Below are 129,165 nucleotides of genomic sequence, written 5' to 3'. Positions count from 1 at the left end.
TTTTCAGCATCCTTACCGCAAGAGCCGTCCGCATGAGCTTCCCCACAGTTAGCACAACGTGGCTTATTGCTGCAATGGGTAGCTGTATGCCCCAGTTTTTTGCAATTAGTACAGTTCATTACTCGGGGTACGAATAGGCGAACAGGCAAACGAACCCGGTCCAAGAGGATGTAGTTGGGCAAAGCAGAACCGGCGAAGGTCACACGATAAGAGTCTGATTGGGGATAGGACTTTGTTCCATACCCGGCGATCGATACTGAATGCAATCGCTTGCAATCCAGTATCTTGACATTCTTAAGTGAGGGGTCTTTAAAACAACCCGCCCCGTACTTAAGAACGTCCTCGCAAGTCAAACTCGAATCGGTGACCACACCGTCGATTTCTACTTCGCGAGCTGGCACGTAGACGCGGTACTCCCGCGTAAAAGGATCATTTTGAACGAGCTCATTAGCCTGTTTTGAACTGGTAAACAGGACCCTGAGCTTGTCTGGACGTATCTTATCAAAACTTTTTATAGTATTGTATCGCGAGGACAGGTCCCGCGATATTTTTAAAATATTTAATTTTTTTTCTTTCGATTTGGTCCGGAAATAGACCGCATAAGGACCGGCCGGTAGTGCGAGCCCATCCGGATAGCTCTTTATGCGAGACTTTTTATAGTCAAGGGAAGTCTCCATTTGATCATCGGGAACGGGGGGGTCAGAATTTAGACTAGACATGTTGCGGAGCTACCTCCGCACAGAATTAAGTGAATCGGGGAGAAATAGAACAGTCGAATGCAGGAAGGAAAAAAAAACTAAATAATGATACTTAACTTAAATCCAACGGGGGCCACCAAGGCCTAGCCCTCGTCGATCGGCGTATCGCCGCTGCGATGGTAACTTGCAAACTATATATTGTACAAAAATGGTCGATCAAACACTCTAAACAATATACACATTTAAAAAAAATTTGAACACTTTTTCAAGAATTAGAAAGTACTCTATTTTTTATTAATATTAAAAATAAACGTCTCATTTTTTTCCTTGCTCATATCGAAAGGCTATGCAATCACTGTGATAACCGACTTTTGAACCGAGATTTGGAGGGCCGAGTTTCATCTACTATTCGACTCAGCTCGTCGACCAAGCAAAATGTCTGTGTGTATGTATCAATAATGTTCACTCGATTTTTTCGGAGTTGGCTGGACCGATTTCCACTAACATAGGCCTCAAAGCCTGCTATCGTATTTTTCCCCGATCGATCTGCCGGTTCGTGAGTAACGGGGTAAAATGTTCTAAAAAAAATATTTAAAAATAAACATTCGCTTTTTCATTCGTCCCATAACCTGCTATTGCATTGCGTCCAAATCCGATTCCCAGTTCCGGTGTAACGAGAATTTTAGGAATCGCGATGTCACTGAGATAAGTTTTGAGGAATGGATTTCTACTAACAGATGTGATCTAGAGCAACTTGTCAAATCCGCCGATGATTTTGTATGCTATTTTTGCGAAAAATTAGAACAAAACTTTTAACTTGTGATTTTATAAAAAAAATCTGCAGACCAGATTCTTCATAAAAAAATTAATTTCTTATTTATCGGAAGATTTTTCTCGGGAGAGACTGCTCCTAGGAGAAAGGTCGTTATACGCAAACTTGTTTCTTTTAATTTGTAGAATTATATTCTAGTGCCTGAATAACTAATTTTCATCAAAAACAAGTTTTGCAAATGTTGGTAAACTGTTTTAACGGTAAATGTTCGTATTTTCAAATAATGAAATTGGGGATTACCAAACAAAATCGTTCAATTCTTTTAAGGTCTTGTGAATGTTGGCGAAACAAAATTTGGATATTAAAATTATTAAACATTTGAGCGTATAACGTATTCAATAAACTATATTTAACCCATTATGTCCTAGCGTATGGTATATCATACGCAGAAATATTTATTTTTCAACAATGTTTACTGTGGAACTGCACTACTCAACAGCTTCACGATAACAAAAACAGATAAACTACACTACGCAACTTCTTTGTGTGTTCAATCTGCTGTTTGTTTTTCAAAATTTAGTTGTATTTTGTTCCTTGACCTTTGACCTACTAACGACTAGAAATGGCAGTGCAAAAGTAAGTTATATATTGCTTTCTATTTTTTGGTCAAATTATGCGCTAATACTTATATCTTGTGAGAAAACATTAACAGAGGCTCTAAAAAGGTTATATTTATGAAAAAATCCCAAATAATGTGTAAAATAGTGTAAAATTTGATGCTAACATTTGTGTGTATGATATATCATACGGTGGAATAATTTCGTTTAGAAAAGATTTCTAACAGTGGTTTTGCGTTTCCCATAATCTTCAACACATAATATGATGGAACCTGATGATATCAGTTCATTTGATTCAAATTTAAAAACCCCCGAATTATAATGGGTTAACAATTTTTTTAAAAGGCAGGCCCGTGCGCAGGGGGGGGTTTTGGGGGTTTTAACCCCCCCCATGAAGAATTTTTTTTAAAATTAGGTTTCATGAACAATGGAGTACTTATTATATTAAAGTGCAAATAACTTGACAAATTCACATTTTTTATCAATTTTTTATCAATTTATAAACTGACATAATTTGAAGTGGATGAGGCGCCTTTTCGCCTTTTGGACACTCCCCTCTCCCCTTGAACCCCCCCCCCCCCATGGATGATTCCTGCGCACGGGCCTGTTAAAAGGTAATATCTAAATGATCATTTTATACGTTTCGCTTTCAGTTCATCAGTGCGTCAGCAGTTTATGTTGAACTGCTAACGCCACCTAATGGTTCAACATAAACTGCCGACGCACTGATGAGCTGAAAGCGAAACGTAAAAAATGAAAATAGTTATGTCTATTTAGCACAAATCCGGTACTCACGTGGTACCAAACCCCTAAATGAAAAACCCTTCTTAATCCACCTAGTGGTGTGAGAATGCCTTTCTCTTCTTTCATAACAGTCTCATGAAAATGTATTTCATAATTTTATTAAATAATTTCGGATACTAATTTCGAAACTAATTGATTCAGATTGATTCGAGTAGTTCACAAAAGCATGCTTCAGTGTTTATGTCACACAGTCAGCATCATTTTTCCAAATTAGTGCTTGCCATTTGCGTTGCCTATTTGTAATCAGTGATGCTAATCTAAAAAAAGCCTTCTTAGTCCACTTAGTGGAATTTTCATATATCTTGAAAAATCACCATAGGGGGGAGTACATGAAATTTTCGAAATCGAAAAAAAATTTTTGATGCCAAAAGGCTTAGAATTGCATGAAACGTCGAGATTTAGTGTCATCTCGAAATAAAATTTTTTTGAAAAAGTCGACTTTTTGGGACTTAGAAAAAATATGAAAATCCCAGAAAGTTGATTTAAAAAAAAAAATTTTTTTTGAGATGACACTAAATTTCGATGTTTCATTCAGTTTTAAGAGTTTCGGCATCAAAAAAAATTTTCGATTTTGGAAATTTCATGTACTCCCCCCTATGGTGCTTTTTCAAGATCGAAAATTGTCAAACCTTTACCACCGGGCAGCACCCCTTAAGCATGTCCGATTTAGGTCAAATTTTGCATGAAGACTTTTTTCGAGGTGCTTAAACTTTTGAGCACTAGAACTTAACGAAAATAGAGGTGATCCCAAAATTTTGGCACCCTTATATATATAAGAGCGGTAAAAATCATCGTGTTTTGTCGGTTACGTCACTTATGCCATCATATATCTGGAACCAAAAGTCACAACCATTTGATCTTCGAACTTGATCAATGGCCCGATAGTAGCTTTCAAACGAGCCCAAGTTTGTTAAAATCGGATCAACCATCTCTGAGAAAATTGAGCGCGTTCAAATATCTTCTAAAAGTGCACACACACATACACACACACATACACACACACACACACACACACACACACACACATACACAGAAATTTTCCGATCTCGTCGAACTGAGTCGAATGGTATATAACACTATGGGTCTCCGAGGCTCCGTTCGAAAGTCGGTTTTTCCATCAATTCTAATACCTTTCTATAGAGAAAGGCAAAAAGGAATTCTGCATGAGAATTATAGGTATGAATGTGTTAAAATCTAGGCAATTTCATTAGTTCAAATTTATTTGTCTGACAATTCGACTGTGAGTGTCGAGCGAAATGAATACTAAGTGTCATGCATTAGAAATAAATCGGCTGAGGGTTGGATTGAATTAAAGTGCATCTATATATATATAAAATGCAGTGATCATTCTTTGTAATCGCATCACGTAAGAACAGATGGACGGATTTACATGATACTTTTTTTGTTTGATCAGTTTTTACCCCCACCGGGTTCGTACATCAAAAAAATTAGGAAAACTTTCCGGAAAAGTGTGAAAAATCCATAAAGTTGTTTTGTATGGACAATGGAATTTTCCGTTAAAAAAAAGTCGCCAATGATTGCTAGATCTACGATTGATGTTTGACGCGCAAGAAGATGCTCAGTATTTCGCCGTTGAAGGAAAGAATACTAGATCGTTGGAAAATTGTATGGCGCGCAACGAGTAGTTGTGGGTGGAGATTTTACATGCATGTGATTCGTTATTTTGAAACACGTACTGAATAGGGTATCACTAGAGTGTCTATAATCAGAGTGACGACATCTCATCCGTAATGTTGGCAACAATTCAAAACATTCCATTAGCTTTACATTGAACTGACAGGTCGTTTGCTCGTTTGGAACTGGTAGCTGTCATTCTAAACGAACAGCTGTCGCCACTCTGTTTATAGTCACTCTAGGTATCACAATCATTGCTTGCCAAATGACTGGTGGAAGCCATTTGACTGTTCTTAATATATCATAATCAGGATCAAAAGTTCCGACATCGTTTACCAGCTGATGCATTGTGTACAATGTGATCAGTTAGACAAATAATGTTGACTATTGTGAGTTGAACATGTCAACATATAGAACGATTTTTTAACGAATTAATGACAGGATTTTGCTGCTGAAATAATGACGTCAAATAAAGAGATTTTTCTTTAATTTAGCATGCTGAAGTACCTTCAGCTGCTTCGAGTAAAAATTTAAGGGTGGATTACAGGATGATTAGGCTTCTTATGACATCATGACATTTGTAAGCTGCTTAAGCCAAATCATTTCATTTTTCGAACTTTGTATTACTTGACCAATTACCAAATGCAAATCGTGAATACCATATCTGGAGGAGAATTTGTGGCATAAAAAACCATTACTACTACTGATTTATGCATTGGTTTGAACTATAAGAAGAATACTGGTATAATCACTCCTCATATTCACTCCGCTAGAACAGAAAAATTGCACATTCTTTCATATAATTTTTCCTGATATTGACTCTCAAGACTGAACTCAACGCCATTAGTTAATTATAGATCGAGTACTTATCAAAATGATGAGGTAACTCAACTAATGAGACGACTATTGATACAATTATTTAAAAATTTAACTTATTTTTTAAAATGATAATTTGAGCTTTCGAATGTTCAATAATTTCTTATTTCATCGCTAAATTGTTAATCGGAAATCTTTTAACATGTTCACAATAATTTTGTATGAAATTTCTTTTTCGGGCCGAAGTTAATGTGTTGGATACGAATTAGTCGTAATTCATTTATTTTGGGCTAAATAATCAGTGAAATAATGGAAAGAAGCATTATCGTTTGACAATTCTGCTGTCAGGAAAGTTAAATTTAAAAAATAATTTCAAGCGAGACGAAGTTCGACGGGTCAGCTAGTTATCAATAGAAATCAATATAATTTGATTTGAATTTGACTTGAAAAGATGTACATTTACAATTAAAATGTCGAATCAAATGCGGTGAAATTAAGTGTAACACACATCAATCCAACGTGTCGATTTTTATCAGTGTAGAGTCTAATGGATGGGTCGGTAGAATTCATTTTGAAGTAAATATATCTTACTTTAGAGTAAATTCAGCAGCTAGGAGTTCTGTATGGAAGATCTATAATAGAGCATAAACTGGAACAAACGTATCCCCAGCCAGCCGCATGCGTTTCCGTTTTAAGAGAACTTTATGGGAACGCATGGTCGACTACTACTAGAAACTGCTAAGATAAAGCACCATGCGTTTCCTTTTCTCAGAATATGATGGGAACGCATGGTCGACTGTTGTTGATTTTTTAGAAAAAATTAAATATTTTGGTCGTCCACATTTTTAAAAAATATGAAAACATACCATTTTAACATGTCCAAAAATTCTTTATTTATCACTAAAAAATCCAGGGTGGTGCAAAAATTGGAAGAGGGAAAAAATATGTTTCAAAATTTTCTAGTATTTTTTAATAAAAGAAATACATCTTCAAAAATTTTGAAAAAAATTGTGAAGCATCCCCATAATGCCTTAAACATGCCTGATTTTTTTCAAATTTTTCGGAGAAGCAGTTTCTTCAAAAATCAAATAAAATAAAAATCAATAGAACCACCCTAGCTCCGTCAATATGGCAGTTAAAGGGTTGAAACTTTGAGAAAATTGTTTCCAGTCTATGACCTTTCGAATGTGGTATAACAATATGAATTCCCTTTGGGGGCAGATTTCATATGGTTATCCTGCTATAGCCTTTATGTATGCCGCCAGTTCTGTCAAATTTAAAGCTGGTTTACGATGCCGTTCTATTTTTTGAATATTTGAAACACAAGTAAAACACTGCTGGGGCTGCCAGTTTTTCTTGTTATAAAATTCAGATTTAAATTTTGTAATAGACATAAATTATGCATGTAGAACTAGAACACTATCATTCAGTAAAAACCATTCAAGCGAAGAGGTTGTGTTTCGATTGTACTGGCTCGTGAGTTAACGGCTGCTACCGAGACAATTCTAAGCTTCAGGTAGTTAAACTGCCCATAGCAAACGCAATATTCGGGGCGTTTCCCGACTGGAAAGCTAGCAACGAAGGCCATCCCGTTCATACGCACAGAGGTGTAGAGACACAGAGGTGCGAGAGCATAGAAGTGACGAGTCACAGAGGTGCCATCGCATAAAGGTGCGAAGACGAAGGGGTGCAAAGGCACAGAGGTGCTAAAGCAACCCAGTGCTGATCTACCAGGTACCAGAATTTGTACGCTGCGTAGGATCAAAAGAGACGGCATATATCGCGAGGTGCTACACTGCAAGCATCGCATTTGATCGCCACCAAGAGCAAAAGCACTGTACCTGGGGTCAGGTACAGCAAGTGCAGTGGTGTTCACAACGACGGCAGAGCAACTGAGATAGCAGTAAACGACAGAAGACTGCCAATTGGAAACAGCAAAAGACTGCCAATTGGAAATCGTTGGAAGAGCTTCACGTCGTTCTTCACGATAAAGGAACAGAGACATCAGCTACAAGGTAGATTTAATTTAATTTATTTTTTATTTCTTATATCTGAAATTTTACTAAACATAAGTTTTTATTTTGGTATTATTAATTTACAAAAAAAATTTAATGTAATGGATGATCTCATGGAAGATCATCCGAATCCGATTCCGGATACTAGTAAAAGTTTAAATACTCCGAGGGCTAAACATTATCCACAGGGTACCACTGGGCCATGGATAGTCTATCTTCGAAAAAAAGAAAAGATTTTAAACTTGATGCAAATTACAAAGGATTTGACATCACATTTCTCTGAAGTTAAAGAAATCTGTAAGGTTAATAGAGATAAAATTCGAGTTGTAGTTAACGACTTGAAACAGGCAAACGATATTGTAACCTGTAAATTATTTGCTATTGAATATCGAGTTTACATTCCATCGAAGGAGGTAGAAATTGACGGTGTTGTGACTGAAGCAAGTCTGACAGCAGATGATTTACTTAAAAATGGAGTTGGCCGTTTTAAAAACTCCATGCTTGAGGGAGTTAAGATACTCGAGTGCAAACAATTGTACTCAGCATCTATTGTCGATGGAAAAAAGTCTTATCGTCCCTCAGATTCGTTTCGCGTAACATTTGCCGGATCTGCATTGCCTAGCCATGTCTATATCGATAAAATTCGTCTTCCTGTTCGGCTTTTCGTACCGCATGTTATGAATTGCACGAACTGTAAAAAATTCGGACATACAGCTACTTACTGTAGTAATAAGTCCAAATGTATCAAATGTCAAGGGCCTCATAAGGATAATCTTTGCGATAAAGATGTTGAAAAATGTGTTTATTGTGGGGAAAGCCCTCATGATGATCTTTCAGTGTGCGCTGCATTTAAGCTGCGTAAAGACAAAATGAAGCTTTCTTTAAAAGCACGGTCTAAGCGCACATATGCAGAAATGCTCAAAACGGTCATACATGTCTCCCCTTTGGAAACCGAAAACGGTTTTTCAAATCTTGCGGAGCCAGAGGAATCTGACTCTGACGGAAATAGTGAAGATACCTCGTTTGTCACTCCTCAAGGGTCTGTTAAGAGGAGATTAACAAACCACAAAATACCAAAAAAGACACCTAAAATTATACCTTCAAAAAAAGATCCCCGTGTTAAAGCTAAAAAGCCAAATTTAAAACCAAAAACTGTGCCTCCTGGTTTGTCAAATTCACAAACCAATCCAGGAACTAGCTCAAGAAAAGACAATAATCCAGTGGGCTCCATTTCACATTCACCAACAGGATTACTGAAATTTTCGGAAATTGTAGAATGGATTTTCGCTGCATTCAATATTTCTGAACCTCTAAAGACCATCATAACAGCATTCCTTCCAATAGCTAGAACTTTTTTGAAACAGTTATCAGCTCAATGGCCAGCTCTTACAGGTTTTGTATCATTTGATGGATAATTTATCATCCGCCGCAAATGATTCAATCACTGTCCTGCAGTGGAATTGTCGAAGCATCATGCCAAAACTTGATTCATTTAAAGTTTTGTTGCATAGTCAAAAATGTGATGTATTTGCTTTGTGCGAAACATGGCTTACATCAAACATAGCCTTAAATTTTAATGACTTTAACATTATACGTCTCGACAGAGACTCCCCGTATGGTGGAGTGCTTTTAGGAATTAAGAAATGTTATTCCTTTTATAGATTAAACATTCCTTCGACTTCTAGTATAGAAGTTGTTGCTTGTCAAATAAACATTAAAGGAAAGGACATTTGCATTGCTTCGGTATATATTCCTCCAAGAGCTCAAGTTGGACAACGACAGCTTAATGAAATTGTCGAAGCCCTTCCTGCTCCACGTTTGATTTTAGGAGATTTCAATTCGCACGGAATGATGTGGGGTTCCGTTTACAATGATAGCAGATCATCTCTAATATATAATATTTGCGACAATTTTAGCATGACGGTACTAAATATGGGTAGCATGACACGGATCCCAAGACCTCCTGCACGTCCAAGTGCATTAGATTTATCTCTTTGTTCGACTTCAATTCGACTAGATTGCACCTGGAAAGTATTTCCTGATTTACATGGTAGCGATCATTTACCAATCATCATCTCAATTAGCAGTAACAAAGGCATTGCTAATTCAGTTAATATTCCATATGATTTGACAAAAAATATTGACTGGATTAAATACCAAAGTAATATTTCAAGTGTCTTAACTTCAATGGAAGAGCTTCCCCCACTTGAAGAATATGACTTCCTCGTTTGTTCGATTCTGGAGGCCGCAGAACAAGCCCAAACCAAACGATTTCTTGGTCCATCGTCTAACAGAAGACCTCCAAAACCTTGGTGGGACAAAGAGTGCTCAGATGCTAAACACGCGAAACAAAATGCTTTCAAGACGTTTTTAAAACGAGGAGGAGGAACTCCTCAGAATTTTGAAAAATTCTTGGTTTTAGAAACCAAGTACAAGAACATACTTCGGGTTAAGAAATGCAGCTATTGGAGACATTTTGTGGAAGGTTTGTCAAGAGAAACCTCAATGAGCACTCTTTGGAATACGGCCAGACGAATGAGGAATCGTATCGTAGGAAATGAGAGTGAGGAGTACTCGAATCGATGGATATTTGATTTTGCGAGGAAAGTTTGTCCAGATTCCGTTCCTACGCATAGCATTGTTAGGGAGTCTTCTTCAAATGATGATTCCATTGATAGCCCCTTTTCAATGATGGAATTTTCCATAGCACTCATGTCTTGTAACAATAACGCTCCTGGATTGGACAGAATTAAATTCAACTTGGTGAAGAATCTGCCCGACCTCGCAAAAAGACGTTTGTTGGAATTGTTCAACAAGTTTCTTGAGCAAAATATTGTTCCACCTGACTGGAGACAAGTGAAAGTTATCGCCATTCAAAAGCCGGGGAAACCAGCTTCCAATCACAACTCATATAGACCCATTGCGATGTTGTCCTGCATCAGAAAATTGTTCGAAAAAATTATTCTACGACGTCTCGACACTTGGGTCGAGACGAACGGTTTGTTGTCAGATACTCAGTTTGGCTTCCGTAGAAATAAAGGGACGAATGATTGCCTTGCATTACTTTCGTCTGACATCCAAATTGCCTTCGCTCAAAAGCAACAAATGGCATCTGTATTTTTAGACATTAAAGGAGCATTTGATTCAGTTTCCATTGATGTTCTTTCAGACAAGCTCCACCAACATGGACTCCCAGCGGTTATAAATAATTATTTGCACAACCTTTTGTCAGAGAAACGCATGCATTTTTCACATGGCGATTTGGCAACAATCAGAATTAGCTACATGGGTCTCCCGCAAGGCTCATGCCTCAGTCCGCTCCTCTATAATTTTTACGTGAATGACATTGACAGCTGTCTAGTAACCCCATGTACACTAAGACAATTGGCAGATGATGGCGTGGTTTCAGTTACTGGATCCAAAGCTATTGATCTGCAAAAACCATTGCAAGATACCTTAGATAAATTGTCCGTTTGGGCTGTTCATCTTGGTATCGAATTCTCTGCGGAGAAAACAGAGCTGGTCGTCTTTTCAAAAAAGCATGATCCCGCGCAACTTCAGCTTCATATGATGGGAAGAATAATCGAACAGGTTTTGACTTTCAAATACCTCGGGGTGTGGTTTGATTCCAAATGCACGTGGGGAGGACACATTAGGTATCTGATAACGAAATGCCAACAAAGAGTAAATTTTCTTCGAACAATAACAGGGTCTTGGTGGGGTGCTCATCCGCAAGATCTAATAAAATTGTATCAGACAACGATACTTTCAGTGATGGAATATGGATGCGTTTGTTTTCGTTCCGCTGCAAATTCTCATATTATCAAACTTGAGCGAATTCAGTACCGTTGTTTGCGAATTGCTTTAGGCTGCATGCATTCGACACATACAATGAGTCTTGAAGTTCTGGCGGGAGTTCTTCCATTAAAAGATCGATTTTGGGAGCTTTCATCACGCCTGCTAATAAGATGTGATGTGCTGAATCCCATGGTAATTAATAATTTCGAACGACTAGTCGAGCTTCGATCTCAAACAAAATTCATGACAGTATATTTTAACCATATGTCACAGGAAATCAACCCTTCAAGATATATTCCTATCCGTGTCAGCCTCCTAAATGTACCTGACTCAACTTTATTTTTCGACACATCCATGCAGCGCGAAGTGCGTGGAATCCCGGACCACCTACGCTCTATGGAAATCCCAAAAATATTTTCAAGTAAGTTCAGGCATATTAACTCTGAGAAAATGTTTTACACGGACGGATCGCGAATGGAAGAAGCGACAGGGTTTGGTATGTTCAACAATAATGTTTCGGCCTCATTCAAGCTTCAAGAACCTGCATCTGTTTATATAGCAGAGTTAGCAGCAGTTCATTATAGCTTGAATGTAATCGTCACATTATCTCCAAACCATTATTTCCTCTTCACAGATAGTCTGAGTGCAATTGAAGCCATTCGCTCAAACGCTGCTGGCAAAAATGAACCGTTTTTCTTGGGTAAAATAAAACAGTGTCTGAACGACATATTGAATAATAATTATCTAATCACAATAGTTTGGGTTCCGGCTCATTGCTCCATTCCAGGCAATGAAAGAGCCGATATTTTAGCCAAACGTGGTGCTATTGAGGGTGAAATTTATGAGAGACCGATTGCTTTCAACGAATTCTATAGCGCGTCTCGCCAAAGAACACTTGCCAGCTGGCAAGCTTCTTGGGATAAAGATGATCTGGGTCGGTGGATGCACTCAATTATTCCTAAAATATCGACAAAGGCATGGTTCAGGGGACTGGATGTGAGTAGAGATTTCATTCGTGTGATGTCCAGACTCATGTCCAATCACTACACGTTAGATGCACATCTCCTTCGAATTGGACTTTCCGAGACTAATCATTGTGCTTGCGGCGAAGGTTACCGCGATATTGACCATGTTGTTTGGACATGCGTGGAGTTTCGTGATGTCAGATCTCAACTAATAAATTCCTTGCGTACCCAAGGTAGACTATCCAATGTCCCAGTTCGCGACATTCTTGCTTGTCGTGACCTTCCATACATGAAACTTCTTTATCATTTCATTAAATCCATTGGAGTTCCAATTTAAATTTTATTTTATGTTAAACTGTTTTCTCTTCCATGAGTTCAACCAATAGCCAACTATAGGATATTGAATATAAGTGGTGAACTGATACAAACAATCCTGAAATAGTTATAAGATCATGTACAAAATAAATGTATTTTATTTAATGTAATTTAAAATAGCAACTCGCTTGATAAAAACAGTGTTTAGATTAACTAATGAGTACCAACATACTAATATGATATTCGAAATGTATTAGGTTTAAACTACTATGTATTGTGGATGCCACGGCGAAGAAAAACTTATGTATATTGCCTATGAAATAAACGTATTTATGAAAAAAAAAAACTAGAACACTACCGAATATGCCCTTAGTATGGGGCGTGTTTTCAAAATTTACTCTGTACAAGAATGGGTAGAACATAAACATTGGTCCAATACGTTGGATCATTGGTCCAATGAAAGTCCAATCAGTCGTTCAACGGGAGGCCAACACGAGACTTTCGCTTGCCGATTTTAAAACAGACCGTTGTACCGAATGCCATTTTTTTCGTTCAACAAACCCGACAGACAGAGGTCCATTGTTGAGCCATTTTTAATATGAGGAGTTGGAGCCCTGTTCGACTGGTTTTGCTAGAGAATTTCCGAAGTTTTTCCACTTCTTTTCTAAACTAACACTATATACCTGTACAATACTTCACCTTCACATAAAATAACAACAAGTTTTCTTTCTATATGAAGGTAGCACCTAATTTTGACACTATTTTTGCAAGAGAAAAAACAACAACAAACCGTTACAGCAAACTGAACGAATATTTCGTGCAATGTGTCGTTCAACAAGCGCTCAACGACCAACAAAATAGAACCGCCTGCTGAGAGGGTAGACAGCAAGACAAAAAGTGCCATAAAACGATTTGAAGCTTTAATTGGTATGCTCTGATCTTGTGCCATGCAAGCTCGGATGAAATTCCATGTTATGTCGTTTCGCCTGATAAATTGACAACTACCCCAGGATAAATTTTGAATGCTAAGGATTAATTTCTAATTTATATAAAATGAACTCGATTGATAGTGAGAAGCTTTAATATCCGAATCAATAATCGCAAGTATGTACAACAGATATGCCAGATATTTTCATAGAAAATCTGTATTGCTTTGTATTAAAAATCTGTATTCATCTGTACTCACCAATAAAATGAAATTTCTACAATGAAAGTATTCTAAAATATGCTATTCCAATAGATTAAGGTTATAGAATAACAGATTCACTGAACATTCATTCTACATATCTTCGTAAGTCATTGTCGCACTCACAATCAAATTTATCGATAGTTTTCTTATCTAGTTTGAAAATGTTGACTTCATATGTTGACATGGAACTCCAACGTCCAATATTCAATGTCAAGTCAAGTCATACAACTCTTAGCCTGACAATAAAGTTTCATGATGTCATGACTTTCTTGAATATCAGTTCAAATTTGTATCAAATTATAAATGTATTTCAGTGTTCATAATCAAATATCTGTACAATAGATCTCCATTTGAATTTGTGATTTGCCTTTGTTTTATCTCGTCACTGCAATCAAACACTAATACATAGCTCAGGCGGAAAAGTTAATTTTTTTCTTTTTGTGAAATCCGTATGAAATCTGTACTCTGTATTATATCTATATGCGCATGTAAATATCTGTATAATACTGTGAAATCTGTATAAATGGCATCTCTGATGTACAAACATATAATTGCGTACATTTGGGCTATTGATGTAACTTCATCGGCTACAAAACAAATAAAAATCACGACAAACAGAGTCTATATTCTGGGTTCGCGTGTTCGGTGTTGGTTCCTAATAAAGATCAATCTAAACAGACTTTCGTGCATTTGTGGATTCAAAAGTGTGACGATTAATTGAAAATGTCGATCATTAGAAATTTTGGTTGCCTTGTTCCAAATCAATGGCTCGAACAACCCCGTAGAGCTGATCCTTGTAGTTTTTCCGCCTCATACCGTTAAAATTCTGCAAGTGAAGCATATGTCGTTTTCGCTTGAGCAAACTCAAACTGACCCAGGGTAGTTTAATCAAAGAAACACTTTTCACGAAACTGTGTTGGTTTCGCACTTAGCAACTTAAACAAACCTGATATAAAAAACTAGGTTCGAAACTGACTCGATTTTTAGTTCAACAACGTTAAAACTAGTTTCGAAACTAGCTTCAAACAAACGGTTCGACAGTAGTTAGTGTGGAAACAGGTTTAGGTTTAGCATCAAACGAAAACGACAATAGAAAGTTTGCAAAATTCACACAATCAATCGACTAGTACGCACGATTATCGAAATTCATTTAGCACGTCAGTTTTATTCATACTCACGACATCCAGTTGTGTCTTGCTCAAGGAACAAATGCACCTCCAATAAAAACACGAGAATTTAGCCCGACGTACAGCCATGACAGTTAATGCTGAGGATTCTAAGGAGTCTTAAAAAGAGTGCAAATCAATTGAATTAGCTAAGGACAACAACAACAACATACGACTTTTTTTTATGTTCAAATTGTATCTGACAAAATTTTAGTACGGTTTTTGCACTAGCTCGTTGGAAACAATCAGTGGACAGGCTTTGTTAGCGGGAAAGCAAATATTTAAATGAAGATATCGGAATTAATAATGCCGAACGGGGCGAATACGATTTCGTGGATCAATCGTCAGATCGACCAATCGATTGATCCGTTCGGTCGTTCGATCGACCGAATTGTGGGAAGCTATGATATTCGAACCCGAAAGCCATTTCAGATCTACGGGGTTCTATTTGGTTTCCTGTCTGACCGATCGATCGTTGGTGGGAAGCTAATAACTAATAATATGTATGAGTAATGGCATTTGCGAATGCTTCTGAGGCTTCTGAACAAAAAGTGGTATAATTTTCCAATCAAATATTAGATATAGTGACTATAGATTTGATTACGAATTCAGTGGCATCGGTGGAAGACTCATCTCGTCGAGGCAGTATCATATCAGCATGAAGCCGGCTGATGTCATCGCAACCTACAGCATAGAAGTACCGTAAATTGAGAGTTAACATGTGCTACATGAATAACTAATCTTGTATGAGACTCCAAATGGTTAGTATGCTTTCAGTGACTGCACAGGAAATTTCCTCATGGAGGTTAAACAAAGTAACGAATAATAATGAAATAATGGAAATACGTTTCGTTTTTTGTTATTTTTTTTTATTTGGCCTACATTTTTCATACACGGGTAAAATTTTGATTCTGCAGAAGAGCAAAATGAGTCACAATTTAAGAAAAGGAATGTATTCGCATGTTATGACTAAACACCATGATCCAAAGTTCTCGAATTATGAACTATTTTGAATGAAATTGAAGCCTAACGCACATTACATTGGTGGATGTGGATGAATTAAATTTGATCAGTGTCTAACGAGGCAAACAGATTGAAAAAATGACGTTCGAATACAACTATGTAAAAAAAACCGCGAAAAAGTTGCTGCAGAGACGGGACTCGAACCTGTAGCTAGCTCCTATATCCGGGGAAATTCTGTTGCCAATTAAACCACAGAGATCTGGAATTACAATTCCATTCATACCATATCCTAATATAGATACATTTCAGCAATGTATGTGAAAGGCAGGGATAATGGATTGTTATTTTATCAATTAACGTGCTTCAGAAAAAAAACATATTAAAATTGAGATACTTCAACTAGTGCAGGTAAAACTGCCACCCACTGTGGATAAGACCGACATCCCAAGTAGCACATGTAACTTGTTCATAAAAAATAAAAACAAAACAGATGCTGCATAATGGTCGCATGACAAACACGGCGAAACAAATCGTATTAATGAAAATGGGGTCAAAATAATGTTACGAATTGACATCTCATCATACTAAGTTACAATAAGTTACAACGTAACTTTTCGGTAATCTAACTCTTACGACGTGCTCGCATTGACTGTTTCTAGTCGCCAACTGGTCACCGTAACAAAATGCGACAATGAAAAGTGACACTCTACAAGACAAAGTTAAGTAATGATTTCATATCGGTAACCGTATTCGTTGTGATGCAACAAAGAAATACAATTACAGTGTCGGCTGAAAGCTTCCGTACACTATCCCGGATAATAATATTAAATCAATAAGTAGAAAAATCCTTAGTTTAATAATACTGGCTATAGTTAAATCTGCGCTTATACGCAAATTTTTTGCCGGTACATGTGCGAAGCAAACTTGTTTCGTTATGGGAAGTACATTCGCATTAACAGAGAGAATATTTCTACACTCTGTCACGGCAGTGTATGCATGGAAAAACTTATACCAATGGCTACCATTATGACCAGGGAATGAAATATCTTTAATTTGAAAAAAAATGCAATTTTTAATTATTGCGATTGGTCAACGGTTTTAACTTTGGTATATGAAAAACTAATATTAACCACAAAAAAGTTCAATTTCATATGACGGGAATAAAAATATGAATATTATTTTGTATGTCGGTGTTCTGAAACCCAAAATATCGAAGGCGCGCACTTTTCCACTAAGTACAATGATCAACTTCACCATAAATATCGAATAGCACTTAGATTTTGATATCATAATAGGATGCCAATTTTTGGTAGTTAATGTTGAATGAAACATCAACAAATTGTAACTTGACACAAACTTATATTTTCTGTTTCATTGTGACTGATGTGCGCGCTGAATCAAATCAAATATTCTTTACTGAGAAGTTGTTTGGCAACCCTTGGTAAGTCACACAAGCTCCGCCTCTTACGCTTTTCAGGTTACATAGCAGTTATAAAACACGTTGCAAAGTCTTCAACTTGTTCCATGAATTTGTGTCATATAAGTTACTGTCATTGAAATGTAATAACGTGTGCTACTTGGGATATACTTCGAAGATAGTCCGACATTCACCCAAACATCCTCAAAGTTTTTGTAGAATTCAAATTCAGAGCTAAGTCTATAATACTATTCTATCCTGATTCCTGAATCTGATGTATTTAGAGTAGTGTTTTTGGCTCACAATTAAAAGTAAAACATTTATACGCTTCGGAAGCACATTTCACCGACTACTCCTTTTCGGCTAGATTCAACTGTTGTTGGCTCCAACTTACACGTCTAGTTTTCTTTTGTAGTTCCGTGGCGTCTGTTGAAAGGCTCCAGTCTTAATCAGGATCATCTAATAAATCAAACATCATAGCAATCCTATCCAACAAAGAGAGTGGCGACCTTACCCCAATAATGCACGTATTAACAAACACTCACCATTCTTGTAATCCTAGTTCAAAAAAATAGAGTACGCAAATATTCCAGATGACCTGACAGACAATCATTTATTAATTTAGTGCAATACGCTTAAACTTTTGCTCAGAAAAATAACATTCGTTCATCCGTTTCGATGCGCGATTTTTTTTCAATTTTAATTAACATCAAAGATGTCAGGGAAAAATTATAAATATCTTCAGACAGGGTTGCAAAAGTCTCTATATCCGAAAAAAAATCTGCAGTTAGCAAGTATATCTTGCTGGCAGCAATTTCTCTATAAAGTATGATACGCTGAACTGACTGGCACCTCTGATTAACATTTGAAAAGTTACAGTGTGTCCAATGCGGTTCAAAGCGTTGAAAATCCGATTTGTGTAAATAATATATGTTGTTAAATGAATTGGAAATAGACTTTTTAGTGAAACACACACCCCAACTTCCTCTAAAGCTACGTTTTCGAATAGCCAAATAGCGAGTCTCTTCTAAAGAAGAATTTTAATTCGAACAACGACACAAAAATACTATACTTTCGAAACAATTATTTGTTTATGACTCCGAATATGCTTTCATACATTTTTGGCACAGATATTTGAGAATACGGCCAAATGTCAACAGTCGAACATATTTCATATTCAAATCTTGCAAATGTTTCTGTAGGAAACTTTTGTATAACTTTTATTTTTTACCTGAAAGCCGTTTGGAAAATGAATTTACATATAAATAGTGTATAATGTTTATGATAAATTTACTATTATAGATGAGTATAGGTGAATATTTCGCAGAATCAATACAGTCTGCGATATCTTTATGATCACAATTGAATATATTCTACGATGTTCGACAGCAAAACATATCAAAAATATGCGCAAAGTTTGTTTCGCACACACTGACGTGGGTGTAGAAATCATTTCATGTCAATCATTCCAAGCTTCCTAAAATTCAACCTGGCTTCGACAAGAGCATTGAAGGCTATTCCACACAATGAGCTGGAGCACGCATTTGTATCATTATTGAATCACTGTAAGAAATGTATTAAACCGAAGGGAGAATACTTCGAATAATAAATTTGAAAAACTCAAGAAACCGGGAAATTATGAAATCGCAAATTATGGAATCAGTCTCGAAACTACAATTTGAAACTAATAAATCAATAATTCTCAGAATCAAGTACACAATTTTAGTAGTGCCTTTTGTATCAATGTTTGCATTTTACCGATCAATTAATCTGTCACACAATCTATCACATTGTCACTTGATTCAGAAGGCTCAAAGTGATATGAGGTTAGAAAAGTTACGAGTTTCGAATAAAATACATTAAACAAATAACACATATAACGACAATGATAGATTTTAATGGGAGAAGAGCTATTGCTTATGGTTGGGATGATTTTGATCATATAATCATGAATAATTGTTATGGTTTCATAATGCGTTACAATGATTTGTTTCATGATTTTTTAATCATATCAATGATAATGAACTTCTTTCCGTGTAGGCATAATTCATGACTATAAAGAATAATTTGCTTCCAGTTCACTATTTTGACTTCTTTTGAGAAGTTTCCATGGGAATTGTCGAACGCGTATATCTCATAAATGGTTGGTGATTGGGTGGCTTCAGAAATGTTTTAGGTAACTGTTAGGGATGACCCTTATTACCGTTCTCACTTCCACTTTCACTTCACTCACATGTCATTTCACTTGATTTTACTTATTACCAGTATCACGCTCAGTGAAGTAATCACTGTAGTGAAAAAAATCAGTTTTTCCAATAAAATTTTGGTGATTTGATATTCTGATAACAACAAGCGGGATTAGTGAAAATGTTCAATTTTATGAGTATTTTTGCCTTTCTCATATAGAAATGTTATGCAATCACTGTGAAAACCGAGGCCCTAAGGGTCGAGTGTCATATACCATTCGACTCAGTTCGCAGAGTACGCAAAATATCTGTGTGTGTACGAAACGTTTTTTTGCATTAATTTTTCTCGGAGATGGCTGAACCGGTTTTCACCATCTTAGATTCAAATGAAAGGTCTTGTGGTCCCATACAGAATTCCTGAATATTATATAGACTTCTGGAGTTATGGCGTAAAATGTGAAAAAATTCTGAAAATAAGTGCATCAACTTTTTTCGGAGATGGTTAGACCGATTTTCACAAACTTAGGTTAAAATAAAAGATCCTGTGGTCCCATACTGAATTACTGAATTTCATCCGGATCCGGAAATATAGGGTAAAGTGTGTTAAAAATTTTATATCATCACTGAAAAGGGAAAAAAAACTTTAAAAAATTTCTTTATCGACTTCAAATTTTTTGTCAGAAAACTGTCAAACAAACCGATTTCGGTTATTTTCTCAAGAATCGAAGAAAATTATTTTGAAGAATACCACAGTATTATATAGGATAGTATGATTGATATGAGAAAGGCATCATTACACCACTAAGTGGACTAAAATAGGTTTTTCAGAAGCGATGGCGAAACGTGGTGTACATTTTTATAAAACTTACTGCTAAATTCATCTAGTTGGCTGATCTTTTTAGTTAGTAAATATATTAAACTACTTTGGGACTACTAGTCTCCGGTTTCCGCTTCTGAAAGCACATATAATAGTAAAGAAAAGCTCCAAAACCGGAACTTTCACGAATCATGACTCAAATTAAAGCTCTCATTGTCTTTAAATAAACTGTGTAATTTCATCTAGATCCGACTTCCGGTTCCGAAATTATAGGGTGATGAGTGTCAAAACATTCAAATCGTCATTCCAAATGACGATGTAAAACTGGTACACGTAGGTGTGTTCCGCGTTGCTCCGTTCGCAGCATGCTTTGTTCAGTTTCGTATAGCGTGCAAGGTTGCCACATTAAAATTTATATTTTTCAGGTGAAAAACATGTGTCGATGAAATGTGCGAGTTTGTGTCAAATAATGCCACTCATAAAATCAAAAATCTCGTAGGCCCATAGGTTCCTATTGTGTTTCATCATGCTTAATAGGGTAAAGTGTGCTTAAAGGGGTAAAAGGGTAAAATTCTTTTAGAAGTACCGGAAATAGTTGTCAAAATGTCCAAAACGAGACTCACTCAATTTTCTCAGAGATGATTTGATCGATTTCCACAAATAGCCTCAAATAAAAGTTCTTGTAGTCTCATAGGGTAAAGTGTGTGTTAATCATTTAGTGCGACGATGTAAAATAAAGAAAAATTCTTATTAACTTGACATAACTGTTTACAAATAGAAAAGGTTATATTAGTTTATACCCAAAGAAAGTTTCTTATCTTTTTCAAGATTGAAACAAAAATTCTTCACAGAATCTTCTAGTGATATTTTGGAAAATGTAAGTAATATGAAAAAGGCATCATTACACCACTAGGTGGATTAAAAAAGTTTTTTTTTCTATTTTTACCAAGAGTGTAAAAAATATTATATTACCAGTTAAAATAGACAATCAAATGGAATGATGTAAACAATCAAAAACATGTTTTATGATGTAATTGATTTCCGAATTTCATCAAAATAAAAAATGGGTTTTGCCTTTCTCATACAGAAAGGTTGTGCAGTCACTGTGAAAGCCGATTTTGGAACTGAGGCCCGGAGGACAGAGTGTCATATATCATTCGACTCAGTTCGTCGTGCAATCAAAATGTCTGTATGTGCGTATGTGTGTTTTTTTGCTTTAACTTTTTTCGGATATGGCTGAAACGATTTTCACAAACTTTGCTTCAAATGAAAGGTCTTGTGGTCTTATACAAAGTTTCTGAATTTTGTTAGGAGCCGATTTCCGAGTTATGGGGTTAAATGTGCAAAATATGAAAATAAGTGTGCTAACTTTTCTCAGAAATGGCGAGAACGAATTTCACAAACATCAAATGAAAGGTCTTGTAGTCCCATAAGGAATTTCTGAGTTTTATCGGGATCCGACTTCCGGTTCCGGAATTATAGGATAAAGTGTGTTAAAAAGTTTATACCATAACTTAAAGGGGCGAAACAAAAAGCGTAAAAAAATGTTCTAAACTGGCCCCAAAAGTACTTCAATCGGTAGACAGCCAAGCAAATCGATTCCGGTTATTATTTCAAGAATCGAAGAAAATTATTTTGAAGACTGCCATAATATTACATTTCATAGCATGATTGATTTGAGAGAGGTATCATTACACCACTAGGTGAATTTGAACTGAACTAGGTGAACTAGGTGAAATTTGTCCAGTGTAGGACTCAATAGAGATTTTCCAGTATTTGTACTCGAAAATTTGTCCGATTTGGTGAAAATCACTAGTACAACACTTTGTTGTAGTATTTGTCGTTAGTCACTATAACTATTCGAAAAAAAAAGATTAAAAAGGTTGGCCCTTCTCAAAAAACAGAAAGTTTCATTAAACCTGAGAGGGTGCTGCCAACATTTGTTCGAGTTGACGTGAATTTCGTCAATGGTATAAGTGACGTAACCGACAAAATGCGTTCTATTTTTACCGCTCAATTTTCTCAGATATGACAGAGCCGATTTTTACAAATCCAGGCTCGCTAGAAAGCTACTATTTGAAGAATTTCGATTGAAGTTCGAAAATCAAATGGTTGTCACTTCCGGTGCAGAAGATATAATTGTATAGGTGACGTAACCAAACAACCGCACACATTTCATCGGCTGAACTGTGTCGAAGATGACTCAACGAGTTTCGATAAACTCAGGCTTATTTGAAAGCTTTGATATTTTCAATCAAAATTGGAACAGTTATGGTGATGATGTAATGTTATATGTGACGTAACCAACAAATACCTGTGTTTTTCAATGCAACAAATTTTTTTTAGGAGATGAAAGAATCGATTTCGAAAAACTTAGATTAGTTTGAAAGCTTTTATTAGGTAATTTGATAAGCTCACAATACTAATGGCCGAGGATAGAATCTTACATATGTTCTAATTAGACTATTTAAATGACAAGAGAAAGCCATTATCACACTACTAGATGGATTAGAAAAGTTTTTTACCTATAGTAATCGTCAAGGTTTCAGGAATTTGATTTTTTTTTTCATTTTTATTGTGTAAAAATAAGGTGTGTCTCACAATTCCCTACCATTTTCCCCTAACGATTTGATCGGATGTAAAGTAAGCATTTTATAGCTAAATTTATTAAAACTTGAATTAGATTTAATAATTTAATTATTACCCATCGAAGTGTTATTGAGGAACTAATATGCGATTACTAGGTTTTTAAAAGCATGAGTTTAATGTTTTCGCATTTAACTAATAGGAATGATAAATATTTACGGAACTGTTTTCACTAAATAATATGAGTTCAGTAATCATAGTCATAATATTGTTTCATTTCATAAATTTTATTCATTAGAATTAGTGACTTTTCGTGTACAGAGAGTGTCAACAGGTTGCATATTTACAAAAATGAGCTGAAATTATACATGTACTTTATTTAACCCGTTTTATGGTTCTACGGTAACATTTTTAGATTACTGAAGGACTACAAGAGAAAAATGTCTAAGTTTGTCTAAGGAAATAAATCACCTACCCAAAACCGTTTTGATGATACGTTTGTCGAACAAAAAGTCCCAAACCCAAGCCCGACAGCCGTTTCGCGTAATTTGCAGCGGTGGCTCAAACGGAACGTTTTTATCATCCCCGTCGCACGAGACGTCTCTTTCCCATTGCGTTGCTGCCTATGTGCAAGTAGTTCACTTCACTGCCGTAGCTGGAGGCCTCCAATCGGTGGCCGCGCCCGTCACGCTGGTATTGGTGTGCATCCAGTGGCCACTATGTACCGAACTGAGTCAGTCCAGTCGGGTTTCACATGCCAACAGCCAACAAACAACCCAGGCAAAGACAGGCAGCCGCGAGAACATCGATGATGCCAACGCGCCACCACGATCTGGCAGGCCCGAATGCTGCCGAGTTGATCATCACCCATCCCGTTCGTCCCTTTCTTCCCTTCGATACGGTTGGAAAGAGATGGCTGACCTCTCCGTCTGCGCTGTACCGCCCGTGTCCGTGATCCGCAGAGAGCGATCTTGACGCGCGTAACAGCAGTAGCGGTAGAATTTATACAATAAACATAAAATAAAAGAGAATGAGAAACGATGGGTTGATTCGGCGTGTTATGACCGAAGGGGGGGAGGGAGAGAAACCGAGGTTTCTCCGAGGGGACTGGTGATCGAAAGGAATGTTAAAGATTGGCTTTGTGGCGATGTCGGCGGGCAGACTGCGACCCGGTGATCACGAAGGACAGGGCGGCACGGCAAGAAAGAAAGATTGCGGCTTTGTATGTGCAGCATGGGAAAGCAGAATAAGAAGATCGTCTCGAAACGACAGCCGACACGAAGAAGAAACCTAAGCAGAGCATGAATGACGAAGAATGGAATTAAAATTAATAACGTTATAAAAAGCGACTATGTGTGGTTTTTTTTTGTGTGTGCTTTACGGTTGAAGAAAGAAAAAAAAAGAGCGAGAGCGGGTCCAGATTCGAGTGAAACCGATTGAACGTGTGTGTGTGTGTGTGGTGGCCCCAGTCGGTAGCGCTGTGTTGGTGACCTAAGCGAGGAAGCTAGCTTATTCAGGCTATCGCTGTGACGCGTAAGCAATTGGAATAAGAAGTCGTTCAACTACCGCAAAGTGTGAGAGAAAGAGCAAAACGACAGCGAAGATAAGTGGGCGGAGTGAAGCTATTTGCTGCCGACCGGTATCAGCTGGCGTACGAATGGGTGGAGTTTAACCGGAGAAATCTTTGACTGGCTGGCTGGTCCGTTGTTAGGAGCTTTCGGAGTGGGTTGGAGGGCACGGATGAGGTGCGCGCACCGTTCACTCATGCAAAGTGCGCTTCAATCAAGAAGGCGAAGCCCAAACCGCAGTAGGCAGCTGCTGGCGAGACGGATACCCGGATGACTCTGGGGCACAGGGTGGCCAGCTTTGTTTTGATATTTTGCATCAAGCACTCGAATACTTCGACTACTTTGGATTCAGCCAATCGCTGAATAAAATTGGAATGTTATCTACGATTTCCAAACTAGATCTCGAAGCTGGCAACACTGGCAGTCGGATCGTCACACACGTTTTAGCCACACTGCGCGCGCGTAGGATGTTGTAGACGAAGCGTGAATCGACGGCCGGTGAGAGAGAGCATGGGTTTGAGCGAGAAGGCCTCTGCCGAACGAGTGAGAACGAGCATCCGAGAGGAGAGCCTAGGCGCAAGAGTCAAGTCGGCAGCCAACTTGATGGTACATATACCCGAGAGTCAAATCGTCAAGCGCAACATCAACAGCAACGGCAGCAGCAGCTGTGTATATAGAAGGAGATTTAATGTACGCACTCTAGGGGTCTACGGTGCTACGGGGGGCATCAATAAAGCAGCTACTAGTGTAGGTTTTCTCCTGGCCTTTCAGTGGTTCCATCTCGCTCTAACCCGTGGCCACAGATCGGACCTGAACGGTAACATGGTTAAGTACAGTAGATGTCTGCAGTTTCAGTTTGCAGCTACTATGCCAGAAAGTCTTTTGACTTCTGTTACTAGCAAACGCTCGCAACACTCGTTCCCAGTCCAGCGTACTAAACAGGCCGTTTTTTGGTAGCCACCTTCTACAATTCTCCGTCATAACTTTTAAACATTTCGGGTTACCCGATTGACTCTCCTCGATTGGTGTGCGGGGCATACACACACGTTCCGACGCGTTTGCCTCTTGTGCTGACTCGGTCGGCCTCTCGTGTCGTGATTTCGGTGTGTATTATTGCGCGCTGCTGTGTTGAGTATAGAGCTCGACTCATCGTCTTCATCTTCGTATAACCGGGGGTCTCCCGTGCGCTCTGTGAACTGTGCTGCTACGCTACCCTTGCCTTCAAGTGCGGAAGATCAATTTAGTCATAATAGCGATACGCACAGAAGCGTTCGGAAGTTATATTACATCTGAGATATTATTAACTCTCACACTTTTTTCAACTGTGCTCGAGTTCAGAGCGTCGTTTCGGGCCGGAGTTCCGCAGGATTTGCTGATAGTTACTATTATTGGTTTTTTTTTTCATTGCTGCAAACGACCATTTTTCGGTGCATAACTGCATCTCCGTGTTCGAGAGAGTTTTCCTGAAAGCAACCGAGTGAATTTGATTGAATTATGTTGAGCTAGAATAGAGTGACTACAGCGGTTTCAAGTGTACCGAATAGAAGAAACTGTGCCGAGAAGTGTTTGGAAAAGTGCCCAACTCGAAGCTGTCGACAGAAGTGATCATCATACTGGACGATAGTAGCAACGATTGTCGAGCGGAGTACACATCGTCACTGCACTAAACTGCGGTTTTAAACGGGTAAGTTTATTACTTCACACTACTCACATTACTACTTTGTAAAAAATAAGATATACCGTAAAGGTCGTCGATCGCCTTGCGAATACAGTAGCCGACTGGGGTTGCTAAGGCAGTGTTGTCGCGAGTAAACCGAGCTACCGGTCTTTACGCCTCCTACTTTTTATATCTTCATTTCATATCTGATTGGCCTCTGCTACTGTGCGGACCACTGTTTCTTACGCTTTCACCAATACATTGCTAGTCCAACTAGCAAGAATGGGATTCCAGCCGCTACTGCGATGATTCTCTAGCCTTTGACGTAAAGCCGTCGGAATCGTCTTTCCGTTGGCTTGTAGTAAAATTCAATCCCAGTCAGTTTTTATCACATGCAACGACCATTTTGGCACGACACGTGTGCGACCGACCGAAAAACCAAGTTGCTTTCCAAGTTTGGTTGCAGGAAAAGACAGAAACACGGAGGAAACAATTCCGGCTACCGGTTTTTGCGCCGCCCTTTTTCCTCGTTGCTCGTTAAAACCCGTTTTCGGCACGTAACGAAGTAGGAACGAGGCAAACGTCTAATTATAATGTCGTTCGCTCGCACACACGATCGAAGCGCGTGCTACGCTGTTCCGTTTTGCAACCGCACTCCGCACTACCGGGGTTACACGCGCACATATGCAGCCAGTCCGGGGCTCGGCGTCCGCATTTGCCATTGCATTCGTCGGTGTTCTCGGTATTTTCTCTTTGAGCTACTGTTTGTTTTTTTCGGGGGGGTACAACGGGCGTGAGCACGCGTGTTCAATTCACCACTACTACCGGCGGTTCGATCGAGGTGCGCGTTTGTGCACCGTGAAAACTGTGGGTTGAGAAAAATGGAGAGTCGAGGGGAAAGTAACATGGCTACCGATGGATTCTTACTGTGCTCATTGCGAGTAAGAAGTAAATTATTCGATGTTTTAATTATGTTCGGTAACATTCCAGTTGTGTCGATTAATAAATTCACCTCGAACCTGAGATATCCAACAAACATACTTAAAAAGTCATCTTTTGTTGAAAACGAAGGCATCGAATGCTTAAATACCAGTGAGTAATCGCATTTCATTATTGAATAACGTAGAGCTCCTACATACCTTCGAAACGTTCTAAGAAAACATCGATAAAAAGTTCTGGAATGTCGATAGCCTTAAGAAACCAAAATATCAACTTAACTCATTAAAAATAAATCTTGAATTTTGGTACAATAAAACTACACACGCTCGGTAAAGTAAAATGCCGAGACAGATCGGCAACAAACAATCTTGCTGATTTCTCAGTAATCAATATCATTTTTCCGAGATTTGTTTTGTAGATTTTGCATCTTTTTGCCGAGATTTGGCAAAATTTTGTGCTGAACTGATCGGTGAACAATAATTATTCCGAAATCAGAAAATGCGTTTGCTGAAATTTCGAAATTTATGTTAGCTTTTTACCGAAATTCGGCTAGACAACTGTCATTTACGTTTTACATTTTCGCTTGGTACTACGCAGTTGTTTTCCGACGAAAAACATTTCCGGTGGTCATCAGAAAAAATGGAGTTATTTCAAAAGGAAGACCTGTGAACCTACGATTTATTCAGTAACTATGATAACTACAAATTGTTATTGATTATTTATAGGAAGCTTCTTCCAGATCCTGCTTCCACTATCGGGAAGTCATTATAGGATACTTCAACGACATGTCAACTAACATATTCGACAATTGGCGTTTAGTTCGAAATTGCATATTTTACAAATGTACGTCCTCGAAACATAAACAATATAATATTTTTTTTGTATATTTGTACGAAAATAAAATGAAATCTTGATTTTCAGTTGAATGTTATTTGTTTACTTTCAATTACTGAAGGCTCAGTAACTCACTTCGTTTTTTTTTTATTTTTTTTTAAATAACTATTTATTGGAATATGAGTTAAAATTAAATTATTAAGATTTAAATTGGGTGTTCAGCCACAAGTGGTGACTTTTCAGCCCTGTTATATATATATGATTTGGTTATTAACATGAAGACATCATTTGCTTCCGCAATTCTGAGATTTTTGTGTAGGGAAAATTCTAAACCTACTTGTATTGTGTAATGGGGAAAAGGAACTTATATACTAACTTACTAACTAATACAGAGAGCGAATCGATTCAATTGAAGATTGCATCGATTTTTGTCGGAATTTGCTTATAATATTATGTGACATTACATCTAATGGTTCTATATTTGTGAGTCTGTGTAACTCATTTGTACTAAACCAGGGAGGACGCTTCAGAATCATTTTCAGAATTTTATTCTGAATCCTTTGAAGCGTTTTCTTCCTGGTGGAACAACAGCTTGACCAAATTGGTACCGCATAAAGCATGGCTGGTCTGAAAATTTGTTTATAAATTAACAATTTGTTTTTTAGACAGAGCTTAGAATTTCTGTTTATAAGAGGATATAAACATTTAATATATTTATTACACTTTGCCTGGATTCCTTCAATGTGATCCTTGAAAGTGAGCTTTTTGTCATACGTTAAACCTAAGTATTTAGCTTGATCAGACCATGTCAATTCCAAGCCATTCAATTTGAGAATGTGATTATTGTTTGGTTTAAGAAAAGAAGCTCTTGGCTTGTGAGGAAAGATAATTAATTGCGTTTTTGCTGCATTTGGTTTAATTTTCCATTTTGACAGATAATCACTGAAAATATTTAAACTTCTTTGTAGGCGACTGCAGATTACTCTTAGATTTCTACCTGTGGCTAACAGACTTGTGTCGTCACAGAATAGCGATTTCTGACAACCAACGGGTAGATTTGGAAGATCAGAAGTGAAAATATTATACAAGATTGGAGCTACACTCGAACCCTGCGGAACACCGGCTCGTACGGGTAGCAATTCAGATTTACAATTCTGATAGCTAACCTGAAGAGTACGATCAGTTAAATAATTTTGAATCATTTTGATCAAATAAATAGGAAACTGGAAATCAGACATTTTTGCTATTAAACCTTTGTGCCAAACACTGTCGAATGCTTTTTCTATGTCTAGAAGAGCAACTCCAGTGGATAACCCAGAAGATTTATTTGATTTTATCATGTTCGTTACTCTGACAAGTTGATGAGTAGTTGAATGTTCATGACGAAATCCAAACTGCTCTGGTAAAAAAATTGAATTCTCATTTATATGAGTCATCATTCTTAACAAGATAATTTTTTCAAAAAGTTTACTGATAGAAGAAAGTAAGCTAATTGGGCGATAACTTGATGTTTCTGCTGGGTTTTTATCAGGTTTTAGGATAGGAATTACTTTAGCGTTTTTCCATCTTTAACTCACTTCGTTGTTTATGGCGAACATTCAGTGAAGTTTATGCCGAACAGAAAGTAAACTTTTTGCTGACAATTTCGGCAATAACAGATGAGATTACCGAAACTCCGAAATTTTACGTTTTGCCGAGATGATTACCGAGTATTCGGTGGTGCAAATCTCGGCAATTATTTTTCCGAGATTCAGCGAAAAAAAAAGTTTATATCAGTATCAGTTTCAACCTTCTATCAAATTATTGAAAACGAACTATAGACTGGGAAAAGTTTACAGAACTTATAATTTGATTTGAATACAATAACGAATGTTGTGGAGTTTTGATCTGTTAAAAACTACCGAACAGTTCTCTGTAGACGGCGTACACTAATGGATGGTGCGGTAAATTATTTCATTTCCATCCTGATTATTTGTTCGAAAATTTTCAATTTTTTCTATATTTTCTTTTAACGTTTCAAATGCATGTGGAAGTTCTACGTTATTCAAGAATGAAATCACGAAATAGGGTAAAGTGGGGAGATATGTCGATATTTACCTTGTTAAATTATTAGCAACAATTTTTTTATCATTTAGCGGTTTTTGGTTTACAGAAAAAAGTATTTGATTGAAGAAAAAGCATGACGACAGATTTGGCATTACATCAGTCTACTTTTTATGATGGTTAGACAGACTGTAAAAGAAACAAATCATTCTATGACCAACTTTTTGACTATTAGACGCGTTTCTCCCCCATAGTTTTTCGGCGATGTCTCTACCGATTTGTAGGCATAGATGCCCCTTAATCCTTAATGATGAAAAAGAAAAGTGGGTGGGTAATGTCAGAGACATAACTGGATGACGTGAAAACGAATAATACTTTACACTTTTGAATATCTAAAAACGTTCTCATGAGTTGATATATTGCGTGAATTGTGCAAGGTTTCATTTCCTTACTTTCAGAAATGTAACTGTGCATCTATACTAAAGTACGACAAATTCACAACACCCTTATTCTAAATCACAAATCGATGAGACAGTAAAAAAAAGTTCGCTTGCAGAAGTACACACGGTAGGAATTACAATAATTTCATGGGAAGTAAATATCTAACAGTTCTTTATTAATTACTTCTCTGATATAGAATTAAAGTTAACTGCGAAGGATAGAATGAATGAAACGTTGGTAACCTGAAAATTCAATATCGTTTACTGCATCAAAACTGAGCCTTTCTCATTAAAACTGGTTGAAACCCCACATTTTAGAAAACTATAATTTTGCGATATTTGTGGTTACATCATACCACTGAAAACTGTATCACAAATTGCTGATCATATTTTCGATAGTATGAAGAAAGAATGATTTTGTTGGGTTGAGCACAGCAAGAGATATTTACGACATAGTTCTACCCATTCTTCTACAAGGTAAAGTAAGAAATGGCACCCCGTACTAAAACAAAAACACTTTTCCTGTGACTCTAAAAATATCTTCGGTAACGTTCTATCTGTCACGATACTTTTACTTGCCTTTTTGTTATCGTCTCATGAGGTTTGTTGTCGTCACACTGACGCTCACAAGTCTAAAGCACTTATATAACTCACTAATAGTCCTGTTGTTGTACCGTTGAATTCCACTATGTCACGTCATTAAACTCTCACAAAGTCACTATTTTCACAGTCTCTATTTTTCCGAAAGTGTATCAAACGTTATAATACAGATACGTATTTCGGAATGTTATTTACATTCTTCTTCAGTGTATCGGTTTTATAAGTTTATTATATAACTACAAACTCAGCAATCCGCAACTCTCCCAGTACGGTATCTCACCCCACTTTACCCTATATTAAAATTACTTTCTAGTAAAGGGTGATTTTTTAAGAGCTTGAGAACTTTTTTAAACAATAAAACGCATAAAATTTGCAAAATCTCATCGGTTCTTTATTTTAAACGTTAGATTGGTACATGACATTTACTTTTTGAAGATAATTTCATTTAAATGTTGACCGCGGCTGCGTCTTAGGTGGTCCATTCGGAAAGTCCAATTTTGGGCAACTTTTTCGAGCATTTCGGCCGGAATAGCCCGAATTTCTTCGGAAATGTTGTCTTCCAAAGCTGGAATAGTTACTGGCTTATTTCTGTAGACTTTAGACTTGACGTAGCCCCACAAAAAATAGTCTAAAGGCGTCAAATCGCATGATCTTGGTGGCCAACTTACCGGTCCATTTCTTGAGATGAATTGTTCTCCGAAGTTTTCCCTCAAAATGGCCATAGAATCGCGAGCTGTGTGGCATGTAGCGCCATCTTGTTGAAACCACATGTCAACCAAGTTCAGTTCTTCCATTTTTGGCAACAAAAAGTTTGTTAGCATCGAACGATAGCGATCGCCATTCACTGTAACGTTGCGTCCAACAGCATCTTTGAAAAAATACGGTCCAATGATTCCACCAGCGTACAAACCACACCAAACAGTGCATTTTTCGGGATGCATGGGCAGTTCTTGAACGGCTTCTGGTTGCTCTTCACTCCAAATGCGGGAATTTTGCTTATTTACGTAGCCATTCAACCAGAAATGAGCCTCATCGCTGAACAAAATTTGTCGATAAAAAAGCGGATTTTCCGAATGGACCACCTAAGACGCAGCCGCGGTCAACATTTAAATGAAATTATCTTCAAAAAGTAAATGTCATGTACCAATCTAACGTTTAAAATAAAGAACCGATGAGATTTTGCAAATTTTATGCGTTTTATTGTTTAAAAAAGTTCTCAAGCTCTTAAAAAATCACCCTATATTTCAGCATTCGATACCTTATTTTCAATGAAAAATGACTTTTCTTGTGAATCATTTTTCATTGGATTGTAGAACAAAAATGCTACCGAAAACTTTGTTAGACTGTGGAAAGATTCGAAATAAACTAGACATGTCTATGGGATATTTTCATGACTGTGTGATTTCCTAAAAAAATAATATTGATATATCAAAGGAAACGCATTGAAAACCGCAATGAAATGCCCACCATTCGTCTGTAACTGCCCAACTATCTGTACATCCCTCTAAATAAAAAACGTCCAAAGAACGTCCGACCGTTGGCACGATGAATGTTCAAAAATCGTTCAAGAAACTCGGCAGACAGAGGTCCATTGTTCAACCAATATGAAGAGTTGGAGCTCCGTTGGACTAGTTTTACTGGAGAATTTTGGAAGTTTCTAACCACATGCTTTTTCAAATAAACACTACATTCTCTTTAGAATACTTATACTTCACGTCAAATAACAATACATTTTCTTTTTCATGAGGAAAACACCAAATTTTCACACTAGTTTTGTGGGGAAAAATAACAACTAATCGTTCTTAAACTCGTGCGTAAACTGATCGAGTATTTCGTTCAACACCCAACAAGATCTAATCGCTTTCTCAGTGGGATTCTATAGTATTTTTACCATAGTCGGTTATTCAGGTATATCGTATAATTTGTATTTTGATTAGCATAATTCTGAGGAACAGCTTGTACGGTAAAAACTCGCAGAATTTTTGCAAATTGATTTGAGTTCATTGTTTTTCATTGATTACCAAGAGTTTTCGTCGAAAAGAGAAAAAAATTCGAACTAAGTACACAATAAGATTGGATTTTGATGGTAGGTGAGGTTTTCGATGAAGGCTTTCGGTAAACATTAAAATAGCCGATTGTTCGGCAAATGCAAATTATTTTACAGAAGTTATGAGAATCAATACGGGATGATATAGTTGTTTAAATGCTGTTTTGGCGAATTCTGCAAAAAAAAAAACATTTTTGCGGTAAATTCGAAAAGTCGTCAAGTACGAAAAAAACAGTCCAAAGAAACTGTAAAACTTGCATTTAATTCATATTAAATGGTTATCTTTTTGTTTGTGCTTAGGACACATAATCTATTTTTGTTTCTTTACGTTTCTTCTTCGACTTGTCGGTGAATAACAGTTTATGTTGAACCGACGACGTTAAAGTGTTATGCAGCAAGGCCGATGAAAGGCGTGTTGTGAGTGTGGAGTTTTCCCAACTTGGATGATTCCGCATGTAAAAATTCGGAACAAATCTTCTGCATAAAATAGAAGCGCTCAAACTAATCAGTATGCTAAACGATCAGAATTCTCTTGCCATTTTGATTTTTTGAATTGTTACTCCTGTAACAATTGCACCTGTTAAAAATTTAAAAAATAATGTCACTCATTTTTTTTTCGTTAGCTACTGCTTTGCTTTCAAAATCGTCAATTTGCATTCACCAATTATAATTTGCGCCGAGGCGCAATGTCCTTTCTGTGAGCCATTACCGATCTTTCCCAACAATAAAATTCACCGAACTCCGGTAAATTCGACAAACAATGAAAATTAACTGTCAAACGATTGACTTTACGAAACGGGATTTAGTAGTGAGCTTTCAAAATACTACAATTCAGGTAGTTCTCCAACATTTAGACGTGAACAATTCATAAGGTCACATGAACCAATGAGAATTTCTTCTTGTTTGCTTTCTCTTCTGTTAATAACTCCTTAATTTTCACATTTACTTACAAAATATTCGTGTAGAATGAATGATAATACTTCAATTTTTCTAACAATGCCAGATTAGTTGTATAATAACGCAGATATAGTCGAAAAAGAAATTAAACAAAGAAAATCCGTCAAGGGCTTTTAGGCCCTTGTTAAATGTTTACGTTGATTTCTGCTTCATGTTCGGGTTAATTTTCGGTATAAAACTAGAACTTGCTTTATTGATTTATACGTTCACACTGAAACTTTTATTCTAAATCTCGATAGCAGAAGTATCGAAATGGACACAGTCAATTGTTCGGCAACTATCTTGGGAAATTAGAGAATTGCTGAGAATCTCGGCAATTTTAAATTTGAGAATTGTTTGTGATTGTCAAAATCGTCAGCAAAGGCTTCGCCATTTGCTCGGCATAAGCAGTCAGTTCAGTAATTTTTGAGTATTCAGTAATTTAGAGTAACAAAAGCTGTAATTTGTACCCTCAAAGCAGAAGCTGGAACTTTCGTTATAGTTATCTTTAATGAAATCCCAAAAAATATTGAAACAAGTTCACAAAGAATAATTCTAAGGCCGATTTCACTAACATTGCAGTTTATTCATCACTCTATTTGGAAAAAAACTACATTCAAAAAGTAAAAAGAGCAGACAATTTTTTTATTATACTTACAGTAAAGATAAACTCAAGATTACGAGGTCCCATACAGATTAATGAAAAATGGTTGTTCAGTAATCGTGGATCGTAGAACGCAGTATTGGTAAACTGTCATTAGCCCCGTGTTTAAAGAGAGAAGCGTTGTTAACATAGCAAAGCGTCGCTAAGATACCATGGTTTCACTACCAGGAGAAAATAAACATGTTTACAGAGTTTCTGCAAAAGATTTTTTGATTCGATTGCTTCCAACGTTAATTAAAACGTCTCACACTAAATAAATATTTGGTTAGTTGAACATAATAAGCTACTTGGACATTATAATTCACATAGCCGCGGAATGTGATGCGAATTTGTTCGATATCATGAATATTTGAACTCGATCTATTATTAATATGAAATCAAATATTGTCGTAGTTACGGCACATACCGCGACTAGATGTCTACTGTTTCAGTTTAACTAATCATTGAATTGCAACTGACGGGGAACTGAGTTTATCGAGGGGGCCAATCTGAAGGGTACCTGAAAAATCATTGATATTTTGAGTTTATTTTTGCTTACATTGTGGATCGCTACCATTTCTTATTTACAATTCACGTCAATATCATCTTCACTATTTCATATTTCCCGAACAGTGGTGACTTGGTGGAACTGACAGTTCTAGCGTTTGGTCGAATTTCGGCAAACTCTAGCTCATATTTCGAAATCTCGGCAAACGCCGTTGCTGATTCTAACATATATGCCATTTACAGATGAGTTTAGAAAATAATTATACCAAACTTCGGTAGAGAGATACACTTAGCCGTAATTTAAGTAAATTTGATTAATACGTTTCAAAATTAGACATATTGATTGCAGAAAGAGCAGGAAAATTTTTTGTTGTCGTTCTATTTCGGCATTTTACAATATCGAACACAAGAATCGGTTATTATTGTGTGTGCAAAATATTATTGAGCTTACCGAAGCTACCGAAAAACTCTACCTCACTGTGATGAGTTCTAACTCAGCTTGTGTGCCTGTCGACTTATGTTTTGCAGCATTTGTAAGGTTCGTAATTTCGTAGTAAATTATTGCCCCAATTAATGACAATTTCTTTAAGTTCTTTCATAATTTTAACAAAATCTTTTACTAATTAGAGTACGGCAAAAGTGTTTTAGTAACAGGTACATTTAGGTTACCGTGTATGCTGAACCAAAACTGTGCGTTGTTTAAATAATTTTGTGCTGGGTAAACTTCTTCTAGTTGATATATTAAAAACTTGTCTTGTTAAAGTTTACATCATACTTTATCCATTGACGTATATTTGGTTTTTGTTTTTCTACCAAAACTGCAAATGTTTTGCAATATCATCAGGAGACGTGTTTGAGCTTACCCGAATGATTCTTATGAGGTTTGAAAAGCTGCTCAAGAAGATTATTCTTATCAACATCAAAGGGTCGCTATATTTGTAACAACTGACGGGAAATCGGCTTACGGACTCTTTTACCAAAGATACCCTCTCAGCAGGCCGTTCAATTTTGTTGGTTTTTGATCGTTTGTTGAACGACATATTGCACGATTCGTTCAATTAGCTGGAACGGTTTGTTGTTGTTTTTTGTCTTGCAAAAGTAGTATGAAAATTAAGTGTTACCTTTACATAGAAAGAAAATTTGTTGTTATTCTACGTGAAGTAGAAGTATTGTGCAGGTATGTATTGTAAGTTTAAACAAATAATTGGAAAAAAAACTTCCTGCAGTAAAACTAGTCCAACGGGGCTCCAACTCCTCATGTTAAAAATTGTTCAACAATGGACCTCTGTCTGCCGGGTTTGTTGAACGAAAAAAATGGCATTCGGTTCAAAGGTCTGTTTCAAAATCGGCAAACGAAGGTCCCGTGTTGGCCTCCTGTTGAACGATTGATTGGACTTTCATTGGACCAATGATCCAACGTATTGGGCCAATGAAGAACCACCGTTGAACGTTTTTTTCTAAGTGGGTAAACTCAAGATACCGAAAAAATTTGCACCACATTCCGCGGCTATTTGAATATTAATGTAGAAGTAACTTATTTTATTCAAATAACCAAATATTTAGATATTTTGAGATGTTTCAATTCACGTTAGAAACAATCGAATCAAAAAATCTTTTGCGCATGTGTATTTTCTTCCGGTAGTAAAATCGTGGTGTTTTTGTGACGTTTTTCTATAGTGCCCCTTACACTAGAATTATTAATGTCATTTTTAATGATTACCAAGTAATGACATTCAAAATTTGTATTCATCATTATTGCCCTTACACGTTCATTAAAATTATATTACTTTTTAGTAATGACACTTGTAATGATCGTGTAAAAGCCGCTTATGTTAATCGGCGCTTTTCTTTACGCTCTCTGAACATAACCCATGGTTTTGGTTGCGATCAATCAAATTCATAAACTGGAAAAAATTTGAGTAAAATTTGCTCAGGCCATGAGTTCTCTCGCATTTATTCATACAATAGAGTAAGCGTTGAGTTTTCAAACATTTGAGTGAAAAGAATACTTCTAGCAGTTCACAGCGTTTTCTTTATCGGAATATTCTTATCGAATTTAAGGTTGCAAGAATACGTCGTTTTTCAATGCCGTTTCTAGGTCTGGTTTTTGAAACCATAAATCATAAATCATAGATGTTTCTAATAGAAATTTTGTGGTTTCAACTATGCTAAGCGAGAAGTACAACATAAGGATATCAACATCGTTCAATTTCGACTCCAAACCGGTCAAAAAGAAACGGTTTTAAATCACTTTTCTGGGCTTTCCATTTTAAAGAAAGAAGAGTGACTTTATGTATGAACATTTGCGAATAAAAATGTCTTTATTTTGAGTGCAAAGAACTCAAGTTTTGAGTTAAGCTCACTAAAATTTTTTCCATATTTTGAATTAAAAATACTCAAATTTTGAAAGCTTCGTTTCTTAACCTAAAAAGAGGTAGATGGATGGTAACTCAAGTTTATAGTACGTGCACTTTTTTATGAATTTGAGTAGTGTGTCACTCAATTTTGAGTTATGTGAAATAGGGGTGTTTGATTTTTACACAAGGGGCTAATAAAAGTATGCCATTGCTGAGTTCTATGGTTCACGATTATTGCACGAAGGTTTTTCATTGATTTGTATGGGACTTCGTAATCTTGATTTCCTCTTTCATTCTTATTCCGATTTTTCTTCGGAATGTCTGATCGTGTTGTCAGTTGAACAGTTCTGTCTAATGTCCAATTATTCGCTCAACACAGTAACAGGATGCCACATTGAAACAAACAGATCAATTGATCAAATTAAAACACTTCTGTTGTGCTTGAAAACAAATCACTTTCTGAAACATCAGAGGTCACGTTCAACTTGTTCACTCTAGAGTTCAACCAATCGTCGCAAGTGATCGAAGATCCACAGATTCTCTTGGTCCCAGACTGTCGCCAAATTTCGCTTCTGGACTTCAATCTACAACATACTCAAGACATCCACTGACAGCCAAGACACAATGTAAACAATGCGACGAAGAGCCGTTCAATGCAGTTTCGTGTGCAACGTAATAATGGCTGTTGAATAAGTAATGTAGCAGTTCAAATGCCGAACGTTGTATGGAACCAAAATTCAACGATTTCGAAGAACTTTAGGTTCAATTTTCAAACCGTCCCAAACAGTTAAAAACAGTTAGTTAAAAGAACCAATGCAAAACAAGGTAGACAGTTTTGCTGATTTTTTGTAAATTTCAACATTCCATGCTAAAATCTTTGAAAAAGGTCCAAAACCGAACTAAATCGATGAATATCTGAGAAACTTTTCAGAGAAAAACTGCAAATTTTTATCATAATTAAGGAATTTCGAAAGAAAATGTTTCACCTGGGCTATTTTGATGTGGAATTTTATTAAGAAACGGATCAACGGACAGAAATCAACCAAATTTGGGAATTCTACCAACGCTACAGTAGATACTGCCAGTCTTCTAGTGAGAATTCGGCCAGTCTACTAGCTGATCTAAATTTGTAAAGCACAATGATTTTGATTATCTATTTACCGACAAAAAAAAATCACTGTTCATAGTATGGGTTGACATTTCCCGAGCAAATAATTACTGCACAAGTAAACACCATAAATAAAGACGTATCAGTCCTGGACTGGCACCGATCTTCATCTCGGTTCGGTTCGTCCATTTGGTCCGAATAGTTCTCCCGGACCCATTAGAACCAGTCCGGCAAACGAAAGTTGTCGACGATATTCGCCAAGTCATTGGATTAATTTTTCATGTTCACCACACGAACGCCGATCGATTTGTTTATTTTATCGATCGTTTCGGGTAGGATCTTCGTTGTCCAGTTTTACCGTTCCCGCAGGCATCCCAGTTGCGTCTTTGTAGTGTCTTCCAGGGTTCTTTTTTTCTCTCTACCTGCAAACCCGGCCCGGTTGGAGCAGGAACGTGACCTGATCCTGCGGGTGCTTCTGCTGCTTGCTGTTTCTAAGGTGTCTTTGTGTAAAGATTGAACAGTGCGATCAACTTGTTGAAATTTATAATTTTCCGTAACGAGCATCACTGATTCGAGGGATGCTGATAGAAGGAAAAGTGAACAAGATCGGACGGCAAGTTTCGCAGCCCGCAAGCAATTCAACAGCCACCTTTCATTCATTGATCCGATCTTGTCTGTGTTCTCTCGTTTTTTTTTGTTTGATGGTAGGAGATCCTTGACAAAGGAGGCACCCTTAAGCGGTTATTGATGATGCTGTTCAAAGGTACGACACGGTGAAAACCATTAGAAACCGTTGGAAATTGCCGCATCATTACGCAGTCCGGTCCCTGTCCCTGTCCTGTCGGTGTTTTACAGAACGACGTGACGATCCGTAGGATATGTTTGAGATTCGATCACTAATTGAATGGATTCCTGGGAAAATGATGCAGCAGCTTTGTCTCGTCGTAACGCACGCGTAGCCACGGGATTCCGTGGCTCGAATGTGAATCGGAATGCGACGGGGATGGTTTTCTGATTGCGTTTCATAAATTCCTAATTCCTTGAGAGGCTTTTAGGCAAAACAGTCGGGTTATGAACGTGTTTCGGAATTATTCTCGAGTGTACTTAGGCAACGGAGAAAGACGCGATGGTTTATGATTTTAGAATGAATTTTTACTAGTGAATTCTTACTTTTGAGGTGTAAAAATCATTAGAATTGCTTATATTGTAATATTGTAATATTGAATAAAAAAAACTGTGAAGTTATTGATATGACTTATCTTTACATGCTTTTAATTGTAAACTTAAGTGAATTACGACGCTCCTTTTATATAAAGCAAAGTCTTGGCATTACATTCCTTTTGTGGAATTTGGCCTTTCTGTTTCAACAGACTTCGCAGCCAATTCTTAGTGCACAGAATCATTGCATGGCTAGTACTATGGATCCTACTGACACTAAGAACCCTTCCAGGTCGGGGCTTGAACATACGACAACTGGCTTGTAAGACCAGCGTCCGATTAGAGAGATTGCTGTGTTGTTGGGCATCTCTTATGGATCAGCCGAACACATTTTAACTGATGTTTTGGGTTTGAAACGCGTCGCTTCTCGGCTGGTGCCAAAAAAGCTGAATTTCATTCGAAAACAGCGTCGTGTTTATGTGGCCAAAGAGATGATTTCCAACGCATTGCTGCGTACCATTCTTTATCGATTGTTTTAATCGACTGCATGAGTTTTTTCGGTCAAAAGTTATTACCGAAGGTCTCATGCCAAAAGAAATACTGACGACACGACCTGCCGCTCGACTATCAAAACTGTATCGCAAATTTAACTACCCCTTAGTAACTGGTAATGTCAAAACGGACTTGCTTGAAATAATGTTGGAACTGGCAACACAAGTTGGTAAGTTATTGATTTTGAAAAACAGTTACCAGTATCCTTGGTAACCACATATGGAATGCAAACAAAAACAAGAGATTCTCACTTGAAACGAAACCACTGAGTGTAGTTGGCCGCTGGCAAGTATTAAATTTATTCTTTCAGAGAGTTTTGAGTCATTTTTTTTAATTTGTATCTTTTTATAACCAGTCAGATACCTCTAGCTTCGGCTATCAGCTCGATGTTTATTTCCATAATCTCAAAGTTACGTGTCACAATATCAACATCGTCAGCGAAGCCAAAGAGCTGTACGTACTTTTGGAAGATCCTGTTGATCCGCGCTCTTCGAAGCAATATTGAACAAGAGACAAAAGAATCCAAAATCTTGCCGTAGCCCTATCTGAGACTTGAAACGACTCGAGAGCGTCCCAGATACTTGGACGTAGCACATTACTCTATCCATCGTTTCTTCGACCAATCACGTCAAATTATACGGAAATCCGCATTCGTGCATAATCTGCCATAGCTGCATAATCTGCCATAGCGATTGTGTCGTTGTCGCTTTGAAGTCAATGGCGCGTTGTATTCTCGACACTCCTGGAGTACTTGTCTCATAACGAATATGTAATTCGTAGTGGCGTACCGAATATTATTGACTAACAAAAATTTGATTTCGGTTGTTTAAGGCAATAAAAACTTCTCGTGTGTTATCTTCAGAGGGAATATATTCATCTAATTAAGCATTTATCACTTTCATAATGTTCCCAGAATTACATTCCTCGTTTAAAGTTTTGCTCGAGCTTTCTGGTTTAAAACTAGTCCACCAAGCCGATTGAATGTAGACTGTTTGATAACTCCAGGTGACCACAGTGTTTTTATAAACTTGGTGGACATATCAGCATTGTTTAAGGTTGTCAAAAATTTTGAAAGTGCCTGTTCAACGTCACTAGTTTGTAATTGCCCTTGCTGAACTGAACTTTGAAGTGCCGATTGGGCTAGATCTATGTAACCGGTAACCAGATTTCAGAGGTGATTTCAAAGCATTTATGAAGTCTTGTTTCAAGCAACTAGCAGCATTATTAACAATGGCACACACTCCGTCTAGTGATTGCGTTCCATTCGAACGTCGAATGCACTTCCGAATAATGAAAAATACAAATAATGAAAAATTGTAAAATATTTTTGAATTGATACTTAGAATGTACATGTTGTGTAACGCAGTTTCTTGATATAATTTTTATCTATTGATTTTCTAGCTTGAATTACTTCTAATTTTTCCTGGCAACATTGCTGTAATGAATAGGACAGAATAAAGTTAACCATTGCGAAGAACGGACGCTAAGTTGTTTTTTCACTCTCGCGAAAACCGCAGTCCTAGTACTGAGCTATACTGCCCATACTCGTATATCAGTCCCATATCGATTTTCGCCAATATTGAGTTAGCTTCAGGAATGCAATCTGCCCTTAATATACTCTCAGAAATTGCAATTAAAGTTTATGGTTTATTCAGAAAAATGTTAAAAAAATATCAACTTATGTCTGTCCCATATGCAAAGTACCCGCATATCAGTCCCATTCAGTGCAAATATCAATAATTTCATTTGTTGCAATATTGGAATAGCGAAGGTGTAGTACCGATATTTCATGTAATAATACCACGATTTAGCATAGGTAACAAAATAAATCAAAAAATTCGAAAATAAAATTTTAATCGTCTTTTTCTCGACATGCCGATTTTCCATATGGGACTGATATGCAAGTATGGGCAGTATAGAATTATACAATTTTTAATAATGAAATGTGGAATTATTCCATAACTATTTCAAACTGTTTATTTATTTATTCTGGTGCTCCTTGGTAACTAGTTCATAGCAACTGAAACAGCATTGCTCGAATAGTTAGTTTTTGTCATTTTCAAGGGGTCGCTATATTTATGGTAACTGGTGGTAAATCGCTCACGAACACTTTTTATTCCGATTTTTCTTCGGAGTGTCTGGTCGTGTCGCCGGAAATACTCTGTTATAGAGAACGAAATAAGAAGAATTTAGGATACAACTATCTTTTCAATATTTGGCAATCAATTTAAATAAATATCTATAATATTTGGCCAATTTGTATAATAAAATGAATCATCAAACAACTAACGATGTTTTCAAAGACGATATATTCCACCCAATGAAAACAACGCTATTTGATTGCTAAGTATATCATTCTGTTAATGAATTTCGAATGTTTGATATATGCTTCAAGTTTTCTGAATATTTTAAGGATCAAGAGTAAACCAAGTTAACTTGTGTTGGTAATTTGTGTATTACGTACATTTTATTTGGTACGTATGTCATAGATCTATGTATTCATATATGCAGTGCAACCAGTTTATCAAAGTGGCTTGCATGATTGAGTTTCAAACAATCATTTTAGCAATAATTTATTCTCAAACGAACGTTAAGTCAGACATTTTGGATGAAATATCAGTTTTTATAATTTTTTACCAACGTTTGATGGAAAATTGCTTACATTTTATGAAACTGAATATTTTCTTAGATTTTATGAAACTAAGTATTTTCTGTTACAAAAGCAGTTTTCCGGATAAATAAATAGTTTTACGACAACATTCCATATCCATTGCTTTTCGCGTGTTAAATTAAAGGTTCCTCGGGTTTACTTATAGAAGCTACGTAAACATTTATATCGCAATAATTGCTGCAAGAGGAAATCCATATAGGAATGTGTTTGTTGCTAATCAAATGTGTTAGTGGATGTAAGCTGAAAGTGAAATATTTTTTCTCGAGCAGTTTTAAGGAAAGCGGAAGAGTTTTATGTCGTTTTTCATTGAGAACAGTCGTGGAGTGTTTTGCTCGATTCGTGCACTTTTCGTGCAGTCGGGCAATCAAAACAGGTGTACTGTGTTTCACTGATTTGCACCGCACGAAAAAAATGCACTTTCGGGGCAATTCTCGGGCAACTATTTTGCACCCGTTTTCTTTTCAGAGCAGCAAGCGTGCAAACCAAACTTTACAAAACCGTTTCATTGATCAACTGTCAGGGCAAAACACTGGCACCGTGCGAGTGGAATCAATGAAAAACGACATTAGACTAATTCGTGCGGTGCAAATCAATGAAACACAGTGCACCTGTTTTGATTGCCCGACTGCACGAAAAGTGCACGAATCGAGCAAAAAACTCCACGAGTGTTCGCCATGAAAAACGACATAAGATTTTCGCTTTTCTTGAAATGTAATTTTAAGCAGAATGATTCGATTGGTTTATTTTTCAACAATATGGAAGATTTATTGATTAAAATCAGGAAAAGAAGCGCCGGAATTTGTTTTTACGCACACATTGTTGACATTACTCATACGCTTGCAAAGAGTCTTGCTCCTTAAGGAAATTCGATTCTCGTGTTTGAAAATTTTCAGTAATAAATTCATTCTCGTGCAAAATTTCTACCGGCTATCAGTTGTAGAATAGCGAAGAATTTGAATAACATTCTAAGCGAACTTGCCAGTAAAACTGGAACATTCCACCCACTAGCAAGCGCTATAAATACAGGGTCCGGCACTCGAAGTGTAACCAATTAAAAATGCCATAAATTCAGTTTGGAAAATTACTTTTACTTAATTCAAAGTACAAAATGTGTAAAAATAATACAAAATTCAGAATCAATTCACTTTTGCTCTATATGACCACCTTTTGCCTTGACTTGATGACTTGAGAGAGCGAAGGAGTTGCTTCGTTTGGCCGAAAGCGGTCAATTTCCGAACATTGTATTTTCTGACGAGAAAATTTTTCCAATTGAGCAATTCGTAAACTCTCAAAACGATAGGGTTTACTTGACCGACCGTTCATACGAGAATTTGAGTCATCGATTGGCCACCAGGAGGCAGCACTGGCAACAGATAATGGTTTGGGCCGCTGTAACCGCAAATGGGCGCTCTCCAATCGTTTTCATCGAGCCTGGCGTCAAGGTAAATGCGACATATTATCGTGAAAGTATTCTGGAGGTTGCTTTGAAGCCGTGGGCAGACAAACATTTCGGTGGCAAACCATGGACGTTTCAGCAGGACTCGGCACCGTCTCACAAAGCTCGAGTGAACCAAGAATGGCTGAAAAACAACGTTCCGAACTTCATCACGTCCACACAATGGCTCTCGAATTCACCAGATGCGAATCCAATGGATTATTCTCTTTGGGCCATTTTGGAGAGCAAAGTCCGAACTAAAAGATACACCAGTCTCGAGGCGCTGAAAAAAGTTATTGTCCGCGAGTGGGCCAAAATACCTGCAAGTCACATTCGGCCAAACGAAGCAACTCCTTCGCTCTCTCAAGTCATCAAGTCAAGGCAAAAGGTGGTTATATCGAGCAAAAGTGAATTGATTCTGAATTTTGTATTATTTTTACACATTTTGTACTTTGAATTAAGTAAAAGTAATTTTCCAAACTGAATTTATGGCCTTTTTAATTGGTTACACTTCGAGCGCCGGACCCTGTATAATTGCATACATTCCGAAAATTGTTTCAAAGACACGCTGAGTAATGAATTCTTACTCGACTGCTCGTTTCTGAGTGCTCGATCAACCCGATTGACAATGGCATTATAAATGTCATTGATTTTTCGCTCACTTTATGAATGTGATGGTGTAAAAGTCTGTCGACTTACGCCATTTTATTACACTTCAGCTAGAAGAATAAACGATGCTGTTTAAGGTGGGCCTTTTTGTTGGTTCCCAGCAAATTTCACCAGTTTGTACTGGGATTCTAGGAAGAACTTATTGTTTACAAGTTCTATATATCCGAAGAACTTCAAGATTTTTAATTGTATATTATATATTATTAGTTATACAAAATTTTTGTTCAGAATTCAATTGAAAATCAACAGGAAAACGTGCAACAAATGTATTGACAATTCAGTTCACTTTTTCTCACTACGTTGCTCTACATTGCCGACGCAATTCCCTCACGGCCACTCTGGCCACAAATTACCCAATATTAGTTCTTTTGTCAGTCAAAGAGGAATTCAGTGTAAATCACTTGAGCGAATTTGCGTGACACCGGTAGTTGCTGTTTCCGGTCCGGTGTACACGATACAGTCAATTACCGCGCCGCAGTTCGCACCGATTTCCAACCCGCACAGAATGGAATCCACACATTCACACAGCCTGCTTGTTCGATCAGACCTGATTGGCTTCGAAGTCGGCACACTTCTAAGCCAGCTTGAATATTTACATTTTACCCATGTGGCGATAAAAATAAACCAACCGACGTCCCACGGCAACACGCATATTGATATGAGTAAACAAATAATAACAGCAACAATAATATCGGAAACAGTCGAACAAATGGGTTTCACTTCTCTCTCTCTCTCTGTCTCGGGCTCTAGCCACTCCGGGCCCCTTCCGCCTGACAGATAGGAACTGCAGCAGCAGTGGTGTGATTTGCTTGCGGTTTTTTTCAAATGTTCACGCATGCTTGCGAGAGGCGGTGCGGCAAAACATCAATGGGTCAACACACAAATCGACGGTCGGTCGTTCATATTTTTTTCACGAAAAGCAGTTTCGCATTTCAGTAATGATGCTTTATTTGATTGAGTGTAACACCGGTTGGTTAAAGCTTAAAAGAGAGAGAGAGAGAGGTATGAAATTGAAAAGCAAATTATAGAGAAACTCAAAACCGTATGTGGATGAGACGGGGTTCGAACAGAGCACACTTTGCATAACAATCGAACGGCACACGTCGTGCCGGGTGGGGGAAGATTTACGTTCGTCACTCGGTTACTAAAGTCTCGCTACTTGTTGGAAATTTATAGAGATGCGCTTGAAATGCACGGACAGGAGGCTCCGTGGGCCAAACCCCTTCCGAGGAGTTCGGATTTGATTTATCGACGACCACAGTGAAAGACGGAGGGAAATTTATGAGTGGTGATTTGGGCATAATTTACACGAATTTGTATCCTCCATTTCAACGCTTCACCTCTCAGTTTCGTGATGACGAAATTTGTTTGGGAATTTTTAATACACGAGTAATTTCTGCGGTTTATGCAAATTAATTACGCAAACCCCATGTCGAGGCGACTCTCGTGGGAAATAAGAATTCTGCTTTGCGCAAGGAATGCTCATGTAAAAATCCGGTTTCCGAACCGATCTGGCACATTCCACTAATGTACCTGAGCTCATTCCGGCGAACGAGCTAATAATGGATGGCACAGTTCGGTATGAAGTGTTTTCCTTCTGTAATTGCTTGCTGCTAAGTTTTTGAATATCGGTCTTGGTCAACTTATGAGGAAACAATTTGAGTTTCATTTTGGAGTTTTTGACCTCTTTTTAGGTATTTTCGGAATCAAAAACTAGGAACTGGTAAAGCCGAAGACGGTGCGAACTGCCTTTAACAAATATGAACAGTTTAGAAAAAAATCCGTTTATTCTATCGTTACTATTACTGAACTGGGTTGAAATTCTTAACACTCATCTCCCTGTAGCTCTGAAATTTGAAATCGGATTTTATCGCTGCCAATGCGACCTTCTAAGTTTGTGAAAACAGGCCTTGTCAAAGGTCTGAGGACAGAGGGTCACGTGTTGAATTTTAAATCGACCACGTGGCTCGCTCAATTCCCTTTGGGCATCGTATTTCTCTTGTACTCTCTCGTATATAAGCAAACTGTACCGGGTTGCCAGCATACATTTTATTATTTTGATGAGAAGTTTTATCACATTAATGTATCGTATGGGTTAGACATTACATGATTCCAATGAACAATGAAAAAATATTCAACTTTCACAAAGATTGAATGTCTGTGTGTTTGGCAGTCTTGTCGAGCCAATTTTATTTCTCTCTCCTTTTTCAGAATGCTATCAGGAAACCAGAGGAAAATAAATGGCAGATGCATTGAAACTGACTTTGTTTCACAGAAAAATACAAGACTTTATTTTTATCGCGATAACATATATGTTTTTATGTACTAATCGCATCTAAACTAAATTATCTAGACTTTGACACGGTAGATTTATGATACAAGCCTTCAAAGCCGAGATATTCGATGAACAAGTAGAGGTATGCATTTCCGAGCGTTCCAATTTTCAGCAGTTCTTCAGTCGGAAAAAATACAACACGACCGCTAAACTCAATGAATCATTCTGAAAATTTCACAGAATATTCTCAACTAAATTTCGAAGACATTGTCAGGTGGGTTTTTCTATATTCTGCACCGATTCCAAGAAAATTTTATTTGAAACTGGAATATAGCAAAAAAAACTACCACTTTACGGTACTGTCCACAGTCCTTAAGAAATATTTGACGTCCTCTAGGCTAATTGTGACTAGGAAATCATAAAATTGATTTATCTGTAGTTTTGAATATAGCAATATCGTACATGAACGATTTTGGGTCAACAAATCTGGTATGAACACCAACGGGTTTCAAGACAATTGTATGCTGGCGAAATTACTTTTTCGGTGAAACGTTATTCGGCGAAACGGCTTTTGATAATATGACCCTAACCTATTTAAAAAAACTGGTTTTAATCCATCTAGTAATGTAATGATGTCTGTTTCATATTATCAATTATCATCTACACAAAGGGTAATTTTTTGCTGGTATCTTTTTGGGAACACTGTTTTTGACAGAGCACGCGTGAATCATGTCTTGTGTGATTATCAAACTTGTTTACTTTGGTCTATAATTCAATCATAAATGAACGCTGACAAAGTTGGAGGAAGATCTACTTTTTTTATTGGAAAATTGTGTTCAGCGACGATACTCATTTGCGGTTGAATAGAAACGTCCACCAACAAAATTGCCGCATCTGGAATAAAGACCAGCCAGAAGCATTGCAAGAGCTATCAATGCATCCCAAAAAGGAACTGTTTGGTGTAGATTATGGGCCGGTATCATTATACGTGAAATACCGGACGATATGTTTGAGAGAGTGTGCCAAAATTGGACCTTGGGCATGGGCTATCCAAAGCAAAGCCGCCGCCAACATTTGCATGAAATCATCTTCAAACAATAAATTATATTCATTGTTCTATTGAATACAATAGAGGTTCCATTAATTTTTGTGTCTTTTTTTTGAAAATCAAATCCTATACCCCTTGAAAAAATCACCCTTTATTGCATCAAGAATAATCTGAATACAAGAAATCGAAAGAGTTTAGCACCCAGTTTTGAACACTTATTTTGCATAATAACTACCACATTCGAATTCTACATTTGAATTTAAGTTAGTGAAAATCGATTCAACTATATTTGAGAAAATGAAGTGAGCTCTGTTTTAAAAGTTTTGGTCACTATTTCCGGAATCTCCGTTACCGAATACCGGGATTTCAAACTATTAAACCATAAAAAATATAAACTATAAACTGAAACAGTTTTGAGTTCTAAAAGTTCTAAAAGAATTTCCGAAATTTTCTGCACCTTCGTATTAAATGGTGGTTTGAAATAAATGACAAGCCCAGCATAACCTACAAATTCGAACAGTTTGGAGCACAACTTGGAAGATTTTCTAAGATTTTTATGATGGTTTGAAATTTTGAAAACTTTTCACTTTGTAATATTAGAACCGGAAGTCGAACTTGGATATTTTGATGGGACTATCAGACCTGTTAATTTGAGTTTGATTTTATGAAAATCTGATATGCGTTTATTTGGCCCTAGACTATCTTGATCTGAAAACTAGAGAATTTATTAGGCAATTTAAAGAATTCGTTGGTGGTTACCCTATCTCCGGATCCAGAGGTTGGATCTGAATAAAAATCGGGATATTCTTATGGTATCTAAAGACCTCTCAGTTGAATCTAAAATGGCAAAAATCGGTTGAGTCATCTTCGGAAAAAGTAACATTATTTTCACCTTTTTGATGCATATTTCCGTGTAATTCCGGAACCGGAAGTCGGATCTACATGAAATTCAGAAACTTTATAAAGGACTCTAAGGCCTTTGATTTGAATCTAAGTTTGTGAAAATAGGATAAGCCATAATCGAGAAAATTGAGTGACATTATTCTCACTTGTTGGTGTATTTCAACCTGTAATTCCGGAACCGGAAGTCGGATCTAAAGGAAATTCAGGAACTTTGTAGAAGATCATAATACCTTTCATTTGAATCATGAAGTTTGTGCAAAACGCTTTGGCTGTTTCAAAGAAAATTGAATGACATTAATTTCACTTTTTTGGTGCATATCACTCAGTCATTCCGGAACCGGAAGTCGGATGAAAATGAAATTCAGAAACGTTGTATGGGACCAATAGACCTTCTGTTTGAATCTATGTATGTATGTGTCTTGACTTGTAGACCAGTTCGATTAGAAGACGTTAGGTATTTGCAGTTCGATGAAACGTAGAGATGTCAATGGCGAAAAAATATCAAAATTCTATAGGCACTTCTACAGGGTGAGCCAAATAAAACCTATTAATGTTGAACACAGATAACTTTTATAATAGGAAATTATTTGAGTTTATTTTTTATACACATTAATTATGTTTCATGGGAATCATGGAAGTAAGACAGCAGATAAATGTTCAAAATTTTCCTCAAAATTTTGGTTTGAAGTTTCAGAAATTAATTATTATTTCTAATTATCTAAGAAATATGGATCTATAACTAAATTGGTCATTACACATCCCCAAGCAGTATATTTAGATGACTGAAACTTATATTGATGTGTTCCAGATTTTTTAGTCCCCCTAAATGACCTACCAATCTTCTACTCATGAAGGCTGTGAAAGCAGATTTTGAATTAAAATATTGCCGGTATTGACGCTGCGTCATAAAAACTGTTCATTGCCAAGAATTGAAAACACGACAATTTTACCGCGTTGTTTTGTACTGTATGGCTTCAAGAATTCAGTTATAACATAGAAAAAGAAAAATATAGTGTTTAACCTTGGTAGGTTTTATTTGATCCACCCTGTGCTCGGATCTGGAACAGAGAAGCCGAGCCCGCAGATTTTTCAGCAAATCTGCAGATTTTTCAAATAAGCTGCAGACATGTTTTTTTCTGCTGAATTATTTATGCAGATTATTGAAAACCATGTTATTTACAGATATTCGTCAAAATTTAGAAAGTTTTAAGGCGGCGGCTTTTCAGTCGTTTGTTTTTGCTCGCAAAAACGAGTCCGTGCATTATTCTTGGTGAACACTTGAGGCCAGAGAATTTTTTTCGAGTTTACAGACACTATTTCAACCCTGCCTGAAGATATTGGACATTTTGATCTGGCATCTTTCGATCTGGAATGTTCTTACAGTACAATTTATGAAAGGTTCCTCTTTCAGTGCAGAAAAAAATTTAAAAAAGTGATTTATTTCGTTCCAAAGAAATTATAGTAGGTGGAAACCGTAAATCGAAAATAGTTTTTGAACACCCCACTTCGAAAATCCAACATGGTCTGGTAAAATAATCGCTAAGTCGATGAAACTGGCTAAATCGACCATGTGCAGCGTACTAAAGTATTTCTGGGAGGGGACGGGTGTAGCGTAATGGGTAAGTCGATGCCTTACACGCAGCCCACCTGGGTTCGATTCCCAACCCCTGCACATAGGGTCAGAAAGTTTTTCTGGCCCGAAGAGGCGAATGATCTTAAGGGTTAAAACCTCTATAATCGAAACAAAAAAAAAAGTATTTCTGGGAGTGGTATACCATCAATTGGTAGAATAACAGTAAATGTAGGAATCGGAAACTGTATTTGAACGTGTTGAGAACAGTTACCCAAGGCTATCGGATCGGATGTCGCCAAGAAATCCAATGCCAACCAAAATATCGCGAGAAGGATTCGTCTGCGAGAAAGGTTTCACATCTAAAACCGAATTTAAGGAGTGTATCGAAAATAAGCTATCTACATGCATTTGTGTTGTACGCATGTATTTGTGATGGTTTTTATTGCTCATATCACAGCATGCTGTGCGTTTGGCTGTCAGCTTTCGTTTGTTTACTTGTTTGTGCGGTTGAAATTCTGCGTTTTCAAAATGTCGCGTATTGAGAAGGCAGTGAAAATTAAGGTTTCGGACACATGGCGCAGTGAGAAGGGTATTACTAGGCGAAAGTTGGCGAAGCGGTTTGGAATTCATCATGTCAATGTTAAAACCATCATTAATAAGTTTGGGGAACACTACTCTTTGGATGAGCTACCAGGAAGAGGCAGATAATTCGGTTCTTCCAACCCGAAACTGGACCAGAGAGTTGTATCTCTAATCTTGAAGAACAAATCAATGTCAATACGTGATTTGGCCAAAAAAGCAGGAACGAGTGTCGGAATGATCCAGCGTGTCAAGAGGCGAAATCACCTGAAGACCTAGAAGAAGCAGAAAATCTCGAAAAAAGTGTAGAACAGAAGAAGCGAACAGTAACAAGGGCCCGGGAATTTTATTCGCGTCTTTTGCTGTGTCCGGATGCATGCGTTTTGATGAACGATGAGACTTATGTAAAGGAGGACTCAAAAACCTTTCCAGGTCCACAATACTTTACTGTCGTCGTTGGGGAGGATGCGAGCGATGCGGACAGGTCGATTCAAGTGGAGAAATTCGGTCGAAAGGTACTGGTATGGCAAGCAATATGTTCCTGTGGTTTAAAGTCATCCATTTTTTACACTACCGGAACTATAAAGGCAGAAATCTATCCATCAGAGTGTCTTCAGAAGAGATTGCTGCCTTTACATAAGAAGCACAGCACACCTCCACTGTTTTGGCCGGATTTAGCGTCGGCTCACTATGCCACAACCACTCTCAATTGGCTTGCGGAAAAGGGTATAAATTTCGTTGAGAAAAATATCAATTCCCCAAATTGCCCTCAGCTTCGACCCATCGAACGTAACTGGGCAATCATGAAAAGGGTCTTCAAGAAGACTGGTAAGGCAATTGAGAACATGATGAAGAGCGTTCGATCAAAAGTTCGAAAATTCGTGAAGGAATAACATAAATTTCATCCGGTTTTTATTTTGCTCAAGTTTAACCTTGTACAATGAAGGATCAATTTTTAGTTCGAATAAAATATCGTTTTTTATCATAATTTGAAAGAAAAATTTGTGGATAGCTTATTTTCGATACACTCCTTAGTATCCGAAAGACATGCTCGGAAGTTATACAAAAAGATTCTTACGAAATATGAAGAATGAATATGAAATTTTATTGTATAATATATGGAAAAAATCCATGATCATTAGGGTTCACACTTTACCCCGCATTCCCCTACAGTGGTATCGCGACAGCCGGACGGATTTCTTCGAAAAGGACATCAATCCAATCAACTCTGACCAATTGAGAAATAGAGGGAAGTCAAACAGAGGCTAAAGAAGAATGGAAGAAGATGACTCGGATGCGACAAAGATGAAGAGATCGTGGAGCAAAAAGGTCTCTCAGGAAAGCCAACAGGGTGGCAAAAATATGATGAAATTAGGCCTTGTTGAAATACTTTTTAATTATAAATTGTAAAAATGACCTCCATTTCGGGAACTCAAAATTGTTAATTCTATTATGGTGGTCCAAAATGACTCAAGCTTCAATATTTTACTGGCGTGGTTCAATGAAATGTACTTTATTCAATAGCTCCAGTATCCAAAGTGCATCGCGCTTCTGGCAACACTTTGGATCACACCTATCGCATCCTTTCCCCCTCACCCCTTCCCTCGTTACTGCACCGTCATTAGCCCAGGGGCCTAAATATGTATGCACATATCAATGAATTATTGCCACTATCTGAGCTGTGTCTACGATCAGAGTTGATGGGGAAGCCGTAAGCCAGCCGACCAACAGAAGGACTGCTGACTTACAGGACTGCTGTACCTGCTGGAAACCGATCCGATCTGTCCGTGTCTAGTGATTTAATAATGTGAATCTGGCGCGCGATCACGCGTCCCTTTCTTCCACGGCAAAAATGCACTTTGCGGGCGTTGCGGGCACTCCATCACTAATCTTTCGTCGAAAGTCGTTTCACGCGTTAAATATATTCGTTCGCTTGTAGACGCGAACAATAAAGTAATTATTTATAGCGCTGCTGATTGCTGAAATAAGATGCAACCGGGCGTTGGTTGGTTGGTTGGTTGTTTTGCCGGATGAGGCTTCGTGCGCTAGCAGCCAAAGGGGGGTTCGAGTTCGAGCATTCCATTCGGTGGCTGAGGCGGCGGCGGCCGACAAGCCGACGCAATTAACTGGACTTGCGTCGCGCAGCTGACCAAATCCGGTCGCACGATGAATTACGATCTCACTGCCTGCAACCCCCCGTGAGAGCTCTCACGTGATGGCTGTGATGATCGGTCATAAAATTTCGACATGACTTGGTCAGAAGGAACGATTTCTCTCGCTTACCTGGTGTTGATCCTTCTTTGGTTGTATGGCGGACACACGACAGACGGCAGGGGAAAACCTGGTGGTTGTCGTCCTTTTTAGTTTCTCTGCGATTGGCTTTCGTTGCCACCGACGTCGAAGGTGTGTCCTTGTGGGTAACACGACTTCACGCATACACGCACCCACCCCAAAACGAAGACACCGATCGGTTTCTGGTTTTCGTTTTCCCATGCCCCGAAAAAAGTGTGTTTTTCTTTTGGATTTTGAGCAACAGGCTCAGTCGCAAAGGTAAACCAAACATTAAACCGCATCACACGCATCAAGAGTTTTGTTTAGTGACCTTTTAGCACTTCTTGGCTTTGCTTGTTGCGCGCCTTGGCAGGATCCCTCCGGTTGGCTTAGGGCGAAAGGTTGTGCAGAAAAAGCAGCTGAATTGTGACGATTCGGATCGGGGATGTTGTGTTAAAGTGCGATTATTATTATAAGCATTATTATGGCTCTCAGGACAAGCGTGTAACCATCTGTGGCGCAGCTTTGTGGGTTTTGTTTGACCGAAGAAGAAAATCACCCGGACGCATGTGTTACAAGATTTAAACAAATACCGGTGTGAAGTGTGGTTCCTAAAGGATTTACAATCGTGCTGAACAGCTGAACGAGATTTAGCAGGTACGTGACTGAGTAGGATATGTTTCCACTGAACAAACTTAGGTAAGCACCTAATTATGTAAATAGCGAATGCAAAGCTGTCAAGAAGAAAAAAAACTTCGAATTATCGACTTGATTGGTAAAACAATATCTGGGTACTATGGGTACAAACAAGCGTTCTTTTGTTATATTGGATATTGGACGACGAGGCCGGTTTCCTTTCTCAAAATCCCAATCTGTAGCCCCCGGAGCAGCAGATCAATGACAGAAGGGGTCTCTTGAGTCTCGACGACTCCGGTTCGCGCGAGACTCGTTACATCAAAACGCGCCGAGACGTACAAATGTTTTAACGATAGAACAAAGCCTACTAGGCCCTGCCTGCCGGTCGCCGCATTTGATTTTTGAGCCGTTCGTCGCCTCGACGTCGCGTTTCTAATTAATCATGTGTGCGGTTTGTCATTTATAATAATGGTGCCGGCGCGGAGACAATCGCTTCCCAAGCGGCGGTACGCTTCCTCAGGCAACGGTCAAGTTTCAGGGTGAGTTATTCGCGGCAAAATGCGAAGGTTGAGACTAGCAACGGCAGCAGCAGCAGCACCTTTCAACTACTACTAGTACTACTACCACGCAACTACGGCACAATGCTACTGCCTTCGTCGACGGTCGGTCGTCGAGAGTGGGTTGGTTTTCCCAAACGATCTCACTTAAGGACCTCCAACGGTTCCAGCACAAATAGCTGTCCGCGTTCGGGCACAAGTTCCAGCCGGCTTTAGGTTATTATTTGCATCGTAACCAACAACTCGCGGTAAATTGATCGCATTACATAAATCAGCCGATACAATGTGTTAGGTTCAGTTCAACACAATACTTCTCCGTCTAGAAAAAAACCATGAAAACGATTCGCTCGTGCGGCCTACCGGTACCGGGCACTCGGGCAGGTAATCCGATGCGAACCATGTTGAATGTACTCTTTATTTTTTTCTTCTGCGCTCTCGCCACTTGACGACGACAAAAACGACGACAACATTTGCGCATTGATTTGTGAGTTTGGGCAAAGTGAAATCGGATCGGCCGACGGTGATTGAGTGGCTCTCTGACGATGCTCTTCCATACATCCTCTCGGTCACCGGAGGTCGAACCCGTGTTCTGTGTGTGTGTGTGTTTTTGTGGTCGTCAAAAAATTCGCAGAAAATCCACCATCACGCATCGGTTCCGTCCGATGGCTACGTACTTGTGTATGCACCATTAGACAACCTGTCAGTCACGAATGCAGTTCTGCAAATGTCCCGTACATGGCAAGAGGACTGGATTTTGCTCGGCCCGGTCCGAACCGTGTCTGCCACATTAATCGATCAATTTAGAGCAGCCTGCGCCTAACCTCAATATGATGTCGGTCCCGTAAACCGCAACGGACCGAGTGCGAAACGGTCTGGGAACAGTGTTGTCTTTCGTACAGTTGTTAGGTAAAATTTGCGAGGAAAAGAGCAACAATAAGTTTAATAATTGATTGTACCCACAATCTTTGTTTCTTTTGACTTTTTTAGTTCATTTCTATCAGAGCAATTCCAGAAATTAACAGCAGAAAAGGTGGTAAAATCAGGAACAACTTGCACCAATTTAAATGAGACTTTGTCCGTATCTTCGGTACTGCTAATCAACCACCAACCATCACGAATAGAGTATGGTGAAATGGTGTTTCGAAAAATGCTGCAGGAAACCAGGATTGAACACTTCAACAAAAAAAAAATTACACCGGAAAAAAGTGGTAGGGAAGTCTGGGGCTTTCTCATAGAAACTTGCTATTTTCACTAAAAATGCATTCTGTTGAATCTGTTTTATCAGCAGCAGTTACATATTTCACAGTACTAAAAGTGTTTTCGGATAAAAAAAAAGTTACCCTTTCAGTGCGCAGATAATTTCTTCTAGGGATAGGGTTCCCTATTTCATCTCAGCTCCAATTTCCATCTCATTGTTTCACCTCATAACTTTGAACATTAATTATAACTTTAAACGTACCTGAACAAAACTGTGGAACGTTTTAAAACATTTATTCTAGGTTTTGTCACACTTACCAATTGAAAAAAGTAGTTGAAAAACCATCAACGATCGCTGTTTTCATTCAAAATAAACTCACCTTTTGATTTTGGAACCTCTTTCGTCTGAAGTTTTACAATTCATCATGTTTCTGAATATTTACTAATCGATTCGCCTCAAAACATGATTATTATTTCATATAATTACACCACTATTCAATGTTGGATGACTTTATAGTTAGTAATGTTCACTTTCCACTTGTTTATTCAACGATAAAAGACTTCTGAAATTACCTGATAAGCAATAAAAGCAATGAAAAATATGAGATGCAAATTTGCATTTAATTCACTTGATTGCGCTTTGTTTTCATCTCATTTGGTATCGCAAGATTGCCAAGTTTTCTCATAATTTTTTTTTTTTTCATAAATACGTTTATTTCTTAAGGCAGTTTACATAAGTTTTTCTTCGCCGTAGCATCACTTTTACATAATATTCTTATAATAATTTAATTCTAGCATAGTCACAACGTTTTGCATTTATTGAAACATATTCTCTTATTACTTAAATATCATCTTAGGTAACTCGTCATTAATTATGAAATCTACTCGGAAATATTATTTAAACCAAACGATTAACTTCTATAAATTATAAAATAAGCTGTTATTTTCAGACATTTTGTTAATAATTTCATAAACTGTTTCGAGTTTGTTTGTATCATTACATTATTTTTATTCTAATTTAGCTATTGGTTGAACTCATGGACGCAGCTGGGATCAGAACTAAGTCTTGAAAGGGGCCTTTATTAAATTGAAACTCCAGTTTTCTTTATGAAATGATAAATAAGTTTCATGTATGAAAGGTCACGACAAGCAAGAATGTCTCGAACTGGGATATTGGATAGTCTACCTTGGGTACGCAAAGAATTTATTAGTTGAGATCTGACATCACGATACTCCACGCATGTCCAAACGACATGATCAATATCTCGATAACCTTCGCCACAAGCACAATGATTAGTCTCGGAGAGCCCAATTCGAAGGAGATGTGCATCTAACATGTAGTGATTGGACATGAGTCTGGACATCACACGAATGAAATCTCTACTCACATCCAGTCCCCTGAACCATGCCTTTGTCGATATTTTCGGAATAATTGAGTGCATCCACCGACCCAGATCATCTTTATCCCAAGAAGCTTGCCAGCTGGCAAGTGTTCTTTGGCGAGACGAGCTATAGAATTCGTTGAAAGCAATTGGTCTCTCATAAATTTCACCCTCAATAGCACCACGTTTGGCTAAAATATCGGCTCTTTCATTTCCAGGAATGGAGCAATGAGCCGGGACCCAGACTATAGTGATTAGATAATTATTGTTCAATATGTCGTTCAGGCACTGTTTTATTTTGCCCAGGAAAAACGGTTCAGTCTTGCCAGTCATGTTTGAGCGAATGGCTTCAATTGCACTCAGACTATCTGTGAAGAGGAAATAATGGTTTGGAATTAATGTGACGATTACACTCAAACTATAATGAACTGCTGCTAGCTCTGCTATATAAACAGATGCAGGTTCTTGAAGCCTAAATGAGGCCGAAACATTATTGTTGAACATACCAAACCCTGTCGCTTCTTCAATTCGCGATCCGTCCGTGTAAAACATTTTCTCAGAGTCAATATGCCTGAACTTACTTGAAAATATTTTTGGGATTTCCGTCGAACGTAGATGATCCGGGATTCCACGCACTTCGCGCTGCATGGATGTATCGAAAAATAAAGTTGAGTCAGGGACATTTAGGAGGCTGACACGGGTAGGAATATATCTTGAAGGGTTGATTTCCTGTGACATATGGTTAAAATATACTGTCATGAATTTTGTTTGAGATCGAAGCTCGACTAGTCGTTCGAAATTATTAATTACCATGGGATTCAGCACCTCACATCTTATTAGCAGGCGTGATGAAAGCTCCCAAAATCGATCTTTTAATGGAAGAACTCCCGCCAGAACTTCAAGACTCATTGTATGTGTCGAATGCATGCACCCTAAAGCAATTCGCAAACAACGATACTGAATTCGCTCCAGTTTGATAATATGAGAGTTTGCAGCGGAACGAAAGCAAACGCATCCATATTCCATCACTGAAAGTATCGTTGTCTGATACAATTTTATTAGATCTTCCGGATGAGCACCCCACCAAGATCCTGTTATTGTTCGAAGAAAATTTACTCTTTGTTGGCATTTTGTTATCAGAAACCTAATGTGTCCTCCCCACGTGCATTTGGAATCGAACCACACCCCGAGGTATTTAAAAGTTAAAACCTGTTGGATCATTCTTCCCATCATATGGAGCTGAAGCTGCGCGGGATCATGCTTTCTTGAAAAGACGACTAACTCTGTTTTCTCCGCAGAGAATTCGATACCAAGATGAACAGCCCAATCGGACAAGTTATCTAAGGTATCTTGCAATGGTTTATGCAGATCAATAGCTTTGGGTCCAGTAACTGAAACCACGCCATCATCTGCCAATTGTCTTAGTGTACATGGGGTTACTAGACAGCTGTCAATGTCATTCACGTAAAAATTATAGAGGAGCGGACTGAGGCATGAGCCTTGCGGGAGACCCATGTAACTATTTCTGAGTGTTGCCAAATCGCCATGTGAAAAATGCATGTGTTTCTCTGACAAAAGGTTGTGCAAATAATTATTTATAACCGCTGGGAGTCCATGTTGGTGGAGCTTGTCTGAAAGAACATCAATGGAAACTGAATCAAATGCTCCTTTAATGTCTAAAAATACAGATGCCATTTGTTGCTTTTGAGCGAAGGCAATTTGGATGTCAGACGAAAGTAATGCAAGGCAATCATTCGTCCCTTTATTTCTACGGAAGCCAAACTGAGTATCTGACAACAAACCGTTCGTCTCGACCCAAGTGTTTCTGATGCTGATTTCAACAATTTTCTGATGCAGGACAACATCGCAATGGGTCTATATGAGTTGTGATTGGAAGCTGGTTTCCCCGGTTTTTGAATGGCGATAACTTTCACTTGTCTCCAGTCAGGTGGAACAATATTTTGCTCAAGAAACTTGTTGAACAATTCCAACAAACGTCTTTTTGCGAGGTTGGGCAGATTCTTCACCAAGTTGAATTTAATTCTGTCCAACCCTGGAGCGTTATTGTTACAAGACAAGAGTGCTATAGAAAATTCCATCATTGAAAATGGGTTATTAATAAAACCATTATTTGGAGGAGATTCCCGTATAATGCTCTGCGTAGGAACAGAATCTGGGCAAACTTTCCTAGCAAAGTCAAATATCCATCGGTTCGAGTATTCATCACTCTCATTGCCCACGTTACGATTCCTCATTCGTCTGGCCGTGTTCCAAAGAGTGCTCATTGAGGTATTTCTTGACAAACCTTCGACAAAATGTCTCCAATAGCTACATTTTTTGGCTCGAAGTATGCTCTTGTACTTGGTTTCTAAAACCATAAGTTTTTCAAAATTCTGAGGAGTTCCTCCTCCCCGTTTTAGAAACGTCTTGCAAGCATTTTGTTTTGCGAGTTTAGCCTCTGAGCACTCTTTGTCCCACCAGGGGTTGGGAGGCCTTCTGTTAGTCGTTGGCCCAGGAAAGCGTTTAGTTTGGGATTGTTCTGCTGCCTCCAGAATCGAACAAATGAGGAAGTCATATTCTTCAAGTGGAGGGAGCTCTTCCATTGAATTCAAAATACTAGAGATACTACTTTGGTATTTAATCCAGTCGATATTTTTTGTCAAATCATATGGAATACTAGCGGAAGTAGCAATGCAATTGCTACTGCTAATTGAGATGATGATTGGTAAATGATCGCTACCGTGTAAATCAGGCAGTATTTTCCAGGTGCAATCTAGTCGAATTGATGTTGAGCAAAAAGATAGATCTAATGCACTTGGGCGTGCCGGAGGTCTTGGGATCCGTGTCATGCTACCCATATTTAATACCGTCATGCTAAAATTGTCACAAATGTTTTGTATTAAAGATGATCTGCTATCATTGTAAACGGAACCCCACATCATTCCGTGCGAATTTAAATCCCCCAGAATCAATCGTGGAGCAGGAAGGGCTTCAACCATTTCATTAAGCTGTTGCTGTCCAACTTGTGCTTTTGGAGGAATATAAACCGAAGCTATGCAAATATCTTTGCCTTTAATGTTTATTTGGCAAGCAACAACTTCTATACTAGAAGTTGAAGGGATGTTTAATCTATAAAAGGAATAGCATTTCTTAATTCCCAAAAGCACTCCACCATACGAAGAGTCTCTATCGAGACGTATAATGTTAAAATCATTAAAATTTAAAGCTATGTTTGAAGTAAGCCATGTTTCGCATAAAGCAAATACATCACATTTTTGACTATGCAATAATATTTTAAATGAATCAAGTTTTGGCATGATGCTTCGACAATTCCACTGCAGGACAGTGATTGTATCATTTGCGACGGGTGATAAATTATCCATCAAAAGATACAAAACCTGAGACAATTGGCCATTGAGCTGATAACTGCTTCAAAAAGGTTCTAGCTATTGGAAGGAATGCCATTATGAGGGTCCTTAAGGGTTCAGATATATTGAATGCTGAGAAAATCCATTCAACAATTTCCGAAAACTTCAGTAATCCTGTTGGTGGCTGTGAAATGGAGCCCACTGGATTATTATCTTTTTCTGTACTAGATCCTGGATTGGTTTGTGAATTTGACAAACCAGGAGGCACAGTCTTTGGTTTTGACTTTTTTTGTTTAACACGGGGATCTTTTTTTGAAGATGAAATTTTAGGTGTCTTTTTTGGTAATTTGGAGGAAGACTTCTTTCTCTTAACTGACCCTTGGGTAGTGATAAACGAATTACCTTCACTATTTTCGTCAGAGTCAGAGTCCTCTGGTTCCTCTAGATTTGAAAACCCGTTTTCGGTTTCCAAAGGGGGGACATCAATGACCGTTTTAAGCATTTCTGCATATGTGCGCTTAGACCGTGCTTTTAAAGAAAGCTTAATTTTGTCTTTGTGCACTTTAAATGCAGTGCATACTGAAATATCATCATGAGGACTATTCCCACAATAAATACATTTTTCAATTTCCTTGTTGCAATCATTATCTTTATGAGGCCCTTCACACTTAATACATTTTGGTTTATTACTACAGTAAGTAGCTGTGTGGCCGAATTTTTTGCAGTTCGTACAATTCATTACATTTGGAACAAAAAGCCGAACAGGGAGGCGAATTTTATCGACATAGACATGGGACGGCAACGCAGACCCGGCAAATGTCACTCGAAACGAGTCTGATGGGCGATAAACTTTTTTTTCCTCTTCATGAACTACTGAGTACAGTTGTTTGCACTCCAGTATTTTCACACCCTCAAGCATAGAGTTTTCGACCAACGACCAACACCATGCTTGAGTAAATCATCTACCGAAAGACTCGCTTCGGTAACAACACCGTCAATTTCGACATCTTTGGAGGGTATGTAAACTTTATACTCTTTATTGAAATGTTCCGAAGAGACAATATCATTCGCGTGTTTCAAATTATTTACCACAACACGAATTTTATCGTTATTTACTTTTATGATCTCTTTGATTGAAGAGTATCGTGATGTCAAACCTTTATTAATTTGAAAAATGTTTAATGGCTTTGATATACGTCTAAAAAAGACTATCCAAGGCCCAGAAGAGCTCTCCTGATATTTTTTCGTTCGTGGGGGTATCGGATTCATGCTAGGATTTACGTCCATGGATTCATCCATTACATTAAAATTTTTAACTAAACTTTAAAATAAAATTTGAAACCAACACTACACAGTACTCAATCAAAAGGAAAAGAAAAAACTTCTACCTTGAAATTGTTGTCTATCTCCGTTGCACTGCCGTGTAGATTCTCGTTGCTCTAGATGTTCTTGTTGGTTGCTGATTGTTGGATGTGATGCTACTGCTACCTGACATCCAGCACCACTCGATTTCCGATTTACTTTTGTCTTCGCCAGCTGTAACCAGCGCAGGTCACCGGTGTATACCTGCGTGTTGTATGGCAGTGGAAAGACCGAGTTGTCTTGTCTCCTTCTTCCTTGTGCTCCGCACCGATATGCTTCTGCACCGAAGTGCCTTCGCACCGGTGTGCCTTTGCACTCTCCTGCTTCTATGTTCCTTTGCACTCTTCCTCTTCGATGTGCCTTTGCACTCTCCTGCTCAGCACTTGTGGCTGTATATTGCGGCCTGGGTAGAGTTTGGGAAACGCCCTTTGTTGTTTCCTTCACCAGCTTGGCCCAGCACTAGGGCTCTCTTATGCAGCACGACTATACGTTTTAACGGCTGCTGCCAACAGGTCTCTACCTGTAGTTCAACCGTTGTCGTATTTAACGCGTGTAAACCAACCAGCGTTATTAAACTGTACGCTTCTATACACAACCTTCTCGGTTGAACGGCTATTACTGAATGAAGTTTTCTCATAATGGTAAAAAAATTTTATTTTCTCTTCTTTAAATTATCATCAACAAATGTTTTTTTTTGGTATCCATGACATTAGTTTAATTATATCATTGATATTTATATATAAACAAAACTGTTTCGGATTCTAATATTACCAAATAGAGCGTGTTAAATACTAATCAAATAACCATTGTGCAAATCTAGTAGCACTGGTTTCTTTCCGCTATACGTGCACAGAGATGCCAGATATTTTCATAGAAAATATGTATCTGCTCTATCTGTTTTCACTAATAAAATGAATCAAATTCAAATTCAAATTGGTTTTAAATTTTAATATAAATGTTTATCGGTGTTCTTAATCAAACATTTGCACAAACGATTTCCATTTTAACATGTGATTTGTCCGTTGATTAATAAACTTTTAAAGAAGTACTGTAATCAAATACTAATAGATACCCAGAGAGAAAAGTCTAACGTTTTACTTCTCACTTTTTATGAATCTTTGCAAATCTGTATTGAATTTAGAAAATCTGTAATCTGATTTAACGAACGCGAACGCAAAAATCTATACAATACAGATAAATCTGTATGAATGGCATCTCTGGTTCTACATTTTGTTTTTAGAAGGGCTAATGCCTAAATAGTAACAATTCTTTTTTTTTTTGTTTTTTTTAATCCTCCAAATTAACTGCAGCGTAAAATTTTAAATTTGAAACGAATGGTAATAAAAACGATCCAAAAAATTTTAAACGTCGAAATGATTCCAAACTGTTTTTTTAAATATCGTGTGTTGTGTCATAGTTGGCATTAGGCCCTTTTTAAGGACAATTCTGACATTTTGAACCTGAGAGTGTAATAGTGCACTATTTTGGTTTTGATTGCTGTCGCCATTGCTAGCTTATGGGATGAATAAAGGACCAACGATAGGATGAATACAAAACCTTTGAGATGGAATTAGGAAGAAGCACAGTAGTGAACATATCTGAAGTGTTTTTAGCTGATTTTTTAGTTATTATTTCAATTTCCAAGGAATGTGAATCAATTCACAATGTGGAGCAAGGCGAATTAAGCAGAAATATGAAAAAATCGTAGTGATTTTGGTGGCTAAATTAGGTTTTTAAGGTAACGTCCTTACAAATGAGACGAAATAGGGAGCCCTTACCCTACAATCTTCATTTTTTGACTTTGCATCTATTAACACATCGACAGAAAAATCCCGTGCCTAACAAAGAGAACACGATTTTTTTGATTCAAAATTAAATTTATTCATCAACGTAATATTTCCATCAAGAACAACGCAATCATTCCAGCGCTGCTCTGACATTTCAATAAAACTTTTATAGAAGAATTCATCTTTTGTCTCAAAATAGGCCTCAGTTTCAGCGACAACCTCTTCATTTGTGCCAAATTTCTTACAGGCGAGCATTTTTTCAGGTCTGCGAACGCCAGTAGTCACTGGGAGCCAAATCTGGCGAAAGAGGTGGATGTGGGAGTTACGTTTAAAAATGGCCAAACACTACTCGGAATCATCACCACGTTCTCGTTTTTGGTCAACAGTGAGCAAACGCGGCACCCACTTTGAACAGAGCTTTCTCGTAGTGAAATGCTCATGCAATATAAAGCCAACACATTCTTTTGATATCTTTACAATGTCAGCTAACTCACGCAACTGCACTTTTCGATCATTCAAAACGATTTGGTGGATTTTTTATGTTTTTCTAGTGTTACCGCCTCATTTGGACTGATTTACATAAGTGAAGGAAGACTTTTTGGTTTAATGATTATTTTCATTATTAAAATGAGATGTTTATAGCGTATACAAATTTGCTTTGTCTTCGGTAACCAATAAAACTATTTTTATCTTTAATTTTCGATACGTTAAATAATTGTTCAGAACGATCTAAAAGAAATTTTTTGCCCCACTTTACCCCTTGCAGGGGGTAAAGTGAGGTACTTTATAAAATCTCACGATAATACTGTTTACATTAACGAATATCTATGAATATTTGAAAAAAACCGATATATAATGATGGTTAGAAAATTCTCTTGTAGTTTTATTCAGTTATTGCATTGGAATTTTCGTTTTCGTCCTATTCTTGTATTAAAGAAGCTCCGTTGAATAATCTTAGTCCGGTTTTGGCGAACAATGTTCGGTTTTTGTATTCGAAAATACCTAAATGGATTTTTTTAATTGAGTTGAACTTTTCCGATTTCACAAAAAAAAACAAAAAAAACGTCATTTAAGCATAAAAGCATGCACTATGAAATACTACGAAACTTATTTTTTCCTATATGGATTGAGATACCTCACGTGCGGTTGATCGAACGATTATAATGACGCACCGAAACAAAAGACTAGTGTCATAAGTATAATACTTCTACAAGAAAATAGCCGAAAACACACCCTCGAACTGATGTTTCAACACGAAATTCCAGTTTTTTCGGTAACTGGCACCAGAAACCTGAACAGATATCAAGAAAACTCCGCTTTGCCCCCCTTTCCCATTCATCAGTGAAGATTCTACACTATTCTAAAAGCATACTTAACAAATTTACACACACACAAACACACAGTCCTTCGATGCAACTTCGTCCACGTTTTAAATATATTTCACTGTAGCTCAATAGCACAGCTGTTCCTTGAATTGGAACTGGTTGGCAGGTTAAATTTCTGTGTTTGTAATGCTTGATTTTTGCCACGTCATTTGTTGATGTGCCACTTCAAAAGATTTTGCATGCAATCGATGTGTCCAGTAGCAGTGAAACTAAACATTCGACATCGTTGTTTTATCACTACTGAAATATTACCAGTTTCAAAACAATTTGGTGAGTAGAACTACTCGCGATGTGGTCTCGTTTCGGCGCTTTGGGATTAAAGCGAATACTAAGGAGTTATATCCCATCGTCAATCGTATTTCTCTTCATTTCTTCGTTGGGTAAAGATTTGAGATAAAGTGTTATGCTTCTTGAAGGCTTGCCCTCTATTACTGTTTCGATTGTGGGTAAAGCAGTTTTTTGTAACAGATATGACTTGTATATGTACAATATAATTGAACGGTTGAATGAAACTATTGGATAAATACAACCGCCTAAGTAGTTTCGAACTCAAAAAACCGGATCAAAGAATACAGTACAAAAACCGAACTTGAGTTTTTCAGTACAAAAGTCGTTTTAATACGTATTCAGTGCAATAATCGGACAAAAATTACATAATGCAAAAACCGGATAAATACCGGGTTTTAAAAAGTTAAAAAAAATAAAAAATTATGCTTTACCTGTTTTTTTGCAATATGACTCCATGGATTGACTGGTGCTTCTGTAAGAACTACAGACCAGGCAACCTGTAACAAATAAGCTATCCGAGCTTGATCTCGTAGCATCGGTCGGTAAAAAACATTTTCCCAGTTAAAGCCTGTTAAAATATTTACTGCGCCAAAATCGGCCAAGTTTTTGACGTAGGACTGCGTCTTTGAACATCTACAGCTCAACCAAATTTGAACAGATTCTCGATATTGTTACACTTGCTGCTTGGAAATATTTCTAAGTTCGATTCAAGTTGGTAAATCCAAAAATTTTTGATAATTAGTGGTTGAAACTTAATGATTATCTAACAAGGTCTACTTTTCCTTGCTCTTCAAGCCAGAAACCTGGCTTCCTCCAGAAAAGACGACAATTTCTCTTTGAATTTCGCATAGCGTAGAAACTGTTTAAACGAAGTCTTTTTAAGAGCCCACAAGTATTTTCCAAAGGCCTGGCAAGGATTTTTTTTTTCGATTGCAATACATAATTTAGTAGTAATTCGTTTAGGTATTGTGTTTGCTTTGTGCGCCGTTCGCTTTTCATTCTGGGAAAATGCTAGATAATCTTGATTATTGTGTGCTGGAAGACCAGGATCTCATAACCAACATAAACAAACTGAACGATCCTTTTCAGGGGTTTCAATTTACATGAAGCATTATTTTCGAGAGTACGAAAGTGGCTTAGATGCAAATAAACAAGTTTTACTTGAATCACTAAAACACAACTGCCACTGAACAAAAACAATTTGTAACACATATGATTCTAACGCCAGGCGTATACTTTCAATGTCAAATCTAAGGCGAAACCTTAACAACGTACCATAACATTTCAAACCACAGTACAGTAATTCCCTACCGACCCGGTGACCTTAAGGTGTGAACCAATAAACCGTTGTCGTCATCGAGACAGGTTTTATAGTCCGCGTGTTTTTTTTTCTCGTGCGCGCCACCTCTAAGTGATATTCTTAAACACTTCAGCATCCCAATCCCATCATCGCAGCTCTTTAAAGCTTATCGCAGATCGTAACTTCTGAAGGAGCACTTAAACCTCCGATGGGGCTCCGTTAGACTGTCTAGTTAGAGGCAATCATCAGCCGAATATTATCATCAAAAAAAAAAAACTACCAGACTCGTAAAATGCCATTAGTCACCGTGTTTGGCGAATGGCGTTACCCGCCTCAGGAAAACAACAGGCCTACTAATTACAATCATGTCAGTGTCGTCAATCAGACCAGGGAGTGTGAGTGAGTAAAAAAAACATAACAAAACGAGAAGCAAATCTTGACAATCTCAAACCACGTTTCGGCCGTTTTTATGAGAACACGTTAGGAAATAGCACCTTCCAAGTGCTTATCAGAGGATGCTTACGCAGATGATTTTTTTACGGTCGACTACCTCGAAAAAATCCAATAAATTGACCTCATTTACGCTTCTGGCTTTGACTCGTAAGTTGCCGTTGGTGCGACTATGAAACTGGTGCTAATCTTTAGTCCCCGCGGTTGATGAAATAGAATCTCCCCGAAACATTCCGTAGCTCTCTGCGTAGCCAATTCAGAGTACAGCAATTAGCATAAGTCATTATCGTAAAAACTAAGAGCCGTGACACTAACCAGAAGTAGTAGTGGAACCGTTCGCGGAATGTGAGATTATCGGCCACGGCAAAAAGGAACGGCCACGTTCACCCCTGATTCGGACCCATTCAATCGTTGCTGATGGGATGCTCCGAGCGCCCACCTCGACCGCCACGGACAACAGCTCACAAATCGTAGACCTATAAAAATCCAGTAAAAATTGGCTCCGTTCATCAAGCGGGTAATGTTTCTGGTGAACGTGGGATGATTCAATGACCGAGGGCGCCACCAAACCCAGTGAACTGCTTGATTCTAGTCAGGGTTGAATCAGGGTTGGAGAACGGTTTCCGTCTCAGGGTTGCACTGTGAAACTACTAGAGATTGTTTTGTAATCAGTGTCGTCAAACGAGTCAAGTGGATCTCGTTCGCATGATTGACTACATTGTCGATGCTCTAGTGATATACGACCGGGCCACTCAGCGGTGCAATAAAATCAAACGACGTCTGTGGCAATTACTGTTCCATTTCGTCTGTGAGTGATCTGATTCGTCGAGCAACAAAAAGCGTTGTCAACGGAGATGACGCATCCGTTCACTGTGTGTTGTTTTGTCGGGATGTGTGGGAATACGATCGATTCTCGGTCGGTTTTTTGGTAGGCCAAGTTCACATGCACCGTTTCACAATACCCGATTGTACCGTTTTCCATGGTTACTGGATATAAATATTTACACTTTAGTTTTTAACCCTCCAACACCATCATCATCATCATCATCATCATCATCATTTTCATTATTATCATCATCATCATTGGGGCGAAATAATTTCTGCCATTTAGATAAAAGCGAGAAAACATAAACGTAACGTTTTATTTTTTTTCGTTTTTTTTTCAGGCATTTCGCATATCACTTCGCTGAGTGTTGGTCGTGTTCCAGATTGAAGAATCCGGCTTGGTGGTGACTTAGTTCGAAGTTAGCAGTTTACAGAAGAATCTGAAATATAGAAAATTAGTGACACTCACTTTCACACTCGCACACAACAATAAATAACAATCAGAACAACCGCAACTACTACCAACACCGACGAGTTCAATCAAAGTAGGCACAACAAATCCGTTCAAAAATGTTCGCGGTGATGCGAATTGACAATGACGACCGTAGGTCGGACTTCCGTCGCAAGATGCGACCGAAATGCGAGTTCGTGTGCAAGTACTGCCAGCGCCGGTTCACCAAGCCGTACAACCTGATGATCCACGAACGCACCCACAAGAGCCCGGAGGTGACATTCTCGTGCGAGGTGTGCGGCAAGTACTTCAAACGGCAGGACAACCTCCGCTCCCACAGGTAGGTGCCCGGCAGTGAGTGCGCTCAGTGTCTTTCATGTTTTTATTACTTTTTTTTATCGGAGTAGTAGAGGAACGCTTTTTCCATTGTTGTCAAAATACAAGAAACAAAACTTCCCATCACCGAAAGTTTCGTTCAATTAGCTAACATTGGGTAAATCACATTCAACCTGAAATTGAGTCAATTCGACTCAACCGTTCAGTAAACTACTAGTGAGTAAATATGACTCAATTTCAGTATATTTTTGCAAGTGCCTTAAAGAAACTACTTAGAATGACTTTACTTAAAATTAGGTTACTGAACGGAACCCGAAGTCAGATGGAAAGTACTCAAAACTATTTAGTTTTGTGGTTAAAGCAAAGTCTTGGCATTACATTCCTTTTGTGAAATTTGGCCTTTCTGTTTCAACAAACTTCGCAGCCGATTCTTAGTGTACAGAATCATTGCATGGCTAGTACTATGGATTCTACTGACACTAAGAGAATCCTTCCAGGTCGGGGCTCGAACATACGCGACAACTGGCTTGTAAGACCAGCGTCCTATGCATTGAACCGCCAACCCGGGTTTTGTGGTTCCGTGTACTAATAGTCAGAAGAGGTCAGGTCCATGCTTTGAATGGTTGTTTTGAACACAGCCTATTTGGATTGGTAACTAAACTGTCATGACATTCCTGTTTTTTTTTCACTGCACTGTATTTTATCTCCGATTCGAATTTGAGTGTGACATTGTAACATTTGGTACAATAGAAGAAATCATTTCATTTCCATCGGATGGCTTCCAATTTTAATAGTTTGGTTGATTGAAAGAATGCTAACGACTTCTTTGCTACATGAGGTACATTTGGTACCATTTTATGTGGTTTCTTTTTACGCTGTTTTTATAGCCGGTTTTCGAAGTTTCGCGGTTTTGTTACGAGGATTTCCGAAGTTATGCGTTTTTTACGCGGATTTCCGAAGTTACGCAGTATTTTACACGGACTTCCGAAGTTTTTTCTTCGTGGATTTTCGTAGTGATGCGTCTTTTTCCACGCTGGTTTTCCGAACCGCAAAAACATCTCCACAACTTCAGAAATCCGCATACAAAAAACCGCAAAACTTTGAAAATCCACGCAAAAACCGTGTTATTTCGGATCCGCGATTATTCACACGGATTTTCAAAGTTATGCGGTTATGAATTTCCGAAGTTGTGGAGTTTGTTTTGTGGATTTCCAAAGTTAAGCCGTTTTTTCTACGCGGGACATCCGTAGTGACGCGTTATTTTTGTCTACGCTGATCAGTGAACTTACTCTATTTTTTTTACCAGGATTTCCAAAGTTATGCGATTTCAGAAGCTATGCAGTTGTATTTACACGGATTTCAGAATTTTTTTTAAACGGATTTCCGAAGTTACGTAGTCTTTTTACCCGGACTTCCGAAGTTACGATTTTTCTTTCTTAGCGGATTTCCGTAGTTACGCGTTTTTTCTACGTTGGCTTCCGAACTTACGGCATTTTTTAACTGGATTCCAGAATTCCTGAAGTCACGCGGATTTCAGAAGCTATGCAGTTTGCTTTTTACATGGATTTCCGAAGTTACACGGTTTTTTACGCTGATTTTCAAAGTTACGCCGTTTTTTCTACGCGGATTTCCGTAGTGATGTGTTATGTTTTTCAACGCTGATTACTGAACTTACGCCATTTTGACCGGAATTTCCGCAGTTATGCGGATCTCAGAAGCTATCCAGTAGTTCCTACATGAATTTCCGAAGTTACGCAATTGTTATTATGCTGATTTCTAAAGTTACGCAGTTTTTTTACGCGGACTTCCGTAGTTACGAGGTATTTTTCTTCGCGGACGCGACACGTTTTTTCTACTCTGATCTCCAAACTTACACCATTTTTACCTGGATTCCCGAAGTTACGCGGATTTTAGTAGCTACGCAGTTTTTTCACACGAATTTCCGAAGTTACGCGATTTTTTCAAGTGTTCTTTTTGAGCGATACTTATCCCCCGCATAGAAAAAACTTCAGTGTATTTAGAAATTCCTCTTACCTGTCAAGGTTGTCCTGAAAGATGCAACAAATAACTAAAGAACAAATGAAATTAGAAATGAATTAATGGCTCTGCTTGGATTTGCTCCTTCTAAAGAAATACTTGAAAAATAAAACGGAGCTGATGACTATTAATTTGCACCAAATATACTATATGTATATCAATATGGATCACACCTGCGATTCGCGAGAGACATCACAGTAGAGTGTGGTGGCGAAAAAGGTTACTAATACACTAAAAAATTTTAATGCATATATGACAGTTCCCCCAATCAGTACACTGAACCAAACAGCCCCAAATATATGGAATATTTCTCGATATACACTGCACGAAAAAATAAGTTGTAAATACGGTTTAGAATTGCAATCTGATACTAACTCGGAAGAGAACACATTGTTATAGAAAAATACCTTTTTTATAAATGCGTGTGAAATCTAAACGCAGAACTAAACAAATTAATCAACGTTTCCGAATTTAGTATTACAATTTCTTGATATGAAAAATTAATACATTTGCTTCCGGAGATAATGATTACGGTTCCAGTGATATAAATAAATAAATGCTTCAAAACAAAACAATCTAGTATATAAATAAATTGTAACTCGTAATTTACCTAAACGAGAGCTATGAATTGAAGTAAAAGTAATAAGAACAAGTTATTTCTTATTGCACTTATCAAACTATTCATTAACATTTTTTCAGTACTAAACAAACTTTCAATTTGTCGAATTTTGGAATGGTTTGTCTGTTAAGTGAAATTCAACTACTTTTTAGAAAATAAATACCGAAATTTCAATTTTTGACTAGCAGTTTAAACTATTCACAAAGCAGTTCACAGTAAGGCGCAGATCGCTTAGTATATGCACTTTCAATTCATAGACAATTTATATAAATGAAAATTTTCTTTTAAATTTCAACTATCCCTGAGAAAAAAGTTCATGTGCAAAGAAATTGAATGCAATGTCATGAACGCAATGGAAAAAATATCGCAACCAGTAACTTGTAATACACCGTTCATTTCATTTTAATTTTGTTGATATATTCTATATATCAGAAGTGATCGGCCAAACATCGCCCTCACAGCCTATAGATTCAGTCTTTTCAGCACTATTCATAACATTCATGAGCAAAATTGAATACTACTTTATAACTCTTGAACGTGAAGACGATAGATCTGAAAAAGCCTGATTCTACATTATTTATAGGCGATAGTTACTTTCGTCAGAAAAAAAACACACTAGAATATAAAAAAGTTTACACCTCTATGTGGACATCATGCTCAATTATTTTTGACATTTCTCGGTTAATTTTTCAAAAGGGCGTATAAGCAAGTGACAGTTTCTCTTTGTTTACTTTCTCTTCTATTAATTACCAAGCGGTTTCCACGTTTATCACTCAACTCTTTGCATGAAATGATACCCGAAACTTTCGACTTTCAAACAGAATAGTGATATCAAAGAAAATCTTTTTAAACACATCACTATAATCGAAAGAGAGAGTGATTAAAGAGAAACTGAAACGCCCTTTTGAAAAATTAACCGAGGTTTCACTTCTGGGTGCACGCTAAACGCAAACTGTTAAACATGACTGAACTAATAGCCTTTTTCGTCACGAGATGATGTTACTGAAATCTCTTAAATCTCTGTGACAGTTCTGACAGATCAAAGTCACATTTGCAGTGAACTGATTTAGTTTCTCAATCCAAGTTCTATATTATAAAACCACACTCGTTACTTTTTCATTTGTAGCTGTTTCATCGGTTGACAGTGATGACAAATAAAATCATTCTTAGTTTCTATATAAACCACAGAAACCAGTTTTCGTTGAAGGAAACCAAATATTCCTTACGAACGGCGAAAAGGTATTTAAATTGGTGGAAATATAATCACATTTTTAAACTAGTATTATTACAATAAATGACATTACTAAGGCAATTTATGATGAAATGTATACAATCATTGGGAAAGTTAAAAATAGGAAGGCCCCTGACAATGGTGAAATATTTTTCATTTTATTTTGTTTTACCTTTCTTATATAGAAAGGTGATGCAATCACTGCGAAAACCGACTTTTGAACCGAGGCCCGGAGGGCCGAGTGTCATATACCATTCGACTCAGTTCGTCGTTGTGTGTGTATGTGCGTATGTGTGTATGTAACGTTTTTTTGCACTAATTATACTCGGAGATGGCTGAACCGATTTCCATAAACTTAGATTCAAGTGAAAGGTCTTGTGGTCCCATACAAAATTCCTGAATATTCGTCCTTGTTCTGAATAACGTATCGTTTTTTCCCTCGTATTTCATTTGTATTCCCCATAACGCTTCCAAAATCAAAGGTAGCTATGATTCGATCGAACCACATTCGATCGAAAAATCAATACGTCGTTATTCAGAATAAGGGCGATTATTTGGATCCGGCTTCCGGTTCCGGAATATGATAGTATGATAGTATGATTGATATGAGAAAGACATCATTGCACCACTAGGTGGATTGAAACAGGTTTTTCAACGTAGGACTACGTGTTCGTTTTCTGTATAGGGGTGCGAATTCAAATTACAGGAAATAGAACAATTGAAACAGTGCACAGTAGGGAAAATGGACTAAAAGCGCGACGAGTTTTTCAGAGGAATGATACAACTGATTAATTAGATTAAAAAGAATTTTTTCACGTAAAATTGTCAGTAAACTCGATTTCACGTACTTAGGAGGACCGTACGAAATGAAATGCATCCGAGATGAAATGCATCTTCTTATTTCTGGGGACCTATGATGCGTATTTGATAAATATTCTATCTAATTTCAGTTTATATGAAATTTTTAATCTGCGAATTTCAACCAATCATGAGCTGGTCCAAAATTGGCTCTAAAAGCGGTCTTCTGTGTCTAGTTTTTTCCGCGAAAACTATTTGTTGTTTGAAGTAATTAGTCAGTGTTTGTTTCAGGATTTTCAAGCAAAACTGACATAAGAATTAAATTGCATATAGCAACCCAGTAATCAGAGAATCGCCAACGTCTACTGCGCAAAGCTGAAGCAGTAGCGAGACCCGTTATCACACACAGACAGGTCTAATTGAGTTGTAATCAGCCTTCGGCTCGGCTTTCTTTTGCCGCGTGACATTGGCACAGGCTGCCGCCAAATTGGAGATCCCATCAACATATCACTCAAGGAACACGGGTTTGCCATCTCTGCAGTATCTATATATTTATGTGTGGCGGTGGCGGTGGCGGTGGCTAAGTTGTTATCAACTAGCATCTAGCGTCAAGATCAAATCATTGGTCGTGGATCCTCGCGGTGGTCGACCCATTTCGCTTTTCATTCATTAAAATTATATTTATCTTTTCTCCCTTTTGTTTTCGGGATTCAATTTCATGGTTCCGGACTCCAGACTCTGGACCGGACCGACCGCACACCTGAGTGGAAATTGAGCAATAAAATAAGACGAGTCTGTTGCTTTCGATCGCGGGATAAGTTACGATCGTGGGTCCAACTGAGGACCGAGATCGAATGTCATTTTCTCGTCCCATTTTGACACGCTACCTGATGAACGGCGGGTTCGAGGCTCCCCCGCGCCTAGACCGATTGCCGGATTGATCAACGATCTATCTAATAGAGTCCAACTTGGCACCAATCGCCGGAATCCACCGGAGAACGGTGTGAGATTTTATTTCGTATCGATCGCCGTGTTGGTGCCCGGTTCGTGTTCAACGGATCGATGCCACCTCCCCGGTCGGAGTGTGGAACTGTTTGATCACACCATTATTGAGAGGATTTGACGAAAGTTACGTCCGGGGTAGTCAAGCGTTGGGAGTTTGATGTTCCTAATGAATTAATTTTTATCGAGCGATAAATTTCTCACGCTCCGTTCTTCAGCATTTCGTTCGAAATTGTTGTTTACGGTCCGATGAATCTGGACGATGAATTGTTGACCGGAGGGTAATTTGATCCATCACTGGGCTTTCCCTCTTAGGTGGGAAATGATTTACACCGAAGGGTGAATGCCTAATTGAATTAATTGGCAGCGTTGTTGTCGAGCAAGAAAAAAAAACGTCCACAGGCGCGCAGCCGACATTTCCGACAGGCGCATAAACAAGTTAGCACTTCTTCTCGCGTCCCGAACCATTAGCTCATCAAACCGGGGAGCTACGGCCAGGCTACGGATGGCGGATGGTTTCGGATGGATCGCGCTGTGATAAGCCTGCACTGGTATTTCACGGAACATCAAACTCATCACACCGGAATCATCTTGGCAGATAGCACGCTTATCTGCAAAGGATGCCGACTTTGCGCTTCTTCGCTGCGGATTGTTTACCGAGTGGTACCAATAAATTTTTTGAGTTGGCATACCGTTCGGAGGAAAATGGAACACAGTTCGGTTTTATGGTCGCTCGGTCGACATTATTTGCTACTTTTTGCAGCACGACTAGACTGGGTGGGATGTTTTGTTCGGTTGGTTCCGTTTTTATCGTGATTTAGGGATGTTCGTCGCATTTGCTTGTTGTGTTTTCTAAATTTTAGAAATTCAAATGTGATAATTGATTAAAATATTAAGCTTTTATAGTTACCGTTCGTGACAGGGCGAGTCCCGAGAGCAGTCTTTGGGTTGATCATGTTAGGATAACCTTTTGACTTGCTTGAACTCTATTGATCGAGTATAAGTCTTCAAAAAACGAATTCACTACAGGTCCATCCTAGAGACGAGTCACAAAACATCAGACGATTTAATTTAATTTGCACGGGCGGAAGCACTTACAACTGATTTTAAAAACGGGGGGATGCATTTTGCATGAACCTTCTTCCAATTGTTGCAATTCGGCAATCAATTAAGCATTCTGTGAAAGTATACTCTGAAAAAAAGTTTAACGATATTTTTTCCCAATAGAGGGATTTCATTTTCATACAACTAACAGCGATTCCCGAATATAAAGCGTTAACAAACTTATATCAATGTAATACTACCTTTACTTATTTAGGCATTTTTTTATTATTTAAATGGCAAAATAATCCCTTTAATTTGGTAAAATAGAGAAGAGAGTAGTTTTTGAAGTTTTTAGTGAATTTAGTAAAAATGCAAGAAAAGCCAAATTTTGTGTAGAACACATTAAAATTTTGGATTATAAAATGTACGAGTTTAGTAGAATAGTTATACGTCGTTTAATTTTATTGTGCCATTCATTTGGCATGCATCAATATTAGAAAAATAGTTTTCGAAACCGTCAATCGCGTTCCCACAAATATAATTTGAATGCATTTTAATTTTAGTCACTATATTTTACATTTTAATATCACTGTGCTATTGTTTTGGTATAGGAAATACCTCAATTAGATATTACGCTGCTCATGCGGCTGGCAATTTTAAATATTTTGTTTAGCTATTTTAGCGCTTAACTCAACATCACGAATATAACTTTAAACTTTTAACTAGTTTTTACAACTTTAATATACACTGTCTTTCGAAAGGGCCAAACGTTTTAATACCAATTTTTATTGAATGGCTATAATCGGAAAAATCCTACCGAAAAGTCTTGTACTAGTGATTTCCACAAAATCAGTCAAATGTAGGAAAAAATACTGGAAAATTCCTTTCTCTTGTTCAGTCCTAATTTATTTTTTCAGTAATTTTTTTTATCGAAAACTAAATTACATTAAATTACGGAACTATGGGCAGCACTGAATTTTCTGGCCAAATCACGGTCCGACAGATTAGGATTCCTTTTAATCGTCTTCAAACTCTTACCACGCAGTTTCCGGTCGACAGTTCCACTCCGACGATTGGCTTGAGGCTTCCGAATCGTCGTCAATGTTTCCTTACACCGTTTGATAACGCGCCATACGGTATTTCTGGGCAATTTCAGCTGTTTAGCTAGCCTAGATGCAGACCACAAACAGATTTTCCAAATAACTGTGCACAATGTTTTTCCCTTCTTTCGGTTTCCACGTTGATTGTTTACAAAGTACAGTCGATTTGCGGAATGTGAAAAATCATACGTGAAGCTGACAAAATTCCCGACACGTGGGTGCCAAGAACTTCCAAATCCGTCTACCAGGAGCGCCACAATATGAGCAAAAGTTTGTTCCAATTCTAAATGAAGCAAGCTTTAGTTTTCATATGGTACCGTTGATGAGTATCTATGCTGTAGTGGCAGCTAGCCAATTCTAACCATTTTTTTTTGCAACGCATTTGAGGTCCCCTAACACAACCTTAAATTCATAAACTCATCTGTAACAAGAACTTGAATTTACTGTCTGCAGTGCCAAATCCGAAATTTACCAATGAACTTATCAGCAAAACGAATTTATATCTGAGGAGGTCATTTTCTCAAGCCGTGACTACATAAAATAAGTGCATTCGTTGCCGGGTACTCCGGGCACTGCATTTGTAAGAGTGTTATTTTTTGACTATGTGGCCAGTTTTTATGAAAATTATACGGACCTACGGATTCGTAGATTTCATCTACGGAAATCTGATTTTTGAATTTAACTTTCGACACAGTTCGTAATCATAAGAATAAAAGAATCGTAATCGTAAGAATAAAAGAATTGTTTCTAATCGGGATTTTTTAATTTTCGAGGAATTCTTCAACTTCTATTGAATTCAAAATTAGGAATCTGTTCTCTATTCTTTGGCTCGATCTTGTAAGTTTGTCCATTTGCAAAAAAAGGAAAAGGAAGTTACTCGGAGTTACAGATTTCCGACAGTTAAACTTTCTGAGTAGCTAGTAATGACTTTCGGAGAATCGAATGAACATTTTGTAATCAGTAGTTTGTGTAAAAAACTGAGTTCGAGACAATCTGGCATCAAAAGTTATGATATCGAATTATCTTAGGTAGTTCTGCGTTAAACACGCTAAAAACTGTTAAAAACTATCGAGAAATTACGTAAAAATCGAAAAAGCTATAAACATGTTTTTCAATAAAATTCTACGTAATCTAAATACTTCCTCGTTCAGGTGACGTATATTTGCCGCTCCGAGAAGTATCACAATTACTTTGTAGCGATTCGTAGGACTGTCGTCTATCCAATTGTTGTCATATAAAGATTAAGGTTCGAAAGAAAATAAACACAACCGAACCGGCATCTCAACAGGAACGGCCTCTCAGTCTCCTAAAGGCTAATCCAGCCGACCACAGAACACAGAACAGCCAGTATTTGTTCTGTTCCTCATACCGACCCGAAATCTCGCCCCCGTTCCTTTCCCGCTCCCATCGTACATATGTTTGTTTTATCAAGTCAAGGCGCGAACCGGCACTTTCTCACTGCTTAGTTCCCACTCACATGATTATTTTGTTGATAAATATTTGTTTTCTTGTTAATTTATTTTAAACACACTCAACTCCAAACCATATAGAGTCTTCACTCGTTGCTATCGCTGCGGCGTGAAATGTTCCGAACGGGATCAGCAGTGGGTTTTGGAGTATTGAAAAAAAATAAAAAATAAAACATGAAAGCACCCGCAAATCAATCATCCGGAGTTCGAGTTTGGTAGCGTCATTAGGCGGTTGTCAATAGAGATTTTCGGCTTTTTTTTGTCCTGCAAGCAAAATAGTACGAACACTTACGAATGATTGATTAGAATGAACGGGTCGAACAATTGTTTCGACATTATTAGCATTATCTGTAGTGTGTAATTGTTTTTATTTACTAATACAACGGTTGCTTTTCGTTATCCGATTTTTCTTCTTTTTTCTCTTCTCGTTCCAGATGCAGCCAGTGTATTTGGCGGTAAGCACCTATATTCTTTACGTACCAACCACACTAGACAGACACAAGTTGATAAAAAAACAAAAAAAAAAAAGAAAAACCCTCATTCGAGAGGAGCAAGGGGAGATAGATGAGTAACAGTGTAATTAAAAACAAAACTGAAACCACGTCGCTAGAAGACGAACGAACATCAAAACTTTGAAATGCGGCTGCCATAATGAATAGTAAAAAACTAAAAACGAAACAAAGCAAAACAAAACTATCAAACGTGTCAAAACGTAAATTCAACCTATGTTCAGTGGTTAGGATGCGAATGAAAAGCAAAAACTGTAGTAACTGAGTGCTATAAATATTTAGATATGGACGAAAATGTAATACAACTCAGCACAAGTAACCGTAACAAGACACGATCTAGTACTTACGTAGAAATATTCGCCAGCGAGAAAAAAAAAGAAATAATGTTATTCGGAACGACTGTTTTTTTTGTAGAGACATAGGAAGCGCTGAAAACTTTGCTGAAAGCGATGAAATCACTCATCAGTTCGTAGTTAATTGTATCACCTGTGGCAGGTTGACAGGATCTTTACCACTTCACATTAGCTTTGTTTTTATGCTCAGCGTCATCATAGTTTCTCCAACTCCAACACTCATTCTTTTATGTTTCTCGCTTTTGCGTTAGTTTTTAGTTTTATCATTTTGTTTTCCAAACATTCACCCACGAAGGATGAGAGATGAAAAAAAACTAAGAACAGAAAGAACCAAATTTATGCACGACTACACGGAATTTTTATTAGGATCACATTTCGGCAAACAAACGCGACCACACAAACGGACACCGCTTGTTGTTATTTTTTTTTGGTTTATTAATATTTGTACTACTTGATGGTTATGATACCGACTTAGGGGAGGACAGCAAAAAAAATAATAATAACTGACTTATGCCATGTTTTTTTTTGTTATTTCGTTTCAATATCGAAAGACGGTGATCATACAATTGCCATAGAAAAATATTCTTCGATGGCTGATTATTCTATAGATATTCAATTAATTAGTTAATAAAGCGAGAAGTCAATCATACTTTCGGAAGCCGCCATTTCAAAACATTTAAAATATAGTATCAGAAAACGATTTCCTGTTGAGCTTGAAACAAGACCAATTAATTTTCACGTTGCTCATTCTTCCTGGTGCAATTCTAGTAGCAATTACTCTACAGTGGAACATCACCCGGTGATTACTGATATGTGATTCGAAATTTAGTACTGTATGTTGTATTACTTGCATGCTTTTATATAAATGTTAGATTTTGTTCTTCCCAAAAAGGCTGTGATATTTGACGGATGTTTCATTGTGGCATTTCTTATCCGGTGCGTTATTCTAATGCTGTTTTCAAGCGACACAGAGCAAATCGGGTTTCACTATCTCCGAATCACTGAAACTTAGTTAGACCAATTACTAACCTTCACACGAAACACCCACACATATGGACGCAAAATTTTTAGCTCTAGGGATCAATAGACGATGACGATAAAAACACTGAATACTAACCATATTCAAAAGGTCACACACAAACAATCTATCATCAAAATCGCATTCGAAAATTGAAATAAATTAAAAATTTTCATTTGTATGTGGCCTTTGCTAGCATTAATCATAGGAAAACTTAATTACTATCTGAATGAATATGTGAAAATGTTTGTAGCAATGTAAAATACCTACTCACACTTGTAAGGCTAGTCAAATATATGCGTGCTGCAATGAACGGGATGTAACGTGTCGTAGTAACGGATCAACAAATGGTAGTAGGCGGTTACTTTATATCAACTATCAACCGCAAGTAAAGTGCAATTGTATTGTACTGAGAGTTCGATAAGTAAACAAGTTTGGTCTAACATTTTCCACATCCACTCACGTGCAAATTTATTCATTTCTTTAGAGTCCGGTTTATACGAATGTCAAAGATGACATATTTTTAGAATGGATTTAGCATATGCAGGATGATGTATTTTTACGTACTGACAAAGATAACTTTACGTACCTGCATCGAAGAAGGGTCATGTTTTTGTTACAAATTTGAAATATTTCTGTATGGCTGCCGAAACACGCCGAAAAAATCTGTTAAAATGTACGAACTCTGGGTAGTTTCGACAAATTTTTGTTTGGGTAAAATATTGTGATTTTATATCTTATAAAATGCGCATAAACGGAGCGTCGAATTTGACGAACATTTACTTTCAATAGCATGAACAAATGTGTGATTTGAAAATTTTGTGGCTTGATATTCAATGAAATCAAACACACAAAAAAAAAACGCAATTACGTCATGAGCCAAAAATCATTGAATCCCGGAATTGTTCCATCAACCCGCACACTTAAATTGGATGACCGCACACTCCGAAAAAAACTCCGTGATTTTACATCTTATTAGATGCACATACATAAATGAAACGAGCTCACGCAAATTTACGTGAAAGAACATTTAATATTGTGTCTAAAATTCACTGATATTAAAAAAATGAGTACTGATAGCAACCGTCGCGCAACTTGAACCGAAATCGTATGAGGAAATAAGACACCTGCAAAATTCTAATTTTTTGGTGTGTGTTTTAATCCCCTTATTAAGAGATTTTTTCAAAATCTTTTCATTGAATGTTGAATAAAAACAAAAATGTTCATTTTGACATAAAATAGCAGATTCTTTTCATTACGTTCTAACTCTGATTACCTTCTAACTCTGAAACCAAAAGTCGGATCCGGACAAAACTCATGAGTTTTATATATGACCATAATTGCCTTTCATTTGAATCTAAGGTTAAAAAAATCGGCGCAGCCATCTCTGAGAAATCGTAGTGAGAATATTGGTCCATTTTTTGCGGTACTTCCAGAACTGTTTAAGAGAAAAGTTTGTGAAAATCGGTCTCATTAACGCTGAGACATTTTTGTGAGCTCCGTTTTAGAGTTATTTATCACTGTTCCCAGTACTTGCGGAATCGCAAACTAGGGCTGGTACAACTTAAGGTCATCGTCCAAGCACCATGCGCGCGGGTGGTTTTAGGAAATTTTCGATGGAAATTTTGAAAAATTGACCAAAACCAAAAACATACAGACCTTTGAAAAACTTTTATCTATCTACAGAGCGAAAATGGCTGAAAAATTCGGAGGATTTTCCTAGTGTTATCTAAAATAGCTCAGAAAAATTAGTGTTTTTGTGATCTTTCACAATTAGTACACACATTCAAATTGAAGCGGATTTTCTTCAGTTCATTGCAAAATTGATCTTATTCTGTAGAAAATTTATAAAACTACAAAATTATAAAGTCAATTACTTACGTCATATTCGTAATTAATTAATTACGTCAATTACTTTTATAAATTGAATTATCATCGTTGCGAAATAATTCGTATTTCATTTAGTACTTCCAAATCGTCAAAATACAAACGAAATCGTGTCTGAATGCAATCCTTGCAACTGTGTCTGAATGCAATCCTTGCAACTAGGAAAAGGTTTATTCGAAAAAAATTATCATATCATCGCACTATTTTACCAAATAATGGTGAAAGATAAAAACCACTCATTTTTCAGAGCTATTTTCGATAGCACTCGGAAAATCCTCCGAATTTTTCAGCCATTTCTGCCCTGCAGATATATAAAAGTTTTCCAAAGGTATGTTTTTGGTTTTAGTAAATTTTTCAAAATTTCCATCGAAAATTTCCTAAAATCACCCGCGCGCATGGTATTTAGATGATGGCATTAAAGAAATTATTTGGACATCTGCCAAAAAGATTAGAGAAATTTCGTAACAATTTTCAAGGAAATTGCAGCTCTCGACGTGTTCAGTTATGGAATAAAAAACATTTTTTGATGGGGAAGAAAAAACCTATTTTTACTCCCAAAATTTGTGCTAGGAGCGCATACGTAAAATCAAAATAAAATCTTGGTGCTCTAATCAATCAGTACTTCTGGAATCGGAAGTCGGATTCCAATAACATTCAGGTGCTCTGTATGGGACTACAAGAATTTTCATTTGAACCCAAGTGTGTGAAAATCGGTTCATCCATGTCTGAGAAAATTGAATGTACAAAAATAATACGAACATACATACACACTTTTGCTGATCTCGATCAACTGATTCGAGAACCCATGGGGTTGTTCGAGTCATTGATGTGGACCAAGGCAACCAAAATTTCTAATGATCTACAATCAAACAGTTCAATAAATCGTCACAATTTTGAATCCGCAATTGCATGAGAGCCTGCTTAGATTGATCTTGATCAGGAACCAACACCGAACATTGTTGATCATGATTTGTGTTTGTTTTATAGCCGACAAAATTACACCAATATCCCAAATGTATGCAATTATATCTTTCTACATACTTGCTATACGGATTTCGATACTTGAGCTTCTCTTCGCCAAACTTGTGATAAAGTTTTCTATGCAAGCAATTATTTTTATAGCTTAAGTTTCTCTACCATTCTTCGATTTCTGTTGAAACGATAAACTTTTTCTCATTATCAATCGAGTTCATTTTATATAAATTCGAAATCAATCTTAAGCACTCAAAATTTACTCTGCGGTATTTGTCAGGCGAAACGACAGAACATGGAATTTCATCCGATCTTGCATGACACAAGATCAGAGCATACTAATTAAAGCTTCAAATCGTTTTATGGCACTTTCTGTCTTGCTGTCTAGCAACTACCTACCTGTAGCATGCTACGCTTAAGACTAAAACGTTAGGTATAATTTCGCTTCTATTTATAGATTCGCGTGCTTCCAACAGCTTCGCTTTTGCATCGATTGACCAATCAGAGCGATGCTCTCTCTTTGATACATCGCTTACTCCTTCCAAACCGTCGTCTATGGCAGGGAAATCCGGTATGCCAAAGATTTTTAGCAGCCAAATAGGACACTGCTCGCTACTAATCAAAATTTCAATCATATATAATTGAAAATACGTGGCTTGATACATTCAAAACGAATCTCAGAAATATTTCCAATCAAATAATGAAATAATATTAATAGTTGATACAGAATATACTGAGCTGTAAGTATTTAAAACCTGACCACATTGATTTGCACCTCTATAGAGAAAATAAAGATGTGTTCCACATCAAAATTGATGTAAACCTTGCTTCAATTGACGTCAATTTCTATGGTATTCCGGACGACGGTTGAATATAAAACATATTCCTTTTAGTAGCTTTTTGATTATTGAGCACTGTGTTAGTCAACTAATCGAAATCAGAATTTGTCTATCGAACTGTAAAAAAGAGCCATACTGCTGGGCAGGGTTATTTTTTGGCAAAGAACAAAAACAAGTTCTTAAATGTTAAACTTTAAGCGAAGGCTAAAATAAGTCGTAAAATAGCTCACAATCTCAGTAAACTGTAATTCTTTTAACGGCATCCTAATTCATCTCAGCTCCTCTATTCATCTCATATACCACTTGTGGGTTTCTTTTATGTGCATCTACCGAGACGCAAGTTCATATGACTGTTTCGTTGAGTGTACAATTTTCAACAAAAAATTGAATTGAAGCATGCCGTGTTTCCTAACAGTTGATTACATAATTGAGTAATGATTCATTTTTCCATGCTTTGAGAAATGAATTTATTTGTGATACTTCTTTAACGCAGAAAAAAAATCCCAGTGTTTTTTCTAAACAACATAACGATTAGATGCTCATCGAACAAAAAAAAAAGTTATTTCAAACCAAGTTATCGCAAAAAAAAAACAGTTGCTTGAATCAAACCAGAAGTTTTATTGGCACTACATTCACAAAAAAAAACGTTAGATTCACCAGGAATTTATTTAATTTTACATTATTTTGTTCTGCGTGTGTGTGCATCTGTCGAAACGTAAATTTGCACGATGTTTTCTAAGTGTGTAGCTCTTCTTCATGCGAAAGGTAAAAACGACACTAAAAGCCGTGAATGTAATCCGAAATTATCAAATCGAGGTTCATCGTTACAGTTTTTAGGTAGATTTTTACACTCCTAACTGAATAACCTAAATTTACATGTTACCTGGATAATATTCTTGATTCGTAGTGATTTTGGTTATCGAAACGCGAGTTGTGAATTCCGGAATAGAACCTATCAATTAACTACGTTGAATTTAATTTTGAGATTTCTTCAATCTCTTTACGTTATTGTCAAAAAGCAAAGAGAAATAGGGTAACGGGAATATTTTAGCCACTCTATTATATTTTGGCCCGGCGTACATATTTTTGATTGTAATCAAAATGCAGTACATCATGCCTCAGAATGTTGAAGATTTTTCCATTCTTCAACATGTTAGATATGAAAAAGTACTTCATTTTGATTACAACAAAAATATGAACGCGGGGCCAAAATACATCCGTTACTCTACACTCTAAAAAATTTTAAATTTTGCAGGTGACTTAATTCCTCATACGATGTAATTCATAAAGACCTAATTTGTCAAATGACGGAAAATTTGTAATGACTTAATTCTAGAATAGCTTGAATTTTACTGGTTTCGATTGTAACTTGCATTTGCTAACAGATGCGACTGTATGAATTTAAATGTGCCTTTTACCAGCGAAGCAGATGTATGCTTCTGTGGCTCAGTCGATTAACAGACGTACTTGCGATCCAATGATTCTCGGTTCAAGTCGCGGCGGTTGCTATCAGTATTCTTTTTTATTTCAACGAATTTCATGCATGGAGTTTTAGACACAATATTAAATGTTCTTCGACGTAAATTTGCGTGAACTGCGACGCTCCATTTATGGGCATATAATAAGATGTAAAATCACAGAGTTTTTTTTTAAGTGTGTACCACTCAACATCGAGAACTCAGTTCAACAAGTTAAAATTAGATCAACCTAAACTCTACATGAATAATATGATTATTGAGTAGATTTACATTCTTGAAAAAAAAATTGCGCTAATTCAAGCATGCCGTAATTTCTTCGGTTATGACACAATATTACATCTATTAGCAGGTAAATATAATTTTTGTATCTGTATTGTCATTACCTGTGAAGTTAATTTACATGCTTTGAATTGTAAATTTAAGTAGATTACTACACTCTAATTATGTGCATCTATAAATACGTAAATTTACACGATTTTGTCTAGGTGTGTAACCAGATGGAATCAGCTCAGAGCCTATGTATCTTAAATTAACTTATTAAATGAAGCCTGATGTTCGATAAGAAAGTACCGTGCATAGACCAGTTCAATATGAAACTTTAAACTCTTGTTACTTTGAAAACATGCCAAACCCTTCCATTTGTTGTATTAAAATGTATTTGCAATAACGTCTACCATTTTTGAAGCATCCGTTTATCACAAAAATCCTATAAATAAAAAGCATTCCCATATAGAGTAGATTACATATGAACTGCTGAATGTGGAAATTGGATAAGCGCAACTTGGTTCGGAAAACCCGTTTAAGGGTTTTTCAATGCCAAAAACGGACAAGAATATTCAGTGAAGAAATCTGACTTGTATTTTTCATAGCCAAACTCTTTTGGAATCATCTCTGTTGCACAAACCAGACAAAAATAGTTTCAATACATAATCGGGATAAAAACTTTGCCCGTGTTGTATCCGGATTTTGTACTGAAAATACTTCAACGGAATTTTAAAACTAAGTTGCACTTATTTGATTTTCGCATTTCACCATTCACATTAGTTTGCTCCCCTGCACAAATATTTGTTGTTAGGGTGTTCTTAATGTTGTGGATTCTGAATTTAATTTATATTATTCACAACTGTAGAAACCAAAGTTTGTAAATCACGAAGATAATTTGAACAATTTTCGAATAAATAATTGCATAAACGACACAAACTTTCCGATCTGCGATATTATTTGACTAGCCTTCGAATCAGTGTACTAAGCTACTTTCAGAAACGAAACCCATTCATCCCCAGTAGAAACCATAGTGAACCACGCAATAAAACCATCTTTTTTCTCTTTCTCTCCCATCAACTGTTTTTCCAGATCGATCCATACATATGGAATGAACGGTAACAACAACAACCGAGCATATTGAGCACGACTCAGCAAAATACTTTGTCACTGTTTAATTATTATTTAAAAAGAAAACTAAAACGTAACATATATGAAATATACTAGACCTAAGCAAAATCCTAATCATGAAGCGAGTATCGAAACATAATCGCGAAACGTACAGAATAGCGACTGCAATCGAACGCGCCCCGCAAAATGCGATTGGACAGAGAAGAGCAATAGGAGTGTGCGTGTGTGCGTGTGTTTAGGTGTGCAGTCCGCTAAACAAAGTGTACATTGAGCAAAATGTGTTATGCGAGCGAAGGAGCCAATCTTTAAAGTTAAACTTTGAAGATCAACAATCAAAAAGTGGAACTACTACTACTATTATATTACTTAAAGAATGTACATAGTTTTGCGAATGAAAATGCTTTAAACTTTGTTTTATTGTCTTGTTTCTATCATCATTTATAACAGAAGAAAGAATAAAATAACGTGATGGGGAGCTTTTCAATACGAGAATATAGGATAAGCATAAGTTTCTAGTGTTAGTTAAGGTCATTTTTAATTTTCGATCAACTCTAGGTATGTACGACTAATTTATATTTGAACAATTAACATTATGTCATCTATTGTCGTTACTGTAGGAGAACTATACATATATATTTAAATGAAAAACGCAAAGTATCCCAGTTGAATTGTAATTAATAGGAATATAATATAATAATCGTGACGAACAATTTTTCCGGCAATTTTTCCTTCAATTTGATGTCCCTCGGTTTGCAATTCTTACGCGATCCGCTAATATATAAATCATACGAAAAAGTGTTTTCTTGGTGAAAATGTTTATTTTGTCAATTTTTATTCTTATTCATTAGCAATCAGTGTCTTGAATTTCAGTCATTAAATCTTTAGATCGATAAACATTTGTAACAATGCACTGAAATCATCTGTTCGGCTTTTTAGACTCAGTAAAGGTCAAACAAGAAAGAATTATTTTTTCAAATTTCGGTACCTATCAATTGGTTTTTTTTTGGCAAAAGTGCATCTAATGTCGTTTTCGTTTTTAAATTGCACTACACAGGTGTAGCGAAAGCTGCACTGAAACCGTTCGTTTTTACCAATTGCACTACACCAGTGCTACACTTTATCTGCACCGATACCACTAGTGTAGCACTCATCAAAAGTTTGGTGTAGCTCTGTGCAATGGAATCGTTTATTGTAGTCAATGGTTACTGTTTATGTTTTCATCATTTTTGTTCGTTTATTCATGCCATGGTGTAGCACTCCACCGGTGTAGTGCAGTTTAAAAACGAAAACGACATAAATTTCCCGAAACTACCATCGCCTACTGATTTCTATACCCTTCCGGAATCTCATCTGCCATTCTTGCTTTTGAGTCAAACAAGCACAAAACAGATTCTAGTCTGCCTTTGGAAATGAAATCGTACGCACACGAAAATAAAAACGATCAAAAATAACTAAAAGGAAAACAATACACACTGTTTTCCAGTTGAAAAGAAAAACGAGTCTCCCCTTTCATAGAATGTTTCGGAAAAACACATTGTTCTCGATCGCAATCTTCGGGTGCGTTCGTTTGTCCCACAACTCAATATTTTTTCTGTGCACCCTGTTCGGTAATTCATCGGAATTCATTGGTATCGAATAGCAGCAACCAACACGTCGTCGTGTTGCTTCAAATCAATCGTCGAATGATACACACTTATTTATTTCTATGCCTTAGTTGCTAATGTCTCTTGCCTTTGCGAGTAAACTGATTGATGTGAAACCGAGACCTACAAAATAGGTAGAGAAACACTGAGTGATTACAAACAAAAATGATTATATAATGTACCGCGTGTACAGCAATGTTAATAATTTTTCTCCCATGTGAAGCATGTAAAGGTGAAATAAATACGAATACGAAAGCTAACTGTTGTTGGTTATGAAAATACTGAAAGAAATGCACCAGAAAAAAAAACGTTCGAAGTCATAAATACGAACCACTTCAAAAACAATTACCGTCTTCTGAACTTGTTGGTTGGTTTACTCTTGAAGGTATAAATATTTGCTCCACAAATATACTGATTCCTCAAGATAGAGTTGCAGTGTTCATTTTTTATCAATGGTAAGTAAATTTCCAAAAGTACATTTTTAATATTGTTTCAATTAAATAATTGGAGAATTTGATGCGACGTTGACAAGGTGTCAAACGAATGAGAACAAAAAACAGAACTGATCGCTTTCGCGTCTATACAGTTATAGAACGATTACGGTTGGGACGACAAAAACAATAAACAATAAACCGTAATGAACAACCAGATGATTCTAAGACGCGATACTAACGAACAAAAGGCACCTTGGACTTCCGCAACTAATTGTATCATCATTGATTTGAAACGTTGTTGACTTCGACCTACAATTGACTGCAATGTTGAAAAGAGAGCAAATGCATCTCAAGGCGGTAAAGACTGTCCCAGAAAGTATGGACGCACTTTGATTTCGCTGTAAATAATTCACAAGTGTTAGATATTCAAATTTTATTCGATATACTGATAATATTAGACTACAGCAACAGAATATTATTCTCAACATTTGCTACTTAGCCATTGTAGACTAGCTGGCGCACCTTCTTGCGAACGTTCCTCATTAATTTCCGTACAAACTTCTTGGCGACAAGTTTTGATACTTTTTTTCCAATCTTTTTCGAACTGTTGAATGGTTTCGGCTGCCGAGACATGTTTCCTAAGATTGGTCGAAGTTGTGGACAATTTGGTGGATTCATGTCTTTTGGGACGAAGTGACATTTTTAGTAGTATAATATTCTACCGTTGATTTCGAGTAGTGGCAAGAAGCAAGATCTGGCCAGAAGACAACAGGATCCTTGTGGCTCCGAAACATGGGTAGTAGTCGTTTTTGTAAACATTTCTTGATGTATATTTCGCTGTTCATTGAAGCAGTGGTGATGAAGGGTTTCGAAATCTTACCGCAGCTACAAATTGCTTGCCAGACCATAGCTTTCTTACCAAATTTTTCGACTTCAATCGATGTCTCGGACTGGTTTAACACTTGCCCTTCTCGCACCGTATAACATTGTGGTTATAACAAGATTATGCAGTTCAAATTTCCAGCAAGAATCGTATTGTACAGCTTACGAACCCTCGGCCTGATCGATCCTTCTTGTTTCGGACTACGTTTTTGTTGTTTCTGCTTATTATAGGTTCGAAGATTCAAACGTTCTTTAGCACGAAGAACATTTGACTTCGAAGTGCCCACTTTTTTGGCCACATCCCGAACTGAAACCTTCTTCTTTTGCTCGAACGCCTTCAGTATACGTTTATCCAACTGAGGGTTAGCAGGACTTACAATAAGAGAAGACTATCAAACATTCATTTCAAATGGGATAATTTTGAAACTCTCAAGGATGAAATAAAAACGCATACAATATGTTTTTGCAAAGTTGATTTATTCAACTTGCTTTCTTAGACTGAATGTACTGTACCATTTTTCTTACTCACTCTCATTCGCTCTTTCTTTGAATCCTTGTCGTTTTGTACAACCTTCTCTGTTTTACAAAGCTTACCCTGCATAATCGCCTAGAATATGTCTATTGGGTGAAATTCTTGAGACATTATGTCCAGCTGGCTGAATTTACCACAACCACAGTTTGCCTGCCATACCAAGAGCTTCTTGGTAATTTTGTCGACTTTGGGCATACGAACCTCCAGGTGAGACATGCCGACGAAAAACTCCAGGGATCTGTTTGGCGTCTGCTTCAATGTACGGCGCGTCATCCATTATTTTTTATCCTGAAGACATAAAGGACGGAAGACGGAAGGTTTTTTCCGATTTTGTTTGAAGTGATTCCTCACCTTGTTTGCATCACGGGATTCCATTTATCCGTTTTTCATTTATTGTCGGCTAGTCCTTGAGCGATTTTACCACACGAGACATGGTCGAAATGTAAATTCCCAACTGCATCGTGATGCACTTATGAAATGGGTCTATATTTTCGTTTGGAAGCAAATCGATCGGCGTACTCTTATTTTGTAAGCTATCCCGATAACCGCTTGCCGAATTGTGATGAATTTGCACATGTAAACATTACACACATAACATAATTTTTTCAGAAAATTGAATCAATTATTACCTATGCTGTAAAAAAAATATACACAAAAGTACAGTTTTTAGTACTCGGAGGGAGGTCATACGCAACAAAAGCCGCAAGTTTCACAACCATGATATTCATTCTTTCAGAAGATTCTTTTCATCGGAACAAATTCAGGAAGATTCTTTTCATCGGAACAAAATGGTGAATTAAATCGTATACTTGTACTATGTATGAGCTTGAAGAAAACCGTTCCTTCAAACGTGGCCTTGGGTCAAAGCTTATAGTATCCATGTAAATCGTTGGATATCGACGGATACCATCAAATGATTTTGAACACTATATTCGGTATCCCGGTATAATGAAATTCAGATCATTAAACCATCCGATAATATGAACTGAGCTAAACTTCTGAGCTGGAGTAGATCGCCCGTAGCTGCATTTCGTGATAGACTGTATAAGTAAAAATGCACAATAAACCAAAAATTAGTTCTTGGGAGAAGCAAATGATTTTCGCTGCGCACACTAACTCACACAAGACTTTTCATTGAATGGTCTATAGCGGCGCCGGCCATCATTAGAAGCCGGGCTACTGAGGAAGGGAAGGAATGTCTGTCCGATACTCGTTTTTGCTGGAGACCGCGAGTACCACTGCTTCTCCATGAATATAACAGGATAGGAGAGGTATTTGTAGGAATGAGAGAAGGTCTGGGATATGTCTTGGTAAACAATACGATCTCAATAGAAAGTATGGTGCACGAAACGATAAACTTTGGGAATTCCTAACACTCAAGACAGCCGGCTGTCAGGAGATTTGTCACATCATTCATTTAACAAATTTTCCACCTTTTTTCTACATAAATAACTAAATAACTTTAGTCTTTAGGTAAATAACAAAAAAATGAACGTATAGCTTGATGACAAACTACTCTAAAACCCGCTTTCAAACCAATATACTCAAATAATTTTATGCAGGAAAGTCGGCTATCGGAAAAAATCGTTAGTTTTTCTTGCAGTAGGTTGAAATTATCCTTTCATTTATTCAACATATCACAAAAGCAGTGAGGCACATTTGTCTCCATTACTAATATTGTAATATTGATGGATCTTCACGAGAGATTATTTTCATCATTCAAATTGTAGTCCTAAAGATTAGAAATAATACGAAAAAAGAAAACTAATTTTATCAAATAGAAGTGCTATTAGAAGTTTACAGAAATGAATAAGGAAGAGTTTTCTCGAAAACATAAAGTATGTTGAACGAAAGGATAGTTCAGTACAAGAGACAGCCAAACTCGAAACATTAAAAATCTGGTAATCGATATTAGGGAAAGAGAAACTCCTGCAATTGTGACAGCATGAAGAATGAAACTGCATGAAATGATCTTATATACTATTGTGGGCAAAAAGTAGTAAGACCAAATACAAATATATACCAATTTTCGTTACCTCATTCGCATATATATATCAATCAGCCATTTCCAACTGATCATATCCTGTTACACTTTCAAGAATAGCCTTCACTATAGCGATCGCAACCAAATGTTGAACTAGCGGCAACCCCAACGGACTAGGCAGTGGAACATGCAGTTGGATTGAGAACATTCCACATCACTTTGGAGACCGATTCCGTTGGTCTGCCGGCGAGGAATAACGAATCCGTGAGTCAGCCTAGCATTCGAAACGATTTCCATTGAACTGCTAACTACGGATAAATAAAGTGCTAATCTAAGAAATGTGTACGTTTTGAGATTATTGTAATAGTCACTTGCAGAAAAATCAATAGGCACTTGGCATCTAAATTGGTTTCAAAGCGGAAGTGGATATTATTGGAGACAATGATTCGCTTGAGAATTACAGAACCATTCTGCCCGTTTTAGGAACATTGCTAGCGTCTGATTAATCTGTGCTAGGAAATCAATTTTGCATTTGTCGGTTCCCATGGTAGTTTTTCTTAAGAAACATTTCAGTGTGTTTCCAAAAGTGCTCTCCACAACTGATCTGTAGGTAAATAAACTGTTAAACCCTGCAAGTAACAGAACGTTAATAATAAGAATGCATGTAATTAAAATTCTCAAAAATATCTCATACACAACAACATAGTTCAAGTTTATTTTTCACTATAATAAACAGTAACTATGGTGAACTTGTTCCTACCCTTCAGCGTTGCTAGTTCTATATAAAATTCGTTAAAGTACATTGTCACTTTGATAGTGTGTCATGACAATGTACCGCACGTTGCAAAATGTGTCCTTGAAAATTTGTCGAAGCATTCCGTATTATAATTTGTATTTGGGAAGAATTTTGAATTATATTTCGCGCGGAAACCCTATTCGTCGAAATATTCTTTTTCTAGGTTGGTATGACTGTAAATGACATCTGTGTCAAGTGTCATGTCAAAATATTCATTAGTGTTTAGTATACGTCATTAAGAAAGCAATCGGCGATTTATACAATGAGTAAAGTTATTCAACAAAGAAGCTTCATTGAATTTTCTTAGCGGAATCCAATTTCTGGTGCCGAAACGTTAAGGATGTTGCAAAAGTGCTTCGGTGATAATTGTATGTCACAGGCAAGTGCTCGATAGTGGTATAATTTGTTCAAAGAGGGGCGAGAATACGTTACGTCAAAGCATGTCAAAAATCAAGGTAATGTTGACTGTTTTCTTTGATTATCGAGGTGTGGTGCACTCCGAATTCCTTCCGACCGGCCAAACTGTCAACAAGAAATACTATTTGAGTGTAGAAAAAAGCTGGAATTATGGGCCAACAACTCTTGGTTTTTTGCACCACGATAATGCACCGTAGCATACTGCATTTTTACGCCGAAAATTCTACCAATATCGTTCCGCAACCACCGTAGTAGCCTGATTTAACTCCGTGTGACTTCTGGCTAATCAGCAAACTCAAATGACCGTTCCGAGTAAACCGTTTGGAGTCAATTGAAAACGTCAAACGCGCATTGAAGGCTATTCCGAAAATAGATTTGGAAGAATAAATAAAGAATGTTGTAATTTTGAGCAGAGTCTTACTATTTTTTGCGCACAGTAGTAACTTAAATTTTTAGCGAAATTATCTTTCAATGAAAAATGAATGCGATTTAAATCAGCTCGATACACCACATAATCCATAGTTTGCTTAGACTAACTAATTCGTTATTCCTTTGCATATTTTCAATCCATTGAAAAGATCCCTAGTAGATCATACAAACACTAAAGTAAGTATCAACATATACTGTTTAGTAACAAAATGTGTGGGCTTGATTGGTGTCACCCGGTGGATACGCTTTCCCTTACAATGCCATCACTTTCACGTACATACAACTTAAAATTTGCAGTTGATGATGAAATTGCAACACAATTTAGGTTTCCGATGATATATGAATTGAAGAAAAATGATATGACAGCCTTGGCGACGAGCTGCTTTCTGAAAAAAATGGGAACAAGGGACGCGGACGAAGTGAGCTCACCACCACCTTATTCAACCATCCGATAATATGAACTACAAATTGAAACACTTTTAAGGTGAATTGAAAAGAATTTCCAAAATTTTCTGCACTTTTGATTTAAATGACGATTTGAGATAAGTCTTGTATAACCAACATATAAACCAACAAGACCCATAAATTGGGACAGATTTTAACATAACTAAGAAGACACGATTGTACGATTTTCTATGACGGTTTGAAATTTTGAAAACATATCACCTAAGGTGATTCACCTTGCAATACTAGAACCGGAAGTCAAACTTGGATAGGTTTTATCGGACTATTAGTTCTGTTAATTTGAGCTTGATTATAAAGAAATCTGATATGAGTTTATTCGGTCATAGACTATCTTGAGCTACAAACTAGTGTAATGTATTAAGGAGTGTATTGAAAATAAGCTATCCACATATATTTGTGTTGTACGCATGTATTTGTGATGGTTTTTTATGCTCAGATCATAGCAAGCTGTGCGTTTGGCTGTCAGCTTTCGTTTGTTTACTTGTTTGTGCGGCTGAAACTCTGTGTTTTCAAAATGTCGCGTATTGAAAAGGAAGTGAGAATTAAGGTTCTGGACACATGGCTAAGTGAGAAGGGCATTACTATGCGAAAATTGGTGAAGCGGTTTGGAATTCATCATGCCAGTGTTAAAACCATCATTAATAAGTTTGGGGAACACTATTATTTGTGTGAGCTACCAGGAAGAGACAGAAAACCCGGTTCTTCCAACCCGATATTGGACCAGAAAGTGATATTTCTAATCATGAAGAACAAATCAATGTCAACACGTGATTTGACCAAAAAAGCAGGAACGAGTGTCGGAATGATCCAGCGTATCAAGAGGCGAAATCACCGGAAGACCTACAAGAAGCAGAAAATCTCGAAACAAAGTGTAGAACAGAAGAAGCGAGCAGCAACAAGGGCCCGGAAATTGTATTCGCGTCTTTTGCAGTGTCTGGATGCATGCGTTTTGATGGACGATGGGACTTATGTAAAGGAGGACTAAAAAAACCTTCCAGATCCACAATACTTTACTGTCGTCGTTGGTGAGGATGTGAGCGATGCGGACAGGTTGATTCAAGTGGAGAAATTCGGTCGAAAGGTACTGGTATCGCAAGTAATATGTTGCTGTGGTTTGAAATCAACCATGTTTTACACTACCGGAACTATAAATGCAGAAATCTATCGATTAGAGTGTCTCCATAAGAGATTGCTGTCTTTATATAAGAAGAATTGTACACCTCCACTGTTTTGGCTGGATTTAGCGTCGGCTCACTATGCCAAAACCACTCTCAATTGGCTTGCGGAAAAGGGTATTCATTTCGTTGAGAAAAATATCAGTCCACCAAATTGCCCTCAACTGCGACCCATTGAACGTTACTGGCAATTGTGAAGAGGGTCTTCAAGAAGACTGGTAAGACAGCTGGGAACATGCAGGAGTTCAAAAAAATTTGGGCTTTGGCGTCCAATAAATGCGATGCATCACTTGTCCGGAACTTGATAAAGAGCGTTCGATCAAAAGTTCGATCAAAAATTCGTGAAGGAATAACTTAAATTTTATCCTGTTTTCATTATGCTCAAGTTTAACCTCGTACAATAAAGGAGCAATTTTTAGTTAGAATAAAATATCGTTTTGTATCATAATTTGAGAGAAAATTTTGTGGATATTTTCTCCTCAGTCTATTTAAAGAACTTGCTACTCATCGCATGGTTACTTATGAAAAAACCTATTCTAATTCGCCTAGTAATGTATTTCTCATTACTATTTCCCGAAAAATCGGTGAAAGTTTCAAATTGGACATTTTGGATAACTGTTTCCGAAACCGGCATCGGGAGTCTGTCATAATTGCAGTAAATTTGTGGGGCCATTAAATAACCAGCTCTACAAGTTAGAATAGTTTTACAATCTGCTTCAAAAATGTCGCACTTTTTTGTGTCGTCGGATTGGATGAAATTTGGATGAACAATTTAAGAAATTTGTTCCATTTCCAATACCCACTAACAATAAATTCAATGAAATTTTTTTTATTTTGAATATTGATTATAGAGGCAAGGTCTCTGTTTTAATTCCAGTTGTTTTGCTTTCCTTTCATGCCTCTATTTCAATGAAAACAATTCAAATTAATATCACCAATTATTCAAAAACAAACGAATTTAGCGAAATTCAACATTTCTGTTACTTTTTCATACTAGTTAAATAAGATATCATTGTTATATAATGTTTTGTGATAGGATTTTTGATCAATTTTGGTCACAGTAAGTGTGTAAAAACGAGGGTTGCTACTTATGTATTTAGCCTAAAAATTTGATCGGAAATGGTTTTATGGTTTTTCAAAATAGATGATTTATACACTTTTGCATACGCTTGAACCAATTTTCATAACATTTTTTCCATTCTTCTTGAAGTACCCCCAAAACATGGTTTTTGAACGCTTCAACAGTTTCGTCAGGAGTATTGAATCGCTCTTTACGCAGCTTATTCTTTTCGGAAGGAAACAAATAGAAGTCGTTAGGAGCCAAGTCAGGACAATACGGCGGGTGGCCAATCAATTCGATGTTTTGTGTGCTCAAATATTCGGTTGTTTGAGACTATGTGTGAGAGCTTGCATTATCGTAATGATGAATGATTTTGCATCTTGCGTTTGTTTTCCTTATTAGACGAAGAACTTCTGGCAAACAAATGTTGGTATACCAATCAGAATTGACGGTCTTACGTTCATCTAAAGCAACGGTAGCGATATGTCCGTTTATACCGAAGAAACAAGTCACCATTTTCTTTGAAGCGCTTCGAGCGCGAGCATCTTTTGGTGGATTTGGTTCTTCTTGGAACACCCATACAGTCGACTGCTGTTTAGTTTCAGGTTCATATGAGTAAATCCATATTCCGTCACCTGTGTAGATGTTATACGCCAAAGCTGAAGCACCACAATTGAATTTGTTGAGTATTTCTTTGCACTACGACACGAGTCTTTTTTGGAGCGAATGTCAAATTATATGGGATCAAACGTCAACAAACTATTTTCACGACTAAATGTTCATGCAAAATCACATACAAGCTTTTCACACTAATGCCTAAGGCTGCCTTCATTTTACGGTACCTCACATGGCGATCTTTCGTTATCAGATTTTTCACAGCTTCGATGTTTTCTGGCAAAACAACTGATTTTGGACGGCCTTCTTTGAATTCATCGGCAAGCAAACTACGACCACGATTGAATTCATTATAGCAGTTTTCTAAAGTCGCATAGGATCCACGACGAAAATCGAAATAAATCATTACCGAAAATGTTCACGATTCATGGTTGTGCTGAGGTAAAATTTTCAACTCACTGTAAACAAAACGAATAGCGCTCAAATGGCAGAATGTCCTAAAGATGGTAATGGTTAAAAATGTATAACTTTATGATGTAAACGTCAGATTCCCCGGGCATCATCATTTAATGTTACCAAGGCTAAATACATAACAACCCACGTTTTATTTGCAATTTTAATTGAAGTAAATTATATAAAGCTTCCGTTCGGCTAAAACATTGTAAACAAAATATAAGCTCGCTTAGATAAAACAATGCGCATTTCCCACGCATCGTTGAGGTTTCGGTAATTAGATCCATTGTTAGATGCATACACTCCAAACAAAAGCGGTGTATAATAAGGTAGAATTAGTTCTCAGTTACGTTTCCAGCAAAAGGTATAAGAACTGGAGTAATGCGTGATTTGATAAGGCGTAAAGTTATATGAATAACTCACTTCAATTTCAGGATTTTCTTCCCGAAGTGGTAACCCTATGTACAAAATACGAATTGAAATTAGAGCATCTTCCTCCCGCGTTTTCTGTTACTTTTAGGTGGCGAAATGTTCCATATATGATGTGTTTTTATAATCGATACAAAGTATTTGTGCAAGCATAGGATTTTTAAAACATTTGCTGTTTAGCATATCCGGCATGCAAAGTGAATAAATTTATTTAGTTGGTAGAATAAAGGCTTCGTACTCAATGGAAGCATCCTTCATATATTAAATGGAATTTTATTCAACTTTGCTGTTTGGAGTAACGCAAGCCAAGGCTATTCTATCACATCCAATCAAGCTGAGAAGACGCGTCAATTGCGTAACTTTCGTTAGGTCATCCCCAAGCTAGCCATGTCATTCTGGGGATGAAATAAAAACAGAGAAAAAGAACAAACGAAATCACTCTACATGTTCACTGCTTTATATTATGTTTATTCCCTGTACCCAGCGTCATCCTCAAATCGGCACTTCGCCGAAGAGAAAAAACATGTTCTCCGACCAACTTCCCAGCAGCGATGAAAGCGACTAACAAGATTCCTATTGATCACAAATGTTACCATGTGGACCGGAGGGGGACCCGAAAAATCCGAAAGGACAAAGCACACTCGTTGGGCAGCGCGTTGCGCCAAAACAAGCAGCGATCGTCGCCAGAATTGAGTCCACCCGCTGAGGATTCATATTAATATAAAATTTATTGATTGTGATAATGTGCCGCAATATAAACGATAATAAAGAAACGAAAACATTTGGGGAGCAGAGTGGATCGCAGAGTGGCCAGAACCGGGTTCGGACTTTCGGTCGGTCTACATAACATGCTGTAAGGTCGCCTGTTCCAGATCCGAATAATCCATAGAGTTCCCCCGCCCCCGAGCTGCAGCGCGGCCGCCGGGGTTTTTATTGCGAGAACCTACGAAAAATTTCCCACTGACACTGGCCATCAGATGATGACTCTCGGCGATGGCGGTCACCGCTTTTGATCGAAGCTGTTCGCCGCTCCAGGGGCGGTCTCCGAATCACGATAGAATGACGATCGTTACTTGATTGTACACGACGAAGTGACGTGGGAATGTTATTTACAATGTACGCGAGGGAATAGTTTTCGAACAACATCGAATGCATATCGATCCAGTTAATGCGTGTGGCAGTCAGAGGGAATGGTAGTTTTATATGTTGTTGATTGAATTCATAATAGAAATAGATGCGAGGAAGATATCGACACGATCAGGACTAGAAGTATGCGGAAAATAAAATTTTAAGAAGATTCTAGCTGGGTAAAAACCTAAACTATTTCTAAGGTACCGATAGTTCCAAAGTCATTGAAATTTTTTCAAATTACCTGGAAAAAGTAAATCGAGTTATTGTAGGAACGATTTGCAGATCACAAACATTAAAACCGTACATAGTAACATAGTTCGTGGAAGGACGCCTTGTTATTTATTATTACTAATCCGGTGTTGCCCGGAGAAGTTTTAAGTGATTTTATGAAAAATATCAGCATCACTCATTGTTGTCCTCATTTCCGAATGAAAGATTTGGTACTAAAACAGAAAAAAAACAGACGTTCACCTTGCGACAAATTCTTGATAAGTTTTGGGAGTACAACTTACGGTCTATAAACATCATCTGTTTGTAAATTTCAAAGCTGCGTACGACTCGGTGAAACGAAACGAAGTGTGGCAGCTCATGTCTGTCCGACAAAGTTGTATATTGTACAATACTACACTGATCAAAAAGTTAACGAAATTCATTCAGAAAATTAATAATACAAGATTATTCATCAAACTTTCGATACTGTCCCCTTCAAAGTCCTCCCCATCGACTGCAACACACTTTTGCCAGCGCTTGATCTAATCTTCGAAACTCTATATACTGACTTCAGCAAAAACTTTCGACAGAATTGACAAATCATTATTACTATTCAAAATTTAATAGTATGGAATGGCTTGAATCATATCTTACAAAACGTAAACAAACTACTGTACTCTATCGAAACAAATACTCCAAATCAATAAATATCACTTCAGGCGTTCCGCAAGGTTCACATTTAGGCCCTTGAAGCTCTTGATGGAAATAGAAAATGCTATATTCCAATATGGAATTAGCGTATTCAATATTTTGTGTAACATAAGCTTAATCCAACTAAACGTTAAGAAATGTTGTTCAATATCGTTTAGTAGAAAAACCATGTCTCCTTCTATTTAAATATATTTAGGAAACCAACCCGTAGAAAAATGTAAAATTATTCAAGACCTAGCGTAATTCAATACTTAAGGGCTGAGGCCAGTAGGTCGCGTACAACCACGTGGCTCGCTGTGCGTATTACATTTCTCTTCATGCTCTCTCGCAAATGTGCAAAATGACTCTCGATGTGGCCGGGTGGCCAAGAAAGTTTTGATATTTTCCGTTACAAGTTTGACTACATCACATGAAATCCAAGAAAGCTGCCGCTTGTTTGGCAGCTTTTTTTCTCTCATGTTTCGTTACGTTACCAGGAAACTAAAATGGTGCCGACATAGAAATTGACTTACCTCCACAAAAATGAAGTGTATTTTCATCGCGACATCATATATGTTTTTATGCACTAATCGCATTTTAATTAAATTATCTAGACATTGTCAGGATAGATTTTTGATCCATGCTTTTGAAGGTGAGATATTCAATGAACAAGTTGAAATTTGCCGCTTTCAGCTATGCAATTCTTCCTTCAGAAAAAAGACTTTCCCGATCGCTAAAGTCAAACAATCATTCTGAAATTTTCACAGAATAATCTAAACTAATTTTCTAAGAGATTGTCAGTTGGGTTTTTTGATATTCGTCACCGTTTCTGAGATTTGAAGCGTGAAAATAGTCCTCTAAATCACAATAAAACACACTGGCCTCAGCCCTTAAAACCTGCTCGTGAAACATAATAATACAATTTTTAATAAAGCAAATAGTATTTTTTTTTATTCCATAATGTAATATAATTTTAGGCACACTGTTTAAGCTCTAAGATGCCAAGGGTATTTTCTAATCTTAATTAACGACTAACTTAAAACTAGAATAGTATCATTAGACTATGTTATCTTGGGTTCTCGTAAATCCAGCTTTCAGCTGGCGATCGGCAGTGGTCGATGAAATGAGTGTTGCATGAGTCTTCCATATAGCGTTGGCGAATATCGATGTTGGCCGCATCCTTCGGTCCGTGTGGGTCCGCGGGAAACACCCCCAGGCTACGAAGGCCCGGCGGGTTGCCCGCATGCTGGTTTTCGACTGGAGCGGTCTTCCGTGGACGATGATGGTGATGTTGCGGAAGAGAATGAAAAAAAAGTAAATATTATGAAAACGGGGTAAAAAGGGGATGTGGGAACAAAATGAATGAAAACGATAAAGATCTAATTAGTTGTCATCGAGATGGTGAAGAGACAGGGAAGGGGGAACGAAAAAGTTAGTGACAAAAAAAGATCTTGTTAGTTCCAATGAAGATGGTGGAACGGGATGGGGATCGAGAGAATCATGTGGATGTTAGTGTCGAACCTGTAGGTGGAGTTCATACTTTTTGAGCGAGGAATAACACATTACACATGTATATCAATGTGTTTGAGGTACTGGTATATAAGAAGCATATATAAACAATCCCGACTCGCCAACACATCCCGAATCGGAACCTCAGGCGGTCTACCTCGAGCCCTAAGGGATTCCAGTAACTTCGACCTGGCGTCACGATACTCTACGCACAACCACACGACATGCTCGATGTCCTGATAACCGTCGCCGCGAGCCCAACACGCCGGAGATGTGCGTTGAAAGTGTAGTGATTTGACATGAGCCGCGACATAACACGAATGAAATCGCGACTCACGTTCATCCCCCTGAACCAAGGTTTCATCGATATTTTGGGAACAATTAAGTATAGCCATCGTCCCAGTTCGTCATTGCTCCATGAAGTTGGTCTTTCATAAATTTCACCTTCTAATGCACCCACCTTAGCCAATAAGTCTGTCTGTTCATTGCCTGGAATGGAACAATGTGATGGGACCCAGACTAAGGATATTAAATAAGACCGACCAGATAAAGTTCTCAAGTGTTCTCGTATTTTTCCCAGAAAATATGGGGGATACTTTCCTGGCTTCATTGAACGGAGAGCTTCTATTGAACTTAAACTATCCGTGATAATGAAGTAATGGTCTTTGGGTAAGTTTTCAATGATCTCGAGGGTGTACTGAATAGCAACAAATTCTGCGAAGTAGACTGAAGCCGGATCACTGAGTTTGTACGAAGCGCTGATGTTCTGATTGAAGATGCCGAAGCCTGTGGACTCGTTGATGTTTGATCCGTCAGTGTAAAACTCCTTTTAACAGTTGACTAAATTCTAAATTTATTATGAAGGATATTAGGGGCCACTCGAGGGCGTACGTGATCCGGAATTCCACGAATCTCTTCTCTCATGGATGTGTCGAAAAACACAGTAGAATCAGAAGTATCCAAGCAATGAGCCCGGTTGGAAACAAACGAAGAAGGATTGATATTCTGAGCCATGTAATCAAAATACAAGGACATAAAACGGGTCTGAAAATTGAGCTCGACAATCCTTTCGAAGTTTTCAATCACCATCGGATTCAAGATGTCGCATCGGATTAGCAATCGATATGAGAGATCCCAGAATCGGTTTTTCAACGGTAAGACGCCCGCGAGCACTTCGAGACTCATCGTATGAGTCGATTGCATGCAACCCAAGGCAATACGTAAACAACGATACTGAATTCTTTCCAGTTTAATGAAATGGGTGTTCGCAGCGGATCGGAAGAAGAAGCATCCATATTCCATTACGGACAATATCGTTGTTTGGTACAGCCTGATCAGGTCTCCTGGGTGGGTACCCCACCAAGTTCCGGCCTTTGGCGTCGAATCAGACCCCGAGATATATCTTGCAATGGTCCTTGGAGATCGGCAGCTTTGGGTCCTATAATAGACACAACGCTGTCGTCGGCAAGTTGTCTTAGCGTGCAAGATGTGTTGATACATTCATCAATACTGTTTACGTAAAAATTGTATAAAAGGGGGCTTAAGCATGAGCCCTGAGGAAGACCCATGTAACTGAATCGTATTGTCGACAAATCACCATGCGCGAAATACATGTGTTTTTCGGACAATAGATTATACAAAAAGTAATTCAAAATTGATCAAAGACCATGCTGATGCAACTTCTCAGATAGGATGTTTATGGAAACTGAGTCAAAAGCCCCCTTTATGTCTAAAAAACTGACGCCATTTGTTCCTTACGAGCAAATGCCATTTTAATTTCGGTTGAGAGCAACGCCAAACAATCGTTCGTTCCTTTGCCTCTGCGGAAACCAAATTGTGTATCTGAAAGTAAGCCATTAGTCTCGACCCAATTGTCTAGACGAAACAGAATCATTTTTTCGAACAATTTTCGGATACAGGAAAGCATAACAATCGGCCGATACGAATTGTGATTGGAGGCTGGTTTCCCTGGTTTTTGAATGGCAATAACTCGTACTTGTCTCCAGTCCTGTGAGACAATATTATCCTCAAGAAGCCTATTGAATAAATTCAATAAGCGTCTTTTGGCAGAGTCAGGTAAATTTTTCAACAAATTGAATTTGATTTTGTCTAACCCCGGAGCTTTATTGTTACACGACAAAAGCGCAAGTGAGAACTCTACCATTGAAAAAGGTGTTTCGTTTCTGTTTGATGAGGCGACGCGTATAATCGTTTGTTTCGGAACAGAATCTGGACATACTTTTTCAGCGAAATCGAATATCCAGCGGTTAGAATATTCCTCGCTTTCGTTCCTGGTGTTTTTGTTGCGCTTTCGTCGAGCTGTGTTCCAAAGAGTGCTCATCGATGTTTCTTTTGTTAATCCGTTAACAAACCGGCGCCAGTAACCGCGTTTTTTTGCTTTAATTAAGTTCTTCATTTGCTTGTTTATGGTTGCGTAATTACAATAACTATCAGGTGTTCCATTGGTTCTAAACTGTTTGAACGCGGAGGTTCTTTCCGCGTTCAGTGATAAGCACTCTTTGTCCCACCACGGATTGGGAGAACGGATGTTAGTTTTCGCGCCGGGTACACGTTTCGTCTGAGCTTGAATCGCGGAGTCGAGAACAAAGCTAGCCAAAAACGTATACTCTTCCTCCGGAGGAAGTTCTTGTGTTGTTTCTAGTTTCTCAGATATTGAACTTGCGTAGTCATTCCAATCAATATTTCGTATGAGGTCATACGAAACATTGATTGTCTCCGATGGTCTTAATCCGTAGGCGATTGATATTACGATCGGTAGATGATCGCTACCGTGGGGATCAGGAATTACCTCTCACGTGCAATCCAACCGTAGCGATGTCGAGCAAAGGGATAAATCCAGCGCACTTGGTCTTGCTGGTGGTGCAGGGATCCGTGTCATTTCTCCCGTATTCAAGATTGTCATATTGAAGTTGTCGCAAATATCATGGATCATAGCTGATCTGTTATCGTCGTGAAGACAGCCCCATCCCGTACCGTGTGTGTTAAAGTCGCCTAAAACCAACGTCGGTGCGGGAAGGAGCTCTATGATATCATTGAGCCGCCGATGCCCAACCAAGGCTCTATGAGGAATGTAGATGGAAGCAATACAAAGGTCCTTACATTTGATTGTAACATGACATGCGACAACTTCAATATCTGGAATCGAGGGGATGTTAATTCGATAAAAAGAATAGCACTTTTTGATCCCTAAAAGTACTCCTCCGTAGGGATCATCTCGATCCAGGCGAATAATATTAAAATCGTGGGAGTTTAAGGGTATTTCAGAAGTTAGTCAAGTTTCGCACAATGCAAATGCGTCACATTTCAGATTATTTACTAGAAATTTAAAAGAATCTATTTTTGGAATGATACTTCTGCAATTCCACTGTAAAACAGTGATTAGATCCGTGACCTCGATGGATGATTTAGCCATCGAAGGATACAATCGCTGAGAGAAGGGGCCAATTTGCAGTCAACTGCTTCAAATATGTTTTTACTGTTGGCATGAAAGCAATTAAAATGCTTTTAAGAGGTTCAGAAATATTGAAAGTTGTAAAAATCCAGTCCACAAGATCAGAGTTTTCCGAGACCAGGAGCTTTGTGCTTCGGTAGTTTGTCACGATTCCCGTTAGCTGTAACTTTCCGAAGCCCTTTGGAAGACATCTTCGAACCCTTACTAGGGAGCTTATGAGAGGATTTGTTTATTCTTTTTCTACAGCTATGAGGGACCGCCGAAGATGGACCTTCTAAAGGGTCGTCAGATTCGCTCTCGTCAGTTGACAAGCAGGCATATGGGTTCGTTGTCAGTTTAGGAGGGGTGGCACTTTTAAGCATATCTGCAAATGAACGCTTGGAGTGTTCTTTCAGAGAATGCTTCATCCTATCTCCGCGCAGTTTGTATGTGGGACATGCCATTAGATCATGCGAACCCTCCTTACAGTAGAGACACTTTTCAGCATTTTTACCGCAAGAGCCATCCGCATGAGCCTCTCCACAGTTAGCACAACGTGGCTTATTGCTGCAATGGGTAGCTGTATGCCCAAGCTGTTGGCAATTGGTGCAATTCATTACACGAGATACAAAAAGGCGAATAGGCAGACGAACCCGGTCCAAGAGGATGTAATTAGGCAAAGCCGATCCGGCGAAGGTCACACGATAAGAGTTTGATTGGGGATAAGACTTTGTTCCATCCCCTGCGATCGATACTGAATGCAATCGCTTGCACTCCAGTATCTTGACGTTCTTAAGTGAGGGGCCCTTAAAACAACCCTCCCCGTACTTAAGAATGTCCTCGCAAGTCAAACTCTGATCGGTGACCACACCGTCGATTTCTACTTCGCGAGCTGGCACGTAGACGCGGTACTCCAGCGTAAAAGGATCCTTTTGAACAAGCTCATTAGCCTGTTTTGAGCTGGTAAACAATACCCTGAGCTTGTCTGGCCGTATTCTATCAATACTTTTTATGGTATTGTATCGCGAAGTCAGGTCTCGCGATATTTTTAGAATATTCAATTTTTTTTCGTTTGACTTGGTCCGGAAATAGGCCGCATATGGCCCGGCCGGAAGTGCGAGTCCATCAGGATAGTTTTTAATTCGAGTCTTGATGTTTTTGGAAGCAGTTTCCATTTCAATATCGGGATGAGGGGGGTCAATTTCAAGACGATTTACCATGTCACGGAATTGTATCCGTGCAGATACGGAAAAGGATCGTTTGGGGACAAAATATTATAGTAAATTGAAAGACGAAAGGGATTGAAGAAAATAATACTTAGCTTATAATCCTAAAACAAGAGCATCCACCAAGGTCTAACCTTCGTAGACCGGTGAATCACTGCTTTGATATTGTGCAAAAAACCTCCGTGAGGAAAAAGCACACACCGACTAACACCGTTTTCACTAACTTATAACTTATAACAAGTCTATTTGGTTATTGAAATTGTTCACTAATTCAAATAATTAGGATGGAAAACTAATTTTCAATTGTCTGTAATTAAAACGGAAAAATGACAAGCGAAAATTTTTTCCGTCCGTTCTAGAGTACAGACTGCTACGATTGATTTGATTCATTTTATGAGTGAAAACAAATAGAGCAGATACATATTTTCTATGAATATATCTGGTATCTCCGGTATCTCTGTGCACAGTCGATGAAACACACACATTTAACAGTGTTATGGTGACGTATAGTGGAAAAAAACCAGTGCTACTAGATTTGCCACAATGGCTATTTGATTGGTATTTAACACGCTCTATTTGGTGATATTAGAATTTTTGCATAAATATCTGTTTATTAATCTTATTTTTGTGTATTACATCAACATTTTACAGTACAAGTGTTTTGACCCATTGGCCTTTCATCTTTGTTGTTCATACGATTCGTTATTAATATTAGGTGTTTTAGTTACTCTTGTTTTACATACTAATGTTTAATCATAATATTTATTTTAATTATTTATAAAATGTCTACCTACTTATAACTATCCCTAACCTAATACGTACAAATTTTGGATTATTTGTATTTCAGAGATTGAGCACCTCTCTTCAAATTTCGTGCAGAATTGTTCGAATTTTTGTTCTAGTATATCCAGTGAGGCAATCTCATGTACTTCACTAGTCCTTGTCCAAGGGGGTAGATTTAGAATCATCTTTAAGATCTTACTTTGAATGCGTTGAAGCCTAAGTTTGTGTGTTCGTGCACAACCCCGCCAAACAGGGACTGCGTATTCAATTGCGGGGTAGATGATTTGTTTATAGACAGCCATCTGATTCTTCAGGCATAGTTTAGATGTTCTACAAATCAGCGGATACAGAGACCTAATGAGTATGCTACATTTTTGAACGATTTTGACAACATGTGACCTGAATATCAGATGTCTGTCAAAGGTGAGTCCTAGATAGATAACTTCATCGGACCATTGAATGACCTCATCACCGAATCGTATTCGGCATTCGTCTGATGGAACAAGTTTTGGAGATCTTGAATGTGGAAACAAGATGACCTGAGTTTTTGCTGCATTGATCACAATTTTCCAGCTTGTAAAATATTCCGTTAAAGCGTCCAGACCTGTCTGTAGTTTATTCTTCAGAGCATTAATGACACGACCTTTGTAAAGAATGGCAGTATCATCAGCAAATTGTGACAGAACACCACCACCTGGAAGAGGTGGGATGTCTGATGTGAAAATGTTGTATAGAATGGGACCTAGGATACTTCCCTGGGGTACACCAGCAGGAATAGTAAATCTTTCTGAAAGTGCATTATTCAGAGAAACCTGGAATGCTCTATCTGCAAGATAATTTTTGATAATTTTAATAAGATACATGGGAAAATTATACCGATGCAGTTTGAACACCAGTCCATCGTGCCACACATTATCGAATGCCTTTTCAATATCCAATATTGCCATGGCAGTCGTTTTGGACACTGATTTGTTTTGCTGGATGACGTTGTTAACCCTGTGATATTAGAATCCGAAACAGTTTTATTTATATATAAATATCGATGATATAATTAAAATAATGTCACGGATACCAAAAAATACAAGTATTCAATCGTTGATTAAACAAGTGGAAAGTGAACATTACTAATTATAAAGTTATCCAACATTGAATAGTGGTGTAATTATGTGAAATAGTGATCATGCTTGAGGACGAGCCGATTAGTAAATATTCAGAAACATGATGAATTGTAAAACTTCAGACGAAAGTGGTTCCTAAATCAAACAGTGAGTTTATTTTAAATGAAAAAAGCGATCGTTGAAGGTTTTTAAACTATTTTTTTCAAATAGAAAGTGAGGCAAGACCTAGAATAAATCTATTTTTTACCTGGAAAATCACAAAAAAACACCTAATTTTCAGAGCTATTTTTTATAAGACTCGGAAAATCCTCCGAATTTTCCAGCCATTTTCACCCTGTAGATAGATAAAAGTATTTCAAAGGTCTGTATGTTTTTGGTTTTGGCAAATTTTTCAAAATTTCCATCGAAAATTTCCTAAAACCACCCGTGGGCATGGTACTTGGACGATGACCTTAAAACGTTCCACAGTTTCGTTCAGGTTCGTTTAAAGATATGATAAATGTTCAAAGTTATGAGGTGAAGGAATGAAATGGAAATTGGAGCTGAGATTGAATAGGGAGCCCTTACCCTAGTTATGAAGTCATAATTCAATAGTGGTGCAATTATGTGATCATATATTGAGACGAATCGATTAGTAAATCTTTAGAAGCATGACGACCTGTAAAAGTTGAGACGAAAATGTTTCCTAAATTGAAAAATGAGTTTATTTCAAATGCAGAAAACGATCGCTGAAGGATTTTAACTTTTTTTTTTAATGGGAAAGTGTGACAAAACTTAAATAAACATCTTAAAACATTTCATAGTTTGTTCAAAGTTATGAGATGAAGGGATAAGATGGAAATAGGAGCTCAGATGAAATAGGGAACCCTACTTTATGTTGAAGTTTGATTTACGAAATCGAATGTCGTTTTCGCTTGAAAAAACTGACCTAGGGTAGTTTCATCAAACAAACACTTTTCACGAAACTGTGTTGGTTTCACATTTAGCTACAAGTTTGACAGCAGTTAGGGTGGAAATTGGGTAAGGTTTGGTACCAAGCGAAAATAACATAGGACTTTCAATTACCTTTTAGCGGCATAGTAAAATAATTCGAGTTTGCCATAGAGAACTTCAGTGCCAACTTCGATCCGTCTAATGATGTAAATACCATTCCATTCAATGGTAAGTGGTAGTGGTAAGTGTTCGAAGTTGTAGACCTTCTTGGAATTATGCTGCATACCGACAGGATTCATTCATAACCCTCGTGTGTTATGTGATCAGTCTCTTGCGATAGAAATCGTGTAGGGCCAAATTTAACCGACTTAGGTCCAACTATTGAATCAAACTTTGATTTTTTTTGGGAATGTTCAAATCGTACTGTTGGAAATGTTTGTGTTTAATTTTTGTTTTCTTTTATTTGGCATTTGATATTTAGAAAATGCAGAAATGTGATTGTAATTTGATTTTGAAATTGAACAATTCTAGGTTCAGCTTAAACGTCAACATCCCTAAGCCACACATTTCAAGGAACCCATGGGGCGCAGAAACTGCAGTGGCCATCGGATCCGATTTGCGTGGTTTTTTCGCCGAAGACACGCCGAAATCGGTGGTATGGCAGAGAACCTGCTTTCCGGTCCAGTTTTTTTTTATATATATTTCGGCAAGCAAGATCATCACCCTCGCAAAATGGCTACGGCCTACGCCTGCAGAGCTGAGCCACCGGTGCTGAAGCAGTGGCGCGCGGAAGGCAGGCGCATAAATGGGAAATATTTATGTTATGATTATTGAGATTTGTGCAAAAGAGCTCCCGCTGTGACGCGGTTTTAGATTGTAAATTGCTTTTTTTTTCGGCAGTCCGCCGGGGCCCCCGCAAACTGCTCTGTTTCCACTTACAGCCGGGCTCAACGGGCAATATTAGAAGCCGTAGATGTTTTTTTTTCTTCTCTGTTGATTATGGTGTTTGATTATTGGACCGATGATTTTATTTATTGCTGCCAAAATTGCGAAATAAAAGCGAATCGGTGGGAAAATCGGATCTGGGAACGATCTCGTAAGATGTACCCTTTGCACGGAGTCCATTCAGTATCGTAGTATCAAAAAACAAAAACAGCCTGATAGCATTTGGTAGGACTGCGAATAATCCTCCAACGTAAGATCGGCAGTGTATAGCCAATGAAAATAAAATACTCCAATACTCTACCTCCGACAATGTCATCTAAAGTGCTTAATAATCGGGCTCATAAAGTGTCACCCGCAAAATATAAAACGCGATACCACACAGCTTCCACCGTATCCATTAATTGCGGACAGAATTTAGTATGGCTTGCACCGGTGCGGTGGCATTTTTTTTTGTTTTCGTTCGACTTACCAACCCCCTCCTCCAACAGCCCTGTACAATACCGGCGAAGTAGAAAATAATAACCATTCAGCAGATGGGACAGCACCAATCTGGGAATGGTGGAACAGTTTCCGGCTCAGGTTTCACCTACCTCGCCCAAATACATACCAATATTTTATCGCCATACCTCCAGAATCGGACGGAAAACAGAAAGGCTCCGCGATATATGAGTATTTTTGACGTTTTAATAATATATCTCGCGATGTGCAGCCGTTTTATTCATTTTTATCGAAGACATAAATTTCACGCGCGACCCAAGTGAAAATTCAGGTTGAAATCCGAACCCTTCCCAGTATAATTTAGCTACTTTTACAGTAAACTAATTTATATCAATTTCGACTGGCGATCCTCACCGATTCCCGGTTTCTCCTATCCTTCTAATGAACCAAACCTTGTCAATGGGGGGAAGCCGGATTCTTTGAATTTCAACATTTTTATAAAATAGTGTTCAAGATGCCAAATTCTTACGCAAATATTATTACAATTCCGAAAATTATTTGTTAGTGTCAAATTCAGGCTAAATTTTTATTGAAGAAGTGTTATGAAACCGGGAGTCAGCAATAACAATCGAACTCGTGGCAGCGAGAGAGAGAGAGAGAGAAGGAGTTGGCGAACGTCTTCCGAATTCCGGCCGTCCACAAGCTTGTCCACAGACGGGCTATTGGGTAATCTAATATTTATAAAGCCAATTATACACACGCTGCTCCAGGGTGCCACCGATCTCCTCCGGGTTACTCCGGACTGCGGGGGCGGATCGACCACGAAGCGTCACCGCACCGGACAAAGGGGTTCGAACTTCTCGTACCAGACTCGATTATTATTGATTTTGGTCATTGTTCGCGTTCGAGCGATACAGAACTCTAGCCCCGGCAATCGCGCGGCGGTTCCTCGAACGAGAACCGAGGCGACCTGCGCCGAAAACAGCGGGATTCATCTCATATTCACATTTTCAAAAAAAAAAATGCACGGGGAAACCGGGAACCGCAGGAAGCAGTTATTCGGTAGAGTGGCAAATGATAATTTATGCCACTGATTCGTCTTATTAATTGTGGGTTCATCTTCATCACGATTAATGGCGGCTGCGTATTCGGTTACCGCGCTTACCGGCGAATGTGACTCTTTTGAAATTATAATTAGGAATAATAATTCTCCTCTTCCTGTTGTTTTTACTATTCCATTTTGTTTCCCCTATGGTTATCATAATTTATGTGTTCATCCACTCGGTGACTCGGTTTCGTTTTGCTGGTCGCCTGTTTTGTGAGTTAGTGATGTTCCAAAGAACTGAATAAAATGTTAATTTCGATTCAGAGAAGCAGGTTTGATGAAAATAATGGGGAATTGAATTGCTACCTTGATTTTCAATGTACTAAACTGGCGTTTCGTCGTTCCGATTTAGAATTATTGTAAGGACAATCTAACACAACAGTTTCGAATAGTATCTGTTTTCGTGAACAAATAATTTAAAAAAAAAATGGGCACACAACAAGTTATGACTATTTCAGTAGGAACTAGTTCATAAAGCATTTTGATAATTGATAAATAGACAAAAAATATTGATTACATTATAAGAGCAAATTCAGTAGCTGGAAGTCAAACTGGATCAAACGTATCCCCAGCAAGCCGTTTTAGTTTTATTTATTCGAACAGATCTTCTGTCAAATTCAAAACTGGCTACCGTTCTATATTCGAAACACGGATAAAACACTGCTGGGGTTGCCAGTTTTTCCTGTTATAATATCCAGATTTTAATTTTAAAACTGACATAAATTATGCGTCTAGAACTAGAACACTAAAACTTTTTTGAGTGTCAAATTCTCCGACAGAGAGGACTGCCATTTTAATTATCTTAATGCCAAAGTCACCTCTGATGTTTAGTTCAGTAATCATTAATAGATTCACATCAGAACAATGCCTGCAAATTGTGAGAAATTATTTTGACAATTCTAGATCAATTCGTGCAACGCACAGAAACTTGCGTGATGTTTCTGGCGTTCATGGACGGCTTACATTCGTCTAGTATGGATGTGTGAAGCCACCATCAGTTCAAGGCATTACCACTACCAATGAATGCGGGTAGAATTACAGTAGATAGATTTGTATCAACAGATTACAATGATCCAACAGATACAATTAGGCCTAACACTACAATTAAAACTAACAGTTAAAACTAAATTTATAACACTATAACTAGTTGATGACACCAAGCATAACAGTATTAGTACTCTTACTTAGAAGGTGAAAGAGAGGAGAAAATGTATTAGGTAAATTGAAAACAAGGGTTGGTGGAGGGGGTGTTAAACGAGCGAAAACGAACACGGAGTTGGAATCAGCATGTAGATCTAATTTGTTATCAAAAAGATGGTGGAAGACAAAAAAAATACGACGAAATAATGACCAGGTTAATTTAGGCGAGCGAATCTAGTTAGTTTCAAAATTCAAGTTAGAGAGACGGAATGGGGGTTGAATGAGAATAAAATATTAACGGTTCCAGACAAATCCTAATCTGACAGGTGACTATGAAACAATCGTTTAATCATGTTTCGAGATAAATGAAAGTCGAAGACATTGGAACAGTTGTTGAATGTTCGGCACATACTGGAGAACGGCTCATTATAACCATAATTTGTTCTTGCAACAGGTAATCTCAAAATGGGCTGGGAACGAAGATTGCGTCGATGAATGTCGAGACTAATCAATTGAAGTAGTTCGGGACAATCGATACGTGATTGAAGCAAATCAGCAACGAAAGTTGCCTTGGAGACATTCCGACGAACGAATAACCGATCAAGATCAATAAGCTTACAGCGATCTATGTAACTAGGAAGATTAGTAGGATCTCTCCATGGTAGGTTACGCAGGGCAAATCTAATATATTTGTGTTGAATAGCTTCGATCCGATCTATGTCGATTTGATAATGGTGACCAGACAACAGCTGAATATTCAAGCGTCGAGCGGACTAGAGCACAATATAATGCTTTAAGACAATGTACATTGACAAAGCTCTTAGTAATGCGAAAGATGAAACCTAAAAGCTTAGAGGCCTTAGAGATCACATAATCGATATGACTTTTTAAATTCAACTTGGTATCAAGAATGATACCTAAATCTTTAACGGTAGACTCTTGTTTCAGTACAATCTGCGAAATGTTATAGTCGTAGCTAAATAGCGAGTGTTTGCGAGTAAACGACGTAACGGAACATTTCGAGGCATTCAGGACCATTCTATTGTCGTTACACCATTTCACGAATGATTCAAGCTGTGACTGTAAAAATATAGTATCGTCGGGCGATCTTACTAGATGATATAGCTTAAAATCATCTGCGAAAGATAGTTTGTGGCATTTCAATAGAAAGTTGAGATCATTGTGGTAGAGCAAGAATAAAAATGGACCCAAGTGACTGCCTTGAGGGACTCCTGAACCTACAGCAAACGGTGTTGTAATGCATTCACCGATTTTCACTAACATTTCCCGACCAATAAGATATGATTGAAGCCAGTTGAGTAAAGATCCACTGAATCCAAGATTTTCGAGTTTAGCAACTGCAACGTGGTGGTTTATCTTGTCGAAGGCTGCGGAGAAATCCGTATAGATAGCGTCAACATGAAGGCGTGCTTGTAGGGATCGAATTATAAAAGATGTATAAGACAATAAGTTCGTTGTAGTTGATCGTTTTGGCATAAAATCGTGTTGTGTTTCCAAAATGTAGTTATTGCAGTTATGCTTGATGAAGTCCAGAACTATATTCTCAAGTAACTTAGACACAGCGCATAGTGCGGCTATCCCTCGATAATTAGATACATCAGCTTTATTTCCCTTCTTGAAAACCGGAAAAATATATGATATTTTCCAAATATCCGGAAAAGTTCCTGAATTGAGTGAGATATGAAACAGCATCGAAAGTGGAATCAGAAGGCTGTTCGAGCACTTTTTCAATACCAGAGAAGGAATACCATGTGGAATTCTGATTTTGAACGTGGCTAAATGAAGCAGTCAACCGGAAAAAATAAGGCAAGTTTTGATAATCGTAATGTATGAGATCGTTAGCACATGAACTGGAAGTCTGTCGCAATAAAATGGAATGCGTTGGTATGGAACAGTGGACGAAACATGGATCCACTATTTTTATCCGGAGTCATACCAGCCTTCAGACTGGGAAAGATATCTAAAAAACGTAACAGGTAGCTGGAACAATCATGGCATAAATTTTTTAGATGTTCGAGGTATAATTAACATCGACTATCTTGAACAGGAAAGTACCATCAAAAGTTATTCACCGTTAACCAAGACAATGCACCGTGCCATAAGTCAATGAAAACAAAGACAATATTAAACGAATTGGGCTGCGATCTGTTACTTTATCCACCTTGTTCACAATTACCTAGCCCCCAGCGATTGCTTGTCTTTTGCGGATCAGAAAAAGACACGCCGAAGAAAAATATTTGGCTCGAATAAGACAGTCATCGCCGCAAAGGAAGCCGATGTTTAGACCAATAACAAATCATTCTATAAGGGTGGTATTGAAAAATTAATAAAGTGCTTGAACGATTGCGAACACACTCATTGAAACGCAGAAATTTAATGGAAACCGTGAACAAGTATGTATTTATTAGAAGAAACCATGACAAAGATTTTCGTTACTAACTGATGTTTCGATCACTAATTATCTGAAATATGATGTTATAGATATAGATTCATCTACTCCAATCGAAATGTAGAAATATTTTCAATGCAGTTTATGTAATGATATGGAAAATAATTAAAAATGATTGAGATATAGATGTTCAAAACCTGAGCTCTGTTTGTACGGTTCTCAGTATTTTGAATTTGTACACCGGTATAGAAAGCAAAAACGTAGTCATCCGCCCAATTCTCTCGATCCGTCCCTGTCTACCATCTTTATTAGAACTAACAAGATCTTTGTTTTTTTGTCACTAACTTTTTCGTTCTCCTTTCCCCCGTCTCTTCGCCATCTCGATGGCAACTAATTAGATCTCTGTCGTATTTAGACATGCTGTTCCCACATCCGCTTTTTACCTCGTTTTCCACAATATTTACTTCTCTTTCATTCTCTTCAGTAACATCACCATCACCGACAACGGAGAACCGCTCCAGTCGATGACCAGGCTGCGGGCCACCAGCCGAGTCTTTGTAGCCTGATGATTTTTCCCGCGGACCCACACGGACTGAATGATGCGGCCAACATAGATATTTACCAACGCCATCTGGAAGACTCTCATGCTATATTCAATTCACCGGCCACTGATGATCGCCACCAGAAAGTTGAATTTTCGTGAATCCGCGACCCCAATACGACATTACTTAATGATACTATTCTAGTTTTAAGTTAGTCGTTAATTAGGATTAGAAAATACCCTTGGCATCTAAGAACTTAAGCAGTGTGCCTTAAAATTATCTTATATTATTGAATGAAAAAAAACTTAGTCCTACGTCAAAAGATTTTGCGTGATTTTCTTCATGTGAAGATATAGAAGGTGAGATGTGACAAGGTTCATTTCATCATGCAGAAATCTTTTAGTAATTTAACTTTCACTTTTTACAAGAGGAGTCGACCTTAAACATCTGCCGGAAAATTCCGATGAAGGTCTTCTACTATTTACAATTCCGGCAGAGCTACCAACTTTCTACTTGCTACTGCATTCTTCTTTTGCCGGTTCGGAATGTAAAGAGTAAAATACCTTTATCGGTATTTTCCGGTATCTCAGAGACCCGAGTGATTGGCATTGATGAGATGCTTAAGCTCGGCTTCTTTGCTGGAAGAGAAAAGTTAATTTATTTATTATTCCGAATTACAATAAAAATATTCTTATTATTATGAATAATGCTAATATTTCCATTGTTTTTTGTTCGAAATTTCAGGTGGGTAGTGCTACCCACCGTACCCACCTCTTTCACCGGCCCTGTATAAACGCGTAACTGGCGATATATGCTCGTAGTACTATATTTGACAAATTGACGTATTGTGATAATATCTGTCCTTCCAAATCTCCTTGGAATATAGGCTTTAAGGTCTACCAATGTAACCGATGACAGTAGTGTGATTCTTTTTTTGTGGTCCATACTCGTGGATTCAATCAATGGGATCATTGTGATGAATTATGAGAAAGTTCTTGTTCATACAAAAACGACATGGAATATAGGCCTTAAGGTCTGAGGACAGAGAGTCGCGTGTTGAGTTTTAAATCGACCACGTGGTTCGCTCAATTCCCTTTGCGCATCGTATTTCTCTTGTACTCTCTCGTATATGAGCAAATTGTACCGGGTTGCCAGCATACATTTTATTATTTTGATGAGAAGTTTCATCACATCAATCAATCGTATGGGTTGGACAATGGCAATGGCAATGAACAATGAAAAAATATTCAACTTTCACACAGATTGAATGTCTGTGTGTTTGGCAGCCTTGTCGAGCCAATTTTATTTTTCTCTCCTTTTTCAGAATGCTATCAGGAAACCAAAGCGAAACAAATGGTGGATGCATTGAAACTGACTTTATATCACAGAAAAATACAAGACTTTATTTTTATCGCGATAACATATATGTTTTTATGTACTAATCGCATCTAAACTAAATTATCTAGACTTTGTCACGGCAGATTTATTATACAAGCCTTCAAAGCCGAGATATTCGATGAGCAAGTAGAGGTATGCATTTCCGAGCGTTCCAATTTACAACAGTTCTTCAGTCAGAAAAAAATACAACACGACCGCTAAACTCAATGAATCATTATGAAAATTTCACAGAATATTCTTAACTAAATTTGGAGGACATTGTCAGGTGGGTTTTTCTATATTCTGCACCGTTTCCAAGAAAATTTTATTTGAAACGGAAAAATACCACTTTACGGTACTGTCCTCAGCCCTTAAGATCTTCCAGCGGAGCAAAGTGCATTAACGAATTTAATACTCTCGCTCCATACTCGTGATTCATTGAAGTCCTTGGATGACTAAAAATGTTCCTGAAACAGATTAGAATAGACAAGCAGTGTCTGCAAAAAATCAAACTGGCGACTAAAATTTTTCAGACAAAAAAATCATCGATCAGAAAGCTCACTGCAAAAAAAAAATCAGTACGCAATTCTCACTGAAACTTATTTCACGTGGCAAAAAATCAGTTGTGAAAATATCACTAGCGAACATACTGCTCGATGATATTTGAGAAATAAGTTACATAATTCTATATGATTCTCGAAAGTAAGATTTTTAGGAAATGAATTTTCATAGCCGTTATATCTCAACCCTATGCAGAATTCGCCGATGAACAAAAACTAACCCTTTCTGAAAAGGTTCAGTGCGCGTAGGTTGGTTGATAAGTGGATCAATAGTGGTGATATATTCGAAATTTATCCGGCAATACCGTGATGGTGGAGTCATATCATCAATAGAAGCAGCAAGTGCAGTAATTAATAATTGTTATAATGATAATTAATTAATATTAATAATTAATATTTTCGCAGCTTCTTTCTTGGAGGGAAGCGTCTTCCACAGCTCTACGATCCACACCAATAATATCAAGGTCGTCCACAAAACCAAAAAGCATGTGAGACTTATCTTATTGATGATGGTTCCGTTTCTCCGCACGCCGGATCTTTGTATCGCACCTTCGAACGCGATGTGCGAACTAAATTTTGGATAGTTTTTTTTTTGAAACAATGCACAGTGGGGATAGAAATAGGATAAAAACTCGACTTAACTAAATAATTTCATTGAGATCCAAGTAAATATTTTCAAAGAGGGTATCAAAACTCACTATAATTCCCATTAAGCTCATATTCATCTTTTTTCTAACTTTATTTCTGTAAGAAAAAAGAATCCACCTAATCAAAAAAGTGAAAAAAAAGGTTTAAGTTGAAGTTGACATTTTTTTTGTTCGTAACACCCTTTATCAGGCTCAATAGCATTAATGATCTGTAATGTTCCGATTATAACTTGAATCGAAAGTCTATCAATTCGTTACCCTCCTTAAGTCTCTATCATCATTGTTTAACATTTAACAGAACCCGCGGCTTCACCAGAAAAAAAAATCCGTCAGCTGTCGGCGATGATCCATAAAACCATTCAAATTTCAATCACTCTCTTTAGCGGTTTCAAGTGCCAACCAGCGTGCAAACGTGGTTGTTTTTCGGGGTATCGTCGTTCGGAGTTTCCATCATCAGTATATCCTCTCTTATCGACAGCTCATCTCAGCATCTCTTTAACTGGACCCGTGATATTTTTTGTTCGATTTTTTTTTGATATCCGCCGCCGTTTATCATCGACACTTCTTCGGTCATCGTGGATCGAAAGCGCGACTGCAGTCGGTCCAGGTGGAGAACTTTGTTGTTGTTGTGAGCATTACTTGCAGGGTCCGGGCTTACATTGTGATGCTAATATAATAATAACAGCAATCGAAAGGAAATTGAAGTGGACGTCAAGTGAGTGCTCAGGTTGAAACGATACCAAATTTCAAGTGGGCCTTCTTCTTACGGTCGATCCCCGGGGTTCGAGCTTCGGGGTTCGGGACTTGAAATATTTCTATTATTGAAAGCGACACGAGCGATGACCAATTGGCGGCTTTTCTTACTTTCGGTAGAAATCTGGACAATCATCGACTTGGTGTTCGGTCTGTTCAGTTTATTATTCTTTTCGGCTCTTCGGACTAGTTGTGTTTTTCTTCCACAATGTCGATGATCGATCTCGCACACTCACACTCAGTTTCCAGTGAATCAGAACGCGCCGTTCGAACGACTTTCTCACGGGCATCGGTTCTACCGCAAACGAAAATAAAATATTCCACCGAATTCCGGGACTCACAAGCAGAAAGCTTTGTCCCACGACGAACGCGATCAACACCGATATTTTGGCTCCCTGTTGCAGATCGCTATCTGTGTGTGGCTGTGATCGACGTGCAAACAGCTCTGTTTGCTGGCCCTCGAGAAAATTAAACTGCGGCCACTGGTTATATCTCCGGAGCGAGAATGTTCAGCCCCAGCCAAGCAGACGCGATAATCGTCACACCACTTTTCGATGGCATCGTGGGAAACATCCGAAGGGAATCTGACCATCTTTGGGACATTGCCGCGCTTGGCTTGGTGGCAATAAAATTAAACAAAAATTTGCTACTCAATTTCCAGAAGTCTGAGACCCAAGATTTCTCGTTAAGATTCGGTGTGTGATTAATATTTCGAACGACTTTATTTGTCGCTCGGAGCTGATGACAGATTAGAGTTTCGTCTGCGTTTGTGTTAAATAAACTAACGTTTCTGTTCGGAATGTTCAAGATTGGAGCTTCCATTTTGTGACAGTATTTAGTTTACCTTTATTTACTTATTCGTTGAACAAATGCAGACTATGCAGAATGGTATTTCTAAGGTGAAAATGTGAAATACTTCTGTTAAGAAAAATTGAGCAAATCCACAGATTGTCATTCAATCCTTTGAGTCAATAAAGAATCTCTCTCTAATGGCTTCGACGTAAAGGATATCAGGCAGGCGCGTACACAGGGGGGGGGGGGGGTTTAGGGGTTCAAACCCCCCCCGAAACAAAAAATTATAACCCATGGGAAACATTGTGATATAAATTGTACATGTGTTGATTTATCACCATGTTCTAAAACCCCCCCCGAAAATTTTCTCTGGCTACGCGCCTGATATCAGGTGCCACGCTTTCTTTTCCAGATGTGATTCTTGCTTTCGGTAATGGATAAAAAAGCTCACTAACCAGAATTTTGTATTGATAAACTCAACACATACATACAAAGCATACAAACCATTCTGAATAGTCCGTTTTAAGGAACCACTCATACTTGAATGTTCACCCGACGCAACAGAATAAACTTTGAAGGAGTTCCTTGTACAGTTTTTAAGCAGCGAGAAAGTTTTTTCAGACTTTTTGTTCTGTATATTCAAGTTGCCAAACAGTGCCACGCGTACTTTAGGGCTCTAATAGAGTGGATAATGTTCAGGTACCAGGCCCGTGCGCAGGGGGGAAGGGGTTAAGGGGTTTTTACCTATTCCCCCCTCTACCCACCAAATGAATATTTTTCAACATTAGGTTCCATGAACAGTAAAGTACTTATTATATAAAAGTGCTAATAACTTTTCCTACAAATTTGTGCGCTTGCCCCACCCTCGAATCTCTACCCTCCTTGAACCTCCCCCCCCCCCTCTTGGACACCTGTCCCCCTTCTTTTAAACCCTCCATAGAACCCTCTCTTGAAACCCAACACGGGCCTGTCAGGTACTGTGGAACTTTTGATTGTTTAGAGATTCGTCGATTAAATTTTAATTTGACATTGATCTTGCCAATTTCAACATTCTTCTCAGAATATGAAATTAAAATGGCAGTATAATCCCATTATGATAATCATATTGAACATTGATATCTAATTGCCACTTATTGTGTGCGCTAAATCATTAAAAAGCAAAATGCAAGGAAAATCTTGACATTAGTGCTTCTACAGCACAATCTTTTCATTGATTCATTCAAAAATGTTGTGATTTGTTAAAATCGCGCTCACAATGACCAATATTATTTATCTAACTCCATTACACACAATCCAACAACTGGTAAACGATATCAGAAGTTTATCTCCTGCCTACAGCGGTTTTCTAGAACAGTCATATGCATTCCGTTATTGAGTCATTTGGCAAGCAAAAATTTTGATATCCAATTGAGCACGTGGCTTGAAATGACAAATAACATGAATCAAGTACGCATGTGACATCTCCTCACAAAACTACTCGTTGCGCGCCAAACGATTTTTTCTACGATCTAGTATTCTTTTCTTCGACGACCAAACACAACTCGTTGCGCACCAAACATCAATCGTAGATCTAGCAATCAATGACGACTATTTCAACGGAAAATCCCATTCTCCATACAAAACAACTTTATGGATTTTTCCCACTTTTCCGGCAAACCCGGTGGGGGTAGAAAGTAATAAAACAAAAAAAGATTCATGTAAACCCGTCAATCCGTTCTTAAGTGATGCGATTACAAAGAATGATCTCTGTATTTATATATATATATATATATATATATATATATATATATATATATATATATATATATATATATATATATATATATATATATATATATATATATATATATATATATATATATATATATATATATATATATATATATATATATATACATATATATATATATATATATATATATATATATATATATATATATATATATATATATATATATATATATATATATATATATATATATATATATATATATATATATATATATATATATATATATATATATATATATATATATATATATATATATAGATAACACAGACTAACAGACAGGACACTCAAATTAGATTCTTTAACCGTTTTAACGATCATTACGAATATTCCTTTAGTTTGGACAGTACTCGCATATGGCATGATGGCGCCACGTTACCCTATTAAAATCATCCTGTCTGTCATCTAGACTGTGTTTATTTTTTTCATTTACCAACAGAGTTGCCATTCCTACTGAATTACCTCTAATGTGTTGTAAATTTGTAAACGTACAGAATTGTGCCTACTTCTCATCCTTCAACGCAATACAAAATCGAACCCGTTGTGTTACAAAATTTACTTACTTCTGGTCTGCCGTCACTTAATTTCGGGTGAAAATTACCAACACAGTTAAAAATAGTCTAGATGAACAACGTTGAGAAAAACAAATGGTTACCTTCCAACATCGCTAAAAAGTTATAAATATTATCAAAGTAATCCAATAGTTTTTTGTGACGATTCATTTTTAAATATTTGGATGAAATAAGGCATCCCTGTATGCAGCTGATCGATGTTGACAAACGAGGGGGAACCAACTAGTAAAAAAACTTTTACATAACACAAGGGGTGTACCGATAGTAAATAGTTCGCGCAGTACTATATAGGTGGAACTAAAAAAATAAAAAAAAATATATGTCATAAAATTTAAAAGTTTTGATTTGTTTTTTTTTGGCTAAATTTTCCCAATAATAGAAATTCTCTGTATTTGTACCAAATTTCTTGAGATTCTTTGAACAGATATATAATTTTGGTCATCAATACATTGTTTCTGGTAATAATCCCAATATTCTGAATCAAAAAAATGTACATGTCATCGCTTTAATTTTTGAGTTATATATAAACATGTGAAAAAAAAAAAAATGAAAAATTTATATATATTTATAAATTCATCGATTTTTCTAATGTTTTCTTTTGATTGTACAGGAATGGTAGTTGGACGAAAATTGTATCACTAGCAATCGAATGATGTGTAAAAATATATAGGTCATCGCTTTGAATTTCGAGATATTTACGATCATTGTAAAAAGTCTCACCTTTTCTTAGGTCATCTACCTACAGTTTTCATTATAACTTTGGGTGGACAACCCTATTTTTCGTTTTTTTTCAGTGCATTTTATTTGTGGAAGTAGTAACTTTCCAATGGTGAACAAATTTTGAAGATCGGTTGACTAACAACAAAGTTATGACTCGGTAAAGTTGAAGTATTCAATATTTTCTATGCGACGTTTATGCCAAAGGAAAGAAAATTGAAAAGCAGATAGGGAACTTGGAACGGGAAAAATCAAATTTTCATTGGTTTTTCTTTACCAATCATCTCCTACAGAGTTTTTGAATCAATGAACGAACTTCACAAAATTCGAGGGTGTAAAATTTATTGAGATTCGTTGAAAAACAGCTGATCTGACAGCTCAAAGTTACCGTTCCAACTTTTTTTGAGGCTTGGTATTTGGAGTGTTAATAGACACAACTTATACAAAGGCTATATGCACATAGTTAGAATAAGTGGCAATAGTAAAATGATTTTATCGCTATTATCCTCTGCCCATACAGAATCGGATCGCGAAACGAGAATAAGCGACCGGTTGTTGTTTCAGAGAGGATCCCCACAGCAGCGAGCTAACCTTTGATTCTCAGACAGGTCATCGATTCTATGTTAAATGAACCATGCCGGTTTTCTGTTGTTGCGATGATTTTTGTAGTACAATTTGTTCTTTGCCTCAAAATAGGCCTCAGTTTCAGCGATTACCTCTTCATTGCTTCTAAATTTTTTACCAACGAGCATTCTCTTGAGGTCTGAGAACAGGAAAAAGTCACTGGGGCCAAATCTGGAGAATACGGTGGATGAGGGAGCAATTCGAAGCCCAATTCGTTCAATTTCAGCATGGTTTTCATCGACTTGTGACACGGTGCATTGTCTTGATGAAACAAAACTTTTTTCTTCTTCAAATGAGGCCGTTTTTTTGAAATTTCGTCCTTCAAACGCTCTAAAAACGCTATATAATAGTCACTGTTGATGGTTTTTCCCTTTTCAAGGTAGTCGATGAAAATTATACCATGCGAATCCCAAAATACAGACGCCATAACCTTACCGGCCGATTTTTGAGTCTTTCCATGCTTTGGGTTCGGTTCATCGCGTGCAGTCCACTCAGCTGACTGTCGATTGGACTCCGGAGCTAAGTGATGGAGCCATGTTTCGTTCATTATTATATATCGACGAAAAAAATCGGTTTTATTTCGATATAACAGCTCCAAACACTGCTCAGAATCATCAATTCGTTGTTGTTTTTGATCGAATGTGAGCTCACGCGGCACCCATTTTGCACAAAGCTTTCTCATATCCAAATATTCGTGAATAATATGTCCAACACGTTCCTTTGATATCTTTAGGGTGTCAGCTATCTCGATCAACTTCACTTTACGGTCATTGAAAATCATTTTGTGGATTTTTTTCACGTTTTCATCGGTAACAGCCTCTTTTGGACGTCCACTGCGTTCATCGTCTTCGGTGCTCATATGACCAGTACGAAATTTTGCAAACCACTTACGAATTGTTGCTTCGCCCGGTGCAGAGTCTGGATAACACTCATCAAGCCATTTTTTGGTATCGGCGGCACTTTTTTTCATCAAAAAGTAGTGTTTCATCAACACACGAAATTCCTTTTTTCCATTTTTTTCACAATAACAAAAGTAGCTTCACTCAAAATGCAATATCTCACAAACTAATAATCAGACAGCTGTCAAATTTACACACGTATCTTTTGAAGGTTGGTACTAACTGAAAATGGTATGGATTTAATTCTAGTGGCGCCCTCTCTTAGAAACGATACGAACTTTTCAGCCGATCTGTTACACAACTATTGTTAGACCAATTTTAGCATATGGATGTCTTGTATGGTGGCAGAAAGGAGAAGTCGCGACAGTTCAGTCAAAGCTAAATCATCTCCAAAGGATGGTCCGAATGACGATGACAGGAGCATTTACGACAACTCCTACTGCTGCTCTAGAGGCGCTACTGTGCATTAAACCACTACATGTGTTCCTAAAACAAGAAGCATTATCTTGTGCATACCGTCTTAAGGTTACAGGGCTTTGGAACAGTAACCCTTTAGATTATGCTACCAACCACACTCGTTTGTGGTCTCAAATGGTTACGTGGGATGAGTATTTACTTGCTCCTAGTGACCTAACTCTCACATGCAGTTTTCCTTTTAAAACATTCAATGTAAGCTATCCTCGTCGTGAGGAATGGTTGTCTGGTTGTCTGGAACGACAACTTGATGAACACATAGTTTGTTATACGGACGGTTCTCTGTTGAATTGTCGTGCTGGTGCTGGTGTCTACTGTCGTGAAATGAGGCTGGAGCAGTCTCATTCACTTGGTAGATACTGTACTGTGTTCCAAGCAGAAATCTACGCGATTCTGTGTGGAGTACAATCGGCACTTCAGCAGAGGATCGGTGGTAAACGTATTTATTTTTGTTCCGACAGTCAGGCAGCCTTAAAAGCACTCAGTTCGAATGACTCACGGTCTAATCTAGTGATCGCATGTCGAACTCAAATTGAAGACCTCAGCATTTCAAATGCTGTTTACTTCTTATGGGTACCCGGCCATTCTGGTATTACTGGAAATGAATGGGCTGATGAGTTGGCTAGAGCTGGTGCAACGAATGATTTCGTTGGTCCTGAACCAGGTTTACCACTTCCAACTAGTTGGATGAAGCACAAGATTCGTTCTGCAAACTTGCGCTCAGACAAAAGCATTTCTACCAGATTTAAATCTGAAAATGTCAAAGTGTCTACTGCATTTCTTCAAGCATCGCTGCAGTATTCTGGTCAGAGCTCTGACTGGACATTGCAAACTCAATTATCACATGGCTACTATTCAACGTGCTGAGTATTATTCGTGTGATTTGTGTGAATGCGATTATGGTACTTCATATCATCTGAAATGTAACTGTCCCGCATTGACGCAGCTACGTATCCGGGTTTTTGGTTCTTCATACATGGTTGAGTCTGTGTATGCGGAGCTAAAATTGAAGGATATTCTCTCGTTTCTCACTCAATGTGGTAAGGAGCTATAGTCAGAAGAGATCATCGTTCTTCCTGGAGTGAATGAATCCCTTCTGTATTCACCTTAAATAAGGTTTAGCAGATTGTTTGGCATCCTTTAGGGGGTACCGAATTTACTTCTGCTCGTACATACTGCGAATCGTTCTGCATTCTTCCGGGAGTGCAGAATGGTGTCGCTTTTGTAAGATCTCTAAATCCTCTCGGGGGTTGGAGGTTTTATTAACAGCAGACTGTTCGGGATCTCGTAGCGTTTCAGATTTACTTCTGCTTTCACTATATGTGATCCCCAGCAGATTGTTCAGCATCCCTTAGGGGTGCAGAATTTATTTCTGCTTTTATGTGTTTTTGTGTCGTCAATTTTTTCCATCCTCCTAGTCCAACCCTTGCCATTTCCTTTCAATCCTTTCCTCTTATATATCAGGAAAATGATGCTAAAAACAAATTGATGGCAAGGCACAAATCTCCAATTATCAAGGGGAACGTGCCATTTGAGCCAATTTCCAATCTGATTCCTGAACTCAAAAGTAGCCGGAAGCCATATGGAACTGATATGCGAGTATGGGCAGTATACAATAATGTCATTTGTCTTTATTTTAAATTAATTCGGTCTTTTCGGCGAAAAATTATTCGGCCAAGTGGCTTTTGGGGAAACGGCTTTCGGTGAAATGGCTTTCGGCCAAATGAGAGAGACCCTAATGGCTGGACTAAACTCAAAAGTTGGTAGTTTTTTCATGCAGCATAATTACGTGACTGTAATGAGTTTTAAAATGACTGAAAATGCACAATTAAATGAATGAAAATGCATCATGGATTGAACTAGTAGCATTGTTTTATTCCAAATTCAAAGACGGACTCCGTACAGCATTACGTTGCACTGAAGATTCAATCCCTGGATTGATGAGCTTCCACGAATGGTTCGCAGCATGTCAAGGCTTACCTGGTAGCAGACTAATCATGAGAAATGTTCTCATTACACTTATCATAGGCCGAACTCGGTTTATCGCCCCGTCATCGGCGATGAATGAATCCCTACAAGCTACCAGTGTTCTCACTACGGCCAAGGCGGAACAAACTCCCGTGGAAACACAATCATTAACCGAAATTAATTTATTCGCTGGTTGTTGAACACTACTTTCAATTTATTTTCCCGGCGGCCGGTAGTTCAGCCCACCGAATCCGGCGCTACTGGTAATTAATTTCTCGCTCCATTACACGGGTTTCGGGATGTGTTTCCAAGCCGTACGGTAACCAGAGAGAACACGCCGGTTGTTTCGGTTCATTGCGGCCGTCCCGGTGCGATGATCCGATGCGAAGTTTGATAATCATCGTTTCGTTTGCTGCCGCGGGTAACTTGGCGGCCAGATCGAACACCATTCACTCCCGGGTGGAGAGATAGTTAGTGAGCAGGAAAAGCAGGAAGCCCCGGATCATGCGCGTTCTGACTCCGACACCGACCCGGCGTCGGGTTGAAATGAGATAAAGATCAGCGATTGCGATACGCATCGTTGTTCGGACTCAATGTTTGATGTAACTTTCCTCGACCATCAAAAAAAAAACCGGGAGATCATTTCGTCGGTATCGACAGAAGCTCGGAGGCTGATTAGGTTTGTTGTCATGTTGCATGCTCATTCGGGGTTCATTTAAGGTAGCTAGAATCGGTGCCGGTTTTTAGTTGAAGATTCGTTTTTTAAGGGGGGCTCAACAACACAAAATTAAATTACGTTGTGATGAGGAAGAATTTTTTTTGACGAAGCACGCAGAGATTGAACAGTATTGGCCCAATCAAGAAAATAATGAACTTTTTCAATGTGAAGCCGTTTCGATTCTGATTCAATAACTTTGCACCTGTCTGTGGAGTGGTTTTGGACGGAACCTAATTGATTCTGGCTGGCAGTTGTCGCCCGGGAAAACGGTTAAATTTTACTACAGGACATAAGTTAACTCCCATTTAACCTCTGTTTAGATAAACGGCTGCCATTAAATCTAATGCCGAAATCGTTAATAAAATTGCAACACAGGTAACAAATTCCATTCTCACATATTTTATTCTCACCGTTTTAGCAGCTCATTTATCTAAACTGCAATCGCTTAATCATAAACCACTGCAATCGCCGTTCAAAGAGTCGACGACTGCAGCGGCGTAAAAACGGCATCTCGCCAGATAATCTTTCATTAAAAACCTCTTGAATCGTGCCAAGTCCCCTAAACTGTGCAGTACCCTTTAACAAATATGTACCGCTGGACAGTCCGCGAGGCGGCAAGGAAAGAAAAGGAAAGGAAAGGAAAGGAGAAAAAACCTCCACAAAAATAAAACGGTCACCGCATCGCATCGTCAGCTTTGGCACGTCGTCAGAGTGTACAAAATTATTTAGATCGTATCACAGACCCATTCCAGATGACAAATCGTCGATAATCAACGCGTTGTGTTTTCTTTTTTACGATTAAATCACCGCCCATCTTTCTTCCCGGCCTGCCCGTGACGGGGTCGAATCTTTGTCTCCGCGTTTGCCGTGCTGCAGGAAAGTCCCACAATGCCCACCTCAACGCCAACGGCTGGCGGAGGAGACCTCCTGGTGTCTCATCCCGAACGCGCGCGCGCACACACATTATTGTTGCTCGGCGTGTGAAGCCTGTGTTTCCTCCCGGGAACGAAAGGAACGGCGAGGGGCAGAATGTGGGTACAGCATTGGGTGTGGGATGGCGGTTCAATCCTCGAAAGCCTTTTCAACAGCCATTTATTTCAATATCATCACGCGGGGTCTTTCTCCTCCGGGCGCAACGTACACAACACAATCGACATTCGAATGGACCCACGAAAAAAAATGGAAATGAAAAGAAAAGAAACAGAAAAAGTCAATGCCTATGCCCATAGGCCAGTTCTGAAGCAGGCTCCATAGACAGCATCGATTGTCTACGAACAAACGAAATAATTTAAACACGTTATCTTGTTGATTAATCATAACTAATGCCGAGCTGTATGGGATGCTGCCATTCACAGCCTCCCCCGCGAAGCGCAGAAGTGAGATTCAATTTGTTCTGACTGGTTGATGCGATTTGCTACGATCTGTTTGGCTACGTCAGAAGCTACGGCGAACGAATGTATGTATTCCTTTCCTAGTGGCACCCGTTATGAGCATTTGTCAGTTACGGCGAGGGGTTTGCCGAACATGAAAGTTATGTCATCGGATTCGAGTTTCTACAACAGCTAAATGAAATGAGATTTAATTATGAAAATAAAGGAAATTTATCTGATTGAATCAATCAGTTACGACTCTGCAAAAGTTTTCAAAGTTTTTAGTAGTATAAGATAACTACAGATAAGATAACTC

General features: G+C 37.8%; 1 protein-coding gene across 2 annotated transcripts; it reads left to right on the top strand.

The window, feature by feature from the left end:
• The first annotated feature begins 25,205 nt into the window (after positions 1-25,205).
• LOC131430379 (protein drumstick) lies at positions 25,206-87,660 on the top strand. Of its 2 annotated transcripts, XM_058595305.1 has the most exons (4): positions 25,212-26,011; positions 68,451-68,900; positions 78,631-78,651; positions 86,606-87,660. In XM_058595305.1, exons 2-4 carry the CDS (start codon positions 68,680-68,682, stop codon positions 86,655-86,657), a joined length of 294 nt encoding a protein of 97 aa, XP_058451288.1. In that variant the 5' UTR covers positions 25,212-26,011; positions 68,451-68,679; the 3' UTR covers positions 86,658-87,660. The 2 variants fall into 2 exon arrangements, with proteins under 2 accessions (XP_058451290.1, XP_058451288.1); XM_058595307.1 differs by lacking the exon at positions 86,606-87,660 and having other exon boundaries at positions 25,206-26,011; positions 78,631-78,655.
• Positions 87,661-129,165: the final 41,505 nt, after the last annotated feature.

The sequence above is a fragment of the Malaya genurostris genome, chromosome 2 (assembly GCF_030247185.1).
Source record: "Malaya genurostris strain Urasoe2022 chromosome 2, Malgen_1.1, whole genome shotgun sequence".
Classification (NCBI taxonomy): Eukaryota; Metazoa; Arthropoda; class Insecta; order Diptera; family Culicidae; genus Malaya; species Malaya genurostris.
This window is presented reverse-complemented; position numbering and strand designations above follow the sequence as displayed.

Coding starts and splice junctions, on each gene's coding strand:
- LOC131430379 (XM_058595305.1), top strand. CDS start 68,680: ATGTTCGCGGTGATGCGAATTGACAATGACGACCGTAGGTCGGACTTC. Junction 68,901..78,630: donor GACAACCTCCGCTCCCACAG/GTAGGTGCCCGG, acceptor TTCTCGTTCCAG/ATGCAGCCAGTGTATTTGGC. Junction 78,652..86,605: donor TGCAGCCAGTGTATTTGGCG/GTAAGCACCTAT, acceptor CTGTTTTTCCAG/ATCGATCCATACATATGGAA.